The sequence below is a fragment of the Notechis scutatus genome, chromosome 3, assembly GCF_049901735.1.
Source record: "Notechis scutatus isolate UNSWTSFEM ecotype Mainland chromosome 3, rNotScu1.2, whole genome shotgun sequence".
In the NCBI taxonomy this organism is placed as follows: domain Eukaryota; kingdom Metazoa; phylum Chordata; class Lepidosauria; order Squamata; family Elapidae; genus Notechis; species Notechis scutatus.
In genome coordinates this window covers 209,140,030-209,249,197 of record NC_142011.1, presented here as the reverse complement: position 1 = coordinate 209,249,197, position 109,168 = coordinate 209,140,030, and the positions used below count along the sequence as shown (strand labels likewise).

Genomic DNA, 109,168 nt, shown 5'->3' with positions numbered 1-109,168 from the left:
ACTGCTTAGAGGGCTGTAAAGGCACTCTGAAGCGGTATATAAGTCTGAGCGCTATTGCTATATTAATAGGATGGTTGTCCCAAAGGTGCCTTTTCCAAACGGCAACTGGACTTTAGTTTTTTTTTTCTCCTTTGAAAACATTTCAGAGAAACGATGAGAAGGAAAGCATTTTCAGAGAAAAAAGCCAAGACTTATTTTATTGCAACACTGGGAATTTTTCATTCCCAGCCAGAATTAATCACAAAGAGTCCCCCAAGATAAGCACCCACCTTTCAGTTCTGTGAAGTGCTGCCAATAACAGAAGCATCCAATGAAGTAGAAAAGAAACCAACCGAAGTACAAGAGCTTCAAGAATGACTGAACCGATCGAACTACTTTGCTTCCTGCAAAGGTTTCATCATCTTGGCCTGACTTTTTTTTTTTTTAAACATTTTATTAGTTTTACGAAACAATACACAAACAATCAAGGCATAATAACATAAAAAATCTTTTCTAAAAAAACCAATAGAACATACAAAATAGTTCCAAATTGTAATATATATATTTACATTATCTGTTCAACTTCGTATCTTATCCCAACTTCTCCTTTTCATTCTATAATCCAAATTATATTTCTTGCTAATTAAAATTTAATTGCCTTTCAAATCAAATCGCCCCTTTTGTTTCAGCTGCCCTCACCTTCCAGCAGCTCTGCACACTGGGAACAGGCTCCCTTGGGTCCTCTGCCTCGCTGCTGCCAGACTCCAAAGGCAGCACCTCACTCCCACCTGGTCCTGGCCCCATCCCTGCATCGGACGCAGGACCCTCCAGATTCCCTGGCTGGTCCCCGTTCTGTTCGATTCCGCTGCCGCCTGCACCGGCTGCTGGCAAACCACAACACTCCCTGCTCCGACGACAGCACCTCACACGAGCCATTGAATGGCTCTGGGTTCCCCAGGCCCGCTGGCAAAACCAGGTCTTCAGTGCCTTCCGGAAGAGTGTCAGAGTGGAGGCCATTTCTAATCTCTGGGGGGATGATTTTACAGAGGGAGCCACCACGTAGAAGGCCCTTCTTCTGGGTCCCACCAGGGGTATCTCCCTCAGGGATGGGAGCCACAACATTCCTTTGGGGCTCAATTGTCGTATGTGGAGGACTACCTGGGATTTTTTCCTCCCTCTTTCCTGGTATAGCGGTCTCTGCATGAGGGAGCCGATCGAAATTAAGGATTGTCGTGAGGACGGCACTAAATTGAGGGTGGTCTCTGAATCCTCAAGACGAGTCTTCAAACTTGACAGCTTTAAGACTTGTGGATGTGATGACCCAAAGGGCCGTGGCACAAAGGCAACCCAGTCAGATAAGCAAGGAGAGTCCCTTTATTATCTCCAACTTTGCCCCCAATGTCCAGGTTACCTTCGGCTGGAGAAAAAAACTCCCAGGAACAGCCTTTGAGTGGAGGAAATTCAGTCCAAAATATGAGCAACACAAACTGTAACTTAAAGTCCAAACAAGCCAAACTGAAGTAATTAGTTTGGCAGGGCAGGAGCGAGAATGTTAGACTTGAAGGCACGGCAAAACTCACACGGTTCAGAAGGCGCCAGGAACACAGATAAGCCACGACAACACAGGTTACAGTCACGTTTGATCCCAGCAGCTGCCGCATTCAGCCTGCATTTCTTTTAAACTCTCACTCTCAGGTGTGGCTAATGAAGGGAATCGGGACCCTTTCCTCCCCTGTAAGCCATGCAACCCATGTTGCTCCCTTCTCTGTTTCCTGCGTGCCCTCGGATGAAGAGGGGATGGGCCTGGGTCTTCCTCCGAACTCACTCTCCCTCTCCCCTGCTCTGCCCAGCCGGACTGCCCAGCTGGAGTGCAGAGAAGAGCAACCAGGATGATGAGGGGACTGGAGACTAACGGTTGCAGGAACTGGGCCTGGCTAGTCCAGGGAAGAGAAGGACCAGGGGAGACAGGAGAGCAGCCTTCCAATATTTGAGGGGCTGCCACAGAGAGGAGGAGGGAAGTGGGTCAAGCTGTTCTCCAAAGCACCTGAAGGCCAGACAAGGAACAATGGGTGGAAACTAATCAAGGAGAGAAGCGATCTGGAACTGAGGAGGAATTTCCTGACAGCGAGGACAATTCACTAGTGGAACTCCTTGCCTCCAGAAGTTATGGGTGCTTCAACCCTGGAGGTTTGTATGAAGAGATTAGATAACCATTGCACACACACAAAAACCAGTATGTACATATGTATGTATGCGCGCGTGTGTGTGTGGATAGATAGATAGATAGATAGATAGATAGATAGATAGATAGATAGATAGATAGATAGATAGATAGATATGGATGGATAAGATGGATGGATAGAGATTATAGATAGAGAGAGAGATGATAGAGAGAGAGAGGATAGATAGATGATGGATGGATAGATAGGGAAGATATACATATAGAGAGAGGGAGGAGAGAGAGAGAGACAGATAGATATAGATGGATAAGATGGATGGATAGAGATTATAGAGAGATGATAGGATAGATAGATGATGGATGGATGGACAGATGGATGGATAGAGAGAGATGATAGAGGGAGGATAGATAGATGATGGATGGATAGGGAAGATATACATATAGAGAGAGGGATGATAGAGAGAGGATAGATAGATAGATAGATAGATAGATAGATAGATAGATAGATAGATAGATAGATAGATAGATGATAGATAGATATGGATGGATAAGATGGATGGATAGAGATTATAGATAGATAGAGAGAGGATAGAGAGAGAGGATAGATAGATGATGGATGGATAGATAGGGAAGATATACATATAGAGAGAGGGAGGGGAGAGAGAGAGAGACAGATAGATATAGATGGATAAGATGGATGGATAGAGATTATAGAGAGATGATAGAGAGGATAGATAGATGATGGATGGATGGACAGATGGATGGATAGAGAGAGATGATAGAGGGAGGATAGATAGATGATGGATGGATAGGGAAGATATACATATAGAGAGAGGGATGATAGAGAGAGGATAGATAGATAGATAGATAGATAGATAGATAGATAGATAGATAGATAGATAGATAGATAGATATAGATGGATAAGATGGATGGATAGAGATTATAGAGAGATGATAGAGAGGATAGATAGATGATGGATGGATAGGGAAGATATACATATAGAGAGAGGGATGATAGAGAGAGGATAGATAGATAGATAGATAGATAGATAGATAGATAGATAGATAGATAGATGATATAGATGGATAAGATGGATGGATAGAGATTATAGAGAGATGATAGAGAGGATAGATAGATGATGGATGGATGGACAGATGGATGGATAGAGAGAGATGATAGAGGGAGGATAGATAGATGATGGATGGATAGGGAAGATATACATATAGAGAGAGGGAGGATAGAGAGGGATAGATAGATAGATAGATAGATAGATAGATAGATAGATAGATAGATAGATAGATGATAGATAGATAGATATAGATGGATAAGATGGATGGATAGAGATTATAGAGAGATGATAGAGAGGATAGATAGATGATGGATGGATGGACAGATGGATGGATAGAGAGAGATGATAGAGGGAGGATAGATAGATGATGGATGGATAGGGAAGATATACATATAGAGAGAGGGAGGATAGAGAGAGGATAGATAGATAGATAGATAGATAGATAGATAGATAGATAGATAGATAGATAGATATAGATGGATAAGATGGATGGATAGAGATTATAGAGAGATGATAGAGAGGATAGATAGATGATGGATGGATGGACAGATGGATGGATAGAGAGAGATGATAGAGGGAGGATAGATAGATGATGGATGGATAGGAAGATATACATATAGAGAGAGGGAGGATAGAGAGATAGGATAGATAGATAGATAGATAGATAGATAGATGATAGATAGATAGATAGATAGATAGATAGATAGATAGATAGATAGATATAGATGGATAAGATGGATGGATAGAGATTATAGAGAGATGATAGAGAGGATAGATAGATGATGGATGGATGGACAGATGGATGGATAGAGAGAGATGATAGAGGGAGGATAGATAGATTTGTTTGTTTGTTTATTTGATTTGTCAATTGTTTACAAGATAATAAGTACAAGTGTATACATAGTTGTGAATATATGAAATGGGTACATATAAGAAAAATAAAAGAATAAGAGAAACAATAGGACAGGGACGGTAGGCACGTTGGTGCGCTTATGCACGCCCCTACAGACCTCTTAGGAAAGGGTGAGGTCAATAGTAGACAGTCTAAGGTTAAAGTTTTTGGGGTTTGGGAAGAGACTACAGAGTCGGGTAGAGTATTCCAGACATTGACCACTCTATTGCTGAAGTCGTATTTCCTGCAATCAAGTTTGGTGCGGTTTACTTTGAGTTTGTATCTGTTGTGTGCTCTTGTGTTGTTATGGTTAAAGCTGAAGTATTCATTGACAGGTAGGACATTGCAATGTATGATTTTATATACCATGCTTAAGTCGGACCGAAGGCGGCGTAATTCGAGGTTTTCTAGTTTTAGAATTTCGAGTCTGGTGGCGTAAGGTATTCTATAACGGGTAGAAGAGTGGAGAACTCTTCTTGTGAAATACTTCTGGACTTTCTCAATTGTGTTAATATCACATACGTGATAAGGATTCCAGACTGATGAACTGTATTCGAGTATTGGTCTAGCAAATGTTTTGTTTGCTCTGGTTAGTAGTGAGATATTACCAGAGAAAAAGCAACGTAGGATTAGGTTAACAACTCTTAATGCCTTTTTGGCTATGTAGTTGCAGTGAGCTCTAGCACTTAGATCATTAGAGGTGAGTATTCCCAGGTCCTTTACAGAGCTTGGGTCATCAACAAGATCTTGACTATTCAGCTTGTATTTTATTTTCTGATTTTTTTACCAATATGTAAGACAGAGCATTTATTTGTTGAGATTTGGAGTTGCCATATGTTAGACCATTCAGATACATAGTCTAGATCTTTTTGAAGGGTAGTAGTATTGTCTGTGGTATTGAACAGCTTTACATCATCAGCGAAGAGAACGCAATTGCTCTTGATATGATCACAAAGGTCGTTTATGTAGATTATGAAGAGAGTTGGTCCTAGAACACTGCCTTGGGGAGCACCACTATTGACAGGTACTGGATTTGATAGGGCGTTCCCAATTTTGACCATTTGTTGTCTGTTTGACAGGAATGCTTCTATCCAGTTATTCAGTTGTCCAGAGATACCATAAGATTTTATTTTTAGGAGTAGTTTGTCGTGTACCACTGAATCAAAGGCTTTGCAGAAGTCTATGTAGATTGCGTCTATTGCTTTGCCCTGGTCGAGTTGAGTAGTCCATATGTTTTTGCAGTGTAAGAGTTGCAGATTACAGGATAGTTTTTCTGAAACCAAATTGTTTATTGGAGAGTAGGTTGTTTGTCTCTAAATGGAGGATGATGGATTGGTTAATAATTGATTCCATGACTTTACAGGTGACGCAGCATAAGGAGATTGGTCTGTAATTTTCAACTAGGCTTGGGTCTCCCTTTTTGAAGATGGGAATGACTGTGGCTTGTAACCATAGGTTGGGCAAGGAGCTGGTTCTGAAAGATCTTTCAAAGATTATGCTTAGAGGTTTGGCTATGGCAGCGGATAGTTTTCTTAAGAAGTAGGCACATATTCCATCCGGTCCAATAGATAGAGATGGTTTTAGGTTGCGTAGTGCTTTTTCAACGTTGTCTACTGTAAAATCGATATGTATTAGATCATTATTGTTGTCTGTGGTACGGCTAGGAAACATTGGGCATGATCCATTACTGTTTACAAACACTGAGCCGAAGAATGTGTTAAAGATGTTGGCTTTAATGGTGTCGTCGCTGCAGTCTTTACCATCAGGTCCTATCAAGGGAGGGATGGACCTTGAGTCTTTTAGTTTGTTGTTTACAAAATTGTAAAAAGCACGGGTGGAATTGGTGCTTAGAAGGTTTTCCTCTTGTTTAATGTGGTAATTGGTGCATTCGGTCTTTATCTGGTGGCATAAATTTTTATATCGGTTTTTGAAATTAGCGTGACCAGATTTGTTTTTCCGCCAGAGTGATCTCTTTTTGGATTGAAGTTTCCTTATTGATATGGGTAATCTGCTTTTTGTTTTGTTTTTGGAGTTGTTGTTGGAACATATAGTTTGATGACTCTTTTGACTTCAAGTAAAAATATGTTGTAATGATCTTCAACAGTATTGCATCCAGTGAATAGAGATTGCCAATCGAGGGATGAGAGATCGTTATCTATAAGATCATAATTGCCTTTTTGAAGTTACAACTAGGGATGACATCGTTGTGGTGATTTTTGCGTGGGCGTATGTTGAGGCAAAAGTCAATCATATTGTGATCACTACTGGAAAAGGGTTCTTTGGTTTGTATTCGGTAAATTAAATTCAAACTATTGCAGAAGATGAGATCGAGGCAGTTGTTCAGTCTAGTGTTGTTGGTTACTAGTTGTTCAAGACCTAGATTTGTAATAGCATTGAAGAAGGTTGTGTGTATGATTTCAGTTGTACAATTATTTAGGGTCCAGTCAATATGAGGTAGATTGAAATCTCCAAGAAAGATAAAGGGTATGGGCAGGATGTAGCCCATGTTAGTAGTGTATTTAGCTTGTTTATATGTTCGATGTCATAATCAGGTGCTCTGTAACATAGTAAGAATCGAATTGTGATATTTAAGGATAGTTCACAGATGATGGTTTCAGGAAGGGCAAGCTCCTGGGTAACTTGGATATTTTTTAGATGTAAGGATGATGGATGGATAGGGAAGATATACATATAGAGAGAGGGAGGATAGAGAGAGGATAGATAGATAGATAGATAGATAGATAGATAGATAGATAGATAGATAGATAGATAGATAGATAGATAGATAGATGGATAAGATGGATGGATAGAGATTATAGATAGAGGGATGATAGATAGAATGGATAGAGAAATGAGATGGGGAGGATAGAGAGAGGATAGAGAGAGAGGATAGATGATTAGATAGATAGATAGATAGATAGATAGATAGATAGATAGATAGATAGATAGATATAATAGATAGATAGATAGATATGGATGGATAAGATGGATGGATAGAGATTATAGAGAGATAGAGAGATGATAGAGAGAGAGGATAGATAGATGATGGATGGATAGATAGGGAAGATATAAACATAGAGAGAGGGAGGAGAGAGAGAGGATAGATAGATAGATAGATAGATAGATAGATAGATAGATAGATAGATAGATAGATAGATAGATATAGATGGATAAGATGGATGGATAGAGATTATAGAGAGATGATAGAGAGGATAGATAGATGATGGATGGATGGACAGATGGATGGATAGAGAGAGATGATAGAGGGAGGATAGATAGATGATGGATGGATAGGGAAGATATACATATAGAGAGAGGAGGATAGAGAGAGAGGATAGACAGACACAGGCAGGCAGGCAGGCAGGCAGGCAGGCAGACAGACAGACAGACAGACAGACAGATAGATAGATAGATAGATAAGATGGATAAGATGGATGGATGGATGGATAGAGAGAGAGAGGATAGATAGATGATGGATGGATGGATGGATGGATGGATGGATGGATGGATGGATGGATAGAGAGAGATAATAGAGGATGGATAGATAGATAGATGGATAGATAGATAGATAGATAGATAGATAGATAGATAGATAGATAGATAGATAGATGATAGATAGATAGATAGATAGATAGATAGATAGATAGATAGATAGATAGATAGATAGATAGATAGATAGATAGATATCTCTGTATGTGTATCTCTATGTAATCTATCTATCTATCTATCTATCTATCTATCTATCTATCTATCTAATCTATATTAGAGCCTCTCATTTCCATCCCTGCAACAGCCTTCAAAAGGAGATTACCATGTAAAGTGATATACCGATACAGACACGCTCTACTGTGCTAGTGAAGCCACACACCTGAATCCTGCGTCCGGTTCTGGTCACCACAATAGGAAAAAAAGAAGAAGAAGATGTTGAGACCTTAGAAGGAATGCAGAGAAGAGAAGGGACCTTCAGGATAAATCGTGCAAGGAAAGGTTAATGGAACTGGCTGCGTTCAGGCCCAGGAAGAGAAAGACAGCGGGGGCATAATAGCAGGCTTCCAATACTCGAGGAGCTGTCGTAGAGAAGAGGAGGAGGAGGGGGTCAAGCTATTGTCCAAAGCCCCTGAAGGCAGGACAAGAAGCGACGGATGGAAACTCATCAAGGAGAGAAGCGACTTAAAACCGTTGGTGGAATTGGGTGTGTTTAGTTTAATGAAAAGAAGGACTTGGAGCCGAGGTGGTCTTCCGCAAGTTCTGACCAATTCTGGAGAACCAGTAGCGGAAATTTGGAGTAGTTCGGAACACCACCTCTGACTGGCCGCTCCCCCATCTATTCTCCGCCTCCCATTGAGTCCTTGCTCATCGGCTGGGTCTTCTTTGGTTGCCCTGCACAGGAGAACAGGGCTGGAAAGCAGGTTAGTGGGGTGGGGAGAGAATAGGGATTTGACAGTCTCCTTCCCCTGCCCCGCCCACCAAGCCCCGCCCACAGAACCGGTAGTAAAAAAAAAATGAATCCCTCCCCTGACTTGGCGTGGTATGATAGCAGAATTCCAAGATTTGAAGGGATGCCCCAAAGAAGAGGGGAGTCAAATTATTCCCCAAAGCCCCGGAAGGCAAGGCAAGAAGCAACAGATGGAAACTAACCAAGGAGAAATTCAGTTTAAGGAGGGATTTCGTTTCAGCTAGAACAATCAGGTTGAGGGTGTTCCATCCCTGGAGGCTGTCAAAGAAGAGACTGGACTGCCATTTGTCCGGAATGGTAGAGGGTCTTCTACCATTGAACAGGGGGTTGGACTAGAAGACCTCCAAAGGCCCCTTCCAACCCTATGATTTCTATGTTCTGCAAGGAGCATCCAAGAATCTTCTCTGAGCTGTGTGGTTTGAATAGAGACTCAAAGCTAGACCCAGCGTCCTGTCTCCTCGTTGGCTTTACATCATACCTGTGAAACGTACACCAAAGGTGGGCGCTCCATTCCAAAAACCAGCTGCCCCAATGCTCCCCCCAGCAACTCCATGCTTGGCTGCGCCTAGGCCATGATGCCACAATTGTGGTGACATCAGGCCTTGAGGTCACGGCTGGCCAGAATTCTCGGCCTAAGAAAGAATTGGCTGGAAGGCCTTAAAGGCAGAAACAGAATAGGGTCTGTGCAAGTATACCCGCTGGGGGCAGAGACGGTGTTCGGTTGGCTTTGCCAATGATGCAGGAGCTTTCCAGAGGGCACAGGGGGCAGCAGCATCCTCTGCCCACTCACCCTCTTCTTTTCTCTTTACCAGGTCACAGACCAACACGTAGCAACACAACTCAACCTTTCAGAGATTGGCCAAAGAGAAAACCATCAAGGTAATAGCCCAGGTTTGCGCATCATATTAATCGGCGTGGCTTTGGACACTTCGAGTAGGTTTGGATGAAGACAAAGGGCCGTGATCTTAGGCTAACCAGGGTTAAACCCAGTAGTGGGATCCCAATAATTTAACAACCGTTTCTCTGCCCTAATGATTTCTTCCAACCACCAGTTCACCAAATTGCTCAGAAACTTAACCACTGGTACTCCCAAAGTGGTGCGGACTGGCTGAATCCCAGCCACTGGTTAAAAACCCTCACTGAACATAAAAACAAGAACAAAGGGAGTAAATACAGATAAATGGGGACAGGTAGGCAGGCTGGTGTGCTTATGCATGTCCCCTTTAAGGACCTCTTAGGAATGGGGTGAGGTCCGCGGTTAGACAGTTTGAGGTTGAAGCTGTGAGGGGTTGAGGGGCTGTAACAACGGAGTCGGGGAGGGCATTCCAAGCATTGACCCCTCTGTGGCTGAAGTCGTATTTTCTGGAGTTGAGTTTGGAGCGGTTTACCTTGAGTTTGTATCGGTTGTTTGCCTGTATATTATTGTGTTTGAGGCGGAAGAAGTCGTTGACAGGGAAGACGTTGTCCCAGACAATTTTGTGTACGATGCTTAGATCGGACTGCAGGCAACGCAGTTCCAGATGGTCCAGGCCCAGAATTTCGTAAGAAATTCTATTGTGAGGGGTGGAGTGGAGAACTTTTCTCAAGAAATACCTCTGAATCTGCTCCATTGTGTTAATGTTCAATATACCGTGCGGGTTTCCAGGTGCGCTAAAGTTCCTGACTAAAGTAGGTCCGTAGAATTATATCTCAGGTTTCATCTATTCTAGTTCCTTGCAAAGATGCATTTCAGGAAGTAAAGGCTCTGGGGATACAAGAGTTGAAAGGGAAGGTTGAAAACTTCTCATGGATCGAAATATGAACCCTTTGCAAGAAAATCAATATAAGGCAGGGTTGATAGAAGAGAGCATCTGCAGCTCAGGGTTGGACTCTGGGGTCCTTGGTGCTCGCTGAGCTTGGTGGTTTTCTTGCAGATTGTTTCATTACCCGATTAGGTAACATCATCAGTTCTAGAAGGGAGTGGGGTTTTTGGAGGGAAAGAAGAGGAGGTAGAACTGTGGGATCCTTGAGGCTCTCTGAGCTTGGTGGTTTTCTTGCACAGTGGTCCCCAACCACCGGGCCCCGGACCGGTACCGGTCCGTGGATCATTTTGTACCAGGCTGCCGGTTTGCTTGGGCGCCGCCATCTTGTTTCCATGGCGCTTGAGAAAGTGCTTCCGGGTGAGCTTGTTGGTCGTCGGTTGTTGGAAAGCGGCGTTTGGATGGTGAAGGAATCCTCGCGCCTTAGTTTCATCGAAGAGAGGGGGGCGGCTTCGAATGAAGAACCGTCCCGATGGTGGTGGAGTCTCGCGTTACTCAGGAGGAGATTAAGAAAGAGCCCGAAAAGCACAAAAAAGGTACAAAGGAGGAGTTGAAGGTGGCGGGGAGAAGCGGGGGATGGCTGGCTGGCTGGTCGCTCGGCTCGCCTTGCCTTGGTCGTGCGTGCTGATGCCGGTACCGGTCCGTGGATCATTTTTTGATGCCGGTACAGGGCCGTGGTACAAAAAAGGTTGGGGGCCACTGTTCTTGCAGACATTTCATAACCCAACTAGTGACTAATTTTTTTATTTTTTTTTGACAAAGTGACTAAATTAGTAGACCAACAAAATGCTGCGGACATAATAAAACTTCAGCAAGGCACTTGACAAAGTAGACCTCAACTTACTTCTCGCTAAGCTACGGTAGAAAAATGTGGGACAGACAGCATGGATTTGTAACCGGCTGACAAACCATAATCAATGAGTAGTCTTGAATGGTACCACATCCACATGGAGGGAAGTAAGTGTTGGAGTACACAAGGTTCTGTTTTAGGCCCAGGACTCTTTAATATCTTCATCAATGACTTAGATGAGGGAATAGAAGGGGAACTCATCAAATTTGCAGATGACACTAAAGTGGAAGGAACAGCCAACACCCTGGAAGACAATCTCAGGATTCAAAAAGATCTTGGCAGGCTACCCAACAAAACGGAATGTATTGTGGAAAAAAGCAAAGTTTTACAACTGGGCAAGGAAAAAAAAATCCAAAGGTACAAGTACAGCTTAGGTGAAACCTGGGTTCAAAAACAGTAACTGTGAGAGGGACCTTGGAGAAAGCATCATCAATTCTGGAAGCGAGTAGGGCTTGGGAGGAAGAGCAGAAGAATTGTGGGGTCCTTGGTGCTCTCTGAGCTGGGTGTTTTTCTTGCAGACGTTTCATTACCCAACTAGGTAACCTCATCAGTTCTAGAAGAGAGTGGGGCTTGTGAAGCGGAGGAGGAGGAGCAGGGCAGGGATAAGGAGAAGGGGAAAGATGAGAACTGTGGGGTCCTTGGGGCTCTCCAAGTTGTCCTAGACCCCCTCCAAGGCCCCTTTGACAAATTCTCTGTGTTTTTTTGCATTTGCTTTTGTTACTTTTCCCTTTCATAAGAGGAGCAATTCAGAATGTTCTTCCTTTTTATTACGCCACCTACCAAAGGGGAAGTGTGATTTTCCCCCTTTCATTTTCTCGCCAGTGAAATCGATCCAACGGAGATGGCTTTGTCACAGAAGCGTTTCAAAGGAAACCGTCCATCAGGGATGGGGAACCTTTTTGTTGTGTGTGTGTGTGTGCCGAAAGCGCATGCGGTGCGATAGCATGCGTGCGTGCGCATGACAGCATCCACAATGCAATGTGCCCTGCCCCCCTCTGAGCATGCACGCGCAACATCCCCGCCCTGCCCCCTTACCTGCACTGCGCAGGCGCGCGCCTCCCAGCTGAGTTTTGGCCCGTTGGAGACTGTTTTCGCCCTCCTGGAGGGTCGAAGGAAGCCTCTGTAGCCCCGGGAGGCCAAAAAATGGGCCCGTTTCGGCACTTCCGGTATTTCTACCTGACCCATTAGAGCGAGGAGGCAGGGAATGCTGTGGGTCCCACCCCTGAGGGAGATACACCTGGTGGGACCTAGAAGAAGGGCCTTCTCTGTGGTGGCTCCATCTTTCTGGAACATCATTCTCCCTGAGATTAGAACGGCCTCCTCATTAATACTATTCCGAAAGGCACTGAAGACCTGGTTTTGCCAGAGGGCCTGGGGAGCCCAGAGAGGGATGGAGCCCATCAGACGGCTAGTGTGACCCGCTGTCGTTGGGGTGTGGGAGTTATTTTTTTGTTTTCGTTTTGTTTGTTTTCCCAAATTTTGTTCTATTGTACTTTACTAATTTATTTGATTCTTTTTATTAGTTCTTATTGCTTTTATTTGTATGTTTTGTTTTAAATACTGTGTTTCTCATATAATAAGGCCAGGTCTTATTTTTTTTTTGAGTCCCGGAAAAACAGCTAGGACGTCTTTTCGGGGGTGAATTAATTACTTCCCCCCCCCGCGCGCACCCTCGCCTAGGGCGCCCTGCGGGCAGCTATGCCTCGCCACCAGCCACTCCTAACAGCCAATCATGGCGGAGCGTGGAGGGCTCCCTACGCCCGCCAAGCACCTTTGCTGCAGACCCGGGTCAGCAGGTGGGTGGTGGGGATGTCCGCTGGCAGCGTTTCAGCTGCTCAATAGCTTCCACTGTTCCCGCCAGTGCTGGCGTCTCTCTCGCCAGCACCGTCTCCAACAATGGCATCTGAGTCGCTCCCGCTTTTCCCCCCATTCCCGTAACAACAGGGAAAAAAAAAAACATTTTGAGGTACCTGGGAGCGCCACACGCTGCGTTTTGGTTTAATCCCGAGCGGCTGGTTGGGCGTGAGAAGAGCCGAGCGAGCGTCTCTGCTGCTGCTACCCTTGGTGCTCCAGCCTCGGGCTCTGCAAGTTTGCAAAAGTCCCGGTGCGCATCCCGTTCCTGCATTCCAAGCGCGCCCAGGCCGAGGTGCAGCTGTCCTTCTCTCGCCAGCGCCATCTCCAATAACAGCGGCAGCCGCGGCGGGAACCGTGGAAGTTACGGAGGCGGCTCCCCCACCCGAGAAGCGGCTGAAACGCAAGTCCCACCCCCTGCTTCCCCCCCTCCAATTTCGCGTGTTTTAAAATAGGCCTAAATTTTGTGGGGGAGGGGCTTAATTTCATTTTACGCCTAGAAAACATGCTGGGTCTTCCTATTGTGGGGGGGCCGTATTGTTGGAGAAACACGGTATGATTTTACGTTGTGTAAGCCGCCTTGAGTCACCGTGGGCGAATAGGCGGCAATATAAATCAAATAAATAAATAAATTTCCGGAAAGCCTGTTTTTTTGGCCTCCTCAGACTGCAGAGGCTTCGCTCGACCCTCCGGGAGGGTGAAAACAGCCTCAAACGGGCCAAAAATCAGCCGGGAGGCACACGCACGCGCAGTGCAGGTAAGTTAGGCTGGAGGTCGCGTGTCCGTATGAATGGCTCTGCGTGCCACCTGTGACACGCGTGCCATAGGTTCACCATCATGGCCGTAAATCAAATGATCTTCCTTGTCTTGGCATCGTAATTGGACCGAGCCGTTCCAGGCCCTTCTCTAGAAGCCGCACGTCAGGGCCTCCTTGCTAACGCCAGCCGTTTCACGTTTCCCTCCTCAGATGGAGACCTACGAGGATCACCCTTGGTGCTCCTACAGCCATCCAAGTGGGGAAGAGGAGATGACAGAGGAAGAGGTGCACCCCCACGACCGGCAGCTGGCCAAGGTCCGAGCCCGGAGTAACAGCCGTTCCCGCCATCGATCCTCCTTCCTTGTGGACGAGCTTGACATGCTCATGGACAAGGCGGCCACCACCATCCAGGCCACGTGGCGAGGCCACCTCACTCGTAAGCAAATCATGACAGAGCAGGCTGCGGCTACCACCATCCAGGCGGCTTGGCGGCGATACATCGCTCGCGAATACCGTGCGATGCAGCGGCAGGAGGGGCCTCCGTCACAAGTCTACAGGCGCCGAAGGTCGTCCTCCGTCTCCTCCTTTGGGAGGGAGAGAGAAACCTGGGGACACCCCAGGATGGACCGGGAGAGAGCGGCTCAGATTATTCAGGCCCACTATCGGGGCTACATGACTCGCCAGGCCCTCGCCGAATGCCAGCGGGCAGCCACCACCATCCAAGCTCACTGGCGGGGATACCGTACTCGACAGGACTTGATCCAAGCAGGAAGGTCCATTTACCACCCTGGACGCCCACAGAGGACCTACTACAGTTCCCCAAGGGTACCAACGGGGACCTACTACGGCCATCCCAGCTACATGCCCGGAAGCTCCTCCTGGGTGGGCCCGTACCCCAGGAAACATTGGCGCAAGTGCCTTGTGGGAGACCCTGAGGAGTGGAAAAGCAAAGTGCCACGATCCTCATCCATCCTGGCCCAGCGAGAGGACACCGAGCCCTCCCAGCCCAAGACATGTCCACGCTGCGGGAGGTGCACCAGCATCCGTGTGCTGGTGGGCGTGGGCAAAGGGCCGCCATCAGAATCGGAAGCGGAGGACAGTGAATGCGACAGGCACGCAAGTGTCTCTCCATCCAAGAATGCCCAAAGGATGTCCTACACCTCGAGGCAGGAGGGACCAGCGTACAGCCAGCCGCGCCATTACGGGCCACGCTTCTCCCATCAGGCACCTTCCAAAAGCTACCATATGCCTGCGGAAGAGCAGGGGCGGAGGCAGAGTCGGGAACCCAGCGTCATGGTCAGTCAGCGCCTGGTCCCCAGCACGCAAACCTCCGTACGGCTGACACGGGAGCGCACCAACACCCGGAGTCTCTCCTCCACCAGCGTCCAACCGCAGCAGCTTCAACAGCAAGGCATGTCTCCCCAGGGCACTTCCGACTGGTTGTATGAAAACTACGGGGCCCGCCGGATGGGCGAAGGCCAGAGGCGCGTGTTCAAAACCAGGAAGCAGGTGTGGCAAGTGGTACGCGCAGCCACCCTGATCCAGGCCTTCTGGCGGGGCTGGAGGGTCCGGCAAACATTGCGTCTCCAAGAAGAAGCGGCAATCAAGATCCAGTCCGCATATCGGGGTTACCGAACCAGAGCTTACCTGATGGAGGTGGGAATCCTCAGCGAAGGGGATACGGATTAACACGTTTTCGGGGGACCGGTCCTCTTGGAACTGGGGAAGGGGGAGAGGAAGAGGGAGGCTCAAAGGAGAACCCCGTTTCCACCTCTGTCTCCCTGCCTCCTCTAACAAGCAAGCTTGCATTCTAATAAATTGAGCCTAATTATGAGTGCTTCTCAGTTTTCTTTACAGGGAGTCCCCGATTCCTTTAGTGACCGTTTGAAGTTCAAACAGAACTAAAACTATGACTTAGCACCATTGCTCACGCTTACGACCATTGCAGCATCCGCATGGTCGTGTGATCAAAATTTGGACGCTTAGCAACTGGCATGTACTTACGACGGTTGCAGTGTCTCCAGATCATCCCTCTTCTGGCGAGTAAAATCCATGCGGAAGCCATGTTCGCTTAATGACCCCGTTGCTCACTTAACAACTGCAGCGATACACTTAAAGACCATGGCAAGGACAGTCGTAAAATGGGGCAAGACTCACTTAACAACTCTCCTGCTTAGCAACAGAAAAGAACAGAAGATAATAGCACAACAAAATAAATAACGAAAGAGAACAAACGAGAAATAAAAACCACATGGTTACCAAAAAGGAACATGTTGGGCAGGCAAATAGCAGTAGCAGTAGAACTTAGACATATATACCACTTTACGGTGCTTTTACAGCCCTAAGTGGTTTACACAGGGGTGCGATTCAACCGTGGTAACAACCGGCTCGGGGAGCGCATGCACAGCGTCTAAAAAAGGCCATTTTCAGCTCTAATACTTACCTTCTACTGCAGCAAACTGCTCGGCTGTGCTCTAAAAAACCCAGAAATAAAGCATAGGAAACAGCAGGGGTGGGTGGGCGGGGCCAAATGCTCACCGGAACTACCAGTTCTCTCGAACCGGTCCAAACCGGTAGAATCCCCGCCCCTCTGGGTTGACAGAATCAGCCTCTTGCCCAAGGGTGGGATTCTACCAGGTTGGACCGGTTCTATAGAACTGGTTGTTAACGATTCTGCGCAGGTCAGAGAACCAACGAATCGCGCCACTGGCTGGCTCCGCCCCTCCCCTCCCCGCCACTCACACCTTACCTGGCATCCAACTTGCCTGCATTTGGTAAGTTGCTATTTCCCCCGCCTCGACCATCAGCTGTTCTGCTGTGCAAATCGTTGGATTTCTTGCTTTCTAGCTAATCTAAAAGCAGAGCTGAGCCTGAAGCTTCTAGTCAGTGCAGACTCAGATAGCAGATGCCAGAAAGATAGATCTCTGAGTGAATCTGTGATTCTGCGAGCAACTCAATCTGCCTGCCTGCTTTGCCTGATTTTGGGTAAAAGTTGCTCTTTTTTTAAAATAAAAAATTCAATATTTACATACATGGTGTGTTGTGAGTTAATTTTTGTGAGTTTGCTTGGCTAACAAATTTTATGAGTTTGCCTGCAAGCAAATTTTATGTGACAGGTAGAAGATTGCAGAAAGATGGATCTCTGAATGAATCTGTGATTTTGCAAGCAATCTGCCTGCTGCTTTGCCTGATTTGGGGTAAAAGCTGCTCTTTTTAAATAAAAAATTCAACATTTACATAAATATTTATAACATTTACATACAAGCCACGCCCAGCCACTCACATGACCACCAAGCCATACCCACAAATTAGGCCACGCCCCATAACAGGTTGTTAAGACATTTGAATCCCACCCCTGCTCTTGCTCACAACAATCTGGCTCCTCATTTTACCCACCTCAGAAAGACGGGAGGCTGAGTCAACTTTGATCCTGCTTAGATTCGAACTGCCAAATTACAGTCAGCCGGCAGTCAGCAGAAGTAGCCTGCAGTACTGCGCTCTAACCACTGCGCCACCGTGGGCTGCAATTTGTTTAATTTCTGTTTATGTAATATTTCTTGCTCTAATGTTTGTTCCCTGTTTTTGACAGTGAGATGGGTGGCATATAAATATTAAGGAAATAAATAAACAAGTTGGTTAGAGAGATGCCACCACTGAAGTGGGCATCTCTGCAAAGATTTCAGCCAGCAGGACCCTTCAGCGTAAGCGAGATTCTCTCTCCCATTATCCCCTGCCTCCAAGTCCCTAAAAGAAGACAACGGAGCCTCGGCAGTGACGAGATGCTGGCTATATTTTATTGGCTTGTTTGCTTGGGGAAAAAAAATAATCTCCCGTGCAGCCATTTTGTTCCTGGCGCAACTACACAGCTAGGTTGTTTTCTGTGCTCTTGGGACACACCTGATTTCATGGTTTGGGGACTGGTGGGGAGAAGGAAGGAGATGTCACGTTATCGCCAGCAGAGGAGTATAGTCCTCGAATTTACAACCCTTCGTTTAGTGACCGTTCAAAGTTACGACTCTTAAAAAAAAAGTGACTCCGGGCCGTTTTTCACCCTTAATGACCGTTAAGTCATGCGATCAAAATTCAGCTTGGCCACTGACTTGCATTTACGATGGCTGTAGTGTCCCGGGGGGTCAAGCGATCACATTTTGTGACCTTCTGACACCAAGCTACGTCAAGAGGGGAAACCAGGATCGCTTCACAACCGTGTTACTAATTGAACAACCGCAGCGAATCACGTAACAACAACGGCGAGGAAGGCTTGCAACTTGGGGCAAAGCTAAATAACGTAGCTGCAGAAATGTTGGGCTCCACTGTGGTCATAAGTCAAGGACCAACCTGTAAGGTGGCATTAAGGAGGGGTTTTCGGTGGGATATACAAATTTTTATCCTTTTAAAAAAATGACAGGCAAGCCAAAAAAAACAACCCCAAAACCCCACTGAGTGTCCTACTCAGCCTTCACGAGGGATTGTAAAGGCTGTCCTGTCATCACTGAAATCTGGGTCAAATTTGCACAGTTATGGTCAAATTTGCACAGTGAATGTCTCATTCAGCCTTCGGCGACTTTTTCCCCACAAGCTTGCATTTTCTCTGTGACCCAAAAACCCCTTACGTCCAGTTGCAGAATGCCCAGGAAGGGTCACCACTGGCAGCTGGCAAAAGTTCAGGGGTCAAAATCCGTTGCTGTCCATCAGCCGTCCGATCGCGCTTTTGACAGGTCTAAACGTTTGAAGATGTCCAGCTTGGTGGGCGAGGGGCCTCCAAGTCCAGTGTGTTGAGGAACGACATTGTTGTGATGGGGGGGAGGAAGAGGAAGGTGTTATGGATCCCTTTCTTGCTTGGGCGTGTCCTGGAGGAATCCGATGGATCACAGTGAGAAGCTGGCCAAAGGGGGACCCTTCTAGCAAAGCTCTTCAGGTGTGCTAGGCTTTCCGATTGGAAGGTGGGCTTGAGGGACCCTCATGAATTGCTCCACGGCCTTTTCAGGGGACAACGGAGAACAAGATGGGGATGATCAACACGGTGAGGGTCGAACATGTCCCATAAGTAAGTAGCCACAAGGTCATAACTCTCATTGAACATACACAAGTCCTCTCCACAACCCGCGGCATGGTTTCCACCAGAGGTCCCAGGTTCCTTCCACTCAAGGCCCTGAACTTAAGCAGACGGTGGTAGGAGGAAGTCAAGCAAACGGCTCCGTTGGGGAGGGCCAGTCCGTTCACCCCACAGCTTCCACAGCTCCACTTAGCAGTGGATTTCGTACGCTATCTGGGGCTGGAGCGTCAGTCCCTGGTTGGCAAAGTGCTCGCTGCCTTCCTGGGGAGCCTCTTCTTCTCCTCCTCCTGCTCCTCCTCCTCCTCCTCCTCCCGGCGTCTGAGTCGCTTGGTCTTGCAGCTGCTCCGGAAAGACCCCGGCCAGGCCCTGGGGGTCCTTGTAGGTGGCGAAGAGGGGCTTATTGCGGTCGATGACGAACATCTCGTGGCCCCTCTCATCTCGGTACTCCTCCAGCTGCGCGAAAGTGGTGGGCCCGTCGGAGTAGTCGTTGACGTACAGGATGTTCTCCTCCTTCTTGGCCTTTTTCCGCTTGCGGTGTTTCCGGTAGATCATGATGACCAACAGCAGGGCCAGGAGGGCCAGCAGGGAGATGGCTACGGCGATGGCCGTCTGGGTGGCCATGCCCAGGGCGTGGAAATCCATGCTCTCCAGGTCGTACAGAGGCTCCTGGCTGATGTCGACCGAAGCCGCGGAGCCCTGCGACTGCTGCTGCTGCTGCTGCGAGAGGTTGACCAGGAGGTGGAAGACCACCTGGGCCATCCCGCCGGGGTTGGAGGCCTCGCACTCGTACTTCCCGGCGTGGGACACCGTCACGTTGTTCAGGAAGAGCATCCCGCTGCCGGTGTCCGACTGCTCGAAGCGCTCCCCGAGGCTGCGCTCTCTCAGCTCGAAGCTGCCGCTGGGCAGGCGGGTCCGGCTTCCCCAGGAGTCCCCGGCCCGCCAGTGGGCCAACTTACGCCAGGTCACCAGGGGCTGAGGGTAGCCCGAGGCCTGGCAGGAGACGCGCAGGTCATCGCCCAGCCGGGCCGTGACCTCGAGCGGCTGCACGTGCACGACGGGAGGGATGCAGATCAAGCTGTTGCCGGAGACGTCAGCGAGGCTTTGGTAGGCCAGGCGGGGCGGCTCCGAACACTCGATCTTCTTGTCCTGGGGACTCAGGAGCCTCTGGCCTTCCTCTCGGATCCAGCTGCTGAGCCAGTGCAGAGCGCAGTCGCATCGCCATGGATTCTCTGCCGGGGGGGGGAGCAGGGGGAGGGGGAAAAAAAACGACAAGTATCCTGCGTCAACAGCAGTTCACGGGAGGTTTTGAAGAAAAGACTGGACAGCCCCTTGCCTGGAATGGGATAGGGTTGAGCAGGAGGATGGAGTAGAAGACCCCCATCAAGGCCCTGAACTTAAGCAGACGGTGGTAGGAGGTCCCTTCCGGCTCTATTCGGATTGAAATGGTATAGGGTCTCCTGATCAACCAGGATCCTGATCCTCATCCCTCCCTCCCTCCCTTCCCCCTTCCCCTTCTTTCTCTCCTTCCTTCCTCCCTTGGCCAATAAAGAATTCTCTTCTCTTCTCTTCTCTTCTCTTCTCTTCTCTTCTCTTCTCTTTTCTTCTCTCTCTCTTCTCTTCTCTTCTCTTCCTTTCCCTTCCCTTCCCTGCCTTTCCCTCCCCTCCCCGTCTCTTCTCTTCTCTTCCTCATTCCATTATTCTATTCTATTCCTATTTATTTCCATTCCATTCCATTCCATTCCATTCTATTCTATTCTTTCCTTATTCTATTTCCATTCCTTATTCTATTCTATTCTTTCCTTATTCTATTTCCATTCCTTATTCTATTCTATTCTATTCTATTCTATTCTATTCTATTCTATTCTATTCTATTCTATTCTATTCTATTCTATTCTTCATTCCATTATTCTATTCTGTTCTGTTCTGTTTTATTCCTATTCCTATTCCGTTCCATGCCGTTCCATTCCATTCCACTCCATTCCTTTCCATTCCATTCTATTATATTTTATTCTTATTCTATTCTATTCTTCATTCCATTATTCTATTCTATTCTGTTCTGTTCTGTTCTGTTTTATTCCTATTACTATTCCGTTCCACTCCACTCCACTCCACTCCACTCCACTCCACTCTATTTCTATTTCTATTTCTATTCTATTCTATTCTATTCTATTCTATTCTATTCTATTCTATTCTATTCTATTCTATTCTATTCTATTCTATTCCATTCCATTCCATTCCATTTCTATTCTGTTCTGTTCTGTTCTGTTCTGTTCTATTCTATTCTATTCTATTCTATTCTATTCTATTCTATTCTATTCTATTCTATTCTTCATTCCATTATTCTGTTCTGTTCTGTTTTATTCCTATTCCTATTCCGTTCTGTTCTCTTCTATTCCATTCCGTTCCATTCCATTCCATTCCTTGTTCTATCTTATTCCAATTCCTATTTCTATTCCTATCCAAGTTCTGAGATGTCCCAGATTTCTCTCAGCGCTTCCTGCTGAGAGGTTTCCCCACCTGCCTAAGGGGCTTCTCTTTCGCCCCAGAAGAAACGGAGGCCTGTCCCAGGGCTCCCTTTGGACACACCTGTCAGCCTCAGCACTTGCAGGCTGATGAGGGGCCTCAGGGCCACGCGGCTGATGGTGCGCAGGTTGTTCTTGCTGAGGTCCAGTAAGGCCAGCGAGGTCAGTCCAGTCAGCGCTTGGTCCTCCAGGGACTCGATGCTGTTCTCTTGCAGGTGAAGTTCCTGCAGCCTCTGCGAAGGGGAACAAGAGTCAGCAGAAAACCCTCCGGCTCTCCCAGTCCTTCCTCCTCGCATGTCAAAATTCTGAGACAGACATCTCAAAAGTTCTGTTTTATTTGGATAGCAAACTGGCACATCTGGGAAATCCCCAATCTGACAGTTCCGGGTTTCCTTGCAATAAGTAAAAAAAAACCACAAATCCACCCCCTTCACCCATCATTGCATCGCCCGCCCCAATCACCATCCATCCCAACTTGAGACGTTCCCTCACCCAGGTGCAGAGATAACACGACCTTGACATTAGAAAAAGAATGCTATTATGTCTAACCACATACACTCCAAGAAATTCCCCCCCCCTCCCATTTTCCTCAAGGCTCAAGAGGGTGGCCGTGTGGAAGCGTCTGGAGTCTCCAAACTTGGCAACCGTAAGACTTGTGGACTTCAAACTTTTTAGTATAAATTTTATTGTTATTGTACGTATATAAGTCTACACATACAACGAAAATAATTCACATAACATCCAGAGACCAGACCCAACACACACACACACACACACACACACACCTCCAGTTCACAAAAAGTGAAATCTGGGAGTCGGGTGATCTGGTTGCCGGAGAGGTAAAGGACGCGCAGGTGTTCCAGGCCTTTGAAGATGCTGCTGTTGATCAGATGGATGCGGTTGCCATTCAGCGCCAGCTCCAGCAGCCGATTCTGGGGGTGGAAGGCGCCAGGCTCCAGGGCGGAGATGGTGTTGTTCTGCATGTAGAGATAGCGGAGGTCCAGAAGGGAGGCCAGGTCTTGCTGGCGGATCTGGGTGATGCTGTTATCCTGCAGGAAAATGGTCTGCCCGGGAGGGAAGGGGAGACAAAGGCCAGATCCAGTCAAGGCTGGGACGCAGGTCCCTTGTTGACCTAAACTACATTGGGGGGTGTCCTTGGGGCTCTCTGAGCCTGGTGGTTTCCTTGCAGACGTTTCATGACCCAACTAGGGAATATCATCAGTCCTAGAAAGGAGTAAGATTTGTGGAGAGGAGGAGGAGGAGGAGGAGGAGGAGGAGGAGGAGGAGGAGGAGGAGGAGGAGGAGAACTGTAGGGCCTCGGTGCTGTCCGAATTTGGTGGTTTTCTTGCACTTGTTCCATTACCAAACTAGGTAACATCATCAGTGCTGGAAGGGAGTGAAGTGTGGGAGTGGGAGGAAAGGAGGAGGAGGAGGAGGAGGAGGAGGAGGGGAGGAGGAGGAGGAGGAGGAGGAGGAGGAGGAGGAGGAGGAGGAGGAGGAGGAGGAGGAGGAGGGAGTCCTTGGTGCTCTCTGAGCCTGGCTATTTTCTTGCAGACATTTCATGACCCAACTAGGGAATATCATCAGTCCTACAAAGGAGTAAGGTTTGTGGAAAAGAGGGGGAGGAGGAGAACTGTGGGTTCCTTGGTGTTCTTTGAGCGTTGTTGTTTTCTTGCAGACGTTTCAGTACCCAACTAGGTAACATAATCAGTGTGAGAAGGATTGGGGGTTTTGGAGAGGAGAAGGAGGAAGGAGTCCTTGGTGCTCTCTGAGCCTGGCTATTTTCTTGCGGACATTTCATGACCCGACTAGGGAATATCATCAGTGCTAGAAGGGAGTTAGGTTTGCAGAGAAGAGGAGGAGGAAGAGGAGGAGAACTGTGAGGTCCTTCTCCCCGTGTTAAGGGTCTTCTCCCCTGGAGTTGCTCGTTTGCCCTCTTGAGAGTCAATAAAGTTCCAAGAAGGTTCTACACCCATTTGCACTCTGGGTGTGGAACAATCCGAGATAAACCTCCAAGTGGCTTCTACGACACCGAGAGAGCTAATGACCGACCTTCAGAGCACTAACAACCAGATGACTGCAAAGAATATAAATCCTTCCATTCTCCACTATTCAGTCAGAACTGAAGAAGCTTTCTGGATGAGAAGCGAAATGTCTTCAAGGACTGTCTCTTCAAGAGAGTCCAGTTGCCTTTTGGGGAAAAAGCAGCTTTGGGACAGATTGTTGTGTGCACACTGAGGGCTTCTGCACACATTCCTTGTGTGTCTAATCACACTTGGCCAAGAAATAATATTCTATATTCTACAATCTACAGTCTATATTCTATAACTTCTAAATTCTAAATTCTAAATTCTAAATTCTAAATTCTAAATTCTAAATTCTAAGTTCTGTGTTCTGTGTTCTGTGTTCTGTGTTCTGTGTTCTCTGTTCTGTATTCTATTGGATGACAAGCGAAATGTCTTCAAGGAAAAAACCAAGACAGCCCAGTTGCCTTTTGGGTAAAAAGCACTTTTGGATTGCTGTATGCACACTGAGAGACAAATTCCTTGTGTGTCTAATCACACTTGGCCAAGAAATAATATTCTATATTCTACAATCTACAGTCTATATTCTATAACTTCTAAATTCTAAATTCTAAATTCTAAGTTCTGTGTTCTGTGTTCTGTGTTCTGTATTCTATTGGATGACAAGCGAAATGTCTTCAAGGAAAAAACCAAGACAGCCCAGTTGCCTTTTGGGTAAAAAGCACTTTTGGATTGCTGTATGCACACTGAGAGACAAATTCCTTGTGTGTCTAATCACACTTGGCCAAGAAATAATATTCTATATTCTACAATCTACAGTCTATATTCTATAACTTCTAAATTCTAAATTCTAAATTCTAAATTCTAAATTCTGTGTTCTGTGTTCTGTGTTCTGTATTCTATTGGATGACAAGCGAAATGTCTTCAAGGAAAAAACCAAGACAGCCCAGTTGCCTTTTGGGTAAAAAGCACTTTTGGATCTCTGTATGCACACTGAGAGACAAATTCCTTGTGTGTCTAATCACACTTGGCCAAGAAATAATATTCTATATTCTACAATCTACAGTCTATATTCTATAACTTCTAAATTCTAAATTCTAAGTTCTGTGTTCTGTGTTCTCTGTTCTCTGTTCTGTATTCTGTATTCTATTGGATGACAAGCGAAATGTCTTCAAGGGAAAAACCAAGACAGTCCAGTTGCCTTTTGGGTAAAAAGCACTTTTGGATTGCTGTATTCACACTGAGAGACAAATTCCTTGCGTGTCTAATCACACTTGGCCAAGAAAGAACATTCTACATTCCACAATCTACACTCTCTTGGGCTCCGGCGGCCTCACCTGGGTGGTGGGGGAGATGCTCCCTGGAATGTCCTTCAGCCCCAAAGAGCCACACTCCACCGTCAGGCTGTAGCAGCGGCAAGGCGTGGGACACACATGCGCCTGGAACACCAGGAGACCGAGCAGCAGGAGGCAGAGAAGGGAGACCTTCGCAGGGGCCATCCTAGACCAGCTGCAGGAGAGAGAGAGGGAGGGAGAGGGAGAGGGAGAAGGAGAGGAGAGAGAGGGAGAGAGGGAGGGAGGAGAGGGACGATGGGAGAGAGGGGGAGAGAGTGTCAGAGGGAGGGAGGGAAAAGAAAAGAGAGGGAGAAGGAGAGGAGAGAGAGGGAGACAGGGAGGGAGAGGGAGAGGGGGAGGGAGGGAGGGAGAGAGGGAGAAGGAGAGGAGAGAGAGGGAGAGAGTGTCAGAGGGAGGGAGGGAAAAGAAAAAGAGAGGGAGAGAGAGCAGAGAGAGAGGAGAGAGAGGAGGAGGGAGGGAGGAGAGAGGAGAGGGGGAAGAGAGAGAGGGGGAGAGAGTGTCAGAGGGAGGGAGGGAAAAGAAAAAGAGAGGGAGAAGGAGAGGAGAGGGAGGGTGAGGGAGAAGGAGAGGAGAGAGAGGGAGAGAGGGAGGGAGGAGAGGGAGGATGGGAGAGAGGGGGGATAGAGTGTCAGAGGGAGGGAGGGAAAAGAAAAGAGAGGGAGAAGGAGAGGAGAGAGAGGGAGACAGGGAGAGAGAGGGAGAGAGAGCAGAGAGAGGGAGAGAGGGAGAGAGGGAGGGAGGGAGAAGGAGAGGAGAGAGAGGGAGAGAGAGCAGAGAGAGAGGGAGAGAGGGAGGGAGGGAGAGGGAGAAGGAGAGGAGAGAGAGGGAGAGAGGGAGTGAGACGGAGAGAGTCAGAGGGAGGAAGAGAGAGAGAGAGAGAGAGAGAAAACATTGCAACACGGCTCCCAACACAGGAGAAACCAAGGCAAGTCACCCCAAGATGGCCGGACGGTACCCTTAGGGCAATCCGGCGACCATGAGGATTGTTTAGATGATCTCAAGTGCCTAACCGTGTCAGCTTGGCAACTGAACTCATCCTTGTGACCGTCGCTGTGTGTCCCAAGCTCAAGTGATCCCCTTTTTTGCGACCTTTGGACGAGCGAAGTCAATGGGGAAGCCAGATTCACTTAATGACCGTGAGACTAAGGGGTCAGCTGCGGGGATTCATTGAACGACTGTGGCGAGGACGATGGTAAAAATGGGGCAAAACTCGCTTCAGAAATGCCTCGCTTAACAACAAAAATGTGTGGGGATCGATTGCGAGGACCACCTGTACGCCTTGACCAACCCAATCAGTGTGAAATCTCTTTTTTTTCAGACCAGAAATGGTTGGAATGGAGTGAAAGGACCTCTAATCCTGTTGCCTTAGCAACCTGTAGGCCCGGAGTGGAAAAACTGTAGTCTGTGGACTTCAACTCCCAGAATTCCTGAGCCAGCTATGCTGGCTCAGGAATTCTGGGAATTGGAGTCCACCAGTTGTAAAGTTCCTATCATTGCCTTGGCAACCCGCAACGAAAGAAGAGGAACTCGTCAAATTTGCTGGTGATACTAAGCTGGCAGGAATAGCCAATACCCAAGAAGATAGGCTCAAGATCCAGATGGATCTTGAGAGACTCGAACCCTGGGCCCTATCTAACAAAATGAAATTCAATGTAGAGAAAAGTAAAGTCCTCCATTTAGGCAAGAAAAACCAAAAGTACCCACATAGACTGGGTGGAACCAGGTTCAATAGCAGGAACTGTGAGAGGGATCTTGGAGTCTTAGTGGACAACCAGCTAAATAGGAGCCAGCCGTGTGCAGCAGCAGCCAAAAAAGCCAATGCAATCCTAAGTTGCATTAACAGAGGGATACAATCGAGATCAAGGGAGGTACTAATACCACTTTATAAAGCCTTAGTAAGGCCACACCTAGAGTACTGCATCCAGTTTTGGTCACCACACTACAAAAAAGAGGTTGAGACTCCAGAAAAAGTGCAGAGAAGAGCAACCAGGATGATGAGGGGACTGGAGGCTAAAACATACGATGGACGGTTGCAGGAACTGGGCCTGGCTAGTCTAGGGAAGAGAAGGACCAGGGGAGACAGGAGAGAAGCCTTCCAATATTTGAGGGGCTGCCACGGAGAGGAGGAAGGGGTCAAGCTGTTTTCCAAAGCACCTGAAGGCCAGAGAAGGAATAATGGATGGAAACTGAACAAGGAGAGATTCAACCTGGAAATAAGGAGAAACTTTCTGACAGGGAGAACAACCAACCCATGGAACAGAAGTTGCCTTCAGAAGTTGTGGGAGCTTCATCCCTGGAGGCTTTCAAAAAGAGACTGGACTGCCCCCTGTCAGAAATGGTGAAGGGTCTCCTGCTTGGGCAGGGGGTTGGACTAGATGACCTACAAGTAAAAGTAAAAAAAAAAAAAAAAAGAACCTACAATATGGAGACCACAGGTTCACAGACAGTTTACAGATATCTGGGTTTAAGCCCCTGAGCCTCACCAAGGGGTCTATTAGCTGAGTAGGGACAATGGCTCTTCTCCCCCCCGCTTCTCTCCTCTTCTTAAACGGAAGTCTTTGCTTTAAGCCCTTGAAGCCTCCTAAAGTCCACTGAAACCCTACTGCATTTGCACCTCAAGCTGAGCCAAAAGGCTGGAACGGTTGGGATTGGCCTGGTGCCCAGTGCAAGCTTCATCACGTGCTGGGTTGGCACGCTGGGCGCAAATATAGAGAGCCAAATATAGCACCAAAGCAAGAGAAAGCAGAAGGACGAAAGGGCCCTTCAGTCAGGACGTCGCTTTCAGAACAACAGAAAAACAGAGTTGGAAGGGACCTTGGAGGTCTTCTAGTCCAACCCCTGTTCAAGTGGTTGTCCAGTAGTCTATGGAGATTCTCCATCCTCCAGGTCATGGTTGTCCCAAAGGTGCTTTTCTCAAGAGGCAACTGGACTTTCTGGTTTTTCTTTGAAGAGATTTCGCTTCTCATCCAAGAAGCTTCTTCAGCTCTGACTGGATGGAGGGGAACGGAAGGCTTGATGCTCCTTGCAGACAGCTGGTCATTTGCGTCTTTTTAGAGAGTTGTTGAGGCCATTGGGAGGTTTATCTGTGTCCTCGGAGTCACCTGAGTGTTGCAAATGGGTGCGGGATGTTTTCTGCAGATGTTGTCATGCAAATGAGTCTGGAGGAAGCTCCACGCTCGTTTGCACCACTCAGCTGACCCTGAGGACACAGATAAACCTCCAGGTGGCCTCAACGGCCCTCTAAAAGGATGCAAATGACCAGCTCTGTCCGCAAGGAGTATCAATCCTTCCATTCCCCACCACGCAGTTAGAGCTGAAGAAGCTCCTTGGATGAGAAGTGAAACGCCTTCAAAGGAAAACCAGAAAATCCAGCTGCCTCTTGAAAAAAGCACCTTTGGGTAGCTGTCCAATCTTTTCTTTAAAACTTCCAGTATTGGAGCACCCAGAAATTCTGGTGGCAAGCAGTTCCACTGGTTAATTGTTCTAACTGTCGGGAAATTTCTCCTTAGTTCTAGGTTGCTTCTCTCCTTGATGAGTTTTCATCCCTTGTTTCTTGTCCTGCCTTCAGGTGTTTTGGAGAATAGCTTGACTCCCTTCTTCTTCTTTGGGGCAGCCCCTCAAATATTGGAATATTTCCTTCTGAATGGGGCGAGGAAGAGTCTGGCAGCCATCAAGGCCTCTATGTTGTCATCCCAACGTTGACCCAAAACTGCCTCCTTGTTGCAATCAACGCAATGCCAATCCTTTCGATTGCCAATCCTTGCATTTCAAACAAGAAATTCAAACAAGAAAAGAATTGCTATTCATTTCCCTCGTGGCTCATTTCTTCATTAGTGCCAGCTGGGTTCCTAGAATCCCAAAGTTGTGAAGGGCATGGGAGGGCATCTAGTCCATCCTCTGCCCAAGTCAGGAAGCCTCAAATCTGCCCTGACCAATGGCTGCCCAACCTTTGTGTGAAAACTTCCAGTGATGGAGCTCCCATATCTCCGGGGAGTGGCGGGAGGGGAGGCTGTTTCACAGCTTCAGAAATTACAGAACAACAAGAGTTGGAAGGGACCTTGGAGGTCTTCTAGTCCACCCTGGGTGAATTGCATCAGTTGTTGAACATAAGGTAAGCCCAAATCCAAAAGAAGAGAAGATATATATACATCCTCTCCAGCAACCAACACCCAGATAAGCAGGGATTAACACCAGACAGACAATCTTCTAGCAGAAAACAATTCCCTAATCAAGGTATTACCAAGTAGAGAACCATATCTCCACCAACGTTGCCAGGACAGGCTATTGCACATAAACAGACTCCCCAGCACTGATGAAGTTACCTACTTGGGTAATGAAACGTCTGCCACAATACAACCACAGTCAGGGAGCACCTAGTCTCCCTCCTCCTCTCTGCACACCCCACTCCGTTCTAGCACAGATGATGTTACCTAGTTGGGTCATGAAATGTCTGCAAGCAAACCCAGCTCAGAGAGCACCAAGGACCCCACAGTCGTCGTCCTCCTCCTCCTCCTCTTCCTCCTCCTCCTCCTCCCAAACCTCACTCCCTTGTAGCACTGATATTACCTAGTTTGGTAATGAAATGTCTGCATGGAAGCCACCAAGCTCAGAGAGCACCAAGGACCCCACAGTCGTCCTCCTCCTCCTCCTCCTCCTCCTCCTCCTCCTCCTCCTCCTCCTCCTCCTCCTCCTCCTCCTCCTCCTCCTCACCTCACTCTCTTCTAACACTGATGGTGTTATCTGGTTGAGTCATGAAATGTCTCCAGACAAAAACTAAGCTCAGAAGCTCAGTCCTCCTCCTTCCCTACACTTTGGACCCACTCCCTTCTAGCACTGATGATGTTCCTAGTTGGGTCATAAATGGAGCAAACCCAGCTCAGCACCAGGTCAGTTGTTCTCCTCTCCTCCTCCTCCTCCTCCTCCTCCTCCTCCTCCTCCTCCTCCTCCTCCTCCTCCTCCTCCTCCTCCTCCTCCTCCTCCTCCTCCTCCTCCTCCCCTCCTCCTCCCAAACCCTCCTAGCACTGATATTACCTAGTTTGGTAATGAAATGTCTGCTCCTCAGAGAGCACCCAGTCCTCCTCCTCCTCCTCCTCCTCCTCCTCCTCCTCACCTCACTCCCTTCTAACACTGATGGTGTTATCTGGTTGAGTCATGAAATGTCTCCAGACAAAAAACTAAGCTCAGAGAGCACCAAGGACCCCACAGCAGTCCTCTCTTCCTCCTCGTCCTCCTCCTTCTCCTACACTTTGGACACCCCACTCCCTTCTAGCACTGATGATGTTACCTAGTTGGGTCATAAAATGTCTGCAAGCAAAAAACCCAGCTCTGAGAGCACCAAGGACTCCCCAGTCCTCCTCCTCCTCCTCCTCCTCCTCCTCTCCTCCTCCTCCTCCTCCTCCTCCTCCTCCTCCTCCTCCTCGATGCAAATTTCACTCCCTTCCAGCACTGATGATGTTACTTAGTTGGTCATGAAATGTCTGTAAGAAAACCACTAAGCTCAAGGACTCCACAGCCCTCCCTCCATTCCTCTTCCTCCTCCTCTTCCTCTCTGGAAACCTCACTCCCTTATCACACTGACGATGTTACCTAGTTGGGTTGTGAAATGTCTGCAAGCTAAAAATCAATCTCCGTAAGCGCCCAGGAAACTATATATTGATTTACTGCCATATATGGAACCTCCCTCCGCCTCAGTTCCCCCACTTGAAAGCTAGAACGATATCAAGCTATCCTAAGGACTTCCCACGGGGTTCAGAATGGCAGTCAGGACCCTTGGTGGTGGGGAAGGCTTTGCAAAAGAGAGGCAGATACAGCGTGTGACGTGCACGATTATGATCCACTCTGTGACCCTCCAGGGACAGGGCAGGATTACGTGCAAAACCGATCAGCTCCTTCATCACAGGGGCTTAGCAAGAATACTTATTCTGAGATTACAATGGATCAAGCATGACGGTGATTAGCAAAACCGCGTCATCCAGAGTGACCTTGGGGCTTTGAAAGCCAGTGGTGGAATTGCGGGGGTGGGGGGGAATATTTGGCAGGGGTCTCCGTTTCCCCCACACCACGCAGACCCCCAAACGGGGTGGTACGTCAACCCACCAGACTTCTAGATTTCATGCTGAACAGAGGTAGGAGATGGAGAAGCTTCTGCCTTCTGGGTATCAACAATAGAGGCATTTGCATATCCATTTTTTTTTTAAATGGAACAAATAGTCAGATACAGTGAAATCTTAAATGAAAAGGGTGAACTCAAAACAAAGCAAGTGTCAGACGAACAAGGAATAAACATGAATTGGTACTCATCTGTGCAAATACATTCTAGACATGACAAAGATAGTAAGAAAGAAGGATTTGATAAAGGACCTTCTGAATTTAGATAAAATCTTAACAGGTACTGATGAGAGGATGATTAAAAAATTATATGCTTATTTATTAGGAGTTAGAAGAAGAGCAAGTTAAAGAAACAATGATTGCATGGGGGAAAATTTTTTGGGTATGGGATGGATTTAGAAAAATGGCAGAAATTATGGACCAGAAACTATAAATTAACAATGTCAACAGCATATAAAGAGAATTTGTATAAGATGTTTTACAGGGGGCATCTACCCACCAGCAAGAATAGCAAAGATGTTCAAGGATAAATCTGAAAAATGTTGGAAGTGTCATCAGATACCTGGAACGTATTACCATATGTGGCGGACATGTGCAGAAGCTACAAGATACTGGACTGAAATCCACAAGTCTTAAAGTGGCCAAGTTTGGGGACTCCTGAGCTACATAGAGCAGCCTGAAATCAGAGCTTGGCTCATTCAGGCTATGAGGATGCATCCAAATAATTTACTTTTCAGTAATAAGCACGTGGGTTACTTTTGGGTCCTTTTAGGATAGTGTTACTCAACCTTGGCGATTTAAAGAATGTGTGGACTTCAACTCCCAGAATTCCCCAGCCAGCCAATTCCCTAGCTAGCAGCGCTGGCTGGGGAATTCTGGGAGTTGAAGTCCCACAAGTCTTAAAGTGGCCATTTTGGGGATGCCTGCCCAGTAGCTTGCAGGAGCTCCTCCATCTCCGCCCAGGAAAAAGAATGAACCGCCTCCCGGTTCAGTTTCGTACAGAATGCAGGTAATCCTCGCCTTACGACCACAATGGAAGCCCCCGCATTTCAGTTGTGAGACATTTGTAAAGAGAGTTTTGCCCCATTTTCTGCCCACGGTTGTTCAGCGAATCGCTGCAGTTGATAAGTTAGTCAGCCGGTCGTTCAGTGAATCTGGCTTCCTTGCTTGTGAGAAGGTCGCAAAAGGGGGACCGCAAGACCATGGGGACGCTGCAACCGTCCTAAATACGAGCCAGGTGACAAGCGCCTGAATTTTGATCACGTGACTGTGGGGGATACTGCAAAGGGCGTAAGCAGGGGCGGGATTAAAATTTCTTAACTGGTTCTGTGGGCTTGGCCTAATTTGTGGGTGTGGCTTGGTGGTCACGTGACTGGCTGGGCATGGCTTGAATGTAAATATTGAAAATATTTATGTAAATATTGAAAATATTTATGTAAATATTGAAAATATGTAAATAAAGATTTTTTATTTTAAAAAAGAGCAACTTTTACCCAAAATGAGGCAAAGCTGGCAGGCAGATTGAGTTGCTCGCAGAATCACAGATTCATTCAGAGATCTACCTTTCTGCAATCTGCTACCCGAGTCTCTGCACTGAAAACTAGAAGCTTCAGTCCTAAGGAAGGTTCAGCTCTGCTTTTAGATTAGCTAAAAAGCAAGAAATCCAACGGTTTCCTGCTTTCTAGCTAATCTAAATCTTCCGACACAGCAGAACAGCTGATGGTTGGGGGAGGGGAAAGGAAAAATAGCAACTTACCAAAAATTAGGCGAAGGCACAACATAGGCAAGTGGGATGGCCTGCATGCCATGCCATAGAGCTGGTCCGACCAGGTAGAATCCCACCACTGGTCGTGTGAAAAACGGTCACAAGTCACTTTTTTTTTCAGTTGTTCAGTTTGGTTTTTTTTGCCCCATTTTACAACGGGGAACCCAGAGTCACTTCACAACGGGGTGACTAGCCTAACGACTGCAGTGATTCACTTCATGAACGGTTGTAAGTCGAGGATGATCTGTCCTGAATCCCATCCGTGCCCCAGAGACCAGAAAGAAGCCTGGCTGGGCAGAGATGCCACCTTTCAACGCATCAACTATTGGGGACAAGCCTCCAGGATGGGAACCTTCTCCTTCTGGGGGCCTTGAAGCTGGCCCCCCCATTTTTTAAGAAGGGAGCTGGCCCAGAAGGGGCCCCAGCAGCCTCCCAGGATGGCTGAGGGCAGGGGTCTCCAACCTTGGCCACTTTAAGCCTGGCGGACTTCAACTCCCAGAATTCCCCAGCCAGCAAAGCTGCATTAGAGTGAAGCTGGCTGGGGGATTCTGGGAGTCCGCCAGGCTTAAAGTTGCTAAGGTTGGAGACCCCTGGCTTAGGGACACCGCGAAGTGGTGGAACTCCCCGCCACAAGATATTCACAAGATAAAGTGGTGAATCCCCCAAATGTGTCCTGCCCGAGCAAGGGCTTGGACTAGATCTGGGGTCCCTAACCTTTTCTATACCCCTGGAATTCTCTTGATTTATTTACACCAAGACAAATTCCTTGTGTGTCCAATCACACTTGACCAATAAAGAATTCTATTCTATTCCATATTCTTGCACCCCTTACGAAAGTAAATAATTATACATACATACATACATACATACATATATTTTCTTATGTTTTCGCAGGTATTTATATGTATGGTATTTAGGTTTCTTCGGGTATTTTCCCACGTCTTAATAGTTGTTGCTGAAATGTTGCTATAACTTTAAAAGCACAACTATTAAGACGTGGAAAAACACCCGAAGAAACCTAAATACCATAGATAGATAGATAGATAGATAGATAGATAGATAGATAGATAGATAGATAGATATAGAAACAGATACAGATACATACATACACACACAGACACACATCTCATTATGCATATACAAGATAATTTGGAAGCTTCTAAATCCAGGTTTTCGTACCCCCTGGGATATCATCTTGGCTACCCACCCCAGGGCTCCCCTTGGTTGGGAATGCCTGGGCTAGATGACCTCTAAGGATCCCTTCCGCCTCGGTTATTCCATTCCTTCTGTTATGGGTTATTATTTTATGAAATGGGTTTCCTTGGCTGGGGATGATGGGCAAAGGCTGGGCTTCCAGGGGGCAGAGGCGACCCACCCTCCTTAGGCGCTAAGTGGGTGGGGTGGGGGTGGGGGGTTCCCTTGGGCACCTGGCCCATCCGGTGCCCGCTGCCTTCTAGTGGCCGGGAGTCTCGGCGGCCCACCATCTTACCTGCCCCGAGATGCCTCCCCGGGCTCCCTCCCTCGGGGAGACGCCCCCGGCCCTGCCCGCGCCCACCCCCTGCGGGCATCGCCCTGCCCGAGGCTCCGGGAGAGGCAGCGCCGCGGAGCCCGCCCCTCACCTGCCCCGCACGGCTCTCCATGGCATCGGCGGCCTCGCTCCGGCTCGCTCTGCTGGGATGCCCGCCCGGCTCGCCTGGGAAGCCGCCGAGTGCCCGGCTCTGCCTCCCGTGCCAGCCGCCGCCGCCGCCCGCCCGGTGACGTCAGCGCCGCCCCCTCCCCGCCGAGCATTCCGCCCCCCGCCACCCGGAGGCTCCTGGCCGGGGCAGAGGAGGGAGGGAGGGAAGGATGGAGGGATGGATAAATGAATGCGTGGATGGAGGGAGGGAAGAGGGAAGGACAGGTGCGGGGGTGGACAGATGGAGGGATGGGCTGATGGATGGATGGAAGGATGGAATGACATGGATAGAAGGAGAGGACGACAGGTGCACGGTGATGGATGGATGGATGGGATGGGCAGATTGATGACAGATGAGTGGATGGATGGGTGATTGGAGAAATTGATGGATAGAGGGATGGGTGGATGGATAGACAAATGCATACATGTATGGATGGATGCATGCATAAATGAATGCATGGATGGATAGACAGATAAATGGATGGGTAGATGGATGGATGGATGGATGGATGGATGGAGAAATGGATGGATAGAGGGATGGGTGGATGGAGAAATGGATGGATGGATGAATCCATGGATGGATAGATGGAAGGATGGGTGGATAGATGGATGGAGAAATGGATGGATGGATGAATCCACGGATGGATAGATGGAAGGATGGATGGATGGAGAAATGGATGGATGGATGAATCCATGGATGGGATGGATGGATGGAGAAATGGATGGATGGATGAATCCATGGATGGATAGATGGAAGGATGGGTGGATAGATGGATGGAGAAATGGATGGATGGATGAATCCACGGATGGATAGATGGAAGGATGGATGGATGGAGAAATGGATGGATGGATGAATCCATGGATGGATGGATGGAGAAATGGATGAATCCACGGATGGATAGATGGAAGGATGGATGGATGGATGGATGGATGGATGGATGGAAAATGGATGGATGGATGAATCCATGGATGGATAGATGGAAGGATGGATGGATGGAGAAATGGATGGATGGATGAATCCATGGATGGATGGATGGAGAAATGGATGGATGGATGAATCCACGGATGGATAGATGGAAGGATGGATGGATGGAGAAATGGATGGATGGATGAATCCATGGATGGATGGATGGAGAAATGGATGGATGGATGAATCCATGGATGGATAGATGGAAGGATGGATGGATGGAGAAATGGATGGATGGATGGATGAATCCATAGATGGAAGGATGGGTGGATAGATGGATGGATGGATGTTTGGATGGATGAATGAATGGATGGGTTATTGGAAAACCTGATGAATGGATGGATGGGTTGATGGAACCGCCTAGAACTTTGGGACCAGTAACTCCTTTCAGCCTGAAGGTTATCTAGTCCATCCCTCTTTTGTTCCTTAACAGCACCCCAAGCACCAAAGTCCTTCATCCTAGACCCCAACTTCCCTCAGTCCTTGCCTGTTTGGGGCCCTACCAAACTTTTGAAGTCCAACCATCTTTAAAGTTTCCAGCATTCAGAAACCCTGGTCTAACTATGGACGCGTTTCTTTCATTTTTCACCTATTTGTTTTCTGTGAATGAGACCAGGTACCCTGATTCCCACCTTCTTGCTTATTTTCATACCACAGAAAACTGTGGGGTTTGTTTCACCTGTCAGGGACCCCCCCAAGGATCATCCAGCTCCACCCTCTGCAATGTGAGGCCAAACCCAATGCAGCTGGTTTTCCAGCCTCCCTTCTTAAACCATCAGGGAAGTTGCTGTAGCGGCTGTTATAAGAGAGCGCTTAGCACGCACTCCAGAATTTTATGCACACACAGGTTTACATTTAGAAACCTATTTGTCACTGGGTTTTGTAGTCCCATGGGCCCAGAGGGCAAAAATGCCACAATGCAGATACACACACACACACACACACACACACACACAGAGAGAGAGAGAGAGACATACACATATACACAGAGATACACACACACATACATACACATATACATACACACACACACACACACACAAATCCAGCAGCATCTTGCTAATGCTGTGTGTGCATAGACTTCAACTTTGTTTTATTCTCATTATATTTTTATAATAGAGGACATATGGGATGTTACAGTTTTTCATCCGAGGATGCTTAAAACAAAATACAATACTGTGTATACTGTAATATATTTCCTATTTGACCCAGGAGCCAGTATTGGAGAATTGCAGCTTAAAGGGAATACATGACTGGACTAGCTGATCTTAGAAATCCCTTCTCACTCCACAATCCAAAAAGTGAATAACTTGATGGGAAAGGAGAAAAAATATATATATCAGGAGTCCGGATGTACCTTTTTCGAGTAATCAATTTTATTTCAAAGTCAAACCTTTGATGCGGGAATGCTGGTATTTTTTTTTTAGCTGCCATAGCAAACTAAATAACTTTAAGATGTGTGGACCAGCTCCTAGAATAGGAGGAAGGGGAGAAGAAGAAAAAAGAGAAGGAGGAAAAGGGGGAGGAGGAGGAGACAGATAAGGAAGAGGGGAGGAGAAGGAAGAGGAGGAGAAAGAGAAGGGAAAGGACGAGGAGCAGAACTGGGGGCCCTTGGTGCTCTCTCTCAGCTTGGTGCTTTCTTTGCAGACGTCTTGTGACCCTACTAGGTGACATCATCAGTGCTAAAAAGGAGTGTGGTTTGTTTGCAGGGAGGAGGGGGAAGAGGAAGAGAGGAGGAAGAGGAAGCAGTGGCAGAGAAGGACTGAGAAGGAGGACTGTGGGGTCCTGGGTACTCTCTGAGCTTGATCTTTTTCTTGTAGACGTTACATGACCCAACTAGGTAACATAATCAGTGTTATATTTTGGACAGCAGGAGGAGGAGGAGGAGGAGGAGGGGTCCTTGATGTTCTCCAACTAGGGAACATCATCAGTGCTAGAATAGATTGCCCTTTCAGCATGGGGATGCTAACACAGTTATTAAGTGTGAAAAACAGTCATAAGTCCCCCTTTTTCAGGGCTGTTGTAACTTTGAATGGTTACTCAATGAACTGTTGTAAGTTGACGATTACCTGTATGGTCAAAACAGCTACATCTCTGTTACCATGGCGATATAGTCTCTCTCCTCTTGCCAGTGTACATCTGCATATTGCAAAAAAGACAAAAGACAAAAAAAACTCAACAACCCCAAAAACCCTGAACTACACAACTGAGAAAGGGGCCCAGATGCTGCACTGTGGTATATGTGTTTGTACTTGCATCTAATTTTGGTCACCACAATATAAAAAGAGATGTTGAAAGAGTGCAGAGAAGAAGAGCAACGAAGAGGATTAGGGGACTGGAGGATAAAATGTATGAATATCGGTTGCTGGAATTGGGTATGCCTGGTTTCATAAAAGGAAGGAGAATAAGTTGACCCCCCTCTTCTTTGGGGAAGCCCCTCAAAATACTGGGATGCTGCTATCATGTCCCCCCCTGGGAATGCTGCTATCATGTCCCCCTTCTCCGAAGCACCACAAGGCAGGACAAGCAGCAATGGATGAAAACTCATCAAGGAGAGAAGCAACTTAGAACGAAGGGAGAAATTTCCTGAGAGTTAGAACGATTAATCAGGAGAACAACTGGCCTCCAGAAGTTGTGAATGCTCTAACGCTGGAGATTTTTCAGAAGAGACTGGACAGCCACTTGTCTGAAATAGTATAGGATCCCCTGCTTGAGCAGGGGGCTGGACTAGAAGACCTCTAAGGTCCCTTCCAACTCCTGTTATTCTGGATTTTGTACTCACGTGTGCGATGGAAGGCCCGCCCAGAAGCGTTTTCAGCATCGTGTATTGATCAACAGAAAAACCTGTCCTGATAACTGTTGCAATCAAGGCCAAAGGCGTCCTGGGTGCCCGGATCAATTTGTGAATGAAGCTTCTCTTAGAGAGACTGATGCTATTTTTATAGGAACAATTCGGACAGATGGTCCGTTGTGCCTCCAGGTCATCATTAAAGATTTATCTTTCTTTTCTTTTCTTTTTTCTCTCTCTCTCTCCCACATGGACAGACAGATGCAGGTGAAAATAAAACGAAGTTTAAAAAATTGCGGCGTTAGAAGCGGATCTATTTGTCTCCAGGAAAGAAAACAAAACAAAACTTCTGTATCAATTCATTTGGCTGTGTTTTTTTTCAAATGTATAGCTTTTTTAAAAAAAATTTTTACTGGATGCTGGTTTTTGAATGGCTCTTTATTACCAATGATAATCTCAACAGGGGTTCTTTGTGCCCCGTGGCACAAAATCTGAGGCTGGAAGACAATGTTGGAAGGCTGCTGATTTCAAAAAATCAGACTTCTGATGATCCCTTGTTCTCTAGAATGGAGTCTCCAACTTTGGCCACTTTAAGCCTGGTGGACTTCAACTCCCAGGAAAGCTGGCTGGGGAATTTTGGAAGTCCTCCCAGGCTTAAAGTGACCAAGGTTCTCTCCATCCCTTCCTTTCTCCCTCCCTCCATCCTATCCCTCATTTTCCTTCCCTATCCATCCATCCATCCCTTATTTCCTTCCTTCTTCCCTTTCCTAACCCTCCCTCCACAATCTCAGAGTCGGCTTCACACAGATCATGCCAGTATGTCGCTCCTCATAAATCCTTCGAAGTTTTTCAACTTGGCTCAAGGCTCGTGATTTAATTAGGGTGGTTGCTGGAATTCTGACACCCCCCCCCTCGTCTTTCTTTCCTTCTGTCCCTTCCTCCCTCTCCTATCCCTCCCTCCATCCTATCCCTCATTTTCCTTCCTTCCTTCCTTCCCTATCCATCCATCCATCCCTTATTTCCTTCCTTCTTCCCTTTCCTAACCCTCCCTCCACAATCTCAGAGTCGGCTTCACACAGATCATGCCAGTATGTTGCTCCTCATAAATCCTTCGAAGTTTTTCAACTTGGCTCAAGGCTCGTGATTTAATTAGGGTGGTTGCTGGAATTCTGACACCCCCGTCTTTCTTTCCTTCTGTCCCTTCCTCCTCTCCTATCCCTCCCTCCATCCTATCCCTCATTTTCCTTCCTTCCTTCCTTCCCTATCCATCCATCCATCCCTTATTTCCTTCCTTCTTCCCTTTCCTAACCCTCCCTCCACAATCTCAGAGTCGGCTTCACACAGAACATGCCAGTATGTCGCTCCTCATAAATCCTTCAAAGTTTTTCAACTTGGCGCAAGGCTCAGTGATTTAATTAGGGTGGTTGCTGGAATTCTGACACACACACACACACACACACACACACACACACACAGGTCTTTCTTTCCTTCTTTCCCTTCCTCCCTCTCCTATCCTTCCTAATTTCCTCCCTCCCTCCCTTGCTGGGGAATTGTGAGATTTGAAGTCCACAAGTCTTAAAAGTTGCCAAAGTTGGACCCCCTGCTATAAACTATTCCAGGGGGGCTCAACAGCCCAGAAAAATCTCAGCTCAAGCTAGGCAAACGAGAAGGACCTTCCTTAAACTGCTCCCTCCCTCCCACCAGATACCACAACCTGCTGACTTGGGCTCTGGCGTTTTGCCAGGCTGTCAAAGGGCTTTGGCCAAACTGGAGGGTCAGCCAGGAAGTTGCATTTCTATCAGAAATGAAAGCCAGCAAAACAATATTTTTAATTAAGGTAAATCCTACGCTGAACGGCTAAGGGGACTAGGTGCGTTTAGCCTAAGGAAGAGAAGGACCAGGGGAGACCCTGATAGCGTCTTCTGATACTTGAGGGGCTCTCACAGAAAACAGGGGGTCCACCTATTCTCCAAGGCACCAGAAGGGAAGACAAGAAGCAACGGATGGAAACCAATCTAGGGGAGAACCAACCTGGAACTAAAGAGGAATTTATTAACGGTGAGAACAATTAACCAGTGCAAGGGCTCGCCCCCAGAAGTTGTAAGCGCTCCGTCACTGGGGTCTTTTAAGAAGAGATTGGGCAAGTATTTGACCTGGTTACTATAGGGTTTCCTGCCTGAGCAGGGGGTTGGACTAGAAGACCTCTAAGGCCCCTTCCAATTCTGTTATTCTGTATTCTATACTCACATGTACGGTGAAGGAGAGAAGCAACCATAAAAAGAGAAATTTCCTGACCGTGAGAACAATTAACCAGTGGAACAGCCTGCCACCCAGAAGTTGGCGATGCTCCATCACTGGAGGTTTTTTTAGAAGAGACTGGACAGCCATCTGACTGGAGTGGTATCAGGATTCCTGCCTTCGGCAGGGGTTGGTCTAGAAGACCTCCAAGGTCCCTTCCAGCCCCAGGATTCTATGACAATTACGGTGAGTTTGTTCAGGAGAGTCCAAGATAAAGAAAGACAGCCTGAGATTTTTCATGTACCCCTAGTGTCAGCCTCAAGATATCTTCTATAATATATATATTCTGCATCCTAACTATTGCATCTTCTCTGCTGCTATGCCAATCTATTTCTTTCGGCTGTCATTAGCAACGGAGGGAGGGGGGAACTTGGAGGGGAAGAAAGCTGGAGGGGTTTTGCATTCCTTTTGCTGTGGGTAGCAAGGGGAAGGGGATTCCTGTCTTTAACTTTCCATTTCTTGGCTAGCTTCTGTCCCCTTTTGCGCAACTGCAAACTTTTATCAAAATGTCAAGGTCAACGGACAGAAGCCTCATCACCACCTGGAGATGGCCACATGATCGTATTCAGAACTTTTAATTGGAAGAGTCATTTGGACTTTGGGGAGTGGGAGCATTTCCATTCCTTTGTATATGTGATCTGCGCGCCAATTTCTCAGATTCGGAATTAAATCTGTAGCTTGCACTTTGATTTCCAGTAAAAGGATAACCTTGCTCTAACCCATGGAGTCTGAGTATTTCTTTCTTGGATTTTGAAGGGAGCGCACACTGACACCTAGCCTGCATTTGAGGAAGCTACTCATCCACCAGCTGAGTTTCCATCTGCCAAGCAAAATTTGGCTTTAGTTTATTTATATTTATTGATTACATTTACAGGCCACTCATCACACGGCTAAAATCCAACACTTGGTTGTCCATGGAGTGAGCTCGGGGAAGTGAGAAGGTCCTGCACTTAAGCCACGCAATTGCCTGAACACAGACCAGTCCTCTTCACAAACCATAAAACGATTTTTATTCCGAGAGACTTAGTCCAGGAACCTTGCCCTACTGGAGTTCTGGATGGAGGCTTCCAGCCACCTTCTTGAGATGGTCTCTTGGATAAACGAGGCACCTGGAATGGCAGGTGGGACGTGGTTTGGGTTTCTATCAAGCCAAGGACGCCCAAGAGGGTCAACGAAGACCTTCTTGAGATGGTCTCCTGATAACGAGGCACCTGGAATGGCAGGTGGCGTGGTTGGTTTCTATCAAGAAGAGAGGTCAACAGAAGACCTTCTTGAGATGGTCTCCTTGGATAAACAAGGCACCTGGAATGGCAGGTGGGACGTGGTTTGGGTTTCTATCAAGCCAAGGACGCCCAAGAGGGTCAACGAGAAGACCTTCTTAAGATGGTCTCCTTGGATAAACGAGGCACCTGGAATGGCAGGTGGGACGTGGTTTGGGTTTCTATCAAGCCAAGGACGCCCAAGAGGGTCAACGAGAAGACCTTCTTGAGATGGTCTCCTAGGATAAACAAGGCACCTGGAATGGCAGAAAGGACATGATTTGATGTCAAGCCAAGGACGCCCAAGAGGGCCAACAAGAAGACCTTCTTGAGATGGTCTCCTAGGATAAACGAGCACCCAGGAGGGACGCAGTTTGGGTTTCTGTCAAACCAACGGTGCCAACAAGGAGACCTCTGAGCGTTGGAAGGCCTTCCTCGCTCTGCAACGGCCTCAGATCAACCGCAGCAGCTCGTTCGTCAGAGGGTGCCTCTTCTCTTGCCAGTGGAAATGAGTGGGCGGCTGACCGGGTCCGTCCTGGTACTCAAAGCAAGGGCTCAGCTCAAAGGCCAAGGATGACTTGACCAATCCCACCCCGCCAGCCTTTTCCGGCCCCGGGTGATAGACCCGCCCGTTCTCGGCCAACATGACCAGCTTCTCCGGCTGGAAGGGCACGGCCAAGCGGTCTGCGCCCCCGCAGAAGGACAGCGACTGCTGGCCCGGGGGTCCATCCAGGAGGTGGGTGAAGACAATGGGCCGGTCATCGCAACGGACGTAGTTGTGCTCCGGGCCGCAGAGCGACAGGTAAGGGAAGGATTCTTCGTAGCGGCCACTGTGGTTCAGCTTCAGTTGCTTGAAGAAGAAAACCAGGAACTGCTTGTCTGTAGGAGGGGAGGGAAAGCAGAGGCCGGTCAGTGGGGCAAGAGTTGGGCAGAGGGGTGAGAAGCCAGAGGGGCCCTTGCAAAGCAACGTTATTCAGAGTTTCGCCATCCTGCAGAGCCTCTTGCCTTGTTTCTTACTTTGAAAACAGGCAGTCTCTCCGCTTTAATTACAATTCAAGCCTTTCTTTTGGCCTTCTGGGCCCATAACCTGTTCAGAGTTTTGCAGCGTTAATTCAGTGCCAGAAAAATAAACCAACAGATGGCTGATGCTTCCTTTAACGTCTTTATAAAGATATTAAGTAGATTTAACAAACCAGTTGTAGGTTTCTCCAACGTGGAGCAAACCCAAAAAACAGAAACAGGTTGCAAGTGCAGAGCAGAAACGCAACTTCAGCAACAGGAGCAAAACAGAGCGAGAACTTCTAGTCTCACTTACCAGATCAGCTTCCATTTGGCTGGTCTGTTACCATGCCTACTCACTGACTCTGCTAACTATGTTTCTGCCAGTAAATGAATCCTCTGACCAATATGTTCTGACCCAGCTCCTCAAACATGCCAAACCCTCTGCATTTAAAGCAAGGATTCCATTATTATGAGCACAGAAGATGAGTAGTTGTCTGCCATACCTATTCATCTCCACCCCCTGCCTTGTATCCCCAGAGCAAGGGTGGGGCTTCGCTAGCAGCGGTGGCTCTTCCGTCTCGAGGACCGGCCCCTAGATTTCCACTGCTCTCCTCTCCTCTGCCTTCCACACAGACTGTCAATTATCTGGAAGCCTGCACTCACAAACAAACAAAATCTCCACGCCACAAGCCAAGCAAACACCTGGGCACAAACAGACCACCACCCCCGATACCCCCAGCCCAAACACACCCCAGCCAGCCCCCCAGATGAAACCTAGCTTCCTAACAAATGATAGCCGTCCATTTACTTGGAGCCAAGCTGCACTAAAAGCCTCCAATACAGGAACACAATGTTGCCAGCCAATCAAGACACACAAAAAAAGCCACAAAACAGACAGAAGATATTAGAAACACCAATCAAGCAGAACACAGCAAACTCCAAGACCAATAAACACAGACCAAGGCTCCCAACCAATCTGGATGAAGAAAAAACCATTCTGGCATAGCAGTAGGCTAGCACCAAATTTAAAACAGAAACGGCTGTGAAAGCCTGAAACACACGACGAAGACGAACCCAATACATGAGTCTGATGATGGCAGATGAGATTCTGCTGAAACGTTGCCACAACTTTAAAAGCACAACTATAAAGATGTGGGAAAATACCCGAACAAAGCTGAATACCATACATACATACATACATACATACATACATACATACATAGGGGGGAGAGAGGGAGGGAGAGAAATATTGGAGTATAATTCATGTTCTAATACAGAAGATTCTTAAAGTGAATATAAAGATAAAACTATCATTTATCAATAGAATACATCCCTTTCTTTCCTGATTGAAAATGGCTTGCACCTTTACTCTTGAAAATAACTTATTCTTGTTTGTAAAGCTAGCAGTAACAGCAAGCAGTGGCCTTTGAGCCACGAAGAAGGAAAACTTCTATAGAGAAAACTTTTTTAGTGATAGCATCAAAGGCCGCTTCCAATTGCACAATAGTTACTTTTCTCTGCATAACAATTTGGCAATACGACGAATCAAAATAAGATTATTTTTATACATATAAGTTGTTTACACACATAGGTTGTCCCTCCCAACTCTGCTGGTCTGTTAATCTGTTATCCCCAGTGTCCCAACCTTCCCACAAAGGGTCTATAATCTGGGGTGGAATAAGTAGACATTATTACCTTTGAAACACGTGATGAAGTTCTTGACCTTGGCATCATCCAGGAAAAGCTGTGGAACGTGGTCCGGATCGGATGGGGTTGGGTAGGTACGGTGGGGGGAAGAAAAACAGAAAAACTGAGTAAAATCGGACATTCCTCTTCCTGAAAAATACAGAATATGCAAAGAGAATGGAAAACAAGAAGACTCGGAAACGGCACTGCTCCACCATCTTAACAGATAATCAGAGTTGGAAGGGACCTTGTAGGTCATCTAGTCCAACCCCCTGCCCAAGCAGGAGACCCTACACCATTTCTGACAGATGACAGTCCAGTCTCTTCTTGAAAGCCTCCAGGGATGATGAAGCTCCCACAACTTCCGAAGGCAACTTCTGTTCCAGGGGTTGATGGTTCTCAATGTCAGAAAATTACTCCTTATTTCCTGGTTGAATCTCTCCTGGTTCAGTTTCCATCCATTATTCCTTGTCTGGCCTTCAGGTGCCTTGGAGAATAGCTTTGACCCTTTCCTTTTCTGTTGTTTCCCCTCAAATATTGGAAGATGCTCTCCTGTCTCCCCTGGTCCTTCTCTTCCCTAGACCAGCCAGGCCCAGTTCCTGCAACCGTTCTTCATATGTTTTAGTCTCCAGTCCTCTCATCATCCTGGTTGCTCTTCTCTGCACTCCTTCTAGAGTCTCCACATCTTGGAGAAGAATGATCTCTTGGTTCACACAAGCCACCCTTGAGTCAGTCCATGTAGGCAGCTTATGTACTGTAGGAGAAGAGTTTGAGCTGGAAGGTGGGGGTCAAATGTGTCATCAGTTGGGAATCGTTGCGTTGTCACAAAAGACCCCAAGTCCAGCCCTTTATGAATTCCATTGACCCTTATCTTTAGCTTTGATCGTTAGCCGACTAGATTCTTGTACGGGTAGTCCTTGACTTATGATGACAATGGAGCCCAAAATTTCCAATGCTGTGAGACAGTTGTTACGCGAGTTTTGCCCATTTTACGCATTCAGTGAATCACGGCCGTTGTTAAGCGGGTAACACGGTTATTAAGCAGATCTGGCTACCTGATTGATTTTGTTTGCCGGAAGGTTGCAGCCGCTACTGCAGGACTATGGGAGTTGAAGTCCACCCCTCTTAAAGGTGCCACAGTCGAGAAATACTGATTTAGAATTAGAATAAAATAGAGCTGGAAGGGACTTTGGAGGTCTTCTAGCCCAGCCCCCCGCTGAAGCAGGGAAACTCCATACCGCTTTAGACAAGGGGCTGTCCAGTCACTTCTCAAAAACCTCCAGTGATGGAGCTTGTTAGGAATAACATAGGTTACCTAACGCAGTTTGGGTAAAATAATATATATAGACTATGATAGTGAGTTTAAGTGTGTGTCACTTTAACTGCAAAGCTTGTAATTTTGGGTGCGGCTATAAATCGCCATAAGAGGGAGCAAGAGAACTGGACTGATTGCTGGCTTACTGGATTGCTTGCTGACGATGATGGATTGTTAACTGCGTGTTCTCTGCTGTTGGTGAAGGAAGAAAGGAGGTTTTACTTCTTCATATCTCTACTTCGAAGAGATATATTACAGGACTGATATTTGTAAGTTTACCGACCTCTTTTTCGACACTGGACTTTGCAACTGATTAATCCCCGGATGGACTGAACTAGTGTATGATATATGGACTGTTTGACTATGCTAAAACTATTACTGGAATAAACTATTTAACTAGCACATTGTATCTGTTTTACTGAGTGTAAGCTACAAAAGCGTTTGTCTCACATATTTGCCTGCCTGCCTGACTTCCGTGCAGGTTCTGCTAGGGTGTATATCCCTAACAGAGCTTTTCTTCTGGAGGCAAGCTGTTCCACTGGTTAATTGTCCTGTCAGAAAGCTGCTCCTTAATTCTGGGTTGTGTCAGACTTCCAGCAATCCTTCGTTTGAAACATTAACTCCAGAGACCGACATATTCTCCAAGTGATTTATTCAAAACAAAAACAAAAAAACCAGACTGGTACCCTACCAGCTCATCCCACAAAATTCCACCCACCTCCACCCCCTTTTCCACACCTCATCAATCACATGAACCAATGATCTGCATTCTCAATTCTTTGCTACGCCACTCTCTGTGACCTTGAACTAATAACTCATAATAATTTTTTCCCCTAAGAACTATTCAGTACATCACTTCCTCCCTCCAGAACTCTATGGCAACAATGAATCCCAGAGTTGACAGGTTGCTTCTGTCCAGGGGTGGGATTCTACCGGTTCAGACTGGTTCTATAGAACCGGTTGTTATGATTCTGCACCAGAGGTGGTCTTCAGCAGGTTCTGACCACTTCTGGAGAACCGGTAGCAGAAATTTTGAGTAGTTCAGAGAACCAGAAAATGCCACCTCTGACTGAGATTTTACAATATCCTTCTCCTGCCACACCCACTGGGCCACGCCCGCAGAACCAGTAGTGAAATTGTTTGAATCCACCACTGTTCTGCGCAAATCATGCCCCTGGCTGGCCCCACCCCGCTCTGCCCACCCCTCCCCGCCCAGTCAGTCCTTATCGTGCACGCGCAACGTCGCAGACTGCATTCTCCCCCGCCTAGTCACTCCTTAAGGTATTTTTTTTTCCTTCCCGACGATCAGCTGTTCCAGTGATCAGCTATGCTGGGATCCCCCTCGCTGTCTTACTGCTTCTCCCAGGGGGAAGGAAGGAAGGAAGGAAGGAAGGAAGGAAGGAAGGAAGGAAGGAAGGAAGGAAGGAAGGAAGGAAGGAAGGGAGGAAGGAGAGGACGATCAGCTGTTCCAATGATCAGCTGTGCCGGGATCCCCCTCACTGTCTTACTGCTTCACCCAGGAGGAAGGAAGGAAGGAAGGAAGGAAGGAAGGAAGGAAGGAAGGAAGGAAGGAAGGAAGGAAGGAAGGAAGGAAGGAGGAGGAAGGAAGGAGAGGAGGAAGGAGAGGAGGAGAGGACGATCAGCTGTTCCAATGATCAGCTATGCTGGGATCCCCTCGCTGTCTTACTGCTTCTCCCAGGAGGAGGAAGGAAGGAAGGAAGGAAGGAAGGAAGGAAGGAAGGAAGGAAGGAAGGAGAGGAGGAAGGAAGGAGAGGAGGAGGAAGGGAGAGGTGGAGGAAGGAAGGAGAGGGTGATCAGCTGTTCCAATGATCAGCTGTGCTGGGATCCCCCTCACTGTCTTACTGCTTTTCCCAGGAGGAAGGAAGGAAGGAAGGAAGGAAGGAAGGAAGGAAGGAAGGAAGGAAGGAAGGAAGGAGAAGAAGGAAGGAAGGAAGGAAGGAAGGAAGGAGGGGGAGGAAGGAAGGAAGGAGAGGACGATCAGCTGTTCCGATGACCAGCTGTGCTGGGATCCCCCTCGCTGTCTTACTGCTTCTCCTAGGAGGAAGGAAGGAAGGAAGGAAGGAGGAAGAAAGAAGGAGAGGAGGAAAGAAGGAGGGGAGGAAGGAAGGAGAGGACGATCAGCTGTTCCGATGATCAGCTGTGCTGAGATCCCCCGCGGTGTCTTACTGCTTCTCCCCGGAGGCTTCCCTGAGGCCCAGGAGGCAAAAAAAGGGGGGTGCTGCAAAAAAGAAAACCACGCCCACCCAGTCACGTGGCCACGCCCACCTAGCCACACCCAGAGAACCAGTTGTTAAAAAATTTGAATCCCATCCCTGCTTTTCTCCTTGGTTAGTTTCCACCCATTGTTTTTTTTTTTTTTTTGTCCTGCCTAGTTCTGGTGCTTTGGACCCCCCTCTTCTTTAGAGGGGCAGCCCCTCAAATATTGGAATACCGCTCTCATGTCACCCCCCCCGAATTCTTCTTAATTTTCACATCGGTTGGAGTCATCAAGCCAACGTACGCTTTTTCTTTTAATACTGACCCCAGCTCATTTCCCCTGTGATGTTTTAATTCGGTGCTCATTAGATACGCCATTAGCATAGCGGAGGCAATAATAGGAGTCAGCAGATGAGGCTAATGGATTCAAGAAGGCCCAAGAAGCCTTGAGGGCAAGGATGAAGCCAGCATCTCTTCCCGACCCAGAATCTGCCACTTGGCTGGTTTTTGTTTTACCCTCCAGGTTTCCATTAACTTTTAACTCTGAAGCTGACATTGTCAAGAGGCCTGGTTATGTCGTTTGCATTCCTTCTGAACTGGGGGAGAAACATATTTTAGCTTTTGCGGATCGACGCATCGGGGATAGACTTCATAGAGAAAAATCTACCTCTGTGCTTGGTAATACTAATAAACCAGTGGTGGGATTCCAATTTTTTTTTACTACCGGTTCTGTGGGCATGGCTTGGCGGGCTTGGCAGGGGAAGGATATACTGCAAAATCCCCCTTCCCTCCACACCCCACTGACCTGCTTTCCAGCTCCGTTCTCCTGTGCAGGGCAACCAAAGGAGACCCAGCCGATCAGCTGGGACTCGATGGGAGGCAGAGAAGAGATGGGGTTGGCGGGGCCACTCAGAGGTGGGATTGGCTGGTTCTCCAAACTACTCAAAATTTCCGCTACTGGTTCTCCAGAACCGGTCAGAACCGGCTGAATACCACCTCTGCTTCCTTCCCTCCTTCCTTCTTTCCTTCCTCCCCTTCCTTCCTTCCTTCCTTCCTCCTTCCCTCCTTTCCATCATCCTTCCTCACTCCCTTTCTCCAGTGGTGGGATTCAAAGTTTTTTTTTACTACCGGTTCTATGGGCGTGGCTTGGTGGGCATGGCAGGGGAAGGTTACTGCAAAATCCCCCTTCCCTCCCCACCCCACTGACCTGCTTTCCAGCTCCATTCTCCTGTGCAGGGCAACCAAAGGAGACCCAGCCGATCAGCTGGGACTCAATGGGAGGCGGAGAAGAGATGGGGTTGGCGGGGCCAGTCAGAGGTGGCATTGTCCGGTTCTCTGAATGACTCAAAATTTCGGCTACCGGCTCTCCAGAACCTGTCAGAACAGGCTGAATACCACACCTCTGTAACAAACTGCAATCAAGCAATCATGGTACTACCAGGTGTCAGTGCCGTCTCTGTCGATCCCTAGGAAAGAAAGCCATCGATGTACAGAAACAGGACTTTTACTAAGGAAGAACTGAATGCAGCAAAAGTCAGGCAAGGTCTGACGTGGAAAGACAAACTGAAAATAGCCCCAGGGCCCACCTCCCAGTAGTCAGTCTAGCTAACGTAGTCCAATCATAGGCCAGGAAGATGTTTTGAGAACGCCACTGGTCCAGGTGCTCCAGGCTGCCCTCGTGAATGTCATTTCCAGCACGGTTGGCCTTGAAGATGTTAAACAACCCTCTGGCCTCTATTCAGTCCAAGCCTCTCTGTCGGTTCTCAGCAATTCCACATTCACACCATTTGCACACCTCCCCATCCCAATGTCCGTTGCTCCCTCCCCCCCCCCCGATTTCCATGGCAACTGGCAGCAAGATGAAGGAAAGCGAAGATGGCCAGTGTTGTGGTTCGCCGGCAGCAGGTGCAGACAGCTGAGGCCTAGGAGAGCGAGGACTCGGATGAGGGGCCTGCAGGGATGGGGCCAGGACCATCAGGGAGTGGAGTGCTGCCTTCGGTGGAGGCTGGCATCAGTGAGGAAGAGTCCCCCAAGGAGCCTGTGCCCAGTGCGCGCGCGCGTAGGGCTGCTCAAAGAGCAGCTGCAGCAGCACGGGCGATTCAGGAGTAAAGCTGGAAGGTGAAAAGCCAGCCCTCGGGGATGTGTTCTTTGCAGGAAGCAAAGATGTTCTTTAGACTCAGAGTCCTCGTTGAAGCCCTGCAAACTCCGGTTTGTTTTTTGAAACTTCTGTCCATGTATATTTAATCAGTAATCAGCCTTCTGTTCTTGGCCGCCTTTTGCAACCTGGAAAGAGCTTGCTTTTGATATCGGACAATTAGGGTTAAAGGCCTTTTGGCTGGGAATGCCCTGAATTCCCAGCGCCGCATTAAAAAAGGGTTGCTTTTATACACAGCTTGTGTTTGTTTCATTTGAACAAGGCTTGGGTCAGAACAGCTAGGCTGACACCTGGTTTCCATACTTGATGGACAAGCAGCTGGGTGAGGATCCATTCCTTGTGTTAGAGAACAATCGTTAACCCTAACCCTAACCCAGAGGAGGGCAAGGCCTGATCACTCCCCCACTCCCGCCATGCCTTATCTAGTCTTTCCCAGACAAGAGTTGTCAGGCTGGGGAGATTCCTGTATTATTGGCAGTGAACAATAAAGTAGCTAGTTTGGATTCTTTCTTTTTTTTTTTTTTCCAATTCACTTCAGAATAGAGCTGGAAGAGAGTCTGGAGGTCTTCTATTCCAATCGCCCTGCTCTATAACAGGACACCCTATACTATTTCCAGACAAATGGTTGTCAAGTCCCTTTTTAAAAACCTCCAGATGATGAAAAACTTCTAGTGGCAATCTGTTCCATTGGTTAACTGTTCCCACTGCCAGGAAACGTCTCCTTCATTCCAGGTTGCTTCTCTCCTTGGATGAGTTTCCAATAACTCCCTTTCCTTTGTGGCAGCCCCACAAATACTGCAATATTGCTATCACATCAACTCTAATCCTTCTCTTCTGAACTTTATAGAATATAGAATGACAGAGTTGGAAGGGACCCTGGAGGTCTTCTTGAGGCACAACATAAAGAAGGATATAAAAGATTGTTCTTTTGATAGTGAAATGCGTGTATTAAAGAAATGAAAAATGTCAGATCATAGGTTCATCTGTCGGTCACTCACTCATATTTGTCAAGCAGGAAGCTTTGTTACAGATAACCTTGCAACAAAACCACAGGCGTACTGCTGGAAACTAGAAGCTGTGGAAATTCACCTTTGACATAGATTAGTGAGAGGGGAAAGTATTTCGTTACTGTAGCCTAGCAACAGGGGGTCTGTATTTCAAGTAACCAGTGAAATGCTGACAAGTTATATTTCTGTGGTTTGCAGCTTCTGAAATGTATATATGTGAGTGTAAAATCTATAGGAAGTTGTTGAGATGTTGCTTTGGGCTAAATTGCTCTGAACCTTTGTGCAAATAAAACTGATTTCTGATTCCAAGGTCTGAGTCTTGTCATTTCCTGCAACATTCTAGTCCAACCCTCTGCTTGAGCAGGGAGGCCCTATATCATTTCAGAAAAGCGGCTGTTCAGTCTCTTCATAAAAATCCCCCAGTGATGGATCACCTACAACTTCCAAAGACAATTTCTTCCACTGGTTAATTGCCTTCACTGTCAGGAAATTTCTCCTTAGTTCTAAGTTGCTTCTCTCCTTGATGAGGTTCCATCCGTTGCTTCTTCTCCTGCCTTTGGGGTGCTTTGGAGCAGGGGTCTCCAACCTTGGCAACTTTAAGACTTGTGGACTTCAACTCCCAGAGTTCCTCAGCCAGCAAAGCTGGCTGAGGAACTCTGGGAGTTGAAGTCCACAAGTCTTAAAGTTGCCAAGGTTGGAGACCCCTGCTTTGGAGAATAGCTGGACCCCCTCTTCTTTGTTAGTAGGATTTATTGGGCTAGGGATTTTCTTTTTCAGTGTGAGTTATTGATATGTATTTATGCTGGGTGTGTGTGGGGTGTGTGTGCCCTAAGGGAGGCTCAGCCAATCTCATTGTACACATGTTGTGCGTTGGCAATAAAGGTTGAATTGAATTGTGGCAGCCCCTCAAACATTGGAAGGCTGCTCTCAGGTGCCCCCTTAGGCCCAGCCCTTCTTTCCTCTAGAGTAGCCGCACCCAGTGTGATTCCCCTTGTGCAACCTCCTGAGAAGCAAAGTCCGTGGGGAAGCCAGATTCACTTAACAACTGTTCTGGCTCACTTAGTAACCGTGGCAAGAAAAGGTCGTAAAACGGGGCAAAACCCCCCACAATTGTGTCGCCTAGCAACAGAAACGTAAGCCTGAAACGTGGTCGTAAGTCGAGGACTACCTGCAATGCAAGCTTCCCCTTCCCCCACTTTTTTTTTGGGGGGTCTCCTTGCCCCTCCCCAGCCGGAAATGCCCTTTCCAATCGAACAACCCCTTCCAGGGCGCATCCGGTTGACCTTATGACCTCAACACCTCTGTCCCCTCCCCACTGGGACTCCCCCCATACCTGTCCCTGGTGGTCGATGTAGTAGAAGTACTCGCGGGTGCGCGGCGAGGGGCTCTGGCCTTGCTGGTAGAGAGGCTGCCCGGGCCCGCGACGGATCCCCGGGCGCAGCAGGAAGCCCAGCCCGCCCCGCAGCAGCCGCATCCCGGCTCCTTACCGGCGGACTCGCCAGCGGTAGAGTAGTGAAGCCGGTCGTTAGGCCGGGGCCGCTCGACCGGAAGTGCTTATGGGGGACTCTTCCTGTAACGGACGCGCTCCCCCGGCGCGCGGGGCCGGCAGGAAGGTTCCGCCCGTGGTGCGACCCCTGCTGGCCGGGAGTCGAATGTTCCTCGCTTGAGCGTCCCGAGAGCGGAGTCCGGTCTGCGCTGCTTCTCCCGCCGAAGTCCGCGTGAGTAGCCCCCCCACCGTTGTTCTTGGGCGCCCCCAGTGGACGCCTGGAGGCCTTTGCACCCGGAGGGGCGCCCAGGCTAAGAGGCAGGGCAAGGCAGAGTCTCAAGTGGGGCACCCCGAGAGCAGGAAGAAGATGCTGGGGAAGGGGAGACGCGCCTTTTATTCCTCTTCCCCTCCTCTCCTCCTTTCCTTCCGTCTTCCTTTTCTCCTCCTTCATTCCTTTGCTTCTCCTCCTCATTCGAGCATGCACCAGTTCTTTCTCTTCTACCGCCACCCCTTCTTCCTTCTCCCCCTTCACCCTTTTTCCTTCTTATTTTCTTCTCCGTCTTCCTCTCCTCCTTCGTTCTTGAGCAAGCGTGTTCTTCTTCTTCTACTGCCACCTCCACTTCCTTTCCTTCCCCTCTTTCCTTCTGCATCTTCCTCCTCCTCTTCCTTTTTTCTCCTTCCCCTTTTCTTTTTCCCTTCTCCTCTCCATTCATCCTTCTCCTCTCTCGTCTTTTCCTCCTCCTTCTTGAGCTTCATCTGTTCTTCTTCTTCTACCACCACTTAAACTACTTCCTCCTCCTTCCCCCTTGTTCTTCTGCTTCTCCAGTTCTTCCTTCCTGAGCTTCATTTGTTCTTCTTCCACTATACCCTTACTTCCTCCTCCTCCTCCTCCTCTCTTCCCTTCTTGAATTCAGAAAGAGCAAATTTCTCTCTCTTCTCCTTATATATCACTGTGTAGGCCACTCCCCCAGGAATACTATCCAGGGAGTCCCCAACTTACAATCATATATTTAGCCATTGTTCAAGGTTACATTGGCATTAAAAAGTGACTTATGACCATCTTTGCATTTATAGTACATTCCTACAGTTTGCAAGTCTTATGCATGGGCACCTCTGATCTAAACCAAGAGGTGGCAGAGAAAAGCTCTGTGTGAAACTGTCACCATGAATTGAGGAAGCTTTTTGGAGAGAAGCGAAATGTCTTCTTCCACAAGGAAGAAAACATTCCAGTTGCCTTTTGGAAAAGCAGCTTGGAGATCATCTGTGCGAAACTCCACTTCAGTTTCCCTTCTTCAAAATGTACTTTTCAAAAGAATTGGGATGAAATTTGAAAATAAGTTTTAAGGGCTGCATTTCTCTCCATCGTGAAAAGTGAGAATACTTTAGTCTTAGGCTCAGTTCATACAGCTTACTGCTTTTTTTTTTCTTCTCCTCCTGGTGCTATTATCTGCGTTTACTTCTTTTGCAAACTCTGTTGGTGTCAGCAAAAGTAGAAATTGTTTCATGCAAGACTGCCAGCGTTATCATTTCTCCCTGGCTTCCTCATTTATTTTGGCTTTGGAGGTTTAATGTAGTGAAAGGGCTCTTTAAATGACTTTACATTTTATTTCAAAGTTACACTTGAAATAGGAACCTTTGGCCTGTAGCAGAAGGGATATTGGGGTCTCGGTCCCTTTAAATTCCTTCCCAGAGTTAATTATTATCTTTTTAATTACAGTCGACAATTATCCCAATGAATGTTGCAGGAGAAAGAGCAGTTTAATGGGATTTTGCTGGCCTTGTTCTTCCCATGTGTGGAGTGTGTAGTCGAAGATAGAAAGTACATAAAATTTTCAATGCCCGCCAGCAATGCCATTCTGCTAAGAAAAGCCACGAAAAAGTATGCAGTTCCTGCCTGCAATTTTAAACATTTAACAACTTTTTAACTTTTTCTTATAGCAATCCGTCTAAGTTGTGATAAAACTTCACTTGTTCCTTCACGGCTGGAGGAATGTGACCGTTGGGGGAGGAAAAATGGTTTCTGGATCTTTTCTAGGAAAAACAAGATGTCTTTGGGCAGCTGCTAATGTCTGTTGCAGTTTTGGCTTCTGTGCTAAAGGAACTGAGGAAAAATTAAGGTGTAGAATCCTGTCTTTGTTTGTAAGCGTGTCCAATCTTGGCAACTTTTAAAACCATTGGACTTCAACTCCCAGGATTCCCGTTTTATTGTTTTCTCCCCCATTTTATTGTTATATGCTGTCCAGAGTAGCCTCACAGCGGGATGAGTGACAAATAAATTTAACAAATAAATGGAACAGAATAACAGGGTTGGAAAGGACCTTGGAAGTCTTGTGGTCCAACCCCCAGCTCAAGTAGGGTTGGACCATTTCAGATACATGGATGGTTGTCCAAAATCTTCTTAGAAACCTCCAGTTATGAAGCACCCACAACTTCTGGTGGCAGGCTGTTCCACTGGCTGATTGTCCTACCTGTTAGGAAATTCCTCCTTAATTCCAGGTTGCTTCTCCTCCTTGATTAGTTTCCACCCATTGCTTCTCGTCCTGCCTTCTGGTGCTTTGGAGAATAGCTTGACTCCCTCTTCTTTGGGGCAGCCCTTGAGATATTGGAAGGCTACTATCATGTCACCCCATGTCCTTCTGTGATGACCCGGGGCATGGCACAAAAGCAACAAAGTCACAAAAGTAGGTAAAGTCCCTTTAATTCCTCCAACTTGACCTCCAATGTCCAGTTATCTTCTGCTGGAGAAAAAATTACCCCAAGAACAGTTTAAAGGGAAGAAATTCCGTCTGAACCCAAAGTACATCTAGATTATAAATAAAAACCAACACAAACCACAGCTGCAGCAATTAATGAGACAAGGCAGGATAAGGGATTGCAGACTTCAAAAGATAACAAAACACACACATTTGGGAGGATGCCAGAACCCAGATAAGACTTGACAAACAAAGATAATTCATGCTTTGCTTCCAGCAAGGTGCTGTGCGCAAACGCTCTTTTTAAATCCTGTTTTCCCTGCTGCAGCTAATGAAGGGAATCAGGACCTTTTTCTCCCCCGTAACCCATGTTGCTCCCTTATCCGTTCCTCCCTGTGTGCTCTAGGATGAACAGGGGGTGGGCCTGGGTCTTCCTCTGAATGCCACCGGAGCCACACTCCCACTCCCTGTCAGCTGTTTCACCTCCCCCTCAGAATCAGATTCCAACAGGGGCATGACACCTTCTTTTCTCTAAACTAGACCTACCAAATTCCTGCAAACGTTCTTTGTATGTTTTAGCCTCCAGTCTCCTAATCATCTTTGCTGCTCTTCTTTATATTTATATTTTATATTCAAGTATAAACAAATATGGGGTAGCCTTTGAGTAAGGAAGTGTTGGCCTGCCAGTCCAGTTTTAAAATTCAATCTCCGCTTTTCTTTTCTTTTTAATTGTGGCTACATTTTTTTTTTAAACAGGAGTGCCTGCTCAATTCAGAACACCATGGAATAGAATTCTTCCAGCTTGAACGTTTGTTCTTTGGGCAACCATGTTGAAACAAGCTCTTAAATCTGGATCTCTTCCTGGATCCGCTTCTCATCGTGATCCCAGTCTCGGAGAGCCATGCCCGGATCCCCCTCTAAGGCAACGGATTCTCAAAGGGTTCTTCCGGAGAGACGTTTTATTCGGCAGTGCTTTGCTAATCAGGCTGGGCCTGACGTTTTACGGGATCTACCAGGACAGAACGATGCCGGTGAAATACACAGACATCGATTACCAGGTTTTCACCGATGCCGCCGGATACTGCGCGGAAGGAAAGTCCCCTTACCAGCGGGCCACGTACCGCTACACTCCCCTCCTGGCCTGGATGTTAACGCCCAACATTTACGTCAGCGACTTGTTTGGCAAGATCCTTTTTGTAGCCGGGGATCTGGTGGCTGCCTTCCTGATCGACCAGATCTTGCTCCTCCGCGGGCTGGACAGCCGGACGTCTTGTGGTTGCTGCGCCTTCTGGCTCTTTAACCCGCTTCCCATGACGGTGTCCAGCCGAGGCAACGCCGAGTCGCTCGTTGCCAGCCTGGTCCTTGGCACACTCTATTACCTGGCCAAGAAGCATCTGGTGAAGGCGGCTGTGCTATACGGCCTCGCCGTACATATGAAGATCTACCCCGTGACTTACGCGCTGCCTTTTGTTCTCTACCTGCAAAGCAACACACAAGGAGCAGAACTGGACAAACGGAAAGGGAAGGGAGCTTGCCCAGGCCACCTCCTTCGGCGGTTCTCGAGCTGGTTCACACGGGACATCCTGATCTTTGCCACCATCTCCGGGGCCACCTTTGCCGCCCTAGGTCTTGCCTTCTATGTCTACTACGGCTGGGAATTCCTGCAGCACACCTACCTCTACCATTTGCTCCGGAGGGACACCCGTCACAACTTCTCACCTTACTTCTACCTGCTGTATTTGACGGCTGAAAGCCGCTGGAGTTTGGCGCTGGGGCTGGCTGCCTTCCTGCCCCAGCTGCTGCTGCTTCTGGCTATCTCCTTCGCCTACCACCGAGACCTGGCCTTCTGCTGCTTCTTGCACACGGCGGTTTTTGTGAGCTTTAACAAAGTCTGCACCTCCCAGTATTTCTTGTGGTACCTGTCCCTCCTCCCACTGGTGCTGCCTTTCCTGCAGATGTCCTGGGGGCGGGGGGCAGTGTTGCTATCGCTGTGGCTCCTGGGACAGGGTCTCTGGCTGCTCCCCGCTTACTTCCTGGAGTTTCAAGGGCAGAATACATTTCTGCTCCTCTGCCTGGCGGGATTGGGGTTCCTCGCCATCAACTGCGCGATCCTCGTTCAGATGATTTCTCACTACCGTCCAGAGCAGGCCTCCAGAAAAAGGAAGCAGCTATAAGTCGGCCTGCTTCTTCAAGGCTACGGAGTCACGTGGATCTGGTTGAACGAATCATCATCATTTAATGACCCCATAATCCCTTGCGGGGTGGAGTTTGGGCAACTGAATGGAGACTAGCAGAGCAGTTTAATGGCCGGATGCTCTTCCTGTCGCTGATGCGGAGTTTTGCTCAGCTGATGTATTCTCATTGTGCCCAGAGAAAGAAATATCTGCTTCTATCTAGGATCAAACTCACAGCCTCCTGATTGTGAGGCGAGATCTCCACCTCAAGGCCATTCCACTACACATCCGGTTGAACGAATGAACACAAGAAATAAAGTTGGTTTGAAAAGAGTTAAGGGATGAATAGAATTTGAGGAAGGGCAGAGATACTGTTCCACAGTGGCAAACTAATAATTTCTAATGAACAAATTCGATTCAAGATTTGATTCACGGAATAGAACGTTTCTAAGGCTTTGTGGTTTTATAGATAACTTTTTTCACAACCTTTGTCCATTCTGAATATATACCCTGTATGGATATAAAAAGAAAAAAAAAACGTATTACACCAAAAAAGGCTGTTTAGATGAGAAAGGGTGTGTTGAACTGAAATGGCTTGCTGGGATTTTATCTGGATTTGGCTGAAACCTACGGTTGCAAATAAAGGTTTTAAATAGAAATGGTCTTTTAAGATGAAGGGTTGGTGTTTTAAAGGTATTTGGATGGATGCACTTTTTTAAAAAATACATTTTTTTTTAAATTTCAACATATCATTGTGTGAACAGTGCGGTTCAGGAGTGTCTTACATTTTAAAACAAAGGTGACAATAGTTTTCATATTTGATGCGGTTGACATTCTTATAAGATTTGATCTTAATATGCATATTTTGTTAAATTATCCATCTTATTCGATATTGCAATGTTATTTTTATGTCCATCTCTATATTCTTAATATCACCCCTTTTACTACAGAAACTATATTAATAATCATATTTGCAATGTTTAACAAATTATATAATTCTGATAACAATTCACAGATTCATATTGATTTATATTTTTTAGAATAGAATTTTTTTAAGAATAGAATTCTTTATCCATTTTTCCATTATTCATCCCCTTTTCAAGTTTTAATCATGCCACTATTATACTTAAAGCATCCCCTTTCAAGTCACATTTTAATGCAGATAAAATAGCATCCATCATATTTACGTTTAACATGTTGTGCACTTCTAATAGTAATATAATTGCTTTACGCTACATTATTTTTTGTGTCAATCAGATTCCACTTTCTATTGTAGGAGAAAGGAATGGTAAGTGGAATCTGATTGACATGTTAATTGATGTTAATATTCATATTTATAACAATTTAACGATTGTAAGGATGCACATATTTTTTGGCACTGTGGGAGTGATGGCTTTGGAACTGACGTGTGTTTGTGTGGTTTTGTGTGTGGCATCATGAGTGCATGATGCAAATTGAGTTGGCACCTCTCCATATAAGTGCAGTGTAATTTGGACACTTTAGGAGAGGTGGACTTCAACTCCCAGAATTCCCCAGCCAGCTGGCTGGGGAATTCTGGGAGTCGAAGTCCATCTCTCTTAAAGTTGCCAAGGAGAGAAACACAGCTGCAAGGGTTCCACTCAGACCCCCAATGATCAGAGAGGAGGTGGTTGCACTGCGTTTTATATAGCCTCTTGTTTCCCACACAACAGCCCTGCGAGGTAGGACGATGAAGGAGATTGGAGAAAGAGAGGAGACTTAAAGGGCCCATTGACGGGATGCGAGCCCGTAAGTGACGGCTACGAGGAATACAGCGCGCTTCTACTAACTTCTCTCTAGGTTCTGGTGGGCGGGGCTTCGGAGGTTCTGGGATTGGCGCGCCTCTTACGCTCAAATGGGCGGGGCCTCGGCGGCTCCTGGAATCGGGGCGCATCTCTTACGCTCGGGTGGGCGTGGCTTCGGCGGCTCCGTTGCCCGGCGACGGAGCGGAAACGCTCGGGGTCACGGAGCGGAAACGCTCGGGGGTCACGGGGCGGTGCATCGCGGCGGCGGCTTCCGGGTCGGCTGCCCTGGAGACAGGCATGACTTCTCTGCGGGCGTTCACTTGCAATGACCTCTTCCGCTTCAACAACATGTGAGGCCCCGGGCCCAGCGCCGGGCGGGGTGGTGGTGGTCTAGATGACCTCGAGGGGACCCATGCTGCGGATCTGGGAGAAGGGAGGGGGCCTCGCTTGGGAATGGGGCTTCTAAGGAAGGAGCCCGGGGAGGAGAGGGTGGGCTAAATGACCTCAAGAGCCCCCTTCCCTGTGAGCGCTTTCTGGCCTCCCGACGAGTTCATGGCGGGTCTCCTCTGGCTTCTTCCGGGGTCTTTCCCCTCTTCCCGTCCCATTCTGGCCCTGGCATCACCTGGTGGTCTCCCGTCCAGGGACAGCAGGTGCGATTCCCTAGCTGAGCAGGCGGCTGGGAAAGGATTCAGCTGCTAATGCTTAAAGCCCTGGCCGGAGAAAGGGGAGGAGAGCCTGCTGGGGTCCTCCTCTCAGGGTCTTTCTGAAGCAGCGGTTTGGATCTCCTGGTGGTCTCTCATCCAGGTCCCAAGCAGGTTCAATATGGTTTCACTTTTTCAAGGGCAGATGTCAGAGGGACACCTCCGACAATATATATAAATATTTATAATACACATTATATAATACACATTATAATATACACATTATACACATATATACACATTATACACAATATAATACACATTATATTGTAAGGTATATAATATTGAATTATATTTACCATTATATGTGTGTGTGTGTGTATATATATGTGTGTGTGTGTGTGTGTGTTATTTTAATTATTTTATGTGTGTGTGTATGTATGTATGTGTATATATATACACACACACACACACACACATAGATTCACACACACACACACACACATAGAGATAAAATAATTAAAACAACAAAAATAACAAAAAACAAACTGAAAAGGCAAAGTTGATGGACCCCTAGGTCTTTATCTGCCGTCCCTTTTTAAAATTTCTGTGAGAAGCCTTCTAGAATTAAAGCAAGAATTTAAGCTGCTTTGTGTTTTCCTTATTTATAAATTGAATTTATATGTCACTCATCTCGCTACCAAGAGGCTCGTTTTGCTTGAAGTGTAAAAATGAGAGTTTCCACTCTTATTTCAACTCACTTGTCAGATTTCCCAGAGTGAAATTTGGATATTACCCATGTCTGTCTTTTAATTCTTTTTAATTATCTATAATCTCATAGAGTTTGAAGAGGGTGTTGATGGAGAAGGAAACTGCACCCGTGGCCCTCCTCTCCTTGTTTGGCTTTAACTACAAAGCCCAGCTTTTCCAAATACCCTTCCTGTTAGTTGGCTACAATACAACCCTAGAATGATGGAAGGGAGCATGAGGTCATCTAGTCCAACCCTCTGCATTATGCAGAAAGACCAGTTTAAACCATCCTTGAGAGGTGGCCCTTTAGGTTCTTCCTGAAAATATTGAGACAATTTTATCACCTGGAAGATTTCCCCTTTTTTATTTAGTTACTTACAAACACACAGTATATATACACAAAAAACAGACATAGGAGCCACACCAGAAAGAAGCAACCGATTGTTTCTATTTTATTTATTTATTTTTTAATCCTGTCTTTATTACTTTGTAAGTAACTCAAGGCAGCAAAAATGCCTAACAATACTCCTTTCTCATCTTTTTTTCCCCCACAACAACCTGGGTTGGCCTGAGAGGGAGGGGTTGGCCCAAGTCATCCAGCCAGCTTTCCTACCTCAGGAGGGACTAGAACTAATTTACTAGTTTCTACTCCAGCAACTTAATTACACTAGACTGGCTCTTTTTTTCTTAATCAATGCTCCTTCTGCTGGTTTTCTTTTTTGTACATGTAGTCCTCAACTTATGACCACAATTGAGCTTTTTTAAATATATTTTTTATTTATTTTTTGTTTTTTACAAACATTGTATGAACAGTGTGGCACCATAGTGTCTTACATTTTAAAACAAATATGATAATATTTTTCATATTTAAAACAATCTTAATATTAATGCACACATTTTGTTAAATTGTAATCTTTCATTCTTTGATTATTCACCATTTCAATCTCTTAATTTTGTATCAATCTCCATGTTCTGAATATCCCTCTTTTAACTGCAAATAAAACATTATTAATCATCTCTGTGGTGTTTAACAGACTTATATAATTCTAATAATAATTCACCCATTTATGTTGAGTTATAATCTTCCATTATTTATCCCCTTTCTGATTTTTAACTATGCCACTATTATATTTTAAAAACATCCCCCTTTCTAATCACATTTTACAACTTATTTATTAAAAATAGAATAGTATTCATCATGTTTACATCTGACAAGTTATATAATTCTAATAATAGTGCAATTGTCTTATTAAGTTCTAATTTATGTTGCTAAGTGAAACATTTGTTAAGTGAGTTTTGCCCCGTTTTACATCTTTTTGTGCCACGGTTGTTAAGTGAATCATTATACTGTTAAGTTAGAAGCATGGTTGTTAAATGAATATGGATTCCCCATTGACTGCTTGTCAAAAGGTCGCAAAAGGGAATCTCATGACCCCGGGACACTGCAACCGTCGTAAATATGAGTCAGTCACCAACTGTCTGAATTTTGATCACATGACCTGAGGGATGCCGCAACGGTTATGTGACAAACGGTCATAAGTCTTTTTTTTCCAGTGCCATTGTAACTTTGAACGGTCACTAAATGAACTCTTGTATGTTGAGGACTTACCTGTACCATGTAGAGGTTGCACTATGACTTATTGCTGTGTTGCTATCTAAGGAAAAAAACAAACCCATTTGATGCTCCCTGCTGGAGCAGGGGACTAGACTAGAAGACCTTCAGGGTCTCTTCCAGCTCCATTCCAATTAAATCCCTTGATAGACAGGTTGAGCTAGTTGGAACTAAGTCTTGGCTTTGGATGCATTTCCATCAGACCCTGAAATAAGGACAGCAGGAAGTCCCTGACTTAAAACAGTTGGTTTAGCGACTGTTTGAAGTTTACTGAAAAAAGTGACTCCAACTATTTTCATGCTTAGATAGATAGAGGATAGATAGAAGATAGAATTCCTTATTGGCCAAGTGTGATTGGACACACAAGGAATTTGTCTTGGTGCAAATGCTCTCAGTGTACCAAGACAAATTCCTTGTGTGTCCAATCACACTTGGCCAATAAAGAATTCTGTTCTATTCTATTCCTATTCCTATTCTATTCTATTCTATTCTTATTCTTATTCTTATTCTTATTCTACTCTACTCTACTCTTCATTCCATTATTCTATTCTGTTCTATGCTATGCTATTCTACTCTACTCCTATTCTATTCTATATTCCAGTTTCTATTCTATTCTTATTCTTATTCTATTCTTATTCTATTCTACTCTTATTCTATTCTATTCTATTCTATTCTATTCTATTCTATTCTATTTATTCTATTCTATTCTATTCTATACTTCATTCCAGTTTCTATATTCCAGTTTCTATTCTATTCTATTCTATTCTATTCTATTTATTCTATTCTATTCTATTCTACACTTCATTCCATTCCATTCTATATTCCAATTTCTATTCTATTCTAGTCTACTCCTATTCTATGCTATTCTATTCTATTCTATTCTATTCTATTCTATTCTACTCTACTCTACTTCTATTCTATTCTATTCTATTCTATTCTATTCTATTCTATTCTATTCTATTCTATTCTATTCTATTCTATTCTATTCTATTCTATTCTATTCTATTCTATTAAGATACATTCGTCAAGAGTCAAGAATCATCAGGTACAACACTTAATAATAATCATAGGGTACAATAAGCTGTCAAATCATACTAGGAAATAGTCAATATAAATGGTAAGGAGACAAGTGACAAAGTTACAGTCATACAGTCACAAGTGGGAGGGGAGGGGTGATAAGGAGTGATGAGAAGGTTAATAGTAATAGTAATGCAGACTTTGTAAATATTGAGTAAGTATTGAGGGAATGATTTGTTTAGCAGAGTGATGGCGTTGGGGAAAAAACTCCCCTTGTGTCTGGTTGTTCTGGTGTGCAGGGCTCTATAGCGTCGTTTTGAGGGAAGGAGTTGAAACAGTTTATGTCCGGGATGTGAGGGGTCTGTAAATATTTTCACAGCCTCTTTTTGATTTCATGCAGTATACAGGTCCTCCATGGAAGGCAGGTTGGTAGTAATTGTTTTTTCTGCAGTCCTAATTACCCTCTGAATTCTGTGTCTTTCCTGTTAGGTTGCAGAGCCAAACCAGACAGTAATAGAGGTGCAGATGATAGACTCAATAATTCCTCTGTAGAACTGGATCAGCAGCTCCTTTTGGGCAGTTTGTGCTTCCTGAGTGGGTGCAGAAAGAACATTCTTCATTGTGCTTTTCTGATGACGTTTTTGATGTTAGGCGTCCATTTTAGATCTTATGATATGATGAAACCTAGAAATTTAAAGGTCTCCACTGTTGATACTGTGTTGTCTAGTATTGTAAGAGGTGGTAGTATGGGAGGGTTTCTTCTAAAGTCTACCACCATTTCTACGGTTTCGAGCGTGTTCAGTTCCAGATTGTTCCGGTTACACCACAACCTTAGTCGTATAACCTCCTGCCTGTATGCAGATTCATCGTTGTCTCAAATGAGACCAATCACTGTCGTGTCATCCGCAAACCTGTTCAGAGTTTTTGCAGCATTAATTCAGCGCCAGAAAAATAAGCACCGATGGCTGATGCTTCCTTTAATGTCTTTATAAGCATAATAAGTAGATTTTACAAACCAGTTGTAGATTTCTCCAACACGGAGCAAACTCAGACAGAAACACGGTGCAAGTTCAGAGCAGAGCTCCAGTCTTCAGCAAGCAAGTTAGTTTCTCTTTTACTTCTAGTTCAGCAGGCAAGCAGGAGGAGAGAAGCAGTTTCATTTTCAACAGACAGACTCAGAACTCAACAGAAGGCAGACTTCAGAGCTGCAGAGCTTAATATAGAGCCACGCCTGGGCTCATTCTAGTTTCGGTTTCCAAACAGTCCTCATTGGCTGACTTAGTTGCTAGGCCTATTCATTGGCTGACCTTGTCACCAATCTCTGTTCCAATTCATGAATATACTCTGACAAAACCTTTGTTTCAGTTTGGACACTTGGCGACTGCTTCGTATTTACGACGGTTCCCGTGTCCCCTGGGATGTGTGATCCCCTTTTGCGACCTTCTGACAAGCAGAATCAACGGGGAAATCAGATTCACTAATCGCACCCGTGTTACTAATTTAACCGCCGCAATGCTTTGCTTGACGACGGTGGCAAGAAAGTGCGTAATATGGGGCCAAACCCACTTTACAGTTTCGCTTAGCAACGGAAATTTTGAGCCCCAGTTGTGGCCATAAGTTAGTTAGCCTGCTGGTCCGAAGTGCCGTTTTCTTACCCGGAGTGCTGGAATTTGCTTCCCATTTGCTATGACCTTGGAGAAAACGACAGTCCTGGTCTTCGAAGTCTTCTGTGGGTTGGAAGGAGCTGGAAAGATGTTTGATTGTAGTGCTGCCTTGTCCTCCTCTCAGTATTTAAAAAATTTTTTTTTCTTGTTTTCCACAGCAACTTGGATCCCCTGACAGAGACTGTATCTTTAATTGAGACTTCGGGGTGAAGACATCGATGGTCATAGCTGGGATCTTGATAGGATAGGATAGGATATGAGGAATGGAATAAAATGGAATAGAAAATATGGAATGGAATAATATAACAGAGTTGGAAGGGACCTTGGAGGTCTTCTAGTCCAACCTCCTGTTCAAACAGGAGACCCTCTTCCATTTCAGACAAGTGGCTGTCCAGTCTCTTCTTAAAAACCTCCAGGTGATGAACAACTTTCTGGTGGCAAGCAGATAGCAGATAAATCAGAGTTGGAAGGGACCTTGTAGGTCATCTAGTCCAACCCCCCCCACCCAAGCGGGAGACCCTACACCATATCTGACAGATGGCAGTCCAATCTCTTCTTGAAAGCCTCCAGTGATGGCACTCTCACTGTTCCACTGGTTAATTGTCCTTACTCTCAGGAAATTTCTCCTTAATTTCAATCTCTTCTTAAAAACTCCCACCACTTCTGGAGGCAAGCTGTTTCAGTGATTAATTAACAGACCAAGAGAGTTTGGAAGGGACCTTGGAGGTCTTCTAGTCCAACCCCCTGCTCAAACGGGAGAGCCTATGCCATCCCAGTCCAATGGCTTTCCAATCTCTTCTTAAAAACTTCCAGTGTTGGGAGCATCTACAACTTCTAGTAGCAAGCTGTTCCACTGGTTAATTGTCCTCACTGTCAGGAAATTCTTCCTCAGTTCTACGTTGCTTCTCTCCTTGGTTAGTTTCTATCCATTGCTTCTTCTCCTGCCCTCTGCCTACCTCATATGGCTGCCACTGTAAGGTCCTCGCTAGGGAATTGCAGCAGCTCCCTAACACCTCGCAAGGGTTTCTCTAACAGGCAGACACATATTTCTTCATGAGATACAATAGAAAAACCATGGGAGAAACACACCTACAGTGGGAACAACAGCAGCTTACTCTGTAGTTTCCTACTCAGAAGAGTATATTTAACAGTCTGGAACGTGACGGCTTCTCCATACATTGATCACAAGCGTGTTGCTCACAGGCAAAACTAGTGGAATTTTGGAATGGTTCTCTTTTATTTTATTTGGTGAGGCTTAGTTTGTTCTTGAAGGCACGCTGGCTGAGGTGAATCCTCCTTAACATAAAACCCTTCGTCTAGTATGGAATTCCATTCTACTTGCAGTACTTGGCTCACTGGCCAGAATATTTTATTGTGGCGGAAGCTCCTGGGGGAGAGCTGATGGGCTACAGTAAGTACGACCTCTTCCCTTTTCTTTTTTCTCTATCTGGACTCTTTTAAGAATTGAACCTACAAAGTATAGCTCTTGACCTACGACTGTAATGGAGCCCGCGATTTGGGTCGTAAGTCGTAAGGGTTGGGCTCAGTGGTGGGGTTCAAATCATTTCACAACCGGTTCTCTGCCCTAATGGTTTCTTCCAACAAGCAGTTCACCAAACGGCTCAGAAAGTTAACAACTGGTTCCTTCAAACCGGTGCAAACTGGCTGAATCCCACTACTGGCTTGGTGGTTTTCTTATAGATGTTTCGTGAGCCAACTAGGTAACTTCATCAGTGCCAGAAGGGTGTTGGGTTTGCAGAGAGGAGGAGGAAGAGGAGGAAGGAAGGAAGGAGAGGAGGAGGAGGAAGGAAGGAGAGAAGGAAGGGAGGAAGGAAGGAAATCACTGATAATGTTCCCTGGTGGTCTACAAGAAAACCACCAAGCTCAGAGAGCCCCAAGGACCCCTCAGTTCTCCTCCTCCTCCTCTTCCTCTCCTTCCTCCTGTTCACAAACTCGCCCTCCCTTCTGAAAATGTTACCTAGTGAGGTAATGAAATGTCTGCAAAAAAGCAACCAAGCTCATAGAACACCAAGGAGGAAGGAAGGAAAGGAAGGAGGGAGGAGGAGGGGAGGAAGGAAGGAGGGAGGGAAGGAGGAAGGAGGAAGGAGGGAGAATTTGTTGGCAGAGGAGGAAAGGAGAGGTGGAAGGAAAGAAGGAAGGAAGGAAGGAAGGAAGGAAGGAAGGAAGGAAGGAAGGAAGGACTATGGAGTCCTTCGTGCTCTCGGAGGAACTTGGTTGCTTTCTTGCAGATGTTTCGTGACCCAACTAGGTAACTTCATCAGTGTTGGAAGGGAGGAGGAGGAACAACTGGGGAGTCTTTGGTGCTAGTTCTGGACACTAGACCTTTCAAACGTTCCATTTTTGGGAGTGGGTCCTAATTTTGACTGGTTGCTAAGCAACAGATCGTATAAGCTGAGGATTACCTGCATGGGTTTGCCATAACTGAAACTTTTGATCAGTTCAGGAAGAGTCCAGCCAAATGACATGGATTGAAATTTTCTGAATCTTTTAGTTCAAGGGTCTTCCAACTTGGCAAGTTTAAGATTTGTGGACTTCCAACTCCCAGAATCCCTGAGCTAACATGACTGGAGGGGGAATTCTGGGAGTTGAAGTCCACAAGTCTTCATATTGGCCAAGGTTGGAGACCCCTGCTTTAGGGTACTTCTGTAGTGAAATAGGTATTTTTCCCCCCCTTCTGCTGGAATAAGGTGCTAAGCAAATGCCCCAACTAACATTTGTGTTGGTTGATCCCCGCCGATCTTCCTTGCAGTCATGGGCAAAGCTGAAGGATCCGTGGCCAGGGAAGAGTGGCACGGCCACGTGACCGCGCTCTCGGTGGCCCCCGAGTTCCGCCGGTTGGGGCTGGCTGCCAAACTGATGGAGCTGCTGGAGGAAATCTCGGAGAGGTGAGGCAGATTTTGTGAGCAAATATATTTGGGTGAGTTCTCAGGGAGGTATGGATTAGGGTAAAAAAATCCTAATTGTTAATATTCAATTTAGGGAAACGGTCTGGTTTCTTAGGAATGAGACAGAGGGATGACGAAACTTCAAAGATAGCTGGATTTCGTTTTTAGGCTACAGCTTGTGCGTTTTGTGGCTTTCTTAAAAATAGATGATGGCATGAGATTAGATAGATGGATGGATGGATGGTTGGTTGGTTGGATATGGGAGTAAAATTAATAAAGGAAATAGAGGAATTTGGCAAGGTTGCAGGCCTTAAGATAAATAAAAATGAAATTCTTGACTAAAAATTTAAAAGATAAGCAAAAAAAAAAAGAATTAGAGGGAGCATCATTTTCAATTCATTTAAAAATTACATGGTTGCAGAAAGCAAATTTAAATAATAGTGGGACAAAGTGCTTTTAAGTGTATAAGAGCTAGTCAATCTTTGCATTTATGGGTGGATTTTATAGCAATAAGAAGATGGTTCATGATAAGAGCTAATTGTAACAAAAGAAACATTCATGTGAAATCTATCTATATAAAAGCGAAATGCCACTCACGCATCATCACAAAAATCTCCGGAACCATAAAGCCTACAAACTTGAAATTTGGCACGTATCTTCCTCTTGGCTTCTAGGGGCTCGCTAAGAAAGGATTTTTTGAAATGACCCCCAGAGCATTAATATTTTGTGTATTATTGTTAACATGCTCTGATGCAAAGGAGTTCTACTCCCCCGCCCACCTGAAAAGAAATCTCTTCCAAATGCAAAATACAAGCAGAGGACTTTCAGTTTCACTTTTACTTTCACAGCACCAAGCAGCTTTAGTACAGAGCAGTTGAGCTAAGCCGTGCCCAGGCTCCTTGCTGTCTCCTTGCTCACACAGCAAATACTCTTTCAGTTTCCAAACAGCCCTCAACTCTTTCACACACTGACAGGACGCTAGCCAGATGAATACTGATGGATGATGGTAGGCAGAGGCAGAATTCCCCCCCCCCTTATTTTCCTCCCCAAAATCTAAGCCCGACCACATAGTTTTGTAGCAAAGCACGGGCATCAAACTAGTGTATATCTATTACCTCATTGTAATTTGTAATAGGTTACCTCATTGTAATTTGAGTGCTCTTAATTTCTCCTTGTATTTCATTTTAGAGTTGTAATATAATTAAACCAGAACATAAGAGAACATTAATTAAAACATTGTGAGCGGCGCAGCGGTCTAGAGGTGAAGATGCTCTCCACCCACTCGAAAGGTTGACAGTTCAATCCTAGGCAGTGACAGATATTTCTCCCTCTGGGTGCAAAGAGGAAATATCTGCTGTGAACTCCGCATAGGCTTCAGGGAGGGCATCCAGCTGGTAAATGCTCGGCTCCAATCTGTCATCCCGATTTCACCCCGATAAAATAAGAAAAATTTAAAAAAAAACGAGAACATTAATCCAATCATTTTCTAGTCAGGGAATCCCCCCTAACGCTTCAATTCTTATTTGCCCACGAACAGATAACACCTTGCAATTTTACTTAGCGCCGTCATTTCTCCTAATAGCGCCGCACAATCTTAAATGTTGCTCTCGCTGTCTTCTTACCCTTCCGTCTTCTTTTCTTGCTGAAGAAAGGGTGGATTTTTCGTGGATCTCTTTGTGAGAGTGTCAAATCAGGTTGCGGTGAACATGTACAAGCAACTGGGCTACAGCGTGTACAGAACCGTGTTAGAGTACTACTCGGCCAGCAGCGGGGAACCTGACGAAGATGCTTACGGTAAGTGTGCGGATTTTTAGTCGCAAAAGGGTACTTGGGATAAACGCATGGTGCCAGCTGTAAAGAACCAGGGACATTCACTTGAGTTCCAAGCCCTGAAGAGCTTATTACTGCTACTTATACTCAAGAATCTGGTCGATTTAACGGTCAAAACTAAATTGGCCCTAGATCAGGGTCAATGGAATTCAGGGATGGGGCTGAATGTAGGTCTCTTGCGAGAGCACAAAGATTCCAAACTGCTGACATATTTCACCCCCCCCACCATCCAGCTCAGTCTGTTCATCTCCCACAGAAGATTGACACAAATCCCCATTTAAAAAAATGTCTTTGCCTCTATTTGTTTTAAGTTCTTACATGCAAAATACAGGAACAAATCCTGCCAAACTATACATTGGGTTTTTTTCCCCCAAAATTTTTAATTTATTCAAAAAAGACAAAATATTAAAAAAAAAATAGAACAAGACATTCACAAAAAGTGTCTTAAAAAAAAAACCTAAAACCAACACATACATACACCTAACCTCCTCCCTAGTTGAATGCTGATTAATATAACAATTTGGTTTCCCACCCCTTTTGAAACAGGCCCTGTTGTTAAAACTACTAAATCTACTTACAAAGTGTTAGCCTGTCATTTATAGATCTATAAGCTCTGTTAATAACAAAATATTGAACAATACAAGCAATAATAATGAACTTATTATGTAAAAGTATAAGAATAAATTATAATATAATAATGAAGAAAAGGACCAGGGGAGACGTGATCGCAGTCTTCCAATATTTGAAGGGCTGCCCCAGAGAGGAGGAGGGGGTCAAGCTATTTTCTAAAGCCCCCGAAGGCCAGACAAGGAGTAATGGATGGAAACTGATCGAGGAGAGATTTAACCTGGAAATAAGGAGAAACTTTCTGACAGTGAGAACAATCAACCAAAGGAACAGAAGTTGCCCTCGGAAGTTGTGGGAGCTTCATCCCTGGAGACTTTCAAGGGGAGATTGGACTGCCATTTGACAGAAATGGTGTAGGGTCTGCTGCTTGGGTGGGGGGTTGGGGGTTGGACTAGATGACCTATAAGGTCCCTTCCAACTCTGTTAATCTGTAATCTGCAATCAACTATACACTTCTTACATTTTATATTTTGATAAATAGCCTTATGTATATATTTTTGCGCTGTATTACAATATTAAATATTATTAAACATTCAAGTTAGCACAGGGGGAACCTGTATATACACATTTATCTGTAATCCAAATTTCCAAAAAGACAATCAAATGCCATTCGAGAGACAGAACAGATGCAGAACAAAATGAGCTTGTCAGCCCACTGCATCATTGGTGGAAAATGGACAATAATAGCATGCAGTATCCAACTTTACTCCAGATGTTGAGTTTTCTGCACCACTCCTATAACTCTTGAGTTTTGAGCTGGTGTGTTTGTAAACCTGTAGTTATGTCGTTAATGGCTCCCTGAGCATCCTCAGGATAGAAACTCTGTGGATTTGGGGGGAGAATCTCATTCCAGAGGGTTGAGAGCTGCTGCAGCTGCTCTGGGCTTTGAATTGTAGGTTGTGTTCCTAATCTATATTTCGTTCCATGTTGTTTTTTTTTTTTTTTGTTACAGACATGAGGAAAGCTCTATCAAGAGATAAAGAGAAGAAATCAATTATACCTTTACCACATCCTGTCCGGCCGGAAGATATTGAATAATACTGTGGGTTGCTGTAAAATATATCGAGAATAAAATCTGTAGATACATGAGAACAATTAGGATATCTCTAATGCAACTGGGAGTTTTGGAAGAAAAAGAGAGAGTATATGCAAATACGAAGACATGTTTTTGCTTTTAGGCTGCGCTTCTAAACCTCGTAATGCCTCAAAAGCCCAAAACAATCTTTTAACTTCCATGTTTATCACGATTCAGTTTTAAAAACAATATTAATAAATCCGAAGGCCGTGTTGTTAATAATGCAGGGCTGATCATTTTCACCGAATTTTACATTAATAAATTTTTTTTAAAAAAGTATAATGTTTGCGGGGTGGAAAATCCCGTTTAAAATGTGAGGAATGCGAATTGTCAAAATAAAAATATGATACACGCTGGAGGTTTTTAAGAAAAGATCGTTGGACGGTCCCTTGTCTGAAGTGGTATAGGGTTTTTCGTGTGAGCAGGGGGTTGGACTAGAAGACCTCCAAGGTCCCTTCCAACTCTTATTCTGGTACAATACAGTAAGGGGAAAGAAGGGAGTGGGAGAAAACACACCGTGCCATAATTTTCCCTAGGCAAACAAATCAGGCTTTGACAACCTGACATTGTCCAAGTTTGGGGCCCCAATATTTCCCTCTCAGTGGTAATGCTGGCTTAGTCAACCTCTAGAAGGCAGTAAAGGGAACTGGTGGGATTCAAAAATCCCAGCAACCGTTTTGCTGCCTGGTTGCTGGGTGGGCGTGGCCATGGTGGGCGTGGCCTACTGGAACTTCCGGGAGGGCCGTTTTTCGCCTTCCCCAGAGTCTGGAGGCTTCCCTCGGACCTCTGGGAGGGTGAAAACAGCTGTTTCTGGACTTCTGGAACTTCCGGGATGGCTGTTTTTTGCCCTCCCAGAGCCTCCATGCAGACCCTGCACCTACCTGCATCCAAAATGGGCCACGTGGGGGACTCCTGGGAGGGGCGTGGTGGGCAGGGCCAGCCGGTCCAACTACCGGTTTGGCGAACCAGATGTAAATTTAACATCCAGTTTGCTCGAACCGGGCCGAACCAGCAGAATCCCACCCCTGAATGCACCTGCAACGTATCAAAGGTGCTTTTTTTCCCCCCAAGAGGCAACTGAACTTTGTTTTTTTTCTTTGAAGACGTTTCGCTTCTCATCCCAGAAGCTTCTTCAGCTTCTGGGACGAGAAGCGAAACGGCTGAAGAAGCTGAGGAAGCCTCTGGGATGAGAAGCGAAACGTCTTCACGTAAAAACCGGAAAGTCCAGCTGCCTCTTGAAAAAAACAAAAGCACCTTTGGGACAACCATGACCTGGAGTAGGGGGTCTCCAGCCGTAGCAACTTTTAAAACTTGTGGACTTCAATTCCCTGTGTTCCTCAGCCAGCTTTGCTTTGTTCACAATTCTTAAAAGTTGCTAAGGTTGGAGACCCCGTGACCTGGAGGACTGAGAATTCCCATAGATGCCCCACCGGATGTTCTTGACTGTCTTAGGTGCAAGTAACATAAATAAATAAATTAATCCAGCATGCACTTGGAAGTTCACCTTGAAAGCATTCAGGAACAACCCTGGCAGAGCTCTATGAATTATAATGTGGTCCTCAATTTACAGTTCATTTAGTGACCGTTCAAAGTTACAACAACACTGAAAAAAAGTGTCTTTCTGATGGTGTTTTCACCCATGCGCCCATTGCAGCATTCCCCAGGATCAAAATTCAGTACGCTTGGCTCAGACTTACGACCATTGCTGTGTCCCAAGGTGACGTGATCTCCTTTTGCGACCTCCTGACAAAAGTCAATGGGGAAGCCAGATTCACTTCACAAGCGGGTTACTCACTTATTAACTGCAGGGATTCGCTTAACAACGGTGGCAAGAAAGGTGGTAAAATGAAGCAAAACTCCCCTAGCAACTGTCTTGCTTAACAACATACATTTTGGGCCTCCACCGAGGTCAAGTCTAGCTGCAGTTGGTGTTTACTACAACGCTGAAAAGTCCACATCCCTCAAGGGGCACAGCTTTGCAAAATAATATTGCAAAACGTTTTCCAGGAATGTCAAAGGAAGTCCAGTTGCCTCTTGAAAAAAAAAAGCACCTTTGGAGTTTTCTTCCTCTGGTCCTCAAGAGGGTCCTCAGTCCTCTGTGGCCATTGCTGACCTTTCCTCCTTGTCTGGGGAGCTACCTAAATGGGGGAAGGACAAGCCCTGCTTCTCAGCCAGCCAGCCAGAGGTGAAGGTGCTGGAGCAGGGTATGCAGGGTGGCTGGGCGGGTAGGCAGGGTCTGTTCCACTCCATTTGTAGCCAAAGAAAGTCCCTGGGGGATTATGGGCAATTTATTACCTATCAAGCTACCATTTATATCCTTTGCACTTTCTCATTCATTCATTCATTTTCTCTATTATTTGTCTCATATATCCTTTATCTAGCTTTATTATCTATCCCTTTATGTCAATCCATCCATGTATATCTCTAACTATATCGTTCATCCATTATTCTCTCTCCATCTCCCTTTCCCTCTATCTAATCTCTACCTACCTATCATCTCTCTCTAATCAACCTCTCTCTTCTACCTAACCTATCTACCTATCATATCTCTCAGTTCTATCTGTCTGTTTGTCTGTCTGATCTACCTACCTACCTACCTCTTTTACCTAGCTCTCTTCTACTCCCTCCCTCTCTTTTACATACCTCTCTTCTACCTACCTATCATCTCTCCATCTGATCTACCTCTCTACCTCTCTATTCTATTCTCTACCTACCTATCTCTCTCTAATCTACCTACCTCTCCTATCTACCTATCATCTGTTCTTTCTATTTCTCTCTATCATCGATCTATCTACCTACCTCTCTTTTACCTACCTATCATCTCTGTTCTACCTACCTTGCTATCATCTGTGTCTAATCTACCCCTCTCATCTTTCTATTCTATTCTGTATTACCTATCTACCATCTCTCTCCCTCTATCTAATCTACCTACCTACCTATCATCTCTCTCTAATCTACCTACCTCTCTTTTCTACCTACCTATCTACCTATCATCTCTCTGTTCTTTCTGTCTGTCTGTCTCTCTACCTACCTGCCTCTCTCTCTTCGTTTATCTCTCTATTCTATTCTGTATCTACTTACCTAACATCTCTCCCCCTCTATCTAATCTACCTACCTACCTATCATCTCTCTAATCTACCTACCTCTTTTCTACCTACCTATCTACCTATCATCTCTCTGTTCTTTCTGTCTGTCTCTACCTCTCTCTCTTTATCTTTCTATTCTATTCTGTATCTATTTACCTAACATCTCTCTCCCTCTATCTAATCTACCTACCTACCTATCATCTCTAATCTACCTACCTCTCTTTTCTACCTATCTACCTATCATCTCTCTGTTCTTTGTCTGTCTGTCTACCTACCTCTCTCTCTTTCATTTATCTCTCTATCTTTCTATTCTATTCTGTATCTACTTACCTACCATCTCTCTCCCTCTATCTAATCTACCTACCTACCTATCATCTCTCTCTAATCTACCTACCTCTCTTTTCTACCTACCTATCTACCTATCATCTCTCTGTTCTTTCTGTCTGTCTGTCTCTCTACCTACCTGCCTCTCTCTCTTTCGTTTATCTCTCTATCTTTCTATTCTATTCTGTATTACCTACCTACCATCTCTCTCCCTCTATCTAATCTACCTACCTACCTATCATCTCTCTCTAATCTACCTTTTCTACCTACCTACCTATCATCTCTCTGTTCTTTCTGCCTGTCTGTCTCTCTACCTACCTATCTCTCTTTCGTTTATCTCTCTATCTTTCTATTCTGTATCTACTTACCTACCATCTCTCTCCCTCTGTCATCTACCTACCTACCTATCACCTCTCTCTAATCTACCAACCTCTTTTCTACCTACCTATCTACCTATCATCTCTCTGTTCATTCTGTCTGTCTCTCTACCTACCTCTCTCTTTCGTTTATCTCTTTTTATCTTTCTATTCTATTCTGTATCTGCTTACCTACCTATCATCTCTCTCCCTCGCTCTCTTTTAATCTACCTACTTAACCTCCCTCCCTCCCTCCCTCCCTCTAATCTCCCTAGCTCACGCGCGCCGGAAATCCCGCCTCCGGCTGGTGGAAGCGACGCTCTCTACGGGAGCTCTATTGTCAGCGGGGGCTCCGCCTTTTTCCTGTTTACTTCCTCTCTCTCTCTCTTCCGGGTTCGGGACATCTGTGCGGTGGGGGACGTAGTAGCGGGGCCGCAGCCGGTGGGGCCGCCGGAGGAGGAGGCGGGCTGGCGAGAGGAGGCGGAGAGAGGTGAGTCTGGCGAGGGAAGGGGAGATTTCCCCCTCCCCCCCTCCGAGGCGCGGGACTACAACTCCCACCATCCTCAGCCGGGGAGGGGGGGTTGGGGGAGGGGGATGTAGTCCAGCTCCTACTGGGCGAAGTAGGAGCCCCCCTTTCCTCCCCCCTCCCCCGCCTGATCACCCTTGGCTGAGCAGGAAGCGAAGCAGGGCTGGGAGGGGAGACCACCAGGAGATCCCAGGGTGTGTGTGTGTGTGTGTGGGGGGAAGCCTGGCAGGCAGAAGGAGGGCGGGGGGGGGACGCTGGGGTTCCTCCGTCCTCCCTCTGGGTTTGGCTGCCTTTGCTTCGTTCACCAGCATTTATCCCCAAGCTGGCAGAAACAAGAGGAGTGCAACCGCCCAACGAGGGTCCTGAAACCACAGTGAGGAATGGAAGGAAACCCACAGCCTGGTTCACAGCCAGCCAGAGCATTAATGCGCAATGTTCTGCAGCTTGGCTAAAGGTCTGGAAGAAAGCGACCCTCCCCACCCCTCCCTCTCACTTGCTCTCCCTCCTCCTCCCTCCCCCTGTCTCTTGCCTCCTCTTCTTCCTCCTCTCCAAACCCTCCTCCCTTCTAGTCGGGTAATGAAACGTCTGCAAGAAAACCATCAAACTTAGAGAACACCAAAGACCTCACAGTTCTCCTCCTCCTTCTCTTCCTCCTTCTCCTTGTCCTCCTCAACCTCCTCCTCCTCCTCCTCCTCCTCCTCCTCCACCTCTTCCTCCTTCTCCTTGTCCTCCTCAACCTCCTCCTCCTCCTCCTCCTCCCCCACCCAACCCATCACCCTTGTAACACTGATGGTGTTCCCTAGTTGGGTCATGAAAGGTCTGCAACAAAACCACCAAGCTCAGAGAGCATGAAGGACCCCACAGTTCTCCTCCTCCTTCTCTGCAAATCCTCTCCTTTTTAGCACTGATGATGCTACCAACTTTGGGTCATGAAAGGTCTGCAAGAAAACCACCAAGCTCAGAGAGCACCAAGGACCCCACATTCCTCCTCCTCTTCCTCCTCCATCACCTCCTTTTTCTCTTCCTCCTCCTCCCTGTCCTCCTCAACCTCCTCCTCCTTCTCCTCCTCTTCCCTTCTTCTCCCCCCCAACCCACCACCCTTGTAACACTGATGGTGTTCCTAGTTGGGTCATGAAAGGTCTGCAACAAAACCACCAAGCTCAGAGAGCATGAAGGACCCCACAGTTCCTCTCCTCCTTCTCTTCCTCCTCCTCCTCTTCTTCCTTCTCCTTGTCCTCCTCAACCTCCTCTCCCTCCTTTCTCCTCCTCCTCCCCCCCACAAACCCACCACCCTTGTAACACTGATGGCGTGCCCCTAGTTGGGTCATGAAAGGTCTGCAAGAAAACCACCAAGCTCAGAGAACACCAATATCCCCACAGTTGTCATCTTCCTCCTCTCCACAGCCCCCACTGCTTTCTAGCACTGATGATGTTCCCTGTTTGGGTCATGAAACATCTGCACACGCAGGTGCTTAAGTGCTCTGTGTGATGCTCTGATGAAATTACCTAGTTTGGTCATGAAATGTCTGCAAGAAAACAACCCAGCTCAGAGAGCACTCAGGATCCCAAAGTCCTCCCCCCTCCTCCTTTCCAGGACCCCACAGTCCTCCCCTCCCTTCCTCCTTTCCACAAAACCACTCCCTTCTAGTACCAATGATGTTACCTAGTTAGGTTCATGAAACGTCTGCAAGAAAACCACCAAGCTCAGAGAGCACCAAGGACCCCACAGTCCTCCTCCTCCTCCCCTTCCTCCTCCCCCTCCTCCTCTCCACAAACCCCACTCCCTTCTTGCACTGATGATGCTACCTAGTTGGGTCAGGAAATGGCCAAGGACTCCCCCCCCAGTTCAACCCTGAGCTATGAATAATTCTCTTCCATTGCTTCTTTCTTGTTGTCAAAAATGTCCATGAAAATCTGGAGATAAGTTTGAACCAGTTCCGGCGATCCTACCATGCAGCGGAGCTTCTAAATGCTATTCAGGGATCTATGAAGAAGATTTGATGGGAGTCCCAGATCTTCGGAATAATTCCCATTCTGTCCATTGGCTCTTGATATGCGAATACCCTGGAAGCCTGCGCCTGCAGGGCGGAAAGCTAACAGCTAGCAACCTGGAGTGAGTTCAGACAAGGTCCCCCAGAGTGAAAAGGGCCTGGGAACAGGTCCTTTGAAGAAGAGTGGAAAGACCTGGGTATGTTAGCTGCAGGAGAGAAGTTTGGGGAAGAGAGACGTTGGCAGTTTTTGGATATCTAAATGGTTGTCAAGGGGAGGAGAGGGTGGAATAATTCTGTGTTCATCTGGGTGGGCCAGACCAGAAACAAGGGGCTGAAATGAAGGGCAGTTGGGTAGATGTTAGGAGGAATTTCCTGATGGTAAGGAGCAGTGGAATAGAGAGCTCACAAAACTTTCGCTGGAGGACTCAGAGCAGAAAAATCGAATAACATAGTTGGAAGGGACCTTGGGAGGTCTTCTATTCCAACCCCCTTCTCAGGCAGGAGGGCCTGTATCTTTTCAGACAAATGAATGTCCCGTCTCTTCTTGAAAACCTCCAGGGATGGAGCATTCACAGCTTCTGGTGGCAGGCTGTTCCACTGGTTAGGTCTCACAGCCAGGAACGTCTATGGAGATTCTAGGTCCTCCGGTCAGGTTGTCTTAAAGCTGCATTAAAGGCAACTGACTTTCTTGGTGTTTTTTTCTTTTCCCCTTGAAGTCATTTCGCTTCTCATCCCAGTTCATGAAGAACTAAAGAAGCTTTTTGGATGAGAAACAAAATCTTTTGCAAGGAAAAAAAAAAACTCAAGAAACCCCAGTTGCCTTTTGAAAAAGCAGCTTTGGGTCACTTGTCAGCAAGTTTCTCCTTATTTCTAGGTTGCTTCCTTCCTCGATTCCATCCGTTGTGGCTTGTTCTGCCCTCAGGTGCTTTGGAGAATAGATCGACACCTTTTCCTCCCCTTCAGACTTCGACGGAAGCTGTCTAACTCTCCGTCTAAACTAAACCATCCAGTCAGATCTGAAGAAGCTTCTTGGATGGGAAGCGAAACGTCTTCAAAGAAAACCCAGAAAGTCCAGTTGACTCTTGAAATAAAAAAAAAAAACACCTTTGGCACAACCCTGATCCTGAATGGCTCAAGAATCTCCATAGACTCTCAGTTTAAAATGCTGTAACACAGAGGTCTCCAAACTTGGCCACTTTAAGACTTGTGGACTTCAAACTCCCAGAATTCTCCAGCCAGCTGGGAGTTGGAAGTCTACAAGTCTTAAAAAGTGACCAAGTTTGGGGACCCCTGCTTTAACAGGTTCTGCACTAATTGGGGTTGGACTAGAGGATCTCTGAGGTGCTTACCCATTCTGTGATTCTATCATTTTTTCTACTGTGTTCACCTTTAAATAATCTTTCAAATTGTGTCTAGGTAACCAGAGCGCTACTCCGTGCTGGATTAATCCACCAAAGATGTCTAAAGATGAAGAAAAAGTTAATTTGCGTCGCCTCGAGCCGGCCATCCAGAAGTTTATTAAAGTTGCCATTCCCACAGATCTGGAGCGGTTAAGGAAACATCAGATCAATATCGAGAAGGTTTAACTTTTTTTTTTTCTTTTAAATTAATCTTAAGAAGGTCTGGCAGGAAATGCATATTTCGGGTCCCATAAGCTAGGGCAGTGGTCGCCAACTGGTGGGCCGGGGACCACTGGTGGTCTGCAAGAAAATTTTGGTGGTCCGCAGAGAAATGTCCCCCCCAAAGCAATTAATCCAGGCTGTGCGGAAACACAAGCCTTGTGTCACTTGCATTGCGAACAACACGAGGTAGTGAGGGGAGTGGGGAAAGGGTGGAGGGGAGAACTTGCCCCACTCCCCCCACGTGCCTGGCCTGGCCACTGGGCTGCTTCTTTCCGCTTCTTTCTTCTTCTGCTTTTGGCTGGACGCAAGGAAAGCAGCAGAAGTCTTTCTTTCTCTCCCCCAAACTCCGCCAGAAATGTGTCTTTGGGACCCTGCAAGGCCTCCTGCTCCAAGAGGCTGCGCCGGCAAAGACTCATTTCTGGCGGAGTTTGGGGGAGAGAAAGAAAGACTTCTGCGGCTTCTGCTGTTTTCCTTGCATGAAGCCAAAAGTCTCTCTCTTTCTCCCCCTGAGAATGGAGCTGGAGACGGTATCCTGCGATCCCAAATAAAGAACGATTGATCGGTAGGAAAATGAGATAGGGAATTTTCCTGCAGACTTTTTGGGGGATTTTCCCAGGGGGTCTCTGGTCCGCGGGATTTAAAATGATGAGTTTGGTGGTCCCTGAGGTCCAAAAGGTGGGCGACCCCTGAGCTGGGGAATATTGTCAGGCAGGATCTAAGAAGAACAGTTTTGTTCAGGGAGTTCTCGACTTAGAACCATTGGTTTAGTAGCTGAAGTTACAACAGCATTGAAAAAAAATAGACTTATGACCATTTTTAACATTTTACGACCGTTGCAGCATCCCCCAGGGTCACGTGATCAAAATTCAGAGGTTTGGCAACCGGCATGGACTCATGACGGTTGCAGCTTCCCAGAGTCACGTGATCCCTTTGTGCGACCTTGTGACCAGCATGGGGAAGCCAAATTCACTTTACGACCGTCTGACCAACTTAACTATTGCAGCGATTCACTTATCAGTGGTGGCAAGAAAGGTCGGGAAAATGGGGCAAAACTGACAGAATGCCTTGTTTAGAAATTTGGGGCTTTGTTTTGGTCATGTTGGTCATAATATGGAAATTTGGGGGTCTGTTTTGGTGATAAGTCGGTCATAGTATGGAAATTTGGGGGTCTGTAAGCAGCTGTATTGGGGGCCCTGCCCTGTGGAACATGGCTTCCCTCGAGGTGAGGCTGTTGGGGTTCCTTCAATAATGGCTTGTCAACTAGTTTGGGGACCCCTTAATAGAGCAGGGCCTCTTGGCTAGTTGTATGACAGTTTAATGGAATATCTTATGTTTATATCCCTTCCTACCATTCTTAAATTGGTTGTTTTAACGGTTTTTATATACTCTTGGTTATTAGTGTGTGATAGTTAGTGAGATGGGCAGCTATGTAAATGAAATAAATAAATAATTTTACACCTATGTTGAAAAAAAAAAGTATCTTTCAAACTATCTGCTTGATCCAAAGCAAACTGAAATAGTTTGGCCGAATGGAATGACATAGAAAATGGTTGTCCAATGTCCGATCCCACCTCCTGATATTTATACTTTCAATAGAAATTTTATTAAATCAAATTAGAAATAAAAAAGAAATTACGGGCACTAAGATAAAAAAGGAAGAGTACAAAACACAAGCATTTGCTGATGACATGGTATTTTTTGTAGAAAATCCAAATGAGGTTGGGAAAATATTGTTAAACGAAATAGAGGAATATGGTAGAGTAGCGGGTCTTAAAATCAATAAAAATAAAATGAAAATGTTAAAAATCTTTTAGATAGTCCAACAAAAAAAACAAAGAATTAGAAAAGGAAACAGAACAGAATTACAAATAAAATTAAATACTTGGGTATTTGGTTGACAGCAAAATGCTCGTCCTTAAAGGAAGACAATTATGATAAGTTAGTTAATCAGACAAAGAAAGATTTGGAAATATGGGGGAAATTGCAGCTATCCTTAGTAGGAAGGATTGCTGCAATAAAAATGAACTTACTACCAAGATGGTTATATCTATTTCAGACTGTACCGGTAAAGTTAAACAATTTTTTTTATGGGGTACTAAATAAGATGATAACAAAATTTATACGGGAAGGTAAAAAAACCTAGAATTAGATTAAAACTATTGCAGGATAATAGATACAGTGATGGCTTCGGACTCCCTGATTGGGAATTATATCAACAGGCAGCAATATTAACCTGGATTAGAGACTGGATATCTTTAAACAATTGGAGAATATTAACGCTAGAGGGACATGACCTGCAAGTTGGATGGCACGCCATCCTATGGGAGAGAAATAGAAAATGGAATGAATAGAATAGAATTCTTTATTGGTCAAGAGTGATTGGACACACAAGCAATTTGTCTTTGGTGCAAATGCTCTTGGGGTACATAAAAAAATAAAATACATTCGTCAAGAATCATAAAGTACAACACTTATTTTTTTATGTATGTCATAGGATACTAATAAGCAATCGAATCATACTAGGAAACTATAAAAACAATATAAGTTGTAAAGATACAAGCAACATGGATATAGCCATAAGTGGGAAGAGATAGGTACTAGGAAGGATGAGAAAAAGTATAGTAATGCAGTCTTAGTAGTTAATTTGACAGTGTTGTGGGAATTATTTGTTTAGCAGAGTGATGGCGTTAGGGAAAAAACTCCCCTTGTGTCTAGTTGTTCTTGTGTGCAGGGATCTCTACAGTGTCGTTTTAAGGGAAGGAGTTGAAACAGTTTATGTCCAGGATGGAATATAGAATATAATATAGAATATAATATAGAATAAAATATAGAATAGAATAGAAGAATAGAATATAAAATAGAATATAGAATAGAATAGAATATAGAATTGAATCAAATCAAATAGAAGAATGAAATAGAATATAGAATAGAATAGAATAGAATAGCTGGAAGGGACCTCGGAGGTCATCAAGTCCAACCCCCTGCTTAGGCAGGAAACCCTACACTATTTCAGACAAATGGTTGCCCAATCCCTTCTTAAAAACTTCCAGTGTTGGAGCATTCACAACTTTTGGAGGCAAGTTGTTCCACTGATTAATTCTTGTAATTGTTGGCAAATTTCTAACTGACAGGAAATTTCTTCCGATAATCTAATTTTCAGCATAATCATGCCGCATTTATCACACTTCCAGAAACTGCTGGTGGTTCAAATGCAGAAATTCACGCTTCCTCCTTCCAACGGATGTCATTTTGAGCCTCTTTTTCTTGAGAGCATCCCACTTTCCCAAGAAAAGAGGCACATCCATCAATCAATAAATATCCTTGGTTAGTTTAACTCGGTGCTGAGGGAGATGCCATGTTTTTTTGACACCTGCTGTTCTTTCCTCCCTGTTTTGCCTTTAGTACCAGAGGTGCAGGCTGTGGGACAAGCTGCACGAAGAACATATCAATGCTGGCCGCACCGTTCAGGTAAGGAGATGGCGGCCGTAGACGTCCGCTGGAGCTCTTGTTCGGCAAACGAAGCTGGGGTGACGTGGCCCCATTTTATTTGTTGGGTGGGTCTATTTCAAAGACATATAAATGGCCTCCTTCCTCAGTTTTAGGCAACCTCAGGTGTTGGGCCTGGCTGGGGAATGCTGGGAATTGAAGCCCACACTTCTTAAAAGTGTCTTAAGAGTCTCGGTGGCGCAGGGGTTAGAGTGCAGGACTGCAGGGCTACTTCTGCTGTCTGCCGGCTGCCTGCAGTTCAGCACTTCAGATTTCACCAGGCTCCAGGTTGGCTCAGCCTTCTGTCCTTCCGAGGTGGGTAAAAGGAGGAGCCAGATTGCTGGGGGCCAGAGGCTGTCTCTGTAAAGTACTTAGAGAGGGCCGTAAAATCATTGTGAAGCGGCATATAAGTCTAAGGGCTATTGCTATTCCTTTCCTTTCCTTTCCTTTCCTTTCCTTTCCTTTCCTTTCCTTTCCTTTCCTTTCCTTTCCTTTCCTTTCCTTTCCTTCCCTTCCCTTCCTTCAAACTGCTTAGAGAGGGCTGTGGGTATATAAGTTTGCTATTGCTATTCCTTCCTTCCTTTCCTTTCTTCCTTCCTTTCCTTCCTTCCTTCCTTCCTTCCTTCCTCCTCCTCCCTTCCTCCGTCCCTCCCTCCCTTCCTTCCTTCCTTCCTTCCTTCCTTCCTTCCTTCCTTCCTTCCTTCCTTCCTTCCTTCCTTCTTTTCCTTCCTTCCTTCTTTCCTTCCTTCCTCCCTCCTCCCTCCTTCCTTCCTTCCTTCCTTCCTTCCTTCTTCCTTTTTCCTTCCTTCCTTCCTTCCTTCCTTCCTTCCTCCCCCTCCTTCCCTTCCTTCCTTCCTTCCTTCCTTCCTTCCTTCCTTCCTTCCTCCTCCTCCCTCCCTCCCTCCCTCCCTCCCTCCCTCCCTCTCCTTCCCTTCCTTCCTTCCTTCCTTCCTTCCTTCCTTCCTTCCTTCCTTCCTCCTCCCTCCTCCCTCCCTCCCTCCCTCCTCCCTCCCTCCACTTAGAGAGCTCTGGAACATTGCTCCAACACTGGAGGCTTTTAAGAAGAGTTTGGACAGCTATTTGTCTAGGATGGTTTAGGGTTTCCTGCCTGAGTAGGGGGTTGGACTAGAAGACCTCTACGGTCCCTTCCAACTCTGTTATACTGACAGATCAAAGATTAAAAAAAAAAGAATTTCCAAGCATCTGAATTTTGATCACGTGACTGGGGATTCCGTAACAGTCGTAAGTGTGAAAAATGGTCCTAAGTTATTTTTTTTCCAGTGCCGTTGTAACTTGGAATGGCCACAAAATGAATTGTAAGTCGAGGACTCCCTGTCTAGGATAACGGTTGGAAGGGACCTTGGAGGTCATCCAGTCCAACCTAAAAAAAAAACCCTTTCATCTCCCCGCCTTGAGCCAGGAAAAAAAAAAATTGCCCCTTTACAGGAAGTCATCTCGGCCTACGCCACTAACAGTTGAGCCCAGGATTTCTGTCTGAGGCTCGGGCCTAACTGAGGTAAAACGGATGACATTTTTTTTCTTTTTTTAAAATATTACAGCAGCTGCGAGCAAATATCCGAGAGATGGAGAACCTTTGCGCCCGAGTCCGGAAGGAAGATATTCTGATTTTGCAGCGAATGATTGACCCCGTGAAAGAAGAAGCTTCGTTGGCCATCAGAGAATTTTTACAGCTGCATTCGGAGTCGGCCGAAGTGCTGAAAAGGCAGTTCAGACAGCAGGAGGCTGGTTTGACCCACTCCACCACTGTCGGAACGGGTACCGTTTATTTATGCACTAACCCAGTGGCGGCTAACCTTTTTGGGCTCCTGTGCCAAAAATTGTGCACGCGCTTGCACGCTCGCGCGCACCAGCACCCAGAAGGCAATGTGCACTCCCCACACAGCCCCTACGCATGCGTGCGCAATCCCCAGCCACCCCTGCTGCCCCCTGACCTGCACTGCGCCTCACAGCTGATTTTTGGCCGGTTTTGAGGCCTTTTTCGGCCTCCCGGACGGTTGAGGAAGGCTTCTGCAGGCTTTGCAGGCCGAAAACTAGGCCCGTTTGGTCACTTCCGGTATTTTCAGAAAAACAGGAAGTGACGAAACGGGCCTAGTTTTCGGCCTGCAAAGCCTGCAGAAACCTGCAGAAACCTTCCTCAAGCCTTTGGGAGGCCGAAAAAGGCCTCAAACTGCCCAAAAATCAGCTGGGAGGCGCACGCATGCGCAGTGAGGTAAATTTGCCTGCAGCTTGCGTGCTGACACAAAGGGGTGTGATAGGTTCTCCATCACGACACTAGCCGATAACCCAGCGTTGCCCGGGTATTTATTTATCCCAATCCTGTATTACACAGGAAAAGCCCTGATTTCAGCGACCCGGACTAAACATAATTTTGTACCCTTGAGGAGTACTGTGAAGCCGTTACCATGGCAACTCCACAGCGCTGTGCAGTAGAAGCCATTTGAAGGCAGTACGGTAGAAGCCATTTGAAGGCGCAATATCTTAAGAACACACACCCTGAGGGGTGTTTTACCCCCACAGTATTTGTTTCCAGAGGGTAAATAATCTGTGTACCAATTTTGGTTGAAATTGCTCAAGGCATATAGATTTTTTTTTTTTATCCTGGATGTCTTTGTGGAGATTCTCAGCCTTCCAGGTCAGGGGTGTCCCAAAGGTGCTTTATTTTTTTCCTCAAGAGCCAGCTGGACTTCCTTTTTCCTTAAGACATTTCACTTCTCATCCAAGAAGCTTCTTCCGCTCTAAAAGGATGGTGGGGAAGCGTAGGATTTATATTTCTTGCAGAGAGCTGGTCATTTGCATCCTTTTAGAGCAAAGGTCTTCAAACTTGGGCTAGTTGAAGATTTGTAGACTTAACTCCCAGAATTCCTGAGCTAGCAAGACTGGAGGAGGGATTCTGGGAGTGGAAGTCCACAAGTCTTAAAAGCTGTCAAGTTTGGAGACCTCTGCCTTAAGGAGAGAGAACTGTCTAAACCATTGGCATGTGTAATTTTTATTTGATGAATAAATTAAAAAATAAAATAAATTGTGTTCGTTAAATCAAGGACAACCTGTATACATTTTTCAGTTATGTGCCTAGCCAGCAAGGAGACATTACAGAAGTAATGGACCGATCTCACTCTGTAGAACAAGGGTCTTCAAACTTGGCAAAGTTTAAGACGTGTGGACTTCAACTCCCAGAATTCCTGAGCTAACATGACTGGAGGAGGAGGATTTCTGGGAGTCGAAGTCCAACAAGTCTTAAAAGCTGTCAAGTTTGAAGATCCCTGTTTTAGAGGGTTGTTGGGGCCCCTTGGAGGTTTCTCTGTGTCCTCAGGGTCACCTGAGTGGTGCAAATGGGTGTGACTACAACACAGTCCTTTCAGCAGCTCCAAGAAGGCTCCACGCACATTTGCACTACTCAGGTGACCTTAAGAGTTGCCAACAGAAAGGGAAGGGGGAAAGGGGTTTGAAAGAGCGGTGTGGCAGCTTGGAAAGCTAAAGTGCGTTCCATAAATGTTTTCAGAGATAGTCACTAGGCGACTGAAGTTTCTGCCATGCAAAAATCTCACTGGAGGGCATGATTGATGACTCTTGGCTGTGGATGTGTCCCATTGGAGAATATAAATTATGATGCATCCAGGGGGTGGGAGGGAAAACCAGGGTCAAGGTGAACGACAGTGAATGATGTGTGTCTCAGAGTCGGCTGCACCCGGGCCGTGCTGGCACGTTAACTCTCAATAAATCCTTTTGAAGTTTGGCTCGAGACTCATGATTTAAATGGGGGTAACTGCCGGAATCCTGACAGTGTGTTGTTTCCCTTCAGAAACCTCCAACACTGAAGGTGGAGAAAATTCCCTCAGCCAGATTTTTGTTCCGTTACCTGAAATCCCCCAGGATCAAAACGCCGCAGAATCCTGGGAAGTTTTAGAAGAGGTAATTTGCATGCCCCATAATTATTTCCTTCTCAAACACAGTGTTCCTGTTAAAATTCTACCGCCTAGTGCCATATTCCTACACTATCAGGTGTTTTCATGAAAAATTGCATGGAATGTGAAGGATGTGTGTTTGTGTTTTGTTTTCATAGTCACAGTGTACACTGAAGGTGGCGTTTAATTTTGTTGCACGAGGCGCAATGACAATAAAGTAAAGTAAAGTTAAAATGTCTACTAGAACAAGTAACGTTTTTGGGGTAAACCAAAGGTCTGAAATGCACACTAAGTTATAATTAAAAAGAAAACTTTTATAAGGCGATGTACTGTTGGGTATTTAATCCCGGATAAGTTGTCCAGAAGGCGTAAAGGGATTTCAAATGAATGTTGGAAATGCAAATGTCAAAATGGGACTTTTTATCACTTATGGTATACGGGACAAAGCAAAGAAATGCAGGATTCTTATCTTAATACAGAAGATTCTTAAAAGTGAATATAAAGATAAAATAAGAGACTTTCCTTTTGGGCCTAATGGAGAAAGTAGTTGAACAAAAATTAGAACTTTGATGTTATATACCAGTGGTTCCCAACCTTTTTTTCGCCCTGCACCCCTAAAGAAATTTCACTCGAACCTTGCACCCCCTGAAATAAATAATAAATAAAAATGGCAACATATAGCCAATATGCTATTATTTACCTGGACTTTTCTCGCACCCCCTGGAATATCGTCTCGCACCCCCAGGTTGGGAACCCCTGTTATATACGTTGCCGGCAGCAAGATTATTTTATGCACAAAAATGGACACTTTGATTTCCACAATGGATGAATGGCTGCAAAAGTTGATGGCGTTAGCAAATATGGCTAAATGGGCGGCTTTGATTAAAGAAAAAAACCCCACAATTACTGTTGTTTCTATTTGGAAACCGTTTCTGTGCTTGAGGTGGAAAAAATATGAAACTTTGGCTTTGCCGATGAGATAGATTTGTTGTTACAGAAATGGCTAGTATCTCTCTCTCTCTTTCTATCTTTCTCTCTATCCCTTTCTCTCATTTCTCATCTCCTCTCATCTATCTATCTATCTATCTATCTATCTATCTATCTATCTATCTATCTATCTATCTATCTATCCTCCTCTCTCTATATATATCTTCCCTATCTATCCATCCATCATCTATCCTCCTCTATCTATCCATCCATCCATCCATCCACCCATCCATCCATCCATCCATCCATCCATCATCTATCTATCCTCTCTATCATCTCTCTATCTATAATCTCTATCCATCCATCTTATCCATATCTATCTATCTATCTATCTATCTATCTATCTATCTATCTATCCTCCCTCTCTCTATATGTATATCTTCCCTATCTATCCATCCATCATCTATCCTCCCTCTATCATCTCTCTCTCCATCCATCCATCCATCCATCCATCCATCCATCCATCATCTATCTATCCTCTCTATCATCTCTCTATCTCTCTATCTATAATCTCTATCCATCCATCTTATCCATCTATATCTATCTATCTATCTATCTATCTATCTATCTATCTATCTATCTATCTACCTATCTATCTATCCTACTCTCCTACCTCCTCCCTCTCTCTATATGTATATCTTCCCTATCTATCCATCCATCATCTGTCTATCCTCCCTCTATCCATCCTCTCCTCTATCCTCCATCTATCATCTCACTCCATCCATCCATCATCTATCTATCCTCTCTATCATCTCCTTATATCTTTATCTATAATATCTATCCATCCATCTTGTCTGTCTGTCTGTCTGTCTGTCTGTCTGTCTATCTATCTATCTATCTATCTATCTATCTATCTATCTATCTATCTATCTATCTATCTATCTAATCTCTCTGTCTCATATCTCTCTCTCTCTCTCTCTCTCTCCCTTTCATTTCTCCTCTCTCTCTTTATCTCTCTATCTCATCTCTCTCTCTCATCTCTCTATCTATCTATCCCTCTCTCATTTCTCCTCTCATTATCTATCTCTCTCTCTCTCTCTCTCTCTTCATCTATCTAAAAGCAAAATACCACTCGCGCATCATCACAAAATCTCCAGAACCGTAAAGCCTACAAACTTGAAATATGGCACGTATGTTCCTCTTGGCTTCTAGATGCTCACTAAGAAAGGATTTTTCAAAACGATCCTCAGAGCATTAGTATTTCGTATATTATTATTATTAACACGCTCTGATGCTAAGGAGTTCTACTCCCCCTCCCTGCCTGAAAAAAAGAAATCTCTTCCAAATGCAAAACACGAGCAGAGAAGTTTCAGTTTCACTTTTACTTTCACAGCACCAAGTAGGTTTAGTACAGAACAGTTGAGCTAAGCCCCGCCCAGGCTCCTTGCTGTCTCTTCCTTGCTCACACAGCAAATGCTCTTTCAGTTTCCAAACAGCCCTCAACTCTCTGACACACTGACAGGACGCTAGCCAGAGGAATACCGATGGATGCTGGTAGGCAGAGGCAGAATTTTTTCCTCCTTATTTTCCTCCCCGAAAACTAAGCTTGACCACATAGTTTTGTAGCGAAGCACTGAGTATCGAGCTAGTTATTATCTAAAAGTAAAAGGTTGAGGTTGTATGTTATGGACCTGCACTAAAAAGAGTTCCTGCTCTCATTTTTTTCCTCCTTATTGTCTTTTGTCTTTATTTTGATAAACTAATAACAATTTTAAACAAAAAAAAAATGAATAAACCAAGTAATGTTTGGGTATTTTCTTTAGGATCTGATCGAACTGAGCACTCTGGTGACTGAATTCTCCCTGCTTGTTAATGTAAGTACAGCAAAGTTTGCTTCTCTTATTTTTTTTCGTCTGGATTCTAACAAAAAAGAACCAGAATCTAACTGACTTTCTACCCCAAAAGCTTTGACATTATGTGCCAGGTAAAATGATCATTAAAGGGGAAATATAGACATATTTGCAGTTGGCAAACAATCATTCAGGAGGAAATTTGCTAGCTTAGGGTCTATTTTAACACTTCCCTTTTTTTGAATTTAAAAATAAAGTTTATTAAAGATTAAAAATATATATACAATACATAATACAACACATTTCATTAAAAATGAAACCAATGAGAAAGACAAAATCAATAAACACGAAACATATATTTCTACTTATTTAGACAGTGTGTTCTTATCACAAACAATTTTCTAATATTCATTTTCTATTTTTGGTAAATACTCTTAAACTAACCCCTTTATCTTTTCCTTGTCTATTTATTCACTGGTTTTTATCCTTAATCCAATTGTACCAGTTTTCCCAAACTGTACAATATTTTGAGTCTGCCTCATCTCTTAGTTTTTGGGTAAGTATGTCCATTTCGACACAGTTGTAGGTCTTCTGGATTATCAGATTGTTGGCCAACATTGTCCAAAAGCTATTCTTGCTGCGGTGATTATGTGTAGAATTACGTATTTCATTTCTTTTGCGTATTCACCTTTTATCGTTCCCAGTAGAAAAATTTCGACCTTGAGATCTAATTGAATATCTGTCATTTCTTTTATCCAAATTCTTATTTTTTTTCCAGTATTTTTTTTTTACTTTTCGAGCACAGCCACCAAGGGTGTTAACGCTTCCATTTCTGATCGTAACGGATTCTGAATTGAAAAAAAAAAAAGGGAAAAAAAACCCCCATAACTTTGGATATGGAGCAAGCACCCATTGGCAAATGGATCGGCTCTTAAAATTAGCAGGGCCTCTTTTGTTGCAGCAAAACAAGGAATATGTAGCTGTGAGAAGGATGTTTGGAAATAACTTTTGAAGATATAATGCGGGTCCGAAGTAGAGCTAGTTCTCAACGTACAGCCATTCATATAGTGACTGTTCGAAGTTACTGAAAAAAAAGGGATTTAGGAGTATTTTTCACATTTACGACAGTGGCAGCATCCCCTGTGGCCACGTGATCAAAATTAAGAGGCTTGACAACTCTCTCTCTCTCTCTCTCTCTTCTCTCTCCTCTCTTCTCTCTCTCTTTCTCTCTCTCTCTCTCCTCTCTCTCTCTCTCTCTTTCTCTCTCTCTCTCTCTTCTCTCCTCTCTCTTTCTCTCTTCTCTCTCTCTCTTCTCTCTCTCTCTCTCTCTCTCTCTCTCTCTTCTCTCTTTCCTCTCTCTCTTTTCTCTCTCTCTCTTCTCTCTCTCTCTTCTCTCTCTCTCTCTCTCTCTCTCTCTCTCTCTCTCTCTCTCTCTCTCCTCTCTTCTCTTCTCTCTCTCTCTCTCTCTCTTTCTCTCTCTCTCTCTCTCCTCTCTCTTCCTCTCTCTCTCTCCTCTCTCTCTCTCTCTCTCTTCTCTCTCTCTCTCTCTCTCTCTCTCTCTCTCTCTCTCTCTCTTCTCTCTCTCCCTCTCTCTCTCTCTCTCTCTCTCTTCTCTCCTCTCTTCTCTCTCTTCTCTCTCTCTCTCTCTCTCTCTCTCTCTCTCTCTCTCTCTCTCTCTCTCTCACTCACACACACACACACACACACACACACGATGCCGTTTTGCGACCTTCTGACAAGCCAAGTCAGTTGGGGAAGCCGGATTCACTTAACCAACTTCACAACTGCAGTGATTCCCTTAACAACCGAGGCAAGGAAAGTCGTAAAATAGGGCAAAACTCACCTTAAGAAAGGACTCACTTTGCAACAGAAATTTGGGGCTCAATTGTCACCAATCCCGGGACTACCTGATCCAGGAGAGATTCAGCCCGGAAATAAGGAGACATTTCCCGACAGTGAGAACAATCAACCCGTGGAACAGAAGTTGCCTTTGGGTAAATAGTAGGGTCTCCTGCTTGATCAGGGGGTTGGACTAGATGACCTACAAGGTGCCTTCCAATGATTCCTTTCAATTCCCTATTCTGCATTCTATTCTATTCTATTCCTATTCCATGTTCTATTCCATTTTCTATTCTATTCTATTCTCTATTCCTATTCTATTCCTATCCTTTCTTATTCTATTCATTCTTATTCTATTTCATTCCATATTCCATTCTATTCTCTATTCTATCCTATTTTCCATTATTCTGTTCTATTCCTATTCCTATTCTATTCTATTCTATTCTATTCTATTCTATTCTATTCCATTCCATTCCATTCCATTCCATTCCATTCCATTCTATATTCTATTCTATTCTATTCTATTCTATTCTATTCTATTTTTCTATTCTATTCTATTCTATTCTATTCTATTCTATTCTATTCTATTCTTTCCATTCCATTCCATTCCATTCCATCTATATTCTATTCTATTCTATTCATTCTATTCTATTCTATTCTATTCTATTCTATTCTATTCCTATTCTATTCTATTCTTTCCTATTCCATTCATTCCATTCTATTCTATTCTATTTTCCATTCCATTCCAATCTATTCTATTCTATTCTATTCTATTTTCCATTATTCTATTCTATTCCATTCCATTCCATTCCATTCTGTTCTATTCTATTCTGTTCTGTTCTGTTCTATTCTATTCTATTCTATTTTCCATTATTCTGTTCTATTCTATTCTATTCTATTCTATTCTATTTTCCATTATTCTGTTCTGTTCTGTTCTGTTCTGTTCTGTTCTACTCTACTCTACTCTACTCTACTCCACTCCACTCCACTCCACCCCATCCCATCCCATTCCTATTCCATTCCTATTCCTATTCCTATCCTATCCTATCCCATTCCCATTCCATTGCTATGTAAATAAACCAATCAATCCATGCTTTGCTCATAGGCTCAGCAGGAGAAAGTCGACCGGATCGAAGAGAACGTCTGCACTGCCGTCGCGAACGTGGAAGAGGGGACCCGAAGCTTATCCAAGGTGGGCCTTGAACCAGCTGCTCTCGGCTTGCGAGCCAGGGTGGGGTGGGGGGAGGACTCCGTTACCCACCCTCCACAGTCGAGAGGCTGGGGTTGTCCGGTGATGAGACCCCTGCCCTTCGAATGACTCTCTCTCTCTCTCTCTCTCTCTGCCCCTCTCTTTTCCTAGGCTGCTACCTACAAACTGGCCGCACTTCCGGTGGCCGGCGCCATCCTGGGGGGCATCGTGGGGGGCCCGATCGGGCTCCTGGCAGGCTTTAAGGTGGCCGGGCTGGCGGCCGCTTTGGGCGGCGGCGTGCTGGGCTTCACGGGCGGGAAACTCATTCAGAGGAAGAAGCAGAAGATGATCAAGGATCTGTCGTCCTCCAGCTGCCCGGACGTGCCTGAGCAGAGCGGCCAAGGGGGCAGCTGAGGACTTCCCCAGCCCGGCATCACGGACTGCTCACCTGGACAGGTGGTCTCCTCCTCTTCCTCCTCCTCCCCTGCTGGAAATGTTTCCTGTTGTTTGAGAATGTGAAAGGGGACAAAATTGACCCTGAGGGGGAAATAATCAACCTTCTGACTCACGCCGGGGAAGGCAAAGCGTGGTCACGCTCTGGCGCACCTCACCTGCACCGTGTGCAAGGTGGAAAAGTGCGCGCCGAAGGGAGGCCTCCACCTGGTTTGCCTTCCTCCTTCAGGGAGTGTTATCAGTGTTCACCAAATGCCTTTTTCCAGGTTTAAAAAAACGGAAAGGAATGCCCAGAGGTAGCCTTTGGTTTTAAAGCCTCTGGATACTTCCGTTTTCTTCTCACAATGGTTACACACCTGTCGGTTTTAGCGGCTCTCTGGCTTCTCAGAATCGGTTTGCAGTGGCAGATTTGGGTTCGTGGCAGGACCGGCCTGCTGGGGTCAGGTAGAAGGGTCAGGTGGAAGAGGTGATGAGAGGTCTCGCCTTGGGAGGGGAAAAGTGGGGGAGGGGGAGGCTTGGTTTGCAAATTTTAATTCTTTTTTTTCCAGACTGGAAAGTTGGCTTCTACCTCTCGTTTTCAAGTGCCACGGTCAGGAAAAGCCAGAACAGGCTATTTGGGGGCAATTCTCTGCTTGTGGCTTGTCAGATGTCTGGAACGGTGTTTCCGTGGTAACTTTCAGATGAGTGGACTTCAACTCCCAGAATTCCCCAGTCAGCAAGGAATTCTGGGAGTTGAAGTCCACTCATCTGAAAGTTGTCCAGTTGATTGGAGAATGCTGGGAGTTGAAGTCCTCACGTCTATAAAGGGAGAAACATTGCTCTGGAAGAGAGGTTGAGAACGCTGGGCCCTCTTTGATGTGTGGACTTCGACTCCCAGAATTCCCCAGTCAGCAAGGAATTCTGGGAGTTGAAGTCTACTCATCTGAAAGTTGTCCAGTTGATTGGAGAATGCTGGGAGTTGAAGTCCTCACGTCTATAAAGGGAGAAACATTGCTCTGGAAGAGAGGTTGAGAAAGCTGGGCCCTGTATGACGTGTGGACTTCGACTCCCAGAATTCCCCAGTCAGCAAGGAATTCTGGGAGTTGAAGTCCGCAGGCCATACAAGCCGAAGTCCCCCACTCTTGCTGTAGAATATCAAGACAAAAATTATTTGATTTTAGTTATGAATTATTCGTTCCATGCCAACTGACACCTCAAGGTGGAAACGATCTGTTTGGAGGGATGTTTGTGCCCAAATGAACCAACTGGGGCTTTGTGCGTTGGTCGGTTCAAAAGAGCGACAACTATTTTTTTCCCTCTTCGCACAAAAACACAACAGCATCTCGTCCGCCTTACAAGTAGCCCCCAGAGTCAGTTCGGATCTCTTAAAAATCATCATCATCATCATCATCATCATTTATCTGAAGTATTTCGAAACGTCCCCGGGACGTGGGTTGTGGGTTGTGTGCCATCTTTTTAAGTGGGGCAAAACACTTTTACTGCATCGTTTGTACCAACGCCGGGTGTCTACACATCATCCGATAAATAAAAGACGTTTTAAAAAAAAGTTGAAAAAGAAGCAGGTTTTATGAACGGGTTTGTGTTTTTCTTTTTTTCTTTTTGCTGACGTGGCAGTTAGGCAATTCAAGGGAGTTTGTTTCCTTGGTAAGATTTGCTGACTGTTGATCTACATTGCGGGCACCCAGGGAGATGGAAGGCAGAAAGGGGACCATTTATTTGGGAGAAAAGGGGATTTTTCTTTTTGTCCCTTGTGGGGAGAATAAAATAACAGGAGAGCCAACCTGATCCAGCTGACAGCTTGGCTTCCCATCCAAATACCACCCAAGCCCAACCCAGCTTAGCTTTTGGAGGTCATTAGGGAGCTAATGACCTCCCAAGAGCCCTAAATGTCCCTAAATTAATGTCCCTAAAGGGGGAGGCGGTGGCTCCGTGGCCAAGACCCTGAGCTTGTCGATCAGAAAGGGTCGGCAGTTCGCATCCATAGCGCCGTGTAATGGAGTGAGCTTCTGCCAACCTAGCAGTCCGAAAGTATTCCAAGGAAACAAACATGAAACAGAGGTAACAACAAAACCTTTTAATGATTCTTTATAAATTCCGTTCTTTCCTGGTTAAAAGGCTGCTTCAAACTACTTGTCTCTGATAAGAACGAGCCTTGCTGAGCTTGTGCAAGGCTGCCAAGAACACTAGAGAAAGGTGCCAAGAAATATTTCAAACACAAAGCGTCTCCAAACATCAAACCAAGATACTCCGAACGTCCACAAGCCTTGAGTGCAAAAATTTCTTTGCTTCCTGCAAAGAACTCCAGTTTCTCAGCTGGCTTTTATCTCTTAAGGGAGGGCCGTCACCTTGCAGCCTTACTCCCGAATCACCCGTGCTGCTGCAGCTGCTCCTTCCTTCGATCAGCCCTGCGCGCATGCACACTGGGCACAGGCTCCTCGGGGACCTCTTTCTCACTGCTGCCAGCCCCCACAATCTCCAAAGGCAGCATTCCACTCCCTGATGGTCCTGGCCCCATCCCTGCATCACACGCAGGCCCCTCATCTGAGTCCTCGCTCTCTGAGACCTCAGCCGTCCTCACCGGCTGCCAGCGAACCACAACAGCATAGCATGAAGGCAACACAGACAATCAGTCGGAGTCCCTTTATTAGCTCCAACTTTGCCCCCAATGTCCTGGTTACCTTCTGGGCTGGAGAAGAACTCCCAGGAACAGCCTTTGGCTGCAGGGAATCAAGTCCAAAACATGGTCAACAAAAACTGTAACTACAAGTCCAATCCAGGCAAAATAAGTAGTTCGGCAGGGCAGGAGCAAGAATTCCAGATGTGAAGGCACGGCAATAACAACACGGGAGGACGCCAGGAAAGCAGATAACCAAAGTACACACAAGATAAACTCACATTTGCTCCCAGTAGCGGCTGCACTCAGCTTGCATCTCTTTTAAACTCTCTTCCCAGCTGCAGCTAATGAAGGGAATCAGGGCCCTTTCCTCCCCCGTAAGCCACGTAACCCACGTTGGTCTCTTCTCCCTTCCTGCGTGCCCTAGGATGAAGAGGGGGTGGGCCTGGGTCTTCCTCCGAACCCCCTCTCCCTTGCTCTCCCTCTCCCCTGCTCTGTCCAGCCGGACTTTGCCCTTCCCCCGTTTCCTCCACAGCCAACGGAGCCACACTCCCCCTCCCTGTCAGCTGTTCGTCTTCCTCCTTGGATTCAGACTCCGATGGGGGCATGACAGAAAGCATATAATAATAATAAAAAAATGCAAATAGAAAAATAGGGACCCCTTTGGTGGGAAGGGGACAGTGTTCCATGCACCTTCGGCGTTTACTCCTGCCGGCCACATGACCACGGAGACGTCTTCGGACAAGCGCTGGCTCTTGACAGTTCTGTAACGGAGATGAGCAGCGCCCCCTAGAGCCAGGAATGACTAGCACGTATGTTCCAGGGGAACCTTTCCATTTAGCTCCCTAAATTCACACAAAAGATGCCAATAGCAAAAAAAAAGCTATTCTGGCACGATGCCCAGCAATGGGCGGCCTCGTCTGTTGGAGCCTTGGACCGATGCTGCTGCCCGCTGAGTCCGGCCAAGTGGGCCATCGCCTCCTTTGCGATGGGAGATCCCACTCTATGCCAGGGTCAGGATGGGCTGGTCAGTTTTGCAAAGGGCCACCAGGGGGCAGCAGGACACTAAAAACAGCAAGAGGGAACCCCAGTTCGGTTAAAAGGCTTGAGATTGGGGGGTTCCTGCATTTTATTGGGGGGGGGGCTCCCTGTCGGAAAATTTCTTCGTTCCAAGGAGCTTCTCCTTGAGTTTCCATCCGGGGGGCGGGGGGGGGGGGGGGGGGGGGGGGGGGGAGAAGAAACCGGAGGGGGGGGGGGGGAAGGAAGGCCCAGCCCCCCCAAAGGATCTTCTCAGGGGGGGGGGGGGGGGGGGGGGGGGGGGGGGGGGGGGGGGGGGGGGGGGGGGGGGGGGGGGGGGGGGGGGGGGGGGGGGGGGGGGGGGGGGGGGGGGGGGGGGGGGTTTTGAGAGTTCCAGCTGCTTCGTCCTGCCTTCTGGTGCTTTGGAGAACAGAACACAGAATACAAAATAACAGAGTTGGAAGGGACCTTATAGGTCATCTAGTCCAACCCCAGCTGTTCCACTGGTTAATTCTTCTCACTGTCAGGAAGTTCCTCCTGAGTTCCAGGTTGCTTCTCTCCTGGATGAGTTTCCATCCGTTGCTTCTTTCCCTGCCTTCAGGGGCTTTGCAGAATAGCTTGACTCCCTCTTCTTTGGGGCAGCCCCTCAGATATTGAAATACTGTTAACATGTTCCCCCTATACCAGGACTGTCCAATCTTATGGACTTCAACTCCCAGAATTCCTCAGCCAGACAGCTGGCTGGCTGAGGAATTCTGGGAGTTGAAGTCCCACATTCTGGGAGTTGAAGTCCACAAATCTTAAAATTCTCAGGGTTGGACACTCCTGTCCTATACCATTCAGGACAAACGAATGGCTCTCCAGTCTCTTCTTGAAAGCCTCCAGTGATGAAGAAGCACCCACAACTTCTGGTGGCAGGCAGTTCCACTGGTTAATTGTCCTCACTGTTAGCAAGGTTGCTTCTCTCCTTGATTAATTTCTATCCGTTGCTTCTTGTCTTGCCCCCCCTCCAAAAAAGTTTTTTTTAATTTCCATCTGCATATAACAACAATACGTTAACAGTGGCATCAATATATCATACACCTCTCATTACCTATGTTCATATTAATTCACCATTCTTCAATGTTTATTTTCAACCTTATAGTTACCTATTCATTTTATTTGTTCAATTTCACATTGCATCATCCTTATCATTTATTAAATATTAAGCTTCTCTTATCCAATCCCAATTCACGTTCTAATATCTTGTTTTACAATGTTATCTTTATTCAATTCCAAATCCTGTTATATCTCCTTCCATTTTTCTTAGTATATTCTCATATCTTATTTTACAATGTTATCTAAAATTCTCATCTTCTTTCTATTGTCATTTCTCATATTATTATTTTTTTCTGTCACATTTGTCATTTTATCAATCCTTATCTGTAAATATAATTGTCCCCTCTAGTTAATAATTCGAGCTAACCACCTTCATTCTTCCTTAATATCAATCTCCTTATCTAATATAAAACACAAATATATTTTTTTTTCTCAGATTCCACATTATATTTTCCTTTGGGGAATAGCTTGACTCCCTCCCTCAAATATTGGAACGCTGCTATTATGTCCCTCCTAATCCTTCTTTTCTCTAGACTATCCATAACCAAATCCTGCAACTGTTCTTCCTATGTTTTAGTCTCCAGGCATTTATAATGTAGAACCTAGAATACCAGAGTTGGAAGGGATCTTGAAGGTCATTTAGTTCAACTCCCTGCTCCAGCAGGAGAGTCTACACTACTTCTGACCTTGAATCCTCCTAGTTGCTCTTCTCTGCACTTTTTCTCAACATCTTCTCTGCACTTTTTCTCAACATCTTTTGTGTGATGCGGTGACCAAAACTGAATGCAGGATTCCAGGTGTGCACTCAAGAGTATGGCAGCATAAATTCAGCGCCAGAAAAGTAAACACAGATGGCCGAGGCTTCATTTAACTTCTTTATAAACATACGAAGTAAATTTTACAATACCAGTGGTAGATTTCTCCAGCAGGGAACAAACTCAAACAGAAGCAGACATGTGACAGGTTCAGACCTTAACTCTAGTCTTCAGCAAGCAAGCCAGTTAGTTTCTATTTCACAGAACAGAGATAAACCACAGCCCGATTCTCTCTTTAAGTTTCAGCCCTCAATTCAGCTCTCGTTGGCTGATCTTGTTACTACGCTCTGTTCCAGTTCATGAATATACTCTGACAGGGTGCCCTTACTAAGGCTTTATAAAACGGTACTATAAACTTCATGTGATTTTGATTCTATGCCTCTGTTAATGCAACCCAGGATTGTGTTAGCTTTTTTGGGCTAACACTCAACTCCTTCGTTAGCATAAAAGAAGCTTGCCTGTTGTGAGAGGCTTTTTCGACTTTCTGACCTAGCCTCTCTCCCCAGGATTCCCTGGTGGTCTCCCCTCCCAAGGAGGAATCCAGGGGTGGAGTCCTTGCTGGCTGTGTCCCCAATATAAGCCTCAAAATAAGCCCTAATTAAGATCCTGCCCACTCCAGAGTGCATGGATAAAAAATAAGCTAGGGTAGGGAGGGGGAGGGGCTGGAGCTGCCCGACTACTTACCTTTGGACAGGTGTAGCCAGGCCTCACACACCTTGACACCTGCCTAGCCGGCCCATTTCTTCTGCAGCCGGCAAGGTTGTCAAGGCTTATCCTGAAGGCCTCTGGAGCTGAGAACAAAGCTCTGGATCGATCCAGAGCTCTCTTATAGGCTGCAGAGGCCTTCAGGAAAACCTTTGTGGCTGCAGAAGAAGAAGTTCCTGAAGGCCTCCGACAGCAAAAAGGAGGCCGGGGGCGACGGGTGCAAGTGAGGTTAGTCAGTAAAGGAATCCCCTGAAAATAAGACCTGGTGCCTTTTTGGGTGGCAAAAAATAAAATAAGACAGGGTCTTATTTTGGGGGAAACACGGCATATTATGGTAACATGATCCCTGTGAGGACCCAGGGTGGGATACAAAAGCAGCAAAGTCACAGAAACAGGTGAAGTCCCTTCAATTCCTTCCGCTTGGCTTCAAAGGTCCGATTATCAATGACTGGAGAAAAAAACTCTCCCACAAACAGTTGCGAAAAGGAAGAAATGCCGTTCCAACTCAACATACATTTAAATTATAAATAGAAAAAACAACAACACAAACCACACTGAAGCAATTAAGGAGACCAGGCAGGATAAGGGCTTGAAGACGTCCACAGATATCGAAATACACGCACTGGGAAGGACGCCAGAACTCAGATAAGAACTGACAAACTAGAAATATATTTCATGCTTTGCTTCCAGCACTGGGCCATGCGCAGTTTGTCCTTTTAAACAGTCCTCGCAGCTGCAGCCCATGAAGGGGATCAGGGCCTCTTCCTCCCCCATAGACCACGCCATTCATGTTTCTCCCTTATCCTCTCCTCCCTGCGTGCCCTAGGATGAAGAGGGGGTGGGCCTGGGTCTTCCTCTGGATGCCCAGCTGGCCCCAGCTTCCTCCACAACCTCTGGAGCCCCACTTCCACTCCCTGTCAGCTGTTCCTCCTCTCCCTCAGAATCCGATTCTAACGGGCATGACAATCCCCTTTTGAGACCTTCTGGCAAGCAACGTCAATGGGGAAGCCGGGTTCACTTAACGACCGTGTGACTCACTTAACGAGTACACTGTGATTCACTGAAGAGTTGTGGCAAGAAAAGTCATAAAATGTGGCAAACAACTGTGTCACTTAGCAATAGTAATTTGGGGCTCCATTGTGGCCATAAGTCAAGGGCTACCTGTCGTAAGTTGGATGCCAGACTCTGTGACCCCAGGGTGGCTTATGCATGGATATATTAAAACCTCTCTGGCTTGCATCAAGTCCAGGACCATCAGACCAAGGAGAGATCCAATCTGGGAATAAGGAGAAATTTTCTGACAGTGAGAGCAGAATGGTGTAAAGGTCTCTTGCTTGGGCAGGGAGTGCGGTTGGACTAGATAACCCACAAGGTCCCTTCCAACTCTGTTATTCTAATCAGCGGAAGGGGGTCTCGGCTTCGCTGTTGGGGATCAACCGAAGCCGGCTTGGCCATCAAGCCATGACACCAGCAGCGGTCTATCTCCTGCTTGGGCAGGGAGGGTGGTTGGACTAGATGACCTACAAGGTCCCTTCCAACTGTACATGACCCTCACTCTGTCAGGACTTTGGAGTACTCATCTCTAATGATCTAAGTGCTAGAGCCCACTGCAACTGCATAGCTAAAAAGTCATTAAGAGTTGTTAACCTAATCCTGCGAAGCTTTTTCTCCAGTAATATCACACTACTAACTAGAGCATTCAAAACCTTTGCTAGACCAATACTCGAATACAGCTCATCAGTCTGGAACCCACATTACATATCTGATATTAACACAGCTGAGAAAGTCCAGAAATATTTCACAAGAAGAGTTCTCCACTCCTCTACTCGTTGTAGAATACCTTATGCCACCAGACTTGAAATTCTAGACCTAGAAAACCTTGAATTACGCCGTCTTCGGTCTGATTTAAGCATGGTATATAAAATCATACATTGCAATGTCCTACCTGTCAATGAATACTTCAGCTTCAACCATAACAACACAAGAGCAAACAATAGATACAAACTCAAGGTAAACCGTACCAAACTTGACTGCAGAAAATACAACTTCAGCCACAGAGTGGTCAATGTCTGGAATCCTCTACCTGACTCTGTGGTTTTTTCCCCCAACCCCAAAAACTTTAACCTTAGACTGTCTACTATTGACCTCCCCCCTTTCCTAAGAGGTCTGTAGGGGGCGTACATAAGCGCACCAACGTGCCTACCGTCCCTGTCTTAATGCTCCCTTTTATTCGTATTCATTTCATGCATTCATAATCATGTTTATACTTATACATGTTATCTAATACATGCTCGACAAAATAAATAATAAATAAATAAAAAAACACCTGTTCTTCTGTTATTCTAATCAACGGAAGAACTTTCACCCAGAAGTTGTGGGAGCTTCACCACCGCAGGTTTTTAAGAAGATTGGACTGCCATTTGTCAGAAATGGTGTAGGGTCTCCTGCTTGGGTGGGGGTTGGGGGTTGGACTAGATGACCTACAAGGTCCCTTCTGTGATTCTGTTATTCTAATCAGCGGAAGAACTTTCGCCCAGAACTTTTGTGGGAGCTTCATCACGTGAGACTTTCCAGAAGAGATTGGACTGCCATCTGTCAGAAATGGTGTAGGGTCTCCTGCTTGGGCGGGGGTGGGTGGGGTTGGACTAGATGACCCACAAGGTCCCTTCCAACTCTGTTATTCTAACCAGCGGAAGGGGGGTCTCGGCTTCGCTGTTGGGGATCAACCGAAGCCGGCTTGGCCATCAAGCCACGACGCCAGCAGTGGCCTGTAGAGGGCAGCAGAGCCCTGCTTTTTGGGACAGTCCCTTCCGGCAGGGAGGTAAGTTCTCAGCCAGGCATCCATCACAACATCTGCTTCTTCATCAGTTTCTGGGCTTCTCCAGGGGAGAAGGAACAGCTGCAAAAAAAAGCAGCATGCAAGCAGTTGAATCCACTGCAGTGGCTGGAGGAGAGACTGAGCCCTTGGGCCTTCCTTTTACTTTTTAGTTCTGGCAGGAGATGCCTCTGCTCAGGTGGCCTCCTCCTCCTCCTCCTCCTCCTCCTCCTCCTCCTCCTCCTCCTCCTCCTCCTCCTCCTCCTCCTCCTCCTCCTCCATCCCAGTGGAGCTGGGGAGTCCTGTTCCGCCCGTAAGCTGGCCATCCTGCAGGGGGCTTGGAGTGAGGCCTCCAGGATTGGGCTGCGTTGAGCTTCGGAAGTTCGACACGAGAGATGGAAGCTCGTTGGCGGGAAACGCTCCTGGTTTGGTGAAGCTGGTGGGAGTTAGAACCAAAGGGGAGGGGCGATCCGCCTAACGGAGGAACTACCTGGATAGAATTCCCCTCCCAACACAGGCAGGGCAAGGCGCAGGTATGGAAAGAGGAAGGAAGTGGCACTCCCTTCTAGCACGGATGATGTTCCCTGGTTGGGTCATGAAAAGTCTGCAAGAAAACAAGCTCAGGAGCACCAAGGATCTCACAGTCCCTTCCCCTCCTCCTCACTCCACAAACCCCACTCCCTTCTTGCACTGATGATGGTCCCTAGCTGGATCATGAAAGGTCTGCAAGAAAAACACCCAGCTCAGGGAGCATCAAGGACCTCACAGCAGTCTTCTCCTTCTCCTTCTCCTTCTCCTTCTCCTTCTCTTCTTCTTCTCCTTCTCCTTCTTCTTCTCCTTCTTCTCCTTCTCCTACTCCTTCTTCTCCTTCTCCTTCTCCTTCTCCTCCTTCTCCTCCTTCTCCTTTTTCTCCTCCTTCTCCTTCTTCTACTTCTTCTTCTTCTTCTCCTTCTCTCCTACTTCTATTTCTTCTTCTTCTCCTTCTCCTTCTCCTTCTTCTCCTTCTCCTTCCTTCTACTTCTTCTTCTTCTTCTCCTTCTCCTACTCCTTCTTCTACTTCTTCTTCTCCTTCTCCTTCTACTTCTTCTTCTTCTTCTCCTTCTCCTACTCCTTCTTCTACTTCTTCTTCTCCTTCTCCTTCTACTTCTTCTTCTTCTTCTCCTTCTCCTCCTCCTTCTTCTCCTCCTCCTCCTCCTCCTCCTCCTCCTCCTCCTCCTCCTCCTCTTCTTCTTCTTCTTCTTCTTTTTTCTCCTCCTCCTCCTCCTCCTCCTCCTCCTCCTCCTCCTCCTCCTCCTCCTCCTCCTCCTCCCCCTCCCCACAAAACCCCTCCCCTCTCCCCTCTAGCACTGATAATGTTACCTACTTTGGTTATGAAATGTCTACAAGAAAACTACCAAGCTCAGTGAGCACCAAGCACCCCACCGTCCCCTTTCTCCTTCTCCTCTATTCTGCAAACTCCACTCCCCCTATAGCATTGATGATGTTACCTAGTTGGGTCTTGAAATGTCTGCAAGAAAAGAACCAAGCTGAGAGAGCACCAAACACCCTCCTCCTCCTCCTCCCTCCCTCCCTGCCCTCTTTCTCCTCCTCTGTTCTGCAAACCCCACTCCCCTCCGGCACTGATGATGTTACCTAGGTGGGTGATGAAACATCTGCAAGGAAACCATCAAGCTCAGAGAGCTCCATGGCTCAACCCTGAGCTACAAAAAATCCTCTTCCATTGATAAAAGGTGGGTGAGCTTTCAGACCTTCAGAGGCCCCAGGGAGCCTCCACCAATCTGGAAGCCTGCTTGGTCGCTAACCAAGATCCAAAGTAACCAGGCTTAGCCTTTTTAGACGAATGCAGACTTTTGTAACTCTTGTAAACCCATCCCTCCCTTTTAGTCTGTTGTCCAGGTCTCAACCACTGTAGCTGGCTCATAACAATTCAACGAAGGCACAAAATTAGAAAAAGAGAAATCCACCCACAGAGGAAATGGTAATAAGGAAAATACTTGATTGCGCAGGTTGACTATGGAAATTAAAGATAAAGGAGAATCAAAATATTATTCCGTTTGGGACATACGGTACAATTGGTTAGATAAGAGATGCAAAGATGCAAAACTGCAAGGAAAGACAATCAAACTACTAGAAACAATATCAGTATGATGATAGTTAACACACACACACACACACACATATAGAAACTCCAGTTAGAACTATAGGAATAAAGAAAGATAAATATGATATTGCATAAAGAAAAGTTAAATGGTTGAACATAGGAGGTATCATAGAATGCATCGTGCATCATGTTGATACAACCAGTATATCGCAGCTGTAAAATGGAAGCTGTAATACAAAAACGAAGAAAGCGTATGATAAAACCTTATTAAAAAAAGAAAACAATTCAACCAAGGCATTAAACAGGAGAATAAAAGACGGACGCTAGGAGGAAGGGGAAGCAATGGCTCTCTTCAGCTGAGGGCCCGAGCGAAGAGCCAGGTACTTCCAAAGGACTGTGGGGAGGGGGCGATCCGTATCTCCCCCAGCCCACCAGCCCAGCCCCCCTCCCCAAGCAGAAATCGAGTGACGCATCCTCCCAGGGCGCCTAACCTGGGCAGAGCAAATAACATTGGAGACTTTTAGGGCCCACCTGGCGCAGAAGTGGACAAATATTTCAAGCCCCAGAAGCTAGAATCAAATTTTGAGGCAGTTGGGAATTTCTTTTATCTCCTGGTTCAGCTCTAAGCGGTATTGATTTGTGTTTGATTTCCCTGGAAATAAAATGCAAAGCTGTCTTCCAATCCGAGAGAGCCGAGGGATAAAAGAATAATAATAATAATAAAAAAACAACAACAACCAACCTCCGTGCAACGTTAAAGCTGCAAATTCATTTCTTGGGCTCGACGTCCAGTTTTGCCCGCCAAAAATCAATCGTTTCCTTCTCGATGGCCGTTTTGGGGAGAAGGTAATAAAAGGGGGGCTGAGTATTCGGTATGGATGGGCAGCCTTCGCTCGGAAGTAACGGACGTTCGATTAAAAACTTTGGGGGGCTGGAAACTAAGCAAGTCATCAATCAAAGAGAATCTCGGGAGCTCCGGGTTGAACTGCGGGGTCCTTGTTGCTCTCTGAGGAACTTGGTGGTTTTCTTACAGACGTTTCATGACCCAACTAGGGAGCATCATCAGTGCTAGAAGGGAGTAGGGTGTGTGGAGAGGAGGAGGAGGAGGAGGACTGTGGGGTCCTTGGTGCTCTCTGAGCTTGGTGGTTTTCTTGCAAACGTTTTATGACCCAAATAGGTAACCCCATCAGTGCTAGAAGGGTTCGCAAAGTTCAGGAAGAAGAGGAGGAGGGAGGAAGGAAGGAAGGAAGGAAGGAAGGAAGGAAGGAAGGAAGGAAGGAAGGAAGGAAGGAAGGAGAGGACTGTGGGGTCCTTGGTGCTCTCTGAGCTTGGTGGTTTTCTTGCAAACGTTTTATGACCCAAATAGGTAACCCCATCAGTGCTAGAAGGGTTCGCAAAGTTCAGGAAGAAGAGGAGGAGGGAGGAAGGAACGAAGGAACGAAGGAACGAAGGAAGGGAGAGGACTGTGGGGTCCTAGGTGCTTTCTGAGCTTGGTGGTTTTCTTGCAAACGTTTTATGACCCAAAAGGTAACCCCATCAGTGCTAGAAGGGTTCAAAGTTCAGGAAGAAGAGGAGGAGGAGGAAGGAAGGAAGGAAGGAAGGAAGGAAGGAAGGAAGGAAGGAAGGAAGGAAGGAAGGAAGGAAGGAAGGAAGGAAGGAAGGGAGAGGACTGTGGGGTCCTTGGTGCTCTCTGAGCTTGGTGGTTTTCTTGCAAACGTTTTATGACCCAAATAGGTAACCCCATCAGTGCTAGAAGGGAAAGTTCAGGAAGAAGAGGAGGAGGGAGGAAGGAACGAAGGAACGAAGGAACGAAGGAAGGAGAGGACTGTGGGGTCCTAGGTGCTTTCTGAGCTTGGTGGTTTTCTTGCAAACGTTTTATGACCCAAATAGGTAACCCCATCAGTGCTAGAAGGGTTCGCAAAGTTCAGGAAGAAGAGGAGGAGGGAGGAAGGAAGGAAGGAAGGAAGGAAGGAAGGAAGGAAGGAAGGAAGGAAGGAAGGAAGGAAGGAAGAAGGAAGGAAGGAGAGGACTGTGGGGTCCTTGGTGCTCTCTGAGCTTGGTGGTTTTCTTGCAAACGTTTTATGACCCAAATAGGTAACCCCATCAGTGCTAGAAGGGTTCGCAAAGTTCAGGAAGAAGAGGAGGAGGGAGGAAGGAACGAAGGAACGAAGGAACGAAGGAAGGGAGAGGACTGTGGGTCCTAGGTGCTTTCTGAGCTTGGTGGTTTTCTTGCAAACGTTTATGACCCAAATAGGTAACCCCATCAGTGCTAGAAGGGTTCGCAAGTTCAGGAAGAAGAGGAGGAGGGAGGAGGAAGGAAGGAAGGAAGGAAGGAAGGAAGGAAGGAAGGAAGGAAGGAAGGAAGGAAGGAAGGAAGGAGAGGACTGTGGGGTCCTTGGTGCTCTCTGAGCTTGGTGGTTTTCTTGCAAACGTTTTATGACCCAAATAGGTAACCCCATCAGTGCTAGAAGGGTTCGCAAAGTTCAGGAAGAAGAGGAGGAGGGAGGAAGGAAGGAAGGAAGGAAGGAAGGAAGGAAGGAAGGAAGGAAGGGAAGGAAAGGGAAGGAAGGAAGGAAGGAAGGAAAGAAGGAAGGAAGGAAGGAAGGAAGGAAGGAAGGAAGAAGGAAGGAAGGAAGGAAGGAAGGAAGGAAGGAAGGAAGGAAGGAAGGAAGGAAGGAAGGAAGGAAGGGAGAGGACTGTGGGGTCCTTGGTGCTCTCTGAGCTTGGTGGTTTTCTTACAGACGTTTCATGACCCAAATAAAGAACATTATCAGTGCTGGAAGGAAGTGGGGAGGAAGAGGAACAATTGCGTCCAGAAAGGTCGTAAAATGGGGGCGAAACTCACTTGACAGCTGTCTCATTTAGCAACGGAGTTTTGGTTGCCATCATAAGTCAAGGACTTCCGGTATCGCACTCAGCGAAAGGAGAGTTGGAACAATGAACCGGTGGAACAGAAGTTGCCTCCAGAAGTTGTGACTGTTCCAACATGGAAGTTCTTAAGAAGAGATTTGTCTGAAGTGGTATAGGGTTTAGAGTAGAATAACAGAGTTGGAAGGGACCTTGTAGGTCATCTAGTCCAACCCCCCTCCGCCTGAGCGGGACATCCTACACCATTTCTGACAAATGGCAGTCCAATCCCTTGAAAGCCTCCAGGGTTTCCAGGATGAAGCTCCCACAAACTCCTGAAGGCAAGTCCTTCCGCTGATTAGAATAACAGAATAGGAAGGGACCTTGTAGGTCATCTAGTCCAACCCCCGCCCAAGCATTCCTGCACCATTTCTGACAGATGGCAGTCCAGTCTCTCCTTGAAAGCCTCCAGTGATGAAGCTCCCACAACTTCTGAGGGCAACTTCTGTTCCATGGGTTGATTGTTCTCCCTGTCAGAAAGTTTCTCCTTATTTCCAGGTTGAATCTCTCCTGGATCAGTTTCCATCCATTATTATTCCTTGTCTGGCCTTCAGGTGCTTTAGAAAATAGCTTGACCCCCTTCCTCCTCTCTGGGGCAGCCCCTCAAATACTGGAAGGCTGCTCTCCTGTCTCCCCTGGTCCCTCTCTTCCCTAGACTAGCCAGGCCCAGTTCCTGTAAACGTTCATCGTATGTTCTAGCCTCCAGTCCTCTAATCCTCTTGGTTGATCTTCTCTGTACTTTTTCCAGAGTTTCAGCATCTTTTTTACATCGTGGTGTCCACGATGGATGCAGAGAAGTGGATGCACTATTCCAAGTGTGGCCTTACCAAGGCCTTATAAAGTGGTATTAACACTGCACGTGGTTTTGATCCCATCCCTCTGTTTATGCAGCCTAGAACAGAGGTGGCATTCAGCCGGTTCTGACCAGTTCTGGAGAACCAGTAGTGGAAATTTGGAGTAGTTTGGAGAACCGGCCAATCCCACCTCTGACTGGCCCCGCCAACCCCATCTCTTCTCTGCCTCCCATTGAGTCCCAGCTGATCGGCTGGGTCTCCTTTGGTTGCCCTGCACAGGAGAGTGGAGCTGGAAAGCAGGTCAGTGGGGTGGGGAGGGAAGGGGGATTTTGCAGTATATCCTTCCCCTGCCACGCCCACCAAGTCACGCCCACAGAACCGGTAGTAAAAAATTTTGAATCCCACCACTGGCCTAGAACTGTGTTGGCCTTTTTGGTAGGTGCTGCACATGGCTGGCTCATCTTTAAATAGTTGTCCACTAGGACTCCAAGATCCCTCTCACAGTTACTGCTATGTTTCCTGCCTGAGTAGAGGGGGTTGGACTAGAAGACCTCCAAAGGCCCATTTTTATTTCTAAAATCTCCCCGAGGTCCCTTTTTTCTCCTTTGTTTGCTGGGTTTCAGAGGGTTTAACCCAGTGGTGGGATTCAAATTTTTTTTACTATCGGTTTTGTGGGCGTGGTGTGGCTTGGTGGGCGTGGCAGGGGAAGGATACTGCAAAACCCCCCTTCCCTCCCCACCCCACTAACCTGCTTTCCAGCTCCGTTCTCCTGGGCAGGGCAACCAAAGGAGACCCAGCCGATCAGCTGGGACTCAATGGGAGGCGGAGAAGAGATGGGGGGTTGGCAGGGCCAGTCGGAGACGGGATTGGCCGGTTCTCCCAACAACTCCAAATTTCCGCTACCGGTTCTCCAGAACCGGTCAGAACCGGCTGAATACCCACCTGTGCTTTGCACCCTGCAGAGTTTCGTGGCCACAGGGGGTGGGTGCTGCCAAGGCTGCCCCCCCTGGGCAAAGCAAGACAGTAACTGGCCAGCCCACCCCTCCCTCCCCAGCTTCTCCTCCCCACCCTCTTTCGCCGGTGCCCGTCTCTCTAATGGACAGCGCTGAGCCGTCCGGTCGTTCGGAAATGGCTCTTGAATCTTTAATCGAGACAACATTGGCGGGGCCATAAACATGAGCTGACAACTGCAAAGACCATCTCGCCTCCCCCCCCCCTCAAAAAAAAATAAAATAAAAATAAAGAGAGGCATGTTCTTTACTTAACTCTGCCATAATGGGTTTAATAGCCCGAGAGGGAGCTGAGGTGAAAGTCGTATTAAAAAATGTATTTCCGAATTTAATTGAGGCGCATCTGCGGGGAGAGATGGAGGAGCAGGGAGGTCACCCCCCAGGAGAGGCATGAAGCCCCCCACCCCCGGCTTGCCTTTTCGCCTCCCTTCCTGGCAGCCCCTCGCCCTG

At 46.3% G+C, this 109,168-nt stretch overlaps 6 protein-coding genes and 2 long non-coding RNA genes across 16 annotated transcripts; 5 read left to right on the top strand and 3 right to left on the bottom strand.

The window, feature by feature from the left end:
- The first annotated feature begins 13,856 nt into the window (after nt 1-13,856).
- On the top strand, nt 13,857-15,860 carry LOC148131586 (uncharacterized). Its single transcript, XM_087962286.1, has one exon. It carries the CDS (start codon nt 14,044-14,046, stop codon nt 15,520-15,522), a length of 1,479 nt encoding a protein of 492 aa, XP_087818412.1. The 5' UTR covers nt 13,857-14,043; the 3' UTR covers nt 15,523-15,860.
- Nucleotides 15,861-17,605: 1,745 nt separating this feature from the next.
- Nucleotides 17,606-38,116, bottom strand: LRRC24 (leucine rich repeat containing 24). Of its 4 annotated transcripts, none has more exons than XM_087962280.1 (5): nt 38,088-38,116; nt 24,773-24,944; nt 22,197-22,475; nt 21,476-21,644; nt 17,606-20,118 (listed from the first exon to the last, which is right to left on the bottom strand). In XM_087962280.1, the coding sequence occupies exons 2-5, from the start codon at nt 24,932-24,934 to the stop codon at nt 19,079-19,081; spliced, it is 1,650 nt and encodes a 549-aa protein (XP_087818406.1). In that variant the 5' UTR covers nt 24,935-24,944; nt 38,088-38,116; the 3' UTR covers nt 17,606-19,078. The 4 variants fall into 4 exon arrangements, with proteins under 4 accessions (XP_087818406.1, XP_026545782.2, XP_087818404.1 ...); XM_026689997.2 differs by lacking the exon at nt 38,088-38,116 and adding an exon at nt 37,375-37,398; XM_087962278.1 differs by lacking the exon at nt 38,088-38,116 and adding an exon at nt 34,283-34,404.
- Nucleotides 38,117-40,129: 2,013 nt separating this feature from the next.
- On the bottom strand, nt 40,130-41,583 carry LOC148131585 (uncharacterized). The gene is made up of 2 exons (XR_015749074.1): nt 41,163-41,583; nt 40,130-40,637 (listed from the first exon to the last, which is right to left on the bottom strand). It is a non-coding gene; the product is annotated as an uncharacterized LOC148131585 (long non-coding RNA).
- A 61-nt stretch (nt 41,584-41,644) lies between these two features.
- Nucleotides 41,645-53,531, bottom strand: C3H8orf82 (chromosome 3 C8orf82 homolog). 5 transcript variants are annotated; one of them, XR_015749072.1, is made up of 4 exons: nt 52,366-53,315; nt 44,348-44,488; nt 41,975-42,529; nt 41,645-41,872 (listed from the first exon to the last, which is right to left on the bottom strand). XR_015749072.1 is itself a non-coding variant. In XM_087962285.1 (3 exons), the coding sequence occupies exons 1-3, from the start codon at nt 52,504-52,506 to the stop codon at nt 42,102-42,104; spliced, it is 618 nt and encodes a 205-aa protein (XP_087818411.1). In that variant the 5' UTR covers nt 52,507-53,531; the 3' UTR covers nt 41,972-42,101. The 5 variants fall into 5 exon arrangements, 3 of the variants coding, with proteins under 3 accessions (XP_087818411.1, XP_087818408.1, XP_087818410.1); XR_015749073.1 differs by having other exon boundaries at nt 41,645-41,765; XM_087962285.1 differs by lacking the exon at nt 41,645-41,872 and having other exon boundaries at nt 41,972-42,529; nt 44,348-44,396; nt 52,366-53,531.
- On the top strand, nt 52,362-58,044 carry PIGM (phosphatidylinositol glycan anchor biosynthesis class M). Of its 2 annotated transcripts, XM_087962281.1 has the most exons (3): nt 52,362-52,750; nt 54,236-54,397; nt 55,968-58,044. In XM_087962281.1, exon 3 carries the CDS (start codon nt 56,039-56,041, stop codon nt 57,383-57,385), a length of 1,347 nt encoding a protein of 448 aa, XP_087818407.1. In that variant the 5' UTR covers nt 52,362-52,750; nt 54,236-54,397; nt 55,968-56,038; the 3' UTR covers nt 57,386-58,044. The 2 variants fall into 2 exon arrangements, with proteins under 2 accessions (XP_087818407.1, XP_026547789.2); XM_026692004.2 differs by lacking the exon at nt 54,236-54,397 and having other exon boundaries at nt 52,680-52,750.
- A 1,212-nt stretch (nt 58,045-59,256) lies between these two features.
- Nucleotides 59,257-71,549, top strand: NAA20 (N-alpha-acetyltransferase 20, NatB catalytic subunit). Its single transcript, XM_087962276.1, has 6 exons — nt 59,257-59,498; nt 64,991-65,015; nt 66,153-66,243; nt 67,603-67,738; nt 69,387-69,532; nt 71,148-71,549. Exons 1-6 carry the CDS (start codon nt 59,446-59,448, stop codon nt 71,231-71,233), a joined length of 537 nt encoding a protein of 178 aa, XP_087818402.1. The 5' UTR covers nt 59,257-59,445; the 3' UTR covers nt 71,234-71,549.
- A 3,778-nt stretch (nt 71,550-75,327) lies between these two features.
- On the top strand, nt 75,328-76,205 carry LOC148131584 (uncharacterized). The gene is made up of 2 exons (XR_015749071.1): nt 75,328-75,526; nt 75,885-76,205. It is a non-coding gene; the product is annotated as an uncharacterized LOC148131584 (long non-coding RNA).
- A 1,414-nt stretch (nt 76,206-77,619) lies between these two features.
- Nucleotides 77,620-92,941, top strand: STX17 (syntaxin 17). The gene is made up of 8 exons (XM_087962275.1): nt 77,620-77,750; nt 78,970-79,133; nt 82,578-82,643; nt 84,221-84,437; nt 86,482-86,591; nt 89,335-89,385; nt 92,306-92,392; nt 92,561-92,941. The coding sequence occupies exons 2-8, from the start codon at nt 79,011-79,013 to the stop codon at nt 92,801-92,803; spliced, it is 897 nt and encodes a 298-aa protein (XP_087818401.1). The 5' UTR covers nt 77,620-77,750; nt 78,970-79,010; the 3' UTR covers nt 92,804-92,941.
- Nucleotides 92,942-109,168: the final 16,227 nt, after the last annotated feature.

What these genes read in the sequence shown, in the direction of transcription:
- LOC148131586 (XM_087962286.1), top strand. Translation starts at nt 14,044, where the DNA reads ATGGAGACCTACGAGGATCACCCTTGGTGCTCCTACAGCCATCCAAGT.
- LRRC24 (XM_087962278.1), bottom strand. Translation starts at nt 34,308, where the DNA reads ATGCCATGGAGAGCCGTGCGGGGCAG. An exon ending in TCACTTTTTGTGAACTGGAG is followed by an intron (nt 21,645 to 22,196) that starts GTGTGTGTGTGT and finishes TCCCCTTCGCAG; the next exon opens with AGGCTGCAGGAACTTCACCT. An exon ending in GCAAGTGCTGAGGCTGACAG is followed by an intron (nt 20,119 to 21,475) that starts GTGTGTCCAAAG and finishes CCCCCCCGGCAG; the next exon opens with AGAATCCATGGCGATGCGAC.
- C3H8orf82 (XM_087962282.1), bottom strand. Translation starts at nt 52,990, where the DNA reads ATGAGGAGGAGAAGCAAAGGAATGAAGGAGGAGAAAAGGAAGACGGAA. An exon ending in ACATCGACCACCAGGGACAG is followed by an intron (nt 44,489 to 52,365) that starts GTATGGGGGGAG and finishes TGTATTTTTCAG; the next exon opens with GAAGAGGAATGTCCGATTTT. An exon ending in CTTCATCACGTGTTTCAAAG is followed by an intron (nt 42,530 to 44,347) that starts GTAATAATGTCT and finishes CCCCTCCTACAG; the next exon opens with ACAAGCAGTTCCTGGTTTTC.
- PIGM (XM_087962281.1), top strand. Translation starts at nt 56,039, where the DNA reads ATGTTGAAACAAGCTCTTAAATCTGGATCTCTTCCTGGATCCGCTTCT.
- NAA20 (XM_087962276.1), top strand. Translation starts at nt 59,446, where the DNA reads ATGACTTCTCTGCGGGCGTTCACTTGCAATGACCTCTTCCGCTTCAAC. An exon ending in CTCTTCCGCTTCAACAACAT is followed by an intron (nt 59,499 to 64,990) that starts GTGAGGCCCCGG and finishes TGTTTTCCACAG; the next exon opens with CAACTTGGATCCCCTGACAG. An exon ending in CTGGAGGAAATCTCGGAGAG is followed by an intron (nt 67,739 to 69,386) that starts GTGAGGCAGATT and finishes TTCTTGCTGAAG; the next exon opens with AAAGGGTGGATTTTTCGTGG.
- STX17 (XM_087962275.1), top strand. Translation starts at nt 79,011, where the DNA reads ATGTCTAAAGATGAAGAAAAAGTTAATTTGCGTCGCCTCGAGCCGGCC. An exon ending in ATGCTGGCCGCACCGTTCAG is followed by an intron (nt 82,644 to 84,220) that starts GTAAGGAGATGG and finishes AAAATATTACAG; the next exon opens with CAGCTGCGAGCAAATATCCG. An exon ending in AATTCTCCCTGCTTGTTAAT is followed by an intron (nt 89,386 to 92,305) that starts GTAAGTACAGCA and finishes CTTTGCTCATAG; the next exon opens with GCTCAGCAGGAGAAAGTCGA.